Source organism: Pseudophryne corroboree, chromosome 1, assembly GCF_028390025.1.
Source record: "Pseudophryne corroboree isolate aPseCor3 chromosome 1, aPseCor3.hap2, whole genome shotgun sequence".
NCBI classification, from domain to species: domain Eukaryota; kingdom Metazoa; phylum Chordata; class Amphibia; order Anura; family Myobatrachidae; genus Pseudophryne; species Pseudophryne corroboree.
Genome location: NC_086444.1, coordinates 25,352,535 through 25,496,713, shown reverse-complemented (window position 1 = coordinate 25,496,713; position 144,179 = coordinate 25,352,535). Strand labels below are relative to the sequence as shown.

General features: G+C 48.0%; 1 protein-coding gene across 2 annotated transcripts; it reads right to left on the bottom strand.

Annotated features, from left to right (window-relative positions):
• Window positions 1-49,502: 49,502 nt before the first annotated feature.
• Window positions 49,503-125,275, bottom strand: AQP3 (aquaporin 3 (Gill blood group)). Of its 2 annotated transcripts, none has more exons than XM_063957986.1 (6): window positions 125,198-125,275; window positions 79,872-79,998; window positions 79,101-79,238; window positions 62,299-62,417; window positions 58,607-58,824; window positions 49,503-50,750 (listed from the first exon to the last, which is right to left on the bottom strand). In XM_063957986.1, the coding sequence occupies exons 2-6, from the start codon at window positions 79,996-79,998 to the stop codon at window positions 50,582-50,584; spliced, it is 771 nt and encodes a 256-aa protein (XP_063814056.1). In that variant the 5' UTR covers window positions 125,198-125,275; the 3' UTR covers window positions 49,503-50,581. The 2 variants fall into 2 exon arrangements, with proteins under 2 accessions (XP_063814056.1, XP_063814047.1); XM_063957977.1 differs by lacking the exon at window positions 125,198-125,275 and adding an exon at window positions 93,116-93,380.
• Window positions 125,276-144,179: the final 18,904 nt, after the last annotated feature.

Here is a 144,179-nt window from a genome sequence, read left to right as displayed (position 1 = left end):
CATCTCAGCTCCCTGTGTACTTTGTGGAGGCAATTGCTGCTGGTCAATGTCTCCACGGAGGAATTGATTCTAATTCATTTTAATGAACATCATCTTCTCCACATTTTCTGGAAGTAACCTCGTACGCCGATTGCTGACAAGGTGAGCGGCGGCACTAAACACTCTTTCGGAGTACACACTTGTGGGAGGGCAACTTAGGTAGAATAAAGCCAGCTTGTGCAAGGGCCTCCAAATTGCCTCTTTTTCCTGCCAGTATAAGTACGGACTGTGTGACGTGCCTACTTGGATGCGGTCACTCATATAATCCTCCACCATTCTTTCAATGGGGAGAGAATCATATGCAGTGACAGTAGACGACATGTCCGTAATCGTTGACAGGTCCTTCAGTCCGGACCAGATGTCAGCATCAGCAGTCGCTCCAGACTGCCCTGCATCACCGCCAGCGGGTGGGCTCGGAATTCTGAGCCTTTTCCTCGCACCCCCAGTTGCGGGAGAATGTGAAGGAGGAGATGTTGACAGGTCGCGTTCCGCTTGACTTGACAATTTTCTCACCAGCAGGTCTTTGAACCCCAGCAGACTTGTGTCTGCCGGAAAGAGAGATCCAAGGTAGGTTTTAAATCTAGGATCGAGCACGGTGGCCAAAATGTAGTGCTCTGATTTCAACAGATTGACCACCCGTGAATCCTTGTTAAGCGAATTAAGGGCTCCATCCACAAGTCCCACATGCCTAGCGGAATCGCTCCGTGTTAGCTCCTCCTTCAATGTCTCCAGCTTCTTCTGCAAAAGCCTGATGAGGGGAATGACCTGACTCAGGCTGGCAGTGTCTGAACTGACTTCACGTGTGGCAAGTTCAAAGGGCAGCAGAACCTTGCACAACGTTGAAATCATTCTCCACTGCGCTTGAGACAGGTGCATTCCACCTCCTATATCGTGCTGAATTGTATAGGCTTGAATGGCCTTTTGCTGCTCCTCCAACCTCTGAAGCATATATAGGGTTGAATTCCACCTCGTTACCAATTCTTGCTTCAGTTGATGGCAGGGCAGGTTCAGGCGTTTTTGGTGTTGCTCCAGTCTTCTGTACGTGGTGCCTGTACGCCGAAAGTGTCCCGCAATTCTTCTGGCCACCGACAGCATCTCTTGCACGCCCCTGTCGTTTTTAAAAAAATTCTGCACCACCAAATTCAAGGTATGTGCAAAACATGGGACGTGCTGGAATTTGCCCAGATTTAATGCACACACAATATTGCTGGCATTGTCCGATGCCACAAATCCACAGGAGAGTCCAATTGGGGTAAGCCATTCCGCGATGATCTTCCTCAGTTGCCGTAAGAGGTTTTCAGCTGTGTGCGTATTCTGGAAACCGGTGATACAAAGCGTAGCCTGCCTAGGAAAGAGTTGGCGTTTGCGAGATGCTGCTACTGGTGCCGCCGCTGCTGTTCTTGCGGCGGGAGTCCATACATCTACCCAGTGGGCTGTCACAGTCATATAGTCCTGACCCTGCCCTGCTCCACTTGTCCACATGTCCGTGGTTAAGTGGACATTGGGTACAGCTGCATTTTTTAGGACACTGGTGACTCTTTTTCTGAGGTCTGTGTACATTTTCGGTATCGCCTGCCTAGAGAAATGGAACCTAGATGGTATTTGGTACCGGGGACACAGTACCTCCAACAAGTCTCTAGTTGGCTCTGCAGTAATGATGGATACCGGAACCACGTTTCTCACCACCCAGGATGCCAAGGCCTCAGTTATCCGCTTTGCAGCAGGATGACTGCTGTGATATTTCATCTTCCTCGCAAAGGACTGTTGGACAGTCAATTGCTTGGTGGAAGTAGTAAAAGTGGTCTTACGATTTCCCCTCTGGGATGACCATCGACTCCCAGCAGCAACAACAGCAGCGCCAGCAGCAGTAGGCGTTACACGCAAGGATGCATCGGAGGAATCCCAGGCAGGAGAGGAATCGTCAGAATTGCCAGTGACATGGCCTGCAGGACTATTGGCATTCCTGGGGAAGGAGGAAATTGACACTGAGGGAGTTGGTGGGGTGGTTTGCGTGAGCTTGGTTACAAGAGGAAGGGATTTACTGGTCAGTGGACTGCTTCCGCTGTCGCCCAAAGTTTTTGAACTTGTCACTGACTTATTATGAATGCGCTGCAGGTGACGTATAAGGGAGGATGTTCCGAGGTGGTTAACGTCCTTACCCCTACTTATTACAGCTTGACAAAGGCAACACGCGGCTTGACAAATGTTGTCCGCATTTCTGTTGAAATACTTCCACACCGAAGAGCTGATTTTTTGGGTATTTTCACCAGGCATGTCAACGGCCATATTCCTCCCACGGACAACAGGTGTCTCCCCGGGTGCCTGACTTAAACAAACCACCTCACCATCAGAATCCTCCTTGTCAATTTCCTCCCCAGCGCCAGCAACATCCATATCCTCCTCATCCTGGTGTACTTCAACACTGACATCTTCAATCTGACTATCAGGAACTGGACTGCGGGTGCTCCTTCCAGCACTTGCAGGGGGCGTGCAAATGGTGGAAGGCGCATGCTCTTCACGTCCAGTGTTGGGAAGGTCAGGCATCGCAACCGACACAATTGGACTCTCCTTGTGGATTTGGGATTTCGAAGAACGCACAGTTCTTTGCGGTGCTTTTGCCAGCTTGAGTCTTTTCATTTTTCTAGCGAGAGGCTGAGTGCTTCCATCCTCATGTGAAGCTGAACCACTAGCCATGAACATAGGCCAGGGCCTCAGCCGTTCCTTGCCACTCCGTGTGGTAAATGGCATATTGGCAAGTTTACGCTTCTCCTCCGACAATTTTATTTTAGATTTTGGAGTCCTTTTTTTACTGATATTTGGTGTTTTGGATTTTACATGCTCTGTACTATGACATTGGGCATCGGCCTTGGCAGACGACGTTGCTGGCATTTCATCGTCTCGGCCATGACTAGTGGCAGCAGCTTCAGCACGAGGTGGAAGTGGATCTTGATCTTTCCCTAATTTTGGAACCTCAACATTTTTGTTCTCCATATTTTAATAGGCACAACTAAAAGGCACCTCAGGTAAACAATGGAGATGGATGGATACTAATATACTTATGGATGGACGAGCGACTGCCGACACAGAGGTAGCTACAGCCGTGGACTACCGTACTGTGTCTGCTGATAATATAGACTGGATGATAATGAGATGAAATCAATATATATTATATCACACTAGTACTGCAGCCGGACAGGTAGATATATTTATTATGTAATGACTGATGACGGACCTGCTGGACACTGTCAGCTCAGCAGCACCGCAGACTGCTACAGTAAGCTACTATAGTAGTATGTATAAAGAAGAAAGAAAAAAAAAAAACCACGGGTAGGTGGTATACAATTATGGATGGACGAGCGACTGCCGACACAGAGGTAGCTACAGCCGTGGACTACCGTACTGTGTCTGCTGATAATATAGACTGGATGATAATGAGATGAAATCAATATATATTATATCACACTAGTACTGCAGCCGGACAGGTAGATATATTTATTATGTAATGACTGATGACGGACCTGCTGGACACAGTCAGCTCAGCAGCACCGCAGACTGCTACAGTAAGCTACTATAGTAGTATGTATAAAGAAGAAAGAAAAAAAAAAAACCACGGGTAGGTGGTATACAATTATGGATGGACGAGCGACTGCCGACACAGAGGTAGCTACAGCCGTGGACTACCGTACTGTGTCTGCTGCTAATATAGACTGGATGATAATGAGATGAAATCAATATATATATATATAATATCACTAGTACTGCAGCCGGACAGGTATATATATTTATTATGTAATGACTGATGACGGACCTGCTGGACACTGTCAGCTCAGCAGCACCGCAGACTGCTACAGTAAGCTACTATAGTAGTATGTATAAAGAAGAAAGAAAAAAAAACCACGGGTAGGTGGTATACAATTATGGATGGACGAGCGACTGCCGACACAGAGGTAGCTACAGCCGTGGACTACCGTACTGTGTCTGCTGCTAATATAGACTGGATGATAATGAGATGAAATCAATATATATATATATATATATAATATCACTAGTACTGCAGCCGGACAGGTATATATATTTATTATGTAATGACTGATGACGGACCTGCTGGACACTGTCAGCTCAGCAGCACCGCAGACTGCTACAGTAAGCTACTATAGTAGTATGTATAAAGAAGAAAGAAAAAAAAAAAACCACGGGTAGGTGGTATACAATTATGGATGGACGAGCGACTGCCGACACAGAGGTAGCTACAGCCGTGGACTACCGTACTGTGTCTGCTGCTAATATAGACTGGATGATAATGAGATGAAATCAATATATATATATATATAATATCACTAGTACTGCAGCCGGACAGGTATATATATTTATTATGTAATGACTGATGACGGACCTGCTGGACACTGTCAGCTCAGCAGCACCGCAGACTGCTACAGTAAGCTACTATAGTAGTATGTATAAAGAAGAAAGAAAAGAAAAAAAACCACGGGTAGGTGGTATACAATTATGGATGGACGAGCGACTGCCGACACAGAGGTAGCTACAGCCGTGGACTACCGTACTGTGTCTGCTGCTAATATAGACTGGATGATAATGAGATGAAATCTATATATATATATAATATCACTAGTACTGCAGCCTGACAGGTATATATATTTATTATGTAATGACTGATGACGGACCTGCTGGACACAGTCAGCTCAGCAGCACCGCAGACTGCTACAGTAAGCTACTATAGTAGTATGTATAAAGAAGAAAGAAAAAAAAAAAACCACGGGTAGGTGGTATACAATATTATATATATATTATATACAATTATATATATATATATATATATATATATATATATTAAACTGGTGGTGACTGGTGGTCAGGTCACTGGTCACACTATCAGCAACTTGCAAGTAGTACTCCTAAGCAGACAATCACAATATATATTATACTGGTGGTCAGTGTGGTCACAATGGCAGTGTGGCACTCTGGCAGCAAAAGTGTGCACTGTACGTTATATGTACTCCTGAGTCCTGCTCTCAGACTCTAACTGCTCCCCACTGTCAGTGTCTCCCCCACAAGTCAGATAATATACAGTCACACTATCTATCACTTCAGCAAGTAACTAGTACTCCTCCTAATGCTCCCCAAAATTACTACTGTGTCTCTCTCTACTGTCTCACTCTCTTCTCTATAAACGGAGAGGACGCCAGCCACGTCCTCTCCCTATGAATCTCAATGCACGTGTGAAAATGGCGGCGACGCGCGGCTCCTTATATAGAATCCGAGTCTCGCGATAGAATCCGAGCCTCGCGAGAATCCGACAGCGGGATGATGACGTTCGGGCGCGCTCGGGTTAACCGAGCAAGGCGGGAAGATCCGAGTCGCTCGGACCCGTGTAAAAAAACATGAAGTTCGGGCGGGTTCGGATTCCGAGGAACCGAACCCGCTCATCCCTAGTAAGAAGGCCCTGGTCTAACAGTGGCTTACCAGGTCCGGCGGCTCAAGCGCTATCTTCCAGGTCCGGCTGTAAGGTGATTACTTTCAGCACATCCAGCAGTGCTTCCAGGGGTGAGTCTATTGCTAAGCCCAACTCTAAATCCTAATCCTAACAAATAAGACACCATCACCATTCCCACTGTACCTGTTGGAGGGCCAATGACGTCATCAGAACGTGCTGGGAGCTCCAGGGGGTGCGGTCATCCAGTAATGCATACATTTGTTTAGCACTCTGGTGATGACCACGCCCCCCTGGAGCTCCCAGCACGTTCTGATGACGTCATTGGGCCTCCGACAGGTACCGTGGGAATGGTGATGGTGTCTTATATGTATTTGCCTGTCTTGATAAAGGGGCCCTTGCCCCCAAAACGTTCACATAAGTAAGCAGTTGCCTCCTGTACATTATTAGCCTTTGAGTGCCAGGCACACAGTGTGGACCCCATAGCAACATATTGAAGGGGCCCCTGTCCCCGTGCTTCTTGAGACACACCTCTCCACAGTAGTTATTAAGTTTATGCCCCATAACAGTGCCCTAGTTCATTTTATGACCTATAGTAGTGCCCAAGTTAGTATTATGCCCCATAGTAGTGCCCTAATTTACATTATGCCCAATTGTAAGTCTGCCAGTACACATTATGCAACACAGTACCCCTAGTTCACTTTACAACATACAGTGCCCCCATTTCATACTGTGCCACATTAAAGTGCCTCAGCTCTTATTATGTAACATTATAGTGCCCTTCACATTAGAATGAGCAGATCAGATTATGCCACGTTCAAGTGTCCTCCGGTTCATATTGTGCCATATTACAGTGCCCCATGATCATACTGTGTCACATTACAGTGCCTCCGCTTCATATTGTACCACATTAAAGTGCCCCAGGTCTTATTATATACCATTATAGTGCCCTTCACATTACAATGAGTAGATCAGATCAGATTATGACACAATGCAGTGGCCTCCAGTTCACACTGTGCCACATGACAATACCCCCTTGCCATTATAACATCCACTACACACTCCTATCACTGAAAATGTAATGTAAGGTCACACATTCAGGCTGAGCAATGGATCAGACCCAATCGTTTAACAGGCAAATCTTGGAAATTGCTACGTAACTTTCTAACCTGGCTCCAGGCCCCCCTCAGCCTCTGGGCCCCGTAGCAATGGCAGCGCTTGCACCTACTATAGTTACGCCCATGAACCTTATCACAAAGCGTGCTCCATAGAGATTATGCTGCAGCTTTGTTTGGAGATTGTGGTGGTTCTTTATCTATCTCATCTATTGCCACATCCTTGTAACATTGGTGGTCATTCCGAGTTGTTCGCTCGCTAGCAGTTTTTAGCAGCCGCGCAAAAGCTATGCCGCCACCCACTGGGAGTGTATTTTAGCTTAGCAAAAGTGCGAAAGGTTGTATCGCAGAGCGGCTACAAAAACTTTTTGTGTAGTTTCAGAGTAGCTCAAAACCTACTCAGCGCTTGCGATCACTTCAGGCTATTCAGTTCCGGATTTGATGTCACGCACCCGCCCAGCCACGCCTGCGTTTTTCCTGGCACGCCTGCGTTTTTCCGCACACTCCCTGAAAACGTTCAGTTGCCACCCAGAAACACCCACTTCATGTCAATCACTCTGCGGCAAGCAGTGCGACTGAAATGCATCGCTAGACCCTGTGCAAAACTACATCGTTTGTTGTGCCCGTACGACGCGCGTGCGCATTGCGCCACATGCGCAGAACTGAAATTTTTTAGCCTGATCGCTGCGCTGCGAACAAATGCAGCTAGCAATCAACTCGGAATGACCACCATTGTTTCTATGGAAAAATAGTTGCAACATTATCTCTATATAGCGAAGAAAATCTTGTTTTCTGAATTTTGCCCGCATTTACATATGTACCAATCTCCGGAATGTGACACATTACAGGGCTTGAGCCAGTGGATAACACCATTTTTATGTGGTGTTACCCAATAGAAGCCTTCCAGCACCCCCGGTGGCCACCGCGTCACAGTGCGCATGCACAGAAGCCTAAACCCAAAAGTCTTTCTATTGCAAAGGACAACTCTTATCTGGAAAGCTGTGCTATGCAATATTGGGCAATCATGGCCCTCGGGTCACCGTCTTCTGCAAGATAATGACGCAGATCACAGCACCCCTACATTGTTCTTGCTGGAGAATGGCGTCAGCTGGCTCCGCACAACTTCTGATCAGATTACCGCAGTACTACCCTGTTGTGTAACGGAACAATGACATGGCACAATGCCACAATATTCACTGTTATGATGTCGGCACTTGCAGAAAGCCAACATGTTCACAATATGGACATGTGAAATGCCGACATTTTGCACGCACTAGTAGCAGCGGGTTGGGCCTAGGCTATGGAAGGGATAGGGTCAGGGGTTAGGATTAGCAATATACTCCCCCCTGGAAACACTGCTGGATCTGCTGCAAGTAATCACCTTACCAGTGCCGTAACTAGGTGTGTGCAGATGGTGCCTTGCACACAGTGCATTTGTGCTGTGGGCGCACCATCTGCATCCACCCCAACTGGCCGACTTTGTATATTATGATAGCTGCTGGCAGTTATATTACAGCCGCTGCAGCGCTGATCAGGCAAAATGTGTATCCGCCGTGTGCTAGTCCCTCCCACCCCTCTCCGCCTGCTGTGAGACTTCTGGGTATTTTGCATCTGCAGAGCTCAGCTGACGCTGAGGACACAAGATGGCAGGGAGGGGCGGATTCATGAGCCACCAGGGAACCCACTGGGCAGGAGCACTCATGCTGCCGAATTGCTCAGCTCGCTGTTGCCAACAGCGTGTACCAGACGTCCCGTCTGTGTGAACGCCTGAGCACCAGGTTCACTGGCCCGTTCTGCATGCCCAGGACCACGCCCCTGATCCTCCCCCACATGTGAGTGTGTGTAGAGGAGTCAGGAGGATGCCAGGCATGATGTGGCAGTGTGCAGGGGGCCACCAAGAAAGCTGCAGCATTGTGCAGTCTCCAGTCCAGAATCTCACCCCAGTGATTGAACAGAGTGAGTAACCCCGCCCCCACTGCCCATTACTACAGCCCCATTACTCTGCCAGACATGACCCCATCCCTAGTCAATATAGTTCACTATGGAAAGTAGAGACTTTGGGGAGATTCAAATGTTTGAGAAGTCGGTTGGGTGTCTGTCTATTAGATAGGAAAAACCAGACTCCCAACTGACTTTTCAAACAATTCAATATCCCCCATTGAATGCTGACATCTCCCTAGCGATGATGAGCAATGTGTCAGCCAGTGTATAACTAGCGTTGTGCCCGGCTCCCTCTCTGCATGACGCATCGCTGCTGATATACAATAGCCGGCGGTGCTGGGCAGCAGTCTCAGTCTCCCCGTGTGCTCCACCCCACTCCTCCTCCACTCGTGTAGCAGCCCAGTGTCCTTGCAGCATACAGGCTGGTACAGGGATGCACCTCCTTCCGGCAGGGTGCTGCACAGAGGATGCCGGGCGGACGTGTTTGAACAGGGCCCTCGCCACCGCCTTCACTGTCATGGCCGCCCGCATTCCCAGGAAGAGGAAGCTTCGCCGCCAGGCGAGTGCACTGCTGTCACCATTACATAGGTACCTGTGTGCGTGTCTCTCCCCTATGTGCTCAGGCTAGGCTCTGGCTACTGAAGCCTAGCTGTTGCTGCATGCTGCCATTCATGTAAATTAAGCCACAGCATCTCTATCCATCTCCCTCCTCTCTCTCTCTCTCTCTCTCTCTCTCTCTTCTTTCCACCACACTCTCTCTATTTCTCTACTTGCCACCTTTCTTTCTCTCTCCCTCCCAACCCTCTCTCCCTCTCTTTCTCTCTCATGACTCTACCTGCTGTAATGTGTAAAAGGAGACTCTACCTGCCGTAATGTATAAAACGTGGCTCTACCTGCTGTAATGTGTAAAAGGAGACTACATGCCGTAATGTATAAAATGTGGCTCTACCTGCTGTAATGTGTAAAAGGAGACTCTACATGCCGTAATGTATAAAACGTGGCTCTACCTGCTGTAATGTGTAAAAGGAGACTCTACATGCCGTAATGTATAAAACGTGGCTCTACCTGCTGTAATGTGTAAGAGGAGACTCTACATGCCGTAATGTATAAAACGTGGCTCTACCTGCTGTAATGTGTAAAAGGAGACTCTACATGCCGTAATGTATAAAACGTGGCTCTACCTGCTGTAATGTGTAAAAGGAGACTCTACATGCCGTAATGTATAAAACGTGGCTCTACCTGCTGTAATGTGTAAAAGGAGACTCTACATGCAGTAATGTATAAAACGTGGCTCTACCTGCTGTAATGTGTAAAAGGGGGCTCTACCAGGCGTAATATGTGACAGGGGCTCTACCTGGCATAATAGGTAAAAGGGGCTCTACCTGGTGTAATGTAGTGTAAGTGGCGCTACTGTGCGGCGTAATTTGAATAATGAAGACTACTGTGCAGTGTCATAGGAAGTGGTATTATTTTGTGGCCACGCCCCTTCCCCATGAAGCCTCGCCCCTATTTTTTTGTCACGCTCCATAGGCGAGCACTGGCCCTATTTTAAAAATTGAGGTGGGGGGGGTTCTGATGCTGTTTCTTGCACACAGCGCTGAAATGTCTAGTTACGGCACTGCACCTTACTGCCGAACCTGGTAAGCAGTAGTGGATCTTGCCATGGGCAAGCAGGACTTTTGCCCGGGGCGCCGCCTTCCGGAGGGCGCAGGGCGCCATCCGGAGGGCGCCGCACCAGGGCAAGATCCGCTGTTGCTGTGCCCCCCGCTGCCCGTTGCCCCCCGCCGCCGCTGTGAAGGGAAACTAGACGCGTACGCGTCTAGTTTTCCTTCGTGGAGAGGTCCTTTACTGTGCGGTGCGCAAAGACGTCATCATTTCAGTCTGTACAGGGGGCATAAATGACCACGCCCCCTGTACGAAGCCACGCCCCCTATTGGCGCCCGGGGCACACAGAGCCCCAGAACCGGCCCTGCTGGTAAGCCACTGTTAGACCAGGGCCTTCTTACCAGCATAATAGGCCTTAGGCAGAGCAATTCACACCCATGCCTGGGAATACATGAGACAAATCACACTGCCATCTCTCCACATGCTTCCAAACAGTGTAAGGGCTCTGATTGGTGGATAGCTCCAGCCATCCACCAGTCAGCATGCTGACAGCCATTCACAGGCAAGCTGGGAGGCAGAAAGAGAATGCTGCACTCTGATTGGCAGATAGCTCCAGCCATTCACCAATCAGCATGCTGATAGCCAACCACACTCTGGCTGCAGGCTAGGAGGCAGGAAGAGAATGCTGCACTCTGATTGGTGGATAACCCCAGCCATTCGAAGAGAATGCTGCACTCTGATTGGCGGATAACCCCAGCCATTCGCCAATCAGGATGCTGATAGCCAACCACTGTCTGGCTGCAGGCTAGGAGGCAGGAAGAGAATGCTGACATGTCAGCATGAGGAATGTCAACCAGATGAATGTCCACAGAATACCTTTCCCCTATAAACAGTATGGTATCGGGATTCAAGACGCTTGGGATGCCGGCAGTCATAATACCGACATCGGCTCAGGATCCTGACGGGTGTGGTTCATTAGGTCGACATGAGTTAGGTCGACATACATTGGTTCGACCACGTTAGGTCGACATGCATTAAGTCGACATGATCACTAGGTCGACATGGAAAAAGGTCGATATGAGTTATTTTACTTTTTTTTGGTGTGGTTTACTTCGTAAAGTGACCGGGAACCCCAGTTAGGCTCGGCACAGGTCTCCGTTCCCAATTGTAGTCCACGTGGATCGTTAAGTATGAAAAAGGTAAAAAAATGAACAAAAAATAATGTGAAAAACTCATGTCGACCTTTTTCCATGTCGACCTAGTACATGTCGACCCTTACCCTCCTTTTCTGCAGCCTGACCCTAACCCTCCCCGGTGGTGCCTAACCCTATGTCCCCCTCCCCGTAGCCTAACCCTCTGCCCTGCCCCCGCAGCCTTACCCCTTACCCTCTGCCCCGCCCCCTGCAGCCTTACCCCCTGCCCCGCCCCCGCAGCCTTACCCCTTACCCTCTGCCCCGCCCCCGCAGCCTTACCCCTTACCGTCCCCCTGCAGCCTAAATGTAACCTCCCACCACGGCTTACCTCTCCACCTGTATGATAAATCCTTGTCGGAATTCCAGTACCAGAATAGTGATCAATGTCTGGATCCCGGCAGCGGCATTACGAGTAGTGTCAAGATTCCAGCAGCGGTATTTCATCTGATCGGATCCCTTATAAACATTTCATATGCACTTTTATAGATAGATAGATAGATAGATAGATAGATAGATAGATAGATAGATAGATAGATAGATAGATAGATATTGTGTATCTATATATTGTTTTGTTTTTTATTACAGGCCACCCGATTTGAGCCCATACTGAGGTGTGTTTATCATGAGCTATTTAGTTTTGCATATTGCCACTGTATTATTACGTGGTGCAGTGACAGGTCTGTCTCAGAAGTGTATTACTGTGCTTTCAATAAATGTCACTTCTCTTATGACTGTGTAAGACCCGTGCGCAAGCTGGTTATATTGAGAAGGTTCATTACTGTCACCAGCGCACGAGAGAGAGGGAGAGGTCTACAATTACTGCACCGGGAGAGAACTGGAGGCGCTGCAGCACCGGGATAGAAGAGGCCTGCACAGAGGGAACGCAGCTGTGATTGAGCAGGTATCACAAATAACGTTGAAATGTTCTGGGTGTTCCTGGGCGGCGACTGGAACACAGTGCCCTATTGGTTTTACCCTGTCTTTTATTTATTAGGAAGTCCATTCATCCGCTTGCTGCGATCAGGTCAGAACTGCGCATGCGTATACACCGCAATGCGCAGGCGCGTCGTACGGGTACAAAGCAGATCGTTGCTGAGCGATGGATTTAACGAAGAATCCATTCGCACAGCCGATCGCAAGGAGACTGACAGGATGAGGGCGTTTGGGGGTGTCAACTGACCGTTTTCTGGGAGTGGTTGGAAAAACGCAGGCGTGTCCAGGCGTTTGCAGGGCGGGTGTCTGACGTCAGTTGCGGGACCGGACAGGCTGAAGTGATCGCAGCGGCTCAGTAAGTTCTGGGCAACTCAGAAACTGAAAAGGAAGTTGGCCCGCAAGAGAGCGGGACAAGAGAAGCCTAAAAGTCTGACCCGGGGCACGCTTTTTATATCTATAGATTTAAAATGTAACTTTTATTATCTTTTAATAAAACTATAACTTACACAAAATCACTAGGTAATTAAAGCAAATTTGATACATACATGAATATCAGGTCATAAGACCATTCATAAAATATAATCAAAAGTGAATACTAATTAGGGTGGCAGGCCTGTATCTGCCAAGAGCGAAAATATTGATCAGTAATAATCCTCTAAGTTTTCATGTGGTGAAAATATTCATAACTCATATCAGTGATATCATATGTAAGTATGCTGGTATGCCACAAAACTTAACGAGCATCAATATTTAGATTATGCCCTCTCCCATGGTCTATAACCAATTACCACAAATAGTAAGGAGAGTGGACTTCCCTGTGCGCGACTTTGAACCACCAGATATGATTTCAACAGAACATCCATACACAATTCATATATATACACCATATCATAAATGCCGGTAAATTGAAAACTCTATACTTCCAACCCCAATTATGCATAGATAAGGCTGTAGGCCTCTGTTTTAGAAAGCACAACTCTACAAAGAATGATGATGCAATTTATCGTTTGTGTAGAGTTTGTATGTGCACCAAAACATCATTCAGAATTCATATGCATGGTATACTGTGAAAAATATAGACCGCTATATATTGATATTAAACAAATTCTGTTCAACATTCCTGTCAGTCTATACACCACATAATGGATAATAGATAGCATTATAAGTCATTCATAATTAATCAGAATGTGGAGTTGGAAGATATTACATATCGTTGATTTCGGTTCAAAATTCATATCAATCAATACACCACCATGTGAAAGCAGAGGAGTGACATTGCACGTTGTTCGTGCTTGGTTTCACCACTGTGTGGAGTTTGTATGTGCTTCAAACCACAAATAATTTCGTCACTGTGTGGAGTTTGTATATGCTTCAAACCACAACTGAAGGTAAATACACAGTGACTTTCTTCATGAAGAATATCCCTCAACAGGAAATAGTACACAGTTTTGAATATCCTATATCAGTATTTTAGATTCAGTATTGAAATTAATTCTCATGAAATTTTTTCCCAATGAGATAGAAAAGAATACCGGAGTATTTGGAAGGTGCAGACCTACTGCTGTCTCAAACATCTGCTTAAAGCATCGAATGTCAGGATGAGAGGGGCCTGCCTCCTTCACCACGGTATTGAATGGAAGAAATAGAGGTACCCACTTCTGCTTTTCCAATTTTGCTGCTCAGAGCTCTCTGTTGCTAAAGCATTGCAGAGTAGCCCGGCTGCTGGAATGAGAGAGTGCATACATGGAAAAGAAATCACACAGTTATCCAAATAAGATAAAGAGAAGAATTAGTACCGAGGTACTTGAAGGGTTGGACCTTCTGCTTTCCCAATATCTGCTATGAGCATCGAATATCGGGATGAGAGGGGCCCATTCCCCTCACTTCGGTATGAAAAAGAACAAGTAGAGGTCTCAATCCTGCTTTTCCAATATTGCTGCTCAGAGCCCTCTGTTGCTGTATGACATTGCAGAGTAGCCCGGCTGCTGGAATGAGAGAGTAGGTACCTATATTTCTCTGACGTCCTAGTGGATGCTGGGTACTCCGTAAGGACCATGGGGAATAGACGGGCTCCGCAGGAGACTGGGCACTCTTTAAAGAAAGATTAGGTACTATATCTGGTGTGCACTGGCTCCTCCCTCTATGCCCCTCCTCCAGACCTCAGTTAGAATCTGTGCCCGGCCTGAGCTGGATGCACTTAGTGGGCTCTCCTGAGTTCACTATAAAGAAAGTATTTGTTAGGTTTTTTATTTTCAGTGAGATCTGCTGGCAACAGACTCACTGCTACGAGGGACTTAGGGGAGAGAAGCGAACCTACCTGCTTGCAGCTAGCTTGGGTTTCTAGGCTACTGGACACCATTAGCTCCAGAGGGATCGAACACAGGCCCAGCCTCGGTCGTCCGGTCCCGGAGTCGCGCCGCCGTCCCCCTTGCAGAGCCAGAAGCAAGAAGAACGTCCTGGAAATCGGCGGCTGAAGACTCCGGTCTTCATTAAGGTAGCGCACAGCACTGCAGCTGTGCGCCGTTGCTCCCTATGCACACCACATACTCCGGTCACTGATGGGTGCAGGGCGCTGGGGGGGGGGGGGGGGGGGGGTGCCCTGGGCTGCAATTAGAGTACCTTACATTGGCAAACAGCACATAATATAGTCTAAAAAACTATATATGTGCAAAAATCCCCCGCCATAATATAAATATAAGAGCGGGAGAAGTCCGCCGAGAAAGGGGCGGGGCTATCTCCCTCAGCACACTGGCGCCATTTCCTCTTCACAGCTCCGCTGGAAGACAGCTCCCCAGGCTCTCCCCTGCAGTTTCCAGGCTCAAAGGGTAACAAAGAGAGGGGGCACTAAATTTAGGCGCAAACTGTATATGTAAAGCAGCTATAGGGAAAAATCACTTTGTGTTAGTGAAAATCCCTGATTAAATAGCACTGTGGTGTGTGCTGGCATACTCTCTCTCTGTCTCCCCAAGGGACTTTGTGGGGTCCTGTCCTCAGTCAGAGCATTCCCTGTGTGTGTGCGGTGTGTCGGTACGGCTGTGTCGACATGTGTGATGAGGAGGCTTATGTGGAGGCGGAGCAGGTGCCGATAAGTGTGATGTCACCCCCTGCGGGGCCGACACCAGAGTGGGTGGATATGTGGAAGGTATTAACCGACAGTGTCAACTCCTTACATAAAAGGCTGGATGACGTAACAGCCGTGGGACAGCCGGCTTCTGAGCCCGTGCCTGCCCAGGCGTCTCAAAGACCATCAGGGGCTCACAAACGCCCGCTACCTCAGATGGCAGACACAGATGTCGACACGGAGTCTGACTCCAGTGTCGACGAGGATGAGACATATACACAATCCACAAGGGGCATCCGTTGCATGATTACGGCAATGAAAAATGTGTTACACATTTCTGACATTAACCCAGGTACCACTAAAAAGGGTATTATGTTTGGGGAGAAAAAGCAGCCAGTGTTTTTCCCCCATCAGATGAGTTGAATGAAGTGTGTGAAGAAGCGTGGGGTTCCCCCGATAAGAAACTGGTAATTTCTAAAAAGTTACTGATGGCGTACCCTTTCCCACCAGAGGATAGGTCACGTTGGGAGATATCTCCTAGGGTGGATAAGGCGCTCACACGCTTGTCAAAAAAGGTGGCACTGCCGGCTCAGGATACGGCCGCCTTGAAGGAGCCTGCTGATAGAAAGCAGGAGGCTATCCTGAAGTCTGTATATACACACTCAGGTACTATACTGAGACCTGCAATTGCTTCAGCATGGATGTGTAGTGCTGCTGCAGCGTGGTCTGATACCCTGTCAGATAATATTGATACCCTCGACAGGGATACTATTTTGCTAACCATAGAGCATATTAAAGACGTTGTCTGAAGTTGTCCTAACTAGGAAAGACGCTGCCTGAAGTTCAGACGTTGTTAAGGGAGTGCTGCATATTCAGCCCCCTTTTGTGCCTCCAGTGGCACCTTGGGATCTCAACGTAGTGTTGGATTTCCTAAAATCACATTGTTTTGAGCCACTTCAGAACGTGGAGTTGAAGTATCTCACGTGGAAAGTAGTCATATATATATTTGGCCTTGGCTTCGGCTAGGCGGGTGTCAGAATTGGCGGCTTTGTCATGTGAAAGCCCTTATCTGATCTTCCATAGGGACAGGGCAGAATTGAGGATTCGTCCCCAATTTCTCCCTAAGGTGGTATCAGCGTTTCATTTGAACCACCCTATTGTGCCTGCGGCTACTCGGGACTTGGAGGCCTCCAAGTTGCTGGATGTAGTCCGGGCCCTGAAAATCTATGTTCCAGGACGGCTAGAGTCAGAAATACTGACTCGCTGTTATCCTGCATGCACCCAACAAGCTGGGTGCTCCTGCTTCTAAGCAGACTATTGCTCGCTGGATCTATAGCACGATTCAACTTGCACATTCTGCGGCTGGACTGCCGCATCCTAAATCAGTAAAAGCCCATTCCACGAGGAAGGGGGCTCTTCTTGGGCGGCTGCCCAAGGGGTCTCGGCATTACAACTTTGCCGAGCTGCTACCTGGTCGGGGTCAAACACGTTTGCAAAATTCTACAAGTTTGATACCCTGGCCGAGGAGGACCTTGAGTTTGCTCATGCGGTGCTGCAGAGTCATCCGCACTCTCCCGCCCGTTTGGGAGCTTTGGTATAATCCCCATGGTCCTTACGGAGTAACCAGCATCCACTAGGACGTCAGAGAAAATAAGAATTTACTCACCGGTAATTCTATTTCTCGTAGTCCGTAGTGGATGCTGGGAGCCCGTCCCAGTGCGGAAACTCTGCAAGACTTGTATATAGTTGTTGCTTACATAAGGGTTATGTTACAGTTGACATTGGTCTTGGACCGTTACTGTTGTTTGTTCATACTGTTAACTGGTTATGTATGTTCCAGGTTACATGGTATGATTGGTGTGGGCTGGTATGAATCTTGCCCTTGGATTGCTAAATCCTGCCTTGTATTGTCCATCTCCTCTGGGCACAGTTCTCTAACTGAGGTCTGGAGGAGGGGCATAGAGGGAGGAGCCAGTGCACACCCATAGTAAAAGTTCTTTTTAGGTGCCCTATCTCCTGCGGAGCCCGTCTATACCCCATGGTCCTTACGGAGTCCCCAGCATCCTCTACGGACTAGGAGAAATAGATTTACCGGTAGGTTTAAAATCTTATTTTTTGTACCGCTCGGCTGCACATGCGATCGCACACTTGCAAAGCAAAAATACACTCCCCCATAGGCGGTGACTATCTGATCGCATTGCTGCAAAAAGTAGCTAGCGAGCGATCAGGTCTGAATTAGGCCCAGAGATAGACGTAGCTGCACCAAAAATAATTAGAACTTTTGCCGCCTGTGTGCGGCATTTTTACATTTCCTGGCACTTCTCTTAGGGGGTCATTCCTACCTGATCGTAGATGTGCTACATTTAGCACAGCTCCGATCATTGACACTGACATGCGGGGGGACGCCCAGCACAGGGATAGTCCGTTCCGCATGTTAGGCCGGCCTCCCCCGCACAAGTGTAAAAGCATGGCACAGCGGCGATGCTTTTGCACTTGAAGAGTAGCTCCCGGCCAGCGCAGCTTCTGCGGCTGGCTTGGAGTTACTCCATCGCTGACAGGGTCGCAGTGGCTGCGTGTGACATCACGCAGCCGCTACAGCGGGATACGGTCGTTAGGTCGACCCAACTTAGGTCGACACTCATTAGTTGCATTAGGTCGACAGGCAATATGTCGACATGGTCGTTAGGTCGACATGTGCTATGTCGGCAGGTCAAAAGGTCGACATGAGTTTTTCTATTAAAAAAATTGGATTTTTTTCATGTTTAACGATCCACGTGGACTACAATTGGGAACGGTAACCTGCCCGAAGCATGGCGAGCGAAGCGAGCCATACGAGGAGACGCGGTGCACTAATTGGGGTTCCCCGTCACTTTACGCAGAAAACAACACCAATTTTTTTTTTAAAACTCATGTCGACCTATTTACCTGTCGACCTAGCACATGTCGACCTAACGTCCATGTCGACCTAGTGCCTGTCAGCCTAATGCAACTGTCGACCTTCAGCGGTCGACCTAATGAGTGTCGTGTCGACCTAAGTGGGGTCGACTCAACGACCCGCACCCGCTACTCCCCCCCCTTCCCCCGCGCATGGTCTGGCCACGCCTGGCAGGACCGTGCCCCTAAAAAGGCAGCCAAGCGCCGCCGTGCCGCCCCCTCCCACACAGTGAACGCCTCTGCCTGTCAATCAGGCAGAGGCGTTCGCTAGGCAACGACGGCTACCCTATTTTTAGTGATCACACTGAAATTGCGGTGCAACCAATTTCGGCGTGGTCTCAGCGGGGGCTGGCGGATAGCGTGCTGGGCGGCCTTGCCTTGCAATGGGAGGCTCCCAGCATGCGATCAGAAGGATTGCAAATTCTGCTATTTAGCAATCCTTACCATAGGCAAACGCGGGGGGGGGGGGGGGGGGGGGGGTTCCGGTTGCCCGGAAATCCCCCTCCTCTAGGAAAGTGACTCAGATTATGAAAACAATAGCAATGGTTTATAATGCGATTGCTAGACCTATCACCACATAATGCAGTTTAAGGGACAGAACAGAGCTGCTGCACATGCCCAGTGGTGGCATCTTCTACCAAGTTTGCTGTGTGAATCCTCAATCAGTACACTGGACAAGAGAGTAGCTACCAGGAAGAAAAGACAGGAGCCTTACCATGAGGTGGGAGACTGTGTGCTTAAAAAGTGCAGGACTGGTTCTATTATGTTTGTGTATTTATTTATTATGGTATGTTTAATCTTTTTTCTGACCACTTATTTATATTATTTAAATGTGTGATACAGCTTATACTATAGACCATCTATAGTGTTAAATATTAATACTGTATTCCATACAGTATACATTAATGTCCAGGGACTTTACTAGGTTCTTCTACCGCTCCCCCAGACTCCCACAAATGCTCCAACTGTCCGCAGAGTGGGAGATTGTGTATGGCATTTGGAAACCCCCCTCTAGAAATCCTGCGTTTGCCACTGGTTAGAGAATCGGGTCTAATAATCACTAGGATGAGGCCCGAGGCGTACAGTGATGCCACTAGCCTCTAGCCGCCGCCCCGGTAAGGGTGGGGAACCTTCGGCCATCCAGCTGTTGTTGAACTACACACCCCAGCATGTCCTTACTACAGTTTTGCTGTTTGGCCATGCTAAAACCTGCAGGGCATGCTGGGATGTGTAGTTCAACAACAGCTGGAGGGCCAAAAGTTCCCCATCCCTGAGTGGAATAGGGCCTCAGTCTGTAAAATTCCTGCTCTGAGTGTGGACAACAAATAGGTACAACTTACGCATGTCAGAGAGATGTGGGTCTAGAATTTGTCATTTTATTTCTTTATATATTATCCATTAATATTGATTTATCTAGCGCCAGCGTATCACGCAGCGCTGTGCAGGAATGAAGTCATTTATGTCAGTACCTGCCCTAGAGGGAGATGGGTGCATCACACTCAGGCACAAGGGTCCCCGATACCCACAGCCGGGGAGCCTATGCTATGGTCTTGGACTGTAAGGGGCAACTGGTGCACCCAGGAGACACCCACACAGAGGTGGGAGCGGAGGTAGTGCCCTGGTTAGAATGTGATACATGATGCCAGCACTGTGACGTAGCAATGCAAATTACTGTGCCAACATTTACATAGATCATGCCCATATATTACAGCAATTCTATACTTCTGTAAGTAGTGATGATGATAATATTATTATTATTATTATTATTATTATTACAAATGTCCTATTGGACTATCATGTATATGAACTAGAGATAAGCGGGTTCGGATCCCTGAGATCCGAACCCTACAGAACCTCCCTACCCGAGTCTGGATCCGTGTCAGGCTCGAGTTTTCCCGCCTGACTCAGAAACCAGAACGCGGCAAAAGTCATCATCCCGCTGTCGGATTCTCGTGGGATTTGGATTCCATATAAGGAGCCGCGCGTCACGGACATTTTCACTCCAGTCTCGGAGAGTGTAGTGAGAGGACGTGTCTCCGTCCTCAGTGTCTGTGTGGGGACGGGAAAGTGGGGTGGCGAGTCTAGTGCTGTCTTGTGCTGCTCAGTCCAGTGTCTTATGCTGCATCAGTCCAATCACAGTGCTGGGTCCTCTGCTGCTATATATCCAGTGTTACTGCCGTATAATTCCCGTGTTACTGGCGTATAGTTCCCGTGTTACTGGCGTATAGTTCCCGTGATACTGCCGTATAATTCCTGTGATATTGCCGTATAATTCCTGTGATACTGGCGTATAATTCCTGTGATACTGGCGTATAATTCCTGTGATACTGGCGTATAATTCCTGTGTTATTTCAGTATAATTCCCGTGATACTGGCGTATAATTCCTGTGTTATTTCAGTATAATTCCCGTGATACTGGCGTATAGTTCCTGTGTTATTTCAGTATAATTCCCGTGATACTGGCGTATAATTCCAGTGATATTGCCGTATAATTCCAGTGTTACTGGCGTATAATTCCTGTGTTACTGGCGTATAGTTCCCGTGATACTGGCGTATAATTCCTGTGATATTGCCGTATAATTCCTGTGATATTGCCGTATAATTCCTGTGATACTGGCGTATAATTCCTGTGTTATTTCAGTATAATTCCCGTGATACTGGCGTATAGTTCCTGTGTTATTTCAGTATAATTCCCGTGATACTGGCGTATAATTCCAGTGATATTGCCGTATAATTCCAGTGTTACTGGCGTATAATTCCTGTGTTACTGGCGTATAATTCCTGTGATACTGGCGTATAGTTCCCGTGATACTGCCGTATAATTCCTGTGATACTGGCGTATAGTTCCTGTGTTATTTCAGTATAATTCCCGTGATACTGGCGTATAATTCCTGTGATACTGGCGTATAATTCCTGTGATACTGACGTATAATTCCCGTGATACTGGCGTATAATTCCTGTGACACTGGCGTATAATTCCTGTGATACTGGAGTATAATTCCTGTGATACTGGCGTATAATTCCTGTGATACTGCCGTATAATTCCAGTGATATTGCCGTATAATTCCTGTGTTACTGGCGTATAATTCCTGTGATACTGGCGTATAGTTCCCGTGATACTGCCGTATAATTCCGGTGATACTGGCGTATAATTCCTGTGATACTGCCGTATAATTCCAGTGATATTGCCGTATAATTCCTGTGTTACTGGCGTATAATTCCTGTGATACTGGCGTATAGTTCCCGTGATACTGCCGTATAATTCCTGTGATACTGGCGTATAGTTCCTGTGTTATTTCAGTATAATTCCCGTGATACTGGCGTATAATTCCAGTGATATTGGTGTATAATTCCCATGATAATGGCATATAATTCCAGTGATACTGGCGTATAATTCCTGTGATACTGGCGTATAATTCCTGTGATACTGGCGTATAATTCCTGTGATATTGCTGTATAATTCCAGTGATATTGCTTCCTGTGATACTGGCGTATAATTCCCGTGATACTGTCGTATAATTCCCGTGATACTGGCATATAATTCCTGTGATACTGGCGTATAATTCCAGTGACATTGCTGTATAATTCCAGTGATACTGGTGTATAATTCCAGTGATACTGGTGTATAATTCCTGTGATACTGACGTATAATTCTAGTAATATTGCCGTATAATTCCTGTGATACTGGCATATAATTCTAGTAATATTGCCGTATAATTCCTGTGATACTGGCGTATAATTCTAGTAATATTGCCGTATAATTCCTGTGATACTGGCGTATAATTCCTGTGATACTGGCGTATAATTCCTGTGATACTGGCGTATAATTCCAGTGATACTGGTGTATAATTCCTGTGATATTGGTGTATAATTACTTTGATACTGGAGTATAATTCCAGTGACATTGCTGTATAATTCCTGTGATACTGGCGTATAATTCCAGTGACATTGCTGTATAATTCCTGTGATATTGGCGTATAATTCTACTAATATTGCCGTATAATTCCTGTGATACTGGTGTATAATTCTAGTAATATTGCCGTATAATTCCTGTGATACTGGCGTATAATTCCAGTGATACTGGTGTATAATTCCTGTGATATTGGTATATAATTACTTTGATACTGGAGTATAATTCCTGTGATACTGGCGTATAATTCCTGTGATACTGGCGTATAATTCCCGTGATACTGGCGTATAATTCCTGTGATACTGGCATATAATTCCTGTGATACTGGCGTATAATTCCAGTGACATTGCTGTATAATTCCAGTGATACTGGTGTATAATTCCAGTGATACTGGTGTATAATTCCTGTGATACTGGCGTATAATTCTAATAATATTGCCGTATAATTCCTGTGATACTGGCGTATAATTCTAGTAATATTGCCGTATAATTCCTGTGATACTGGCGTATAATTCTAGTAATATTGCCGTATAATTCCTGTGATACTGGCGTATAATTCCTGTGATACTGGCGTATAATTCCTGTGAGACTGGCGTATAATTCCAGTGATACTGGTGTATAATTCCTGTGATATTGGTGTATAATTACTTTGATACTGGAGTATAATTCCAGTGACATTGCTGTATAATTCCAGTGACATTGCTGTATAATTCCTGTGATACTGGCGTATAATTCCAGTGACATTGCTGTATAATTCCAGTGATACTGGTGTATAATTCCTGTGATATTGGCGTATAATTCTAGTAATATTGCCGTATAATTCCTGTGATACTGGTGTATAATTCTAGTAATATTGCCGTATAATTCCTGTGATACTGGCGTATAATTCCAGTGATACTGGTGTATAATTCCTGTGATATTGGTATATAATTACTTTGATACTGTAATATAATTCCTGTGATACTGGTGTATAATTCCTGTGATATTGGTGTATAATTACTTTGATACTGGAGTATAATTCCTGTGATACTGGCGTATAATTCCTGTGATACTGGCGTATAATTTCTGTGATACTGGCTAATAAATCCAGTGATCCTGCCGTATAATTCCAGTGGTACTGGCATATAATTCCTGTGATACTGGCGTATAATTCCAGTGATATTGGTGTATAATTCCCATGATAATGGCATATAATTCCAGTGATACTGGCGTATAATTCCTGTGATACTGGCGTATAATTCCTGTGATACTGGCGTATAATTCCAGTGATATTGGTGTATAATTCCCATGATACTGGCATATAATTCCAGTGATACTGGCGTATAATTCCTGTGATACTGGCGTATAATTCCTGTGATACTGGTGTATAATTCCAGTGATATTGCTGTAAAATTCCTGTGATACTGGCGTATAATTCCTGTGATACTGGCGTATTATTCCGTTGATACTGGCGTATAATTCCTGTGATACTGGTGTATAATTCCTGTGATATTGCTGTAAAATTCCTGTGATACAGGCGTATAATTCCGGTGATACTGGCGTATAATTCCTGTGATACTGGTGTATAATTCCTGTGATATTGGTGTATAATTACTTTGATACTGGAGTATAATTCCTGTGATACTGGCGTATAATTCCTGTGATACTGGCGTATAATTCCTGTGATCCTGCCGTATATGTCCAGTGAATATATATATATATATATATATAAAAGCAAAGAGTGGACGCGCATAAAGCACAAACAAAGTCTCTGTAATGAATGAAAGTCCAAATGTATTTTGCCGCAGTCCTCGTTCAGGAGTTTACCATACTCCTCAAATCATGTAGAAAAAAGAAAGAGATGGAAGGCGCAAAGGTGAGTATTAAGTCAGTATTGTTTTACTGCCAAATATACACTCACATACATTTCAATAAAAGGTCACCGGTGCAATGAAGAAAATCAGTGCAGCCTCCGGACAGCTAGCACTGATCACCGCCGTTGCTCCCCAGATACCACGGATGCTGTTATTTCCAGCTTCATGGACTCCAAAACGCGAACCACACACTCCGGTACTCCGGTCAGAGGGTCTCACGTCACACGTCCTGCTGGCCACACCCAACGCGTTTCGTCACGGGACTTCTTCAGGGTGTGTGGCTGGCATCATTGTATCCGATCAGGCCACACCCCCTGAAGAAGTCCCGTGACGAAACACGTTGGGTGTGGCCAGCAGGACGTGTGATGTGAGACCCTCTGACCGGAGTACCGGAGTGTGTGGTTCGTGTTTTGGAGTCCATGAAGCTGGAAATTACAGCGTCCGTGGTATCTGGGGAGCAACGGCGGTGATCAGTGCTAGTTGTCCGGAGGCTGCACTGATTTTCTTCATTGCACCGGTGACCTTTTATTGAAATGTATGTGAGTGTATATTTGGCAGTAAAACAATACTGACTTAATACTCACATTTGCGCCCTCCATCTCTTTCTTTTATTTATATATATATATATATATATATGTGTATATATATATATCTCCTGTTGCAAAGCGGATTACTGAGGCCATAACAACTATGCTGGTGCTAGACATGGTATCCACCATTAGTGCAGTGGGACTGCAGTGCCACTCCTAGATGGGCCAAGTGTTTGTGCTGCACACTTGTGTCGCTTAGCTTAGTCACACAGCTACCTCATTGCACCTCTTTTACTTCTTGGCATGTTGTGCTGTTTGGGTACTATTTTTTTTTAAGTGCCATACTGTCTGACACTGCAGTGCCACTCCTAGATGGGCCAATTGTTTGTGTCGCTTAGCTTAGTCATACAGCTACCTCACTGCACCTCTTTTTTTTTCTTTGCATGATGTGCTGTTTGGGGCCTTTTTTTAATATCTGCCCTCCTATCTGACACTGCAGTGCCACTCCTAGATGGGCCAGGTGTTTGTGCCGCACACTTGTGTTGCTTAGCTTAGTCATACAGCAACCTTGGTGCACCTCTTTTTCATCTTTGCATCATGTTCTGTTTGGGGCATGGTTTGTTAATGTGCCATCCTGTCTGACACTGCCATATAAGTCCAGGGGTACTGCTGTATTAGTCCAGGGGTACTGCCGTATAAGTCCACCAATTGCATAATTTTTAAAAATGACAGGGGCGTGCTGGAGATGCTGTCAGTGGACTGAAAAATTGCGGCCCACTTTTGACATTCAGCCACTGCATGCCACTACTAGATGGGCCAGGTGGTTGTGTCGCTTAGCTTAGTCACACAGCTACCTCATTGCAATTCTTTTTTTTCTTTGCATCGTGTGCTGTTTGGGGCCTATTTTTTAAATCTGCCATCCTGTCTGACACTGCAGTGCCACTCCTAGATGGGCCAGGTGTTTGTGCCGCACACTTGTGTTGCTTAGCTTAGTCATACAGCAACCTTGGTGCACCTCTTTTTCATCTTTGCATCATGTTCTGTTTGGGGCATGGTTTGTTAAAGTGCCATCCTGTCTGACACTGCCATATAAGTCCAGGGTACTGCTGTATTAGTCCAGGGGTACTGCCGTATAAGTCCACCAATTGCATAATTTTTGAAAAATGACAGGGGTGTGCTGGAGATGCTGTCAGTGGACTGAAAAATTGCGGCCCACTTTTGACATTCAGCCACTGCATGACACTACTAGATGGGCCAGGTGGTTGTGTCGCTTAGCTTAGTCACACAGCTACCTCATTGCAATTCTTTTTTTTCTTTGCATCGTATGCTGTTTGGGGCCTATTTTTTAAATCTGCCATCCTGTCTGACACTGCAGTGCCACTCCTAGATGGGCCAGGTGTTTGTGCCGCACACTTGTGTTGCTTAGCCTTGTCATACAGCCACCTTGGTGCAGCCTTTTGGCCTAAAAACAATATTGTAGGTGTCAGGTGTTCAGAATAGACTGGAAATGACTGGAAGTGAACGTTATTGAGCAAAATGACCCCCAAATTCTATGATTTTAGCTGTTTTTATGTTTTTTCCCATTAATCATCCAGCTCCAAAACCAAAACACAAAAGGGTGGTTTTGGTAAAATCAATCCAAAACCAAAACACAAGCATGGAATCAGAACCAAAACACAAAACACGAAAAGTGCCCGCTGCACATCTCTACTATGAACCCTTGCAGAGTCACCATGCCCCTTATTTAGGCCTGTGGACTGTAGCGCTGTATTAGCTGAAAACTTGTATCTGTGAATTTAGAAGATAATCTTCGAGACGTGGAACCCCGGAGATAGAATGTCTCAGTGACACGAGGTAACGAGTCAGCCTGTGCAACCTCTAATTAGATAGCTGAGTATTTTTCCTCTGCGTGCTAATGATGTAATATGGTAACGATAACATCCCCTTCTCAGAACAGGAAACCTGGCAGGAAATTACTGCGCCAAAATGATCTTTTTTTTTATTTTATTTTTATTTTAAGCAATTGAAAGGAAACTTGTTAATGCATTAATTGGGCTAAACCCCAGCGTTACACAGATTAAGTAATTCGGTAATTGCTGATTACACAGTTCTAGGTCAATGATGGTCATTTAGATAATTAGCAAAACTGCGCGGCGCAGGGGGCATCTTGTGGCGTATTCCAGCAATTGTCAGTGCACCTGTTATTATGGGAAGCGATTGGGGTTTTATATGAGAGGTTTCAGCTTCTGCATGTCTTGCTGGGAAGAGGCACTGATAACCTCACACAGATATAGGCTTGCCATTATATCCCTTAAATCTGGTAAACCTGTGATTTACGCAGGTCCGGTGGCTGATTAACACCAGGCGAAATGCGGGCTTGAAGGTAGCCCGCCACAGAACCTGTGTACTTCATACATGCCCTTGGTTTAAAGCATACTTGCCTACTTTTGAAAATGCATATCAGGGAGACTGTGGGGGTCATTCCGAGTTGATCGCTTGCTGCCATTTTTCGCTACGCTGCGATCAGGTCAGAACTGAAATGCGCAGGCACGTCGTACGGGTACAAAGCGGATCGTTGCTGGGCGATGGATTTAAGGAAGAATCCATTCGTACAGCCAATCGCAAGGAGATTGACAGGAAGAGGGCGTTTGTGGGTGGCAACTGACCGTTTTCTGGGAGTGTTTGGAAAAACGCAGGCGTGTCCAAGCGTTTGCAGGGCGGGTGTCTGACGTCAATTCCAGCATCAAAAAGACTGAAGTGATCGCAGCGGCTGAGTAAGTCCAGAGCTACTCAGAATCTGCACAAAATGTTTTTTTCAGAGCTCGGCTGCAAAGCCGTTTGCACACTTGCAAAGCGAAAATACACTCCCCTGTGGGCGGCGACTATGCATTTGCACGGCTGCTAAAATTAGCTAGCGAGCGATCAACTCGGAACGACCCCCTGTGACAGTAACACATATCAGCGCCAACGTTTACTGCTACATCTGAGAGGTGCGTCATAAACGTGACTTATATCCAAATGTAAATGAGCCCCAAAGTTAGTAAGATCTACTTAGAAAATATACTGATATTTTTCAGGATTTGTTTGTGTATTGTGCTTTACAAGAGGTTCCATATACTGTAAGTGGCCACGAGAAACATTATTTAAAGTGTATGTAGCCATAGGGATCATTGTGCCTTATAACTAGAGATGAGCGGGTTCGGTTTTACTCGGTTCTCAAAACGGCATCTTATTGGCTCACGGACGTCACGTGTTTTGGATAGCCAATAAGAAACATCTGGATAAAACCGAACTGGCGTTAATTCTGGCGTTACATCCGAACCCGCTCATCTCTACTTATAACTAATGGGGGTTACACACGGAGAGATCCGTGTATAAATTCTAAAGGCCCCTATCCACTAGGGAGTTTTATCTCAGCAATGAGTTGGATCCAATTTTCCTGCAATCTGGTTGGGAGCTTCCCGGGATCCCGGCGATTGCGATTTGCTACTTGAGTGTATTTTTTACATGTGATTTATCTCATGCAATCTAATGTTATTAAACCTATTTCCATGCAATTGAGATAAATATTACGCACAGCACGTGTGATCTGCGATTGCGATGGGAGACACACGGGAGCGCGCATTGCATCGCAATCACACGAAAAGGACATGCAATGTGACACTTTTCATGCTAATCAACTCAGGAATTCATCTCAGTTGTATGAAAACAGGCAATATCGCACTAGTGGATGGGGGTTCACTACGGCTGGCCGGCGGTCCGGCTCCCGGCGACCAGCATACCGGCGCCGGGAGGCCGACCGCCGGCTTACCGACAGTGTGGCGAGCGCAAATGAGCCCCTTGCGGGCTCGCTGCGCTCGCCACGCTACGGGCACGGTGGCGCGCTACGCGCGCCACACTATTTTATTCTCCCTCTATGGGGGTCGTGGACCCCCACGAGGGAAAATAAGTGTCGGCATGCCGGCTGTCGGGCTCCCGGCGCCGGTATACTGAGCGCCGGGAGCCCGAGTGCCAGCATACAGAAGACCACCCGTGGATGGGGCCCTTTAGCAATCTGACTAGATTGCTTAGAAATTAAGAACACATCGCTCCGTGTGTAGGGTGCCGGCGACAGCGAAGCGCGGTCCCGCGCGTCGTTATCGCCGGCTCTAGATTTGGCATGCATGCATGCCAAATCTCGTGAGATTGCTCATTTCGCTCATGAGCAGTCCCCCCGTCGCTCCCCCCCTCCACCTCGCTCAGTACACATCGCGCTGTGTGCTGAGTGGGGGGGGGATGTGCGCTGAGCGGTCTGTGCTAGATCGCTCAACACTTATCTCCCCTGTGTGTACGGGGCTTAACAGCTGCATAATGGGGGTAAGGTGCAATCAGGGAGATTGTTGAACTATTCAGGGAGTTAGGGAGATTGCTGCTATTTCAGGGAGTCTCCTGCAGAATGAGGGAGGGTAGGCAAAGAGATATTATGGCAAACCTACACACAGCACACTGGCATGCAAAACAAAGATTTTTATTGTCTGTGTCAGTATATTTATATGAGATTCAGAGAGGAGGGTGGGGAAGGGCTCCACTCAGAGGTGGTAAAACTACTGTAGATGTGAACAGCACCTTCAATGAGAATCCAGTATATCAAAAAGAATATTCAAATATATGTACATGTAATAATTCAGAATTATACAAACATCCTGATTTGAGGGCTGTGCCTCCACCTATACAGACTGTACAAAGGCCGGGGACACGTGGGAGGTAGTGTGAGTGCGGTGCATGAGGATAAGGAGGGGGGTTGGGGATGGCATACTGTATGTCTCCTGTTTGTGTTGCAGTGGGACAATGTTGGGAGATAAGGCTTTTTTTTTTTTTTGTAAATGTTTTTATTGTGAATTTTTCAATAATGAATACAAACAGACAATCGGTATCAAAAAGCCATGTAGCACATACTTGCCGACTTTCTGGCTGCTCTCTCCGGGAGAGAGCAGCCAGGTCGGCTCAGCAGCGGGGCGGGCAGTGATGGGGAGTGCAGAGGGGGGCGGGCCAGAGGCGTGATGGGGCGTGACAGAGGTGGAACGGGGCGTGGCTGCGGAAATCGCGTCACGTAAGCCACGCCCCCGCTGTGTAATGCCGCTATTACTGGCATTATACAGCAGGGGCCGTGGCTATGATGATGCGATTCAACAAGAATCGCGTCAACGCCTGCCCGGACCGCCCACTTTACTCGCTAAGTGGGCGGCCGGGCAGTGGGGAACCCCTGCAATCGGGAGACTTGCCTGTTCTTCCGGGGGGCCGGGAGGGTCACCCGATTTTCGGGAGCCTCCCGGCCATTCCGGGAGAGTAGGCAAGTCTGATGTAGCATTAGAATTGTACAAATCAGAATGTGATAAGATGGAGGGGATCATAAACCGTCATCTCAAAAATGTATTCTTCAAACAACTCCCCAGAGATATGAAGAATGGCAATACACATAACCAATAAAATAAAGAGATTCAAAAGAACATTCAACCACACAAAATGGAAGGGGGGGGGGGGGGGGGAGATCAGGACTCCCCTACCAGTAGTCAAAAAGAGAATAATTTTTTTTTAAACATATATTGAGGCAATAACAGAACAAATAGACAAAGTGATCAGTCATCAGACACAGTTTTGTAAGATGTCAACGGAAGGCCATCAAACAGTTGTAATATATGAGTGCGCTGCAAAGGAGCTAAGGATTCCACCAGGGGGCCCCATTTCTTATAAAAGTGGGTTACTTTGATACCTAAATCTGGCAAGGTGGATTGCTTCTCAAAGTATAATAGTGTTATCAAAAAGGATTTCAAAACTTCCAACCTTGGGGGGGACGCACAGATCCATTGAGTTCAAATCAGTTTCTTCCCAACTGTAAGAATCACCCATAATAGGGGAATAAAATTTGAGTGAGAGCGAGGTAAGTTCCAGGTCGAAACAAACATGCCCAGAAAGGAATCCGGAGTCAGGGGGATGTTAATACCAAAAGTGTGGCTTATGTACCATTGTACTTTGTGCCAAAACTTCATTATCTTGGGGCAATGCCAGAAATGATGCATAAAGGAGGCATCTGGTGCCTTACACTTGGGGCACCTGCCTGATTCCGCAGGAACCATATGTTTCCGCCTTCCCGGCGATGTATAGGCTTTGTGTAAAAACTTGTAATGAGTTTCCTGCAGTTGGGCAGAGTGTAACACTTTAAATACATTTGGTACAAATTTAAAGATATCTGCCCAAGCTACATTGCGGGAAAAATCAACACTCCACCTCTGTGACCAAAGTAACCACATCTTATTTCACTTATTACCCGTTGGTAGTAGGTCCCAGTAAATCCATTGGGTCTTAAAACCTTGTTTGTTCGTCCTAGTGAGCAAAGCTACCAGGGGATCAGGTCCATCCTCGGACCTCCACACTGGCGGTAAGGACTGGACATAGTGGAGATACATAAAAAAAGTCTGAGCAATGAAGTCCAAACTTCTCCACTAGATCCTGAAAGGAGTACAGAACACCTCCTGGATCAAAAACATCTCTCACCACCGCTATACCTTTCTGTTTCCAATTTTGAGACCTGATGTTTTCCAAAGCCGGTGTAAAACAAGGGTTGCCCAAAAATAGAATAAATCTAGATTGCCCAGGATGTCTATCTAAGGCAAAATGTATGGTCCCCCAAGCTTGGTAAGTATCCCAATATAGTATATTGTTCTTGACACTTAAGGGTAACAGATTTTTGGGGGTATGTATCAGTGCACGCAGATCATATGGTGCCACAAGGGCTTGTTCAATATCATAGTTAGCATAGGTGGAAGACTCTAATAGCCAATCTGAAAGGTATCTAAAAGAAACTGCCCTGGAGAACGCTGCTAAATCCGGTACCACTAGACCCCATTGGGTTTCCTCAGCTTGAGTTTGGATAGGGCTATGCAGGATCGTTTTCCACTCCATAAAAATTTTGTAAATAGTCTGTCATAAGCAAGAAGATCAGCCTTGTTAAGTTGAAGAGGTAATAATTGAAGAGCATAAGAAATCTTAGGGAATATGATGCTTTTTAGTACGGCTACTCTACCTAGTAAGGAGATAGGGAGTGTAGACCAAGAAAATAAAGATTGCGACACCTTAGTCAGGATAGGAGAAGAATTAACTGAATAAAGATTTGAAAGCTCTATAGGGATAAGGATGCCCAAGTATTTAAGTGTGGAAGTGTTAAATGTAAACTATGACAGGACAGGAGAGGAGGCCATGTGTAATGCGGGGGGGTTAAGTGGTAAAAGTTCGGATTTAGACATGTTAATTCTATATCCAGCAAAGGAGCCGAACTTGAATAGCCAGGACATTATGGCTGGTATCGATTTGTGGGGGTCTGTAATAAACAATAACATGTCATCAGCAAAAAGGCTTAATTTCAATTCTTGATGACCAATAGAAATTCCAGAAAACTGCGGGAATTCTCTCAAAGCTACAGCCAAAGGCTCTATAGCTAGGGCGAACAGTAAGGGGGATAGGGGGCAGCCCTGTCGGGTACCTCTATGCAATTGCACTGGTTCAGAGAGATAGCCATTGCAGAGTATACGTGAGCTCGAGGAGGCATACAGGGTTTGCAGCACACTGGAGAGGTCCAGCGGAAACCCAAAGTGTGATAACGTAGTAAACAGATGATACCAACTGACTAAATCAAAAGCTTTCTCAGCATCTATAGACAATATAAAGTGTGGGTTCTGGTCCCCACTGAGCCCCACCCAGTGCGCCGCAGCCAGGACTTTTCGAATATTGTTAGAGGAGTGCCGACCAGTGATACATCCAGTCTGGTCTATATGAATTAAAGAGGGTAAAAGGGGTTTTAATCTGTCTGCTAAAATTTTTGTAAATAATTTGTAATCTACATTAAGTAGTGAGATGGGCCTATAGCTACCCAGGAGATTAAGGTCTTTCCCCGGTTTAGGGAGAAGATGAATCATGGCGTCATTAAAGTATCGTGGGATTTTATGGGAACACAAAATAACGTTGAACACGTCCGTCAGGGTTGTCACTATGCGAGAATGTAGGATTTTATAAAATTCCCCTGAAAAACCATCGGGACCTGGAGTCTTAACTGGCTTCAGTGACCTTATTGCTTTCTCAACTTCTGGAAGAGTAATTGGAGCACAGATGCCATTAGCCAGAGAAGAATCAAGAAACGGTAACTGCAGAGACTACCAAAAAGAAGATTTAGAATCCAAATCAATCTGGGGGGTTGCATATATATCCGTGTAAAAACCGGAAAGCACAACCGCTATATCTCTAGATTCTGTAGCAAAGGAAGCGCATCAGGGCATTGTATAAGCGAGTCTGGGGAAACTACCTTTAATAAATTTGATAACAGTCGTCCTGTTTTATTTCCAAAACGGTGAAACCTATGATTTTTATGGAAGGCATGTCTATCTCCTAAGGTTTTTAAAGTGGCCTCAAAGTGGGTTTTAGCTGCAAGGTAGAGACGTTTGGAGGATAATGTGTGTTTCGTCTTAAAATTAGTATAAGTCTCAGTCAATGTTTGTTGGGCTAATTTAAAAGTGTCAGCAAACTGCTTTTTGCGGCGGGATACAAATTCTATTATACGACCTCGAAGAACCGCTTTTGCGGCCTGCCAAAAAAGTTGAGGGTCTGTTTGAGCCATGTCAGCATTTTCCTTTTGAAAGTCCTCCCAAAACACTATCAATTGTTTCCTAAAGGAAACAGAGGAGGCAAAATCAGTAGGAAATCGCCACCTCCTAAAAGCACCCACATCCAGAGAAGTAGAAAATTCCACCCAAACCAAAGAATGATCAGAGATGGCCATAGGTTCTATACTAGTCTGCACCGAACTGGGGATCAAAGAATCAGACAATAGGAGGAAGTCTATACGTGACAATGTATGATGAGCGGCAGAGAGATATGTAAATTCCTTCTCCGTAGGGTAAAAGAATCTCCACACATCAGTGGTCTTCAATTGTTGCATTATATATGGAATACCAAGCTTGGGGGGGTGATCTCGAGGGTGTGGAAGAATTAGTATCCAGTATTTGAGGATATCATATTGAAATCCCCACCTATAATTAACGGCATAGATGAATATGGGAGAAGTTTTGAAATGAGTAGGCGGATAAATTGTTTAGAGTACTTATTGGGGGCATAAACGGCACAGAAAACATATCTCATATTATAAACATCAATTTCCAGTACTATAAACTGGCCTTCTGAGTCTGGGACAGATGTTATTATCTGGATCGGGAGTCGGGATCTGGCTAGAATCATTACACCTCTAGCTTTTGTGGAATAAGGGGCATCAGCAAGAACACGCCAGCCTAAAGTACCCAATTTTTGGGCTTCGGGGAAGAGTAGATGTGTTTCCTGCAAGAGTACAAAATCTAGCTTCAATTTATTCAGGTACATAACACATTGTTTTCTTTTGATCGGTGAGTGTATACCACCGACGTTCCACGTCGCTACTTTAAGAGTCGCCATAAATCCATCTCATATTGAGAAAGACAGACAGACAATATAGAAAACAGTGTGATAATAATATCAATTCGTGAACAGAAAAGTAAGGAAATACTGGGGGGAACCTGAGGGAGGGGTGGGGGGGGGGGGGGGGGGACAAGCAAGACAACCAGACATACCCAGCCCCACCAAAACAACACATAAACATATTAACAGTAAAACAAAAAAACACAGTTTCAGAGAATTCCTTGCTTGGAAAACTCTGAATTCTCTCTTCAAGGGACTTCACGGCTGGCAAGGATAGCCTTGCACTATGCAGCATGGAGGTACTCACTCCTAGCCACCACCACCTATCATAATCAAAAAAGGGAGTACTGGTTACCCAAACATAAATATATGACCACAGGAAAGGAGAGAACAGTACGGAGACTGCCCCGGTCTGAAGACATGTCCAGAGTCAGGCAAGGTGTACATCACTGCAAGACCACGTCCAAAACATTAGGGAAAAATAAAATGACAAGGGCCCTTCAGAAATGATCAGCTATCACTTGTAGATTGGAAAATGACACATTATCATGAAATTCCTGGGTCAACATAGTCAGCCTCATTCTCGGAACGATTTGCTTCGGAGATGTATGCCTCTGCATCCTCAGGAACTGTGAAATCTTTAAATGAGGCACCTTCAAATGGGTTCACTACGGCTGGCCGGCGGTCGGGCTCCCGGCGACCAGCATCCCGGCGCCGGGAGCCCGACCGCCGGCTTACCGACAGCTTGGCGAGCGCAAATGAGCCCCACGCTACGGGCACGGTGGCGCGCTACGCGCGCCACACTATTTTATTCTCCCTCTATGGGGGTCGTGGACCCCCACGAGGGAAAATAATTGTCGGTATGCCGGCTGTCGGGCTCCCGGCGCCGGTATACTGAGCGCCGGGAGCCCGACCGCCGGCAAACAGAAGACCACCCCCTTCAAATACCCGCAATCTCGCCGGGAATAGCAAGACGAACTTACGCCCTGCTTGGGCCCAGGGCCGGTGCAAGGTTTCTTGGCACCCTAGGCAAAACATCTCCCTACTGCCCCCCAACACTATCAATTACCCACTTTCCCAGTCAGTAAGGTGAAAGTGATTAGGCAGAGTATTATACGTTTCTCAGTCGTCTGACTGCGTTGACTACAACAAGGATGTATCTCTCAAAGACATCCTTAATTATTTGATGGGTACCCCCTTCCCAGATCCTGGCACCCTACCCAGTTGCCTATCTTTTTCTATTTGATTTTGTCTCTCATACACTGCCTCTCACATACATCCACACACTGCCTCTCACATACATACATACATACATACATACATACATACATACATACATACATACATACACTGCCTCTCATCCATACATCCATACACTGCCTCTCTCATACATACATACATACATACATACATACATACATACATACATACATACATACACTGCCTCTCATCCATACATCCATACACTGCCTCTCTCATACATACATACATACATACATACATACATACATACACAGCCTCTCTCATACATACATACATACATACATACATACACAGCCTCTCTCATTCATACATACATACATACATACATACATACACTGCCTCTCACATACATCCATCCATACATACACTGCCTCTCATCCATACATCCATACACTGCCTCTCTCATACATACATACATACATACATACATACATACATACATACACAGCCTCTCTCATACATACATCCATACACTGCCTCTCATCCATACATCCATACACTGCCTCTCTCATACATACATCCATACACTGCCTCTCTCATACATACATCCATACACTGCCTCTCTCATACATACATACATACATACATACATACACAGCCTCTCTCATACATACATACATACACTGCCTCTCACATACATACATACATACATACATACATACATAGCCTCTCTCATACATACTTCCATACACTGCCTCTCATCCATACATCCATACACTGCCTCTCTCATACATACATACATACATACATACATACATACATACATACACTGCCTCTCTCATACATACATACATACATACATACACAGCCTCTCTCATACATACATACACTGCCTCTTACATACATACATACATACATACATACATACATACATAGCCTCTCTCATACATACATCCATACACTGCCTCTCATTCATACATCCATACACTGCCTCTCTCATACATACATCCATACACTGCCTCACTCATACATACATCCATACACTGCCTCACTCATACATACATACATACATACATACATACATACATACATACACAGCCTCTCTCATACATACATACATACATACATACATACATACATACATACACTGCCTCTCACATACATACATACATACATACATACATAGCCTCTCTCATACATACATACATCCATACACTGCCTCTCACATACATACATTCACTGCCTCTCACATCCATACACTGTCTCTCTCATACATACATACATACATATATACATCCATACACTGCCTCTCTCATTCATACATACATAGCCTCTCTCATACATCCATACACTGCCTCTCACATACATACATACATACATACATACATACATAGCCTCTCTCATACATACATCCATACATACACTGCCTCTCACATACATACATACATCCATACATACACTGCCTCTCACATACATACATCCACTGCCTCTCACATACATACATACATACATACATACATACATACATACATACACTGTCTCTCTCATGCATACATCCATACACTGCCTCTCTCATATATACATCCATACACTGCCTCTCTCATACATACATACATACATACATACATACATACACAGCCTCTCTCATAGATCCATACACTGCCTCTCACATACATACATACATACATACATACATAGCCTCTCTCATACATACATCCATACACTGCCTCTCACATACATACATACATACATACATACATACATACATACATACATACATACATACACTGTCTCTCTCATACATACATCCATACACTGCCTCTCTCATACATACATACATACATACATACATACATACACAGGCTCTCTCATGCATCCATACACTGCCTCTCACATACATACATACATACATACATACATACATACATAGCCTCTCTCATACATACAAACATACATACATACATAGCCGCTCTCATACATACATCTATACACTGCCTCTCACATACATACATCCACTGTCTCTCACATACATACATCCATACACTGTCTCTCTCATACATACACAGCCTCTCTCATACATACATACATACATACACACACACACACACACACACACACACACACACACACACACACACACACACACACACACACACACAGGCTCTCTCATACATCCATACACTGCCTCACATACATACATACATACATACATACATACATAGCCTCTCTCATACATACAAACATAGCCTCTCTCATACATACATACATACATACATACATACATAGCCTCTCTCATACATACATCTATACACTGCCTCTCACATCCATACATCCACTGCCTCTCACATCCATACACTGTCTCTCTCATACATACATCCATACACTGCCTCTCTCATACACACACACACACACACACACACACGCTCTCTCATACATCCATACACTGCCTCTCACATACATACATACATACATACATACATAGCCTCTCTCATACATACAAACATACATACATAGCCTCTCTCATACATACATACATAGCCTCTCTCATACATACATCTATACACTGCCTCTCACATACATACATACATACATACATACATACATCCACTGCCTCTCACATACATACATCCATACACTGTCTCTCTCATACATACATACATACATACATACATACATACATAGCCTCTCACACACATACACTGTCTCTCTCATACATCCATACACAGCCTCTCGCATACATACATACATACATACATACATACACTGCCTCTCGCATGCATACATACACTGCCTCTTTCATGCATATATGCATCCATACAATGCCTCTCACATACATACATCCACTGCCTCTCACATACATACATACATACATACATCCACTGCATCTCACATACATACATACATACATACATCCACTGCCTCTCACATACATACATATATACACTGTCTCTCTCATACATGCATACATACACAGCCTCTCATACATCCATACACTGCCTCTCGCATGCATACATACATACACTGCCTCTTTCATGCATATATACATCCATACACTGCCTCTCATACATACATACACTGCCTCTCTCAAACATTCATCCATACACTGCCTCCATACAGACATACATATACATCCATACGCTGCCTCCTTGCGTACATTATACATCCATACACTGCATCTCTCATACAAACATACACTGCCTCCACACATACATATATACATCTATACACTGCCTCTATACATATATATATATATATATATATACATAGACACACACATATATACATAGACACACATACACACACATCTATACACTGCCCCCATACATACATCCATACACTGCCTCCGTACGTACGTACGTACGTACGTACGTACGTACGTACGTACATTCATACATATATACATCCATCCATACACTGCCTCTCATACATACATATATCCATCCATACACTACCTCTCTCATACATACATACATACATATATCCATCCATACACTACCTCTTTCATACATACATACATAAATATATCCATACATACATACATATATCCATCCATACACCACCTTTCTCATACATACATACATACATACATACATACATACACTGCCTTCATACATATATCCATCCATCCATCCATATACAGTCTCCATATATACATACTCATACATACATAAATCCAACCCCCCCTCCCCCAGCCAGGGTGAACTTTGGTCACTTCCCCGGGGTGTGACTCCAGGCAGCGGCATCTTACCGATGGCCAGGGAGCCATGGAGGGAACACTGCTCCATGTTGTTGCCACCATCTCGCGGATCACGATGCTGCCCAGGATAGCACTGCTGCTGCTGGCGGGGAGGCACTGCTCCCGTTTCTGACTTTGGCTACATAGTCCATGATGGACGCTGACACTGGTAAGAGGCGGGCGGCTGCGGATGGCGAGGGGCAGGCGGCTGCGGCTGGAGAGGGGCGGGCGGCTGAGGCTGGCGAGGGGCGGGCGGCTGAGGCTGCGGCTGGCGAGGGGCGGGCGGCTGAGGCTGCGGCTGGCGAGGGGCGGGCGGCTGCAGCCTCTGATCAATTGCCGGCTTTCATCATCCGAAACCCGCAGAGATATATTTAAAAAAAAAAAAAAAAAGGTACTGTGGGTTGCAGGGGACATTGTTGGACGCTCATCCCTCATGTTAATGTGCTGACAAAGCGGCGCCCTCCGGTGGCCGGCGCTCTAGGCAGCTGCCTAAAGCTGCCTAATGGTAGCGCCGGCCCTGCTTGGGCCAATTTAGAACAGGTAGGGGAAAAAGCTTTACGCAGCCTGGTAAGCTCAGGGGAATAGTCTTGGAACACTAAGAGCCGAGATTCTTCCCAAATAAGATCCTTCTTCTTGCGTGATGCAGATCACAGGGCTTCTTTGTGTAAGAAGTTGAGGCATCGAAACAGCACCAGTCTGGGTCTAGCAGAGGCAGAGAAAGACATACGCGCAGAACCCGTCTTGTGGGCCATTTCCATAACTAAATCAGAACAAATGTCAGGTATCCCCAATAAATCAGGCAGGGTATTACGCAGAAAGTAATACAACACGGGTCCTTTGATGGCTTCCGGAAGGCCAATCAGGCGGAGGTTGTTTCGCATCGATCTGTTCTCGAGATCGTCCAACTTCGCCCTCCCCATTGCATCAGAATCCTGTAACTTGATCATTCCCTCCTTCATGTCAGCTATAGCTTGGAAATTTTCCCCAGCAGTGTGTTCAACATGAGAGATACGTTTAGCAAGTTGTTTACACTCTTTATATCAGTAACTCATACTTGCCTACTCTCCCGGAATGGCCGGGAGGCTCCCGAAAATCGGGTGACCCTCCCAGCCCCACGGAAGAGCAGACAAGTCTCCCGGTTTTCAGTTTACCCCCTGCCCGGCCGCCCACTTTGAGAGTAAAGTGGGCGGTCCGGACAGTAGATGACGCGATTCTTGTCGAATCGCGTCATCATAGTCACGCCCCCTGCTGTAAAATGTCGGTTATAGCGGCATTACAGAGCGGGGGCGTGGTTTAAACAATGTACTGTTGTAACCCCGCCCTCGTTTCGCCTATGTCCCTCCTACACCACGCCCCATTCCGCCCCCTCCCCGCCCCCTCCTCTCGTCATTTTATCAGCCCAGCCTCTCCACTGAGCCGTCCTGGCAGCTCTCTCCCGGAGAGAGCTGCCATAAAGTAGGTAAGTATGCAGTAACTGCTTGCTGCAAAGCTGCAGCATGTGTCTGTGCTTTTTCCTGGAGCAGGTGCTGCACGGTCTCTCTCACTGCTTTAACTATATGTTGGTAGGACTGAGGGAGGTCAGGGGGCTGCTCAGCGTTGGGAGGCTGTTTACCTGACCTTTTTGAAGCAGGTCCGTCAGCCTGTGGTCCAGAGGCAGGGTCCCCGGCATCAGGCTGAGTGGCAGCCGCCATTTTGGATGCAGATCCGCGATCAGGATCGGGCCGCGAACGGGCTGATTTCCCCGGCATCCCGGCCAGGAAGCGATCCATACACAGTGGGGGCAACCTGAGGCAGGTATGGAATGCTGTAAGGGGGTGTTTAGACGCCTGGAAACGGCGTGTAGCAGGGTAGATAGGCGGCTGGCACCGGAGCTGGCTCAGGGAGCTGCTACTCCATGCAGCACCAAACAGGAAGTGTCTGGGAGATACGGCTTTAGGAGACCTGACTTTCAAGTCACCTCCACTTTTTCCAGCTCCAAGATGTCTGCTTCTGTTTAAAAAAAAAAAAAAAGGGTCTGTGATTGGGCGGATAAAGGCAGACTACGGACAAGGGGGTCTATTCATGAAGCAGTGAAAAGTATGGAGACGTGAGCCAGTGGAGAAGTTGCCCATGGCAACCAATCAGCATTAAAGTAGCATTTATAATTTGCATACTATACAATTGTACGGAGCAGCTGATTGGTTGCCATGGGCAACTTCTCCACGGGCTCACTTCTCCACTCTTTTCACTGCTTCATGAATAGACCCCTATATATCATACTGGGGAGATGTGTCATACCTTCTAAAGAGGACAAGAGGAGAAGTAGTCTTCAACATCTGACCAGCTTCCGGATATTATTTATCTACTACATGCCATAAAATGACGGCATCTGATTGGGTGCTACAGGCAACACCGCAGATTGTACTCTGTAGAGGTAAGGTATGTTTCATTCCGCGGATAAATACTATCCGATGGTCCGGCAGAGCAGACATCTTATCTTTGCTGATGTTTTTATTCCGTGAATTATTTATAAAATCTGAACAAAAACATAAGATAATCCTGTACATATCTCTCTCCTTCCCTGCATCTGCCCTCACACAAACCCCTGCGGAGGGAATGACCCCTCCAGTCCATTATTTATGACGTGGGCTTTGGGCTGTCACTGAATTACCCAGGATAGAATCTAGGACCATCCAGTGACCGATATGATGTAGGTGACATAGGGGGACAGAGGTTCAATAAAAGATAAGGTTTCCTGAAAAAAAGGAGGCGCAGGCCGGATCTCAGTCCATCTGGAAACTGTCCCAGGCACCATGCAAGCCAAATACAGCTACCATGGGGCTACAGCGATGTCGCCCCTCAGCCCCATGCCTTGGGTGGCTGCACCAGTTGCGCTCCTTCAGTTGTGGCCCTGCCAGCTGCCATAGGTAGTGAGGTAGGGGGATAGTATCCCACATTTGCCTGCCTTATAAAACATTACGCTGTGCTGCCCTCTGCCACTATGCACCATACTGCCCTCTGCCACCGTATACTGCAGAGGGAAGTCACTTTATTGTGCAGAAAGTAAAGCATAAGGAAATGATATCAGCAGATTAGGATATCCCGCACTTGTATCGTTATTGGATTTCAGGAGATGTGGAGATGAGATATAATATTGGGCAGCTCTGTAAGCGTTCCCATGGGGTATGCCGGATTCAGGATAGGACGCAACTCTGGCTACAGGCCCATGATAACCCATGAGGCGGTTCTTGTCCATGCGTCCGCCTCACCCATTTCACATACTGCATGGCGAGAAACAGCTAAGATCCGCCTGGCCCACAATCGCCCCAGAACATGCAGAGGGGCCTATTTACTAAGCTTTGGATGGAGATAAAGTGAACGGGGATAAAGTACCAGCCAATCAGCTCCTAACTACCATGTCACAGGCTGGGTTTTAAAAATGACAGTTAGGAGCTGATTGGCTGGTACTTTATCTCCATCCAAGGCTTAGTAAATAGACCCCATAGTTTGCTCAAATTTGCTAGATGTGGGCTAAGGTATTTAATGATGGTGATTGCACCCTCACTCGGCTGTCTCTGAGGTAGGTGGAATTGCCTGCACGCTTGGAAGACCATGGGTTGTCCTACTAATCCCACACTCCGGCAGACACTCCTGGGCAGTGTGCAGGGGGGAAGGGGGCTTAGTCGTGTACAGCAGGGAACGCCCTGAAAATGCCCCCCCACCCCTGTGTGCCATGTAATATACCTCCATGACATGGAATCTGGTTTCTGCACAGCTCCTGGGCCTCAGCTATTCTTAGCAGCACTTCCGCCCGCGAGGTGGGGTCACGTTGGGTGGATCTGTGAAGGGCAGAATGTGGAGAAAATGAGGTAAATATTATGACTGCATAGTTGTCTGCCTTAGAACCTGCTAATTGGGATTCAGGATTCAATTCCATGAGCTCAGATCACGTCTACAGGCGCAGGGCGGGTGCTGACGTATGAGACATTATTGGTCCCAGTAAATGTGTTTTACAGAGTGAACTCTTGTATTTTTTGCTCCCTGGTGTATAATTATGCCCTTAATTCCACTATCAAAGCCTCTGGGATGTCAGCGGTAATGTGCACTAATTGTCTGGGATGTTTAGGGTTAGGTAATAGTTCTGTGAGTATATTTCCTGTAATGGGAGGAAGATAGAAATCACTTACACTGAGACTGTAGCAGCCACTATGGGTAAGAGCTGAAATAATCGGAAATTCAGACAAATCGCCCGTCCACCAACAGCAAACTACTGTACTGGGAGAGTTTTATCCATCGCACACGTTACCCCTTCTACCCTGTTACAGGTAGGGGTAATGGGGTATCCAGGATTCAGCTGGGTCACTCTGTGCAAAACACGTCTATGGGGGTAATTCAGGCCTGATCGCAGGGCTGCTAACTTTGCAGTCCTGCATTCAGATAGTCGCCCCCCCAAGGGGAGTGTAAATTCGCCCAGTCAAGTGTGCGATCGCATGTGTACGCCGTGCTACAAATACCCCTCAGTCAGCGGACAGCTGCAAATCCTTTTTGCACCTCACTCACCATCGAATGTTTTTTCCACTGTGTGCACCGCTCAGTGCGATGAGAACGGGCTGATCGGGGCCGGAGCTGACGTCACACACCCACCCTGAAAATGCTTGGAAACGGCTGCGCTTTCCCTGACACTCCCAGAAAACGCTCAGTTACCACCCACAGACGGCCTCTTCCTGTCAATCGCCCTGTGAATGGCTGTTCGGCGATGCCCTAAGACTTGATTCTTCTAAGACCGAAATTTAGGCCACGGGCAAAGAGATTCTTCTACAGAATCCAGAGCAGCACAGGACAGTTTATACAGATCGGTGATGTCATATGCATGTAGGATACGCGCTCCTGGAGAGTGTAGCTAACAAATCATATCAGTGTCTGTGCTTAGAAAATAGGCCAGGTAGCTGTTTTATGTTATATCCTATTTATGTATTTACAGTAATAACGAGTGAGTGAGGATCTGCGTGTATTTCCATGCAGGCTTGAGAGACGCTTGTTATGTATTTAATTACATTTTTGTAGAATGATACATACAGCTGTAACCTAGAATATTGGCATTCGTGGATTTTAGAGAACTCAGTGGGTGATAGTAACAATATCTTGAGTGGGGCAAATTGGAGATTCAATCTGCCCCGACTTCACTTGTTCTTGCCGAATGTGCCCCGCAATGTGCTTCTTGCGGGGGCAGCTGGGCTACAATTATGCAAACTGCACCCCCGTGCCCCCTGTACTTGCCATGGTATCCGGACTCCAGGTCGACAACAAAAAGGTCGACACACCTTAGGTCGACGTGGACAAAAGGTCGACAGGAACAAGGTCGACATGGAAACAGGTCGACATGAGTTTTTTTATGTTTTTTTTCTTTTTTCGAACCTTTTCATACTTAATGATCCACGTGGACTACGATTGGAACGGTAATTTGTGCCGAGCCAAGCGGAGCGGAGCGAAGGCACCATGCCCGAAGCATGTCGAGCGAAGCGAGCCATGTGAGGGGACGCGGTGCATTAATTGGGGTTCCCGGTCACTCTACGAAGAAAACGTCACCAAAAAAACATAAAAACCGCATGTCGACCTTTTTCCATGTCGACCTTGTTCCTGTCGACCTTTTGTCCATGTTGAAATTTTGCCCATGTCGACCTAAGGTGTGTCGACCAATTGGTGTCGACCTAAGGTGTGTCAACCTTTTTGTTGTCGACCCTGAGTCCCAGACCCCTTGCCACGTGAGGGCTTATTTACTAATAGTCAGGTTCTAAAAGCTGGTGCTTCCAATCGTGTTTTTGGCTGAAATGTAAAAGGGCAATGATTTTTCTAGCAAATCATGGATAGTAAATCCGGACACTTACGGGTATATTTACTAAGGTCCCGATTTCATTCAAATCTATTCTTTTTTTTTTTTTCTAAGTGGCATCTCAGTAATTTACTGAACATTATAAACTCGGCAGTGTTTGGGGCATTCGTATTTTTTTTCACGGCCGTCTACACAAATACGAATGAGTAGACCAAATACTCCTGTTATTTAATAGAACTCGGTAATTTACTAAGAATTCGTATTCTCAGTCACTGCCGACAATAGCCAGACACTGCCGGGAAAGCATAGAATTCGCAAAAAAATGGAGCTTTCAAATAGACCTGCTTTTTGCTGGCGTGTTTAGATAGTCATGCACGGATCAGTGAGATTCGTGCATGCTTATCTGTATGTATGGGTCTGAATGGGTTAAAAATATAAAATAAAAAATGCGTGAGGTCCCCCCTCCTAAACATAACCAGCCTCGGGCTCTTTGAGCCGGTCCTGGTTGTTTAAATACTGGGGAAAAATTGGACAGGGGTTCCCCAGTATTTAGACAACCAGCACCGGGCTCTTGGGCCGGCCCTGGTTCCAAAAATACGGGGACAAAAGACATAGGAGTCCCCCGTATTTTTAAAACCAGCACCGGGCTCCACTAGCCAGAAAGATAATGCCACAGCCGGGGGACACATTTATATAGGTCCCTGCGGCCGTGGCATTACCCCCAACTAGTCATCCCTGGCCGGGGTTCCCTGGAGGAGTGGGGACCCTTTAAATCAAGGTGTCCCCCCCTCCAGACACCCACAGGCCAGGGGTGAAGCCCGAGGCTGTCCCCAGCACCCCTGGGCGGTGGGTGCCGGGCTGATAGCCACTAGTGTGGTAAAACATAGAATATTGTTTTTTTTGTATTTAAACAACCAGGGCCGGCTCAAAGAGCCCGAGGCTGGTTATACTTAGGAGGGGGACCCCACGCAATTTTTTTTTATTTTTTTTGTTACTCTTTCGATACTATGCACAAGGAAGCCCTGCACGGAACTCACTGATCCGGCCGGGCTTCATTGTGTTATGTCCGGCAGTGTTTTACTCATCACTCCCGTAAAACACTGGCCGACAATACGAATCACATCGACATCACAATGCGAATTTGAGAAACACGGTAGCTGTGTAAATTATTGAACACATATTCAAAAAGTTGCAATTTTGCATGTCCGATGTCATTCGAGTTCAATTTTCACTGAAATCAGAAGAAACCTGTATCTTGATAAATATACCCCTTAGTAAATAAACCTCTTGGGCTCTACTCTGGGATCTTAAGGTTGCACATGGAGGTAAGTTTGACATTATTTCATCCTTGTTATCCTCATACTGAATATGGTGCATCATATATACAGTCATTGAGCAAAACCATGCCCCCCCCCCCCCCCACACACACACACACATACACCCACATGTACCCCCAACATGAGCACAGACCTAGAACTCTGCCCCTGGCCACCTTCATCTAACCAATAGGCACAGCGAGGCTGGTGCAGAGCCCTCCTCGTTGCAGAGCATACCGTCTCTTGCATGTATTGGCACTGCACCTGCTCTGCAAATGAGCACACACAGGTATGGGCCATGCTGAGATGTACGCATCCCCATCACATCTACACTTACCGCTGAAGACGCGGAGCTGGGCTGTACTAGGGCGCTCCCACATGTGCGCCTGGCATAGGGAGGGTAGAAGTCTGCTGGTGACTGCACTTAGGGGGTGAGGGCACAGCTTAGGATGTGTGCAACTGTGCATGCAGGCAAATATATGAATGTGTCTCGTGCACACAGTTTGGGAGCACATACAGTATACTCAGTTTTCACCCACCTTTTTACAACAAAAGGCACTTAAGCCGGCGCTGGCTGTCTTTCCAATAACTAAGAAAACTATGGATGATTGAAAACACTTGAATTTATTAGCTAGACAATAATTAATAAATTAAAACATGAATAAAATATAAAATTCACATATACATATGAAGTTAGAGGGCATAGATGGAGCTGAGAAAAATTCAAATATGCTGCTGATATGTGTCCACTGAGGATCCCGGACTAGAACACTGGACAAAAGTTCCCTGGGGAAGAGAAATGAAATACAGCTGGTGTTACCCGTGAGGACGGAGGCTTCCAGAGGCTTTTGAAAACAGCAAGCATGCTGTATCACTTGTATTCAAGCTGGGTCTCTCCAATCGGTGCTGTAATCGAAATGTCCCACAGAGAACAATTCCAAAGCAGGTGTTCCAAAATTATTGTCATAAGTCCATATCTGGATCCGTTGTGATGTGGAGCACTGGTGATGGTGGTGATGGCAGCTTTTACACTTAACGCGTTTCCCTAGGCACGGTCACCTGGCTTCATCAGAAGTAAGCCAGGTGACCGTGCCTAGGGAAACGCGTTAAGTGTAAAAGCTGCCATCACCACCATCACTAGTGCTCCACATCACAACGGATCCAGATATGGACTTATGACAATAATTTTGGAACACCTGCTTTGGAATTGTTCTCTGTGGGACATTTCGATTACAGCACCGATTGGAGAGACCCAGCTTGAATACAAGTGATACAGCATGCTTGCTGTTTTCAAAAGCCTCTGGAAGCCTCCGTCCTCACGGGTAACACCAGCTGTATTTCATTTCTCTTCCCCAGGGAACTTTTGTCCAGTGTTCTAGTCCGGGATCCTCAGTGGACACATATCAGCAGCATATTTGAATTTTTCTCAGCTCCATCTATGCCCTCTAACTTCATATGTATATGTGAATTTTATATTTTATTCATGTTTTAATTTATTAATTATTGTCTAGCTAATAAATTCAAGTGTTTTCAATCATCCATAGTTTTCTTAATTATTGGAAAGACAGCCAGCGCCGGCTTAAGTGCCTTTTGTTGTAAAAACTCTTTATTGGGACTGACAATCCCTTGCTGGCAGCTGTGACAGCGCATCTGGACTTGCTCTTTTTTCACCCACCTTTGCACCAGGCCCATCGCTGGTCACAGACAAAGCAGCTGCCCTCTTGTCCTCACTCAGAGTTCCCCTGAATCCTGGGCCAGCTGTAGGCAGCTGCCTAGGGTGCCTGGATCTGGGGGAAGGGGGCACCACTGAGTCTGCCTATCACAAAATTAAGGATGCCTGTGAAAGAAACATTCCTGATGTACCTAATGCACGTGGTGTCTGTGGAACTTATAAGTCACTTTCATCTGAAGTGCTGGGAGGTAGGTATTGGTGGTAGGTGGTGGCAGTAGGCTGTAGTTTAGCCTAGAGGGACAGAGTACAGTCAGATACCGATGTAGGGATGACCATCAACCAACAGCGGCTAACAACCACCAATGGTTTGCTCCCCTGGGTTGATTTTTTTGCATCGATGGCGGAGAACCATTAGATAATGAGGGCACAGAGACAGCAGTGGGTTTCTTAGCCCTATATCTGACACATGGGTTAGCCCCGACCCCTTTCGCTGATTGGCCTGCCGCCCGTAGCCAGCACAAGCATTTATGTCCATCGATGGTTAATGCCCCGATCGCCATCTCCATAGCGATGTTGATGTCTGCTCGGTGCGCTCACTGCACTCAGTCATGTGACTGTCAGAGAAGTGTCCTGATTGGAGGAGCACACAGACGCACATTGGTGATGCAGTGCATGACATTGTAATGTCTATGCAGGATGTGCTGCACTGTAGAGTATAGCCGCAGGCAGGGGGCAGTATTGGGTGGTGGTGGCGCGCCCTTCATGAGCAGAGCAGCGTGAAATGCTCCAATCTGGTGGATATATACTGTGTGTATATTGTAAGAAAGACAGCACAAGTCTAACAGGTTTAAAACTGCAGGACTGTGGCTGGTGTTGATGTTAGCCAGGGTAGAGAAGCAGCTGATAGCAGGCAGCACCTGTCAGTTTGTGCTAAAAGGGTTTCAGACACAAGAAACAGTGCTCCTGATGGTGGGCAAGCTGCCCAGGTGACAGGCCTGGCGGTGGCTACTGTTAGAAGTCCTGGACCTTAGGATCCACTGGAGAACTGGTTATATATATATATATATATATATATATATATATATATATATATACACTGTACATGCATAAATAAATAAGATCTGTACTGCCTAGTATTCTGATCAGGGAGGGTGGCAATATGTATATGCATAAATCGGCACAGCAAACCCATCATCACACCCTCACTGATATAGTATAATTGCAAATTACCCATTTCCACGCAATTATGCCCATTCAGTCACAAGATGCAACTTATTTGTGCACAACTTTGGATCGCCAGCATCTGTGTACGTTAGGCTGCGGAGCATGCGCGCACAGTGTATAAACACACAAAGTCCATCCACAAAACTGTCTTGTACTCAACACTGCATCAGTGAAAAGAAGAGGAGGGTGAACAAGAAGAGGTGGAAGAAGAGGAGGAGGAGAAAGAAGAAGAGAAGTAGAAGAAGAGTAAGAGGAAGAAGAATAGGAGGAAGAAGAAGAGGAGGAGGAGGAAGAAGAGGAAAAGGATGAGGATAAAGCAGAAAAGGAGGAAAAAGAGGAAACGGATGAGTCAGAAGAAGAGGATGAGGCTGTAGATGAAGAAGAAGAGGAGGCTGAAGATAAAGAAGAAGAAATAATATTTATTTAGCGTTTTTCTCTAAAAGGGCTCAAATATGTTACGATGCTAATTATGATGTTGGAATAAGGCATAAAACGCATTTTCTCTCTATTTTCTATAACAATGTTTTATTTATCAGCACATAAAATACATCCAATGCACAAGCAGGTGCAATAAGCCATATGTACAAAGCTCACACCCTTTATCCGTAACATGAAACTGCGGCCAGCATTTTTCCTCCCTTATAGAAAAAAAAAATCATCATATAAAACCCCCCAAAGAATTGTCTGATGCCCAGATATTGAAATAATACACTGTAATGCCGGGTTGTCCCAATATTGTACTGAATGTTACTGAGCGCAGCTAGAGCCGCGTTTCATCACTAGATGCCAATCAGGGCAAGTTGTTGGAAAATACTTTGCATGTGGATATATAACGATGGCTGTGTACGTGCCATGTACATTACCCTGCAACACGATGACTGAAGACTTTACCACGCATGCACTAGAAACTATCAGTAGGGATATACTAAATACCTAATTTAAGTGCACGTTAGAGACAGACGTATTCTGGACCATTACCCATGAAAATGTCTCTATATACTGTAGATCTGATTCCTAATGTGCAGAGTAGCAGGAATGCCTTACCGGTAGCTCTGACACTGAATGTACAGAGAGACAGCAATCTGCTGCGGAATGGGGTGAACCCAATCTATCCTTTATAAACCTTAGCCTTTGGCCGAATCCAGGATTGCAACCCTACTGTACTTTCTGGTCCCATCATCCTTAGACAGCCCCAGGAACCTGGTCTTGATGGATAATTGCTCTCTCTTAGGAAACAGTGAACTGTGCTCCTTATAAAGACATAGACCATACTGAATTCTAATTTCTCTGCTACCAACCAGGATTGGAAAGTTACAAAGTGGACTAGGCAAACACAACTGTAAATCGGGATTAATACCGGAGTCCTGGCATTGTTCTTGGCCACCGTCCGTAGCCGCTGTCTGTGGAGAGCATGGCAAGGGAAGACGTGTCTGCTCAGTAAGGGAAGACGGTTCCGCACATCCGACAAGCGAGTAAGAGTATACAACAAACAACTAACATCTAACAGGCGAGGAAGTCATTGGCTATTTTCTTCTTGGCTAGAGGCAGCCTTATGAATATGGTCAGTCCTTTTGCGGCTGCTCGGTTAGATTCTCTCTTTGTGTTTGACGTTGGCCAGCTTGACGTTTTCTTGTTCGGTAGACTGAGGTGCAGGCTCGAGGTGACATCCGATCATTAGCTGGTAGACCATGACTCCGGCCACTGCTCCTAATAAGGGTGCGACGATGGGGACCCACCACCACTGGTTACCAGCCCTGGGGAGAGCACAGAGAGAACCACGTAAATATTTAGGCTCCTATACAGACTTATTGCCAATGACTTATGTCGTTTCATAGAAGGGTGTTACTCCTTCCTGTGCTTCCGTATGGCAGTAACAAAGAACACCATGACATAACGCAAGAAAGCGACAGTAATAATAATAATAGGAGTAATAAACTGAGATAAGTAGATGCTGTATGGCATTGTTGGTGGAGTGCATGTGGCCATCTTTCCATTGAGGATGACCTGAGCAGGAATGGGGACAAAGGCCCTCATTCCGAGTCGTTCGCTCGTTCTTTTTTTTCGCATCGCAGTGAAAATCAGCTTAGAGCGCATGCGCAATGTTCGCACTGCGACTGCGCTAAGTAATTCTGCTATGAAGAAAGGATTTTTACTCACGGCTTTTTGTTCGCACCGGCGAACGTAGTGTGATTGACAGGAAATGGGTGTTACTGGGCGGAAACACAGCGTTTTATGGGCGTGTGGCTGAAAACGCTACCGTTTCCTGAAAAAACGCAGGAGTGGCCGGAGAAACGGGGGAGTGTCTGGGCGAACGCTGGGAGTGTTTGTGACGTCAAACCAGGAACGACAAGCACTGAACTGATCGCACAGGCAGAGTAAGTCTGGAGCTACTCTAAAACTGCTAAGTTTTTTTTGTTCGCAATATTGCGTAAACTTCGTTCGCACTTTTAAGATGCTAAGATACACTCCCAGTAGGCGTAGACTAAGCGTGTGTAACTCTGCTAAATTCGCCTTGCGACCGATCAACTCGGAATGAGGGCCAAAGGACAAGCTCCCATCCTCGCTCCTTCAGCCAGCACACAGACCTCAACTGGGATCCACCATCTTTATGTGGGCATCTGTTTCTTGTTCTTACCCATATCATCCAGAATGGAGGAGCAACAGATTTATATAACTTTTATGGTTGTATCTAAGTTTTATTTTGCAGTAAATCCTCAGAACAATTGCAGGTTTTGTAGGTTTTATGTTATCTATATAGGCCTACTTCTCCATACGTAAGAAGATGGTCCTCAGCTGTAGTCCCATGGCACAGCCGTCCCCAGTGGATTCTATGAGGCTGCAATCTACCAGCACAAGTCAAGCTAATGAAAGTGTAACTGTGCAGGTTCTGGGCTTCTTCTTACAACAAACCATGGAGAGGGATCCTAAAGATCCCTCTCTGTTATTGTCCCCTGCACTAGGAAACCAGAAGTCAATGCATCACTGGGGACAGCCATGTGTGGGGCAGCTGTTCCGGCATGAAGAAGCATACTGGCAGATAATGCCTTAGGTAAGTGTACGAAGACAGTCATTAATGATGGCACTGGTATATGTGATCATTAATACATCTCACAGAGAGGAATGGGGGGTCATTCCGAGTTGTTCGCTCGGTAAAAATCTTCGCATCGCAGCGATTTTCCGCTTAATGCGCATGCGCAATGTCCGCACTGCGACTGCGCCAAGTAAATTTGCTATGCACTTAGGAATTTTACTCACGGCATTTTCTTCGTTCTGGCGATCGTAATGTGATTGACAGGAAATGGGTGTTACTGGGCGGAAACAGGCCGTTTTATGGGCGTGTGGGAAAAAATAAGAATTTACTTACCGATAATTCTATTTCTCGGAGTCCGTAGTGGATGCTGGGGTTCCTGAAAGGACCATGGGGAATAGCGGCTCCGCAGGAGACAGGGCACAAAAGTAAAGCTTTTACAGGTCAGGTGGTGTGTACTGGCTCCTCCCCCTATGACCCTCCTCCAGACTCCAGTTAGGTACTGTGCCCGGACGAGCGTACACAATAAGGGAGGATTTTGAATCCCGGGTAAGACTCATACCAGCCACACCAATCACACCGTACAACTTGTGATCTAAACCCAGTTAACAGTATGATAACAGAGGAGCCTCTGAAAGATGGCTTCCTAAACAATAACCCGAATTAGTTAACAATAACTATGTACAAGTATTGCAGATAATCCGCACTTGGGATGGGCGCCCAGCATCCACTACGGACTCCGAGAAATAGAATTATCGGTAAGTAAATTCTTATTTTCTCTATCGTCCTAGTGGATGCTGGGGTTCCTGAAAGGACCATGGGGATTATACCAAAGCTCCCAAACGGGCGGGAGAGTGCGGATGACTCTGCAGCACCGAATGAGAGAACTCCAGGTCCTCCTTTGCCAGGGTATCAAATTTGTAAAAATTTACAAACGTGTTCTCCCCTGACCACGTAGCTGCTCGGCAGAGTTGTAATGCCGAGACCCCTCGGGCAGCCGCCCAAGATGAGCCCACCTTCCTTGCGGAATGGGCCTTAACAGATTTAGGCTGTGGCAGGCCTGCCACAGAATGTACAAGTTGAATTTTGTTACAAAACCAACGAGCAATCGACTGCTTAGAAGCAGGTGCACCCAACTTGTTGGGTGCATACAGTATAAACAGCGAGTCAGATTTTCTGACTCCAGCCGTCCTTTAAATGTATATTTTTAAGGCTCTGACAACGTCCAACAACTTGGAGTCCTTCAAGTCGTCTGTAGCCGCAGGCACTACAATAGGCTGGTTCAGGTGAAACGCTGATACCACCTTAGGGAGAAAATGCGGACGCGTCCGCAGCTCTGCCCTATGTCGAATGGAAAATTAAATAAGGGCTTTTATAAGACAAAGCCGCCAGTTCAGATACTCTCCCGGCCGAAGCCAGGGCCAGTAACATAGTCACTTTCCATGTGAGATATTTCAAATCCACATTCTTTAGTGGTTCAAACCAATTGGATTTGAGGAAATCTAAAACTACATTTAGATCCCACGGTGCCACCTTAGGCACCACAGGAGGCTGTATATGCAGTACTCCTTTGATAAAAATCTGGACCTCAGGGACTGAGGCCAATTCTTTGTGGAAGAATATTGATAGGGCCGAAATTTGAACCTTAATAGATCCCAATTTGAGACCCATAGACAATCCTGATTGCAGGAAATGTAGGAAACCGACCCAGTTGAAATTCCTCCATCGGAGCACTCCGCTGCTCGCACCACGCAACATATTTTCGCCAAATACGGCGATAATGCTTCGCGGTGACTTCCTTCCTTGCCTTTATCAAGGTAGGAATGACTTCTTCTGGAATGCCTTTTCCTTTTAGGATCTGGCATTCAACGCCATGCCGTCAAACGCAGCCGCGGTAAGTCTTGAAAAAGACAAGGACCCTGCTGAAGCAGGTCCCTTCTCAGAAGTAGAGGCCACGGATCGTCCGTGACCATCTCTTGAAGTTCCGGGTACCAAGTCCTTCTTGGCCAATCCGGAGCCACTAGTCTTACTCCTCTTTGCCGTATAATCCTCAATACCTTTGGTATGAGAGGCAGAGGAGGAAACACATATACCGACTGGTACACCCAAGGTGTTACCAGCGCGTCCACAGCTATTGCCTGCGGATCTCTTGACCTGGCGCAATACCTGTCCAGTGTTTTGTTGAGGCGAGACGCCATCATGTCCACCATTGGTTTTACCCAACGGTTTAATAGCATGTGGAAAACTTCTGGATGAAGTCCCCACTCTCCCGGGTGAAGGTCGTGTCTGCTGAGGAAGTCTGCTTCCCAGTTGTCCACGCCCGGGATGAATACTGCTGACAGTGCTATCACGTGATTCTCCGCCCAGCGAAGGATCCTGGCAGCTTCTGCCATTGCCCTCCTGCTTCTTGTGCCGCCCTGTCTGTTTACATGGGCGACTGCCGTGATGTTGTCCGACTGGATCAACACCGGTCTTCCTTGAAGCAGAGGTTCCGCCTGGCTTAGAGCATTGTAGATTGCTCTTAGTTCCAGAATGCTTATGTGAAGAGACTTTTTCAGGCTCGACCACACTCCCTGGAAATTTCTTCTCTGTGTGACTGCTCCCCAGCCTCTCAGGCTGGCATCCGTGGTCACCAGGATCCAATCCTGCATGCCGAATCTGCGGCCCTCCAATAGATGAGCCTCCTGCAACCACCACAGAAGGGATACCCTTGTCCTCGGCGACAGGGTTATCCGCAGGTGCATCTGAAGATGCGACCCTGACCATTTGTCCAACAGATCCCTTTGCATGGAATCTGCCGAAAGGGATTGCTTCGTAAGAAGCTACCATTTTTTCCCAGGACTCTTGTGCATTGATGTACAGACACCTTTCCTGGTTTTAGGAGGTTCCTGACCAGGTCAGATAACTCCTTGGCTTTTTCTTCGGGAAGAAAAACCTTTTTCTGAACTGTGTCCAGAATCATCCCCAGGAACAGCAGACGAGTTGTCGGCATTAATTGGGATTTTGGAATATTCAGAATCCATCCGTGCTGCTTTAGCACCTCTTGAGATAGTGCTAAACCCATCTCTAGCTGTTCTCTGGACCTTGCCCTTATTAGGAGATCGTCCAAGTATGGGATAATTAATACGCCTTTTCTTCGAAGAAGAAATATTATCTCGGCCATTACCTTTGTAAAGACCCGAGGTGCCGTGGACAAACCAAACGGCAGCGTCTGAAACTGATAGTGACAGTTTTGTACAACGAACCTGAGGTACCCCTGGTGTGAGGGGTAATTGGAACGTGGAGATACGCATCCTTGATGTCCAAGGATACCATAAAGTCCCCTTCTTCCAGGTTCGCTATCACTGCTCTGAGTGACTCCATCTTGAACTTGAACTTCTTTATGTATAGGTTCAAGGACTTCAGATTTAGAATAGGCCTTACCGAGCCATCCGGCTTCGGTACCACAAATAGAGTGGAATAATACCCCTTCCCTTGTTGTAGAAGAGGTACCTTGACTATCACCTGCTGAGAATACAGCTTGTGAATGGCTTCCAAAACCGTCTCCCTTTCTGAGGGGGACGTTGGTAAAGCAGACTTCAGGAAACGGCGAGGTGGCTCTGTCTCTAATTTCAACCTGTACCCCTGAGATATTATCTGCAGGATCCAGGGATTTACCTGCGAGTGAGCCCACTGCGCGCTGTAATTTTTGAGACGACCGCCTACCGCCCCCGAGTCCGCTTGCGAAGCCCCAGCGTCATGCTGAGGCTTCTGTAGAAGCCGGGGAGGGCTTCTGTTCCTGGGAAGGAGCTGCCTGTTGCTGTCTCTTCCCTCGTCCTCTGCCTCGTGGCAGATATGAATAGCCCTTTGCTCTCTTATTTTTAAAGGAACGAAAGGGCTGCGGTTGAAAGGTCGGTGCCTTTTTCTGTTGGGGAGTGACTTGAGGTAGAAAGGTGGATTTCCCGGCCGTAGCCGTGGCCACCAAATCCGATAGACCGACCTCAAATAACTCCTCTACGCATCGCCTGTCCACTGTCGTGTCCATAAAGCTCTTCTGGCCGAAATGGACATAGCACTTACCCGTGATGCCAGTGTGCAGATATCTCTCTGTGCATCACGCATATAAAGAAATGCATCCTTTATTTGTTCTAACGACAGTAAAATATTGTCCCTGTCCAGGGTATCAATATTTTCGATCAGGGACTCTGACCAAACTACCCCAGCACTGCACATCCAGGCAGTCGCAATAGCTGGTCGTAGTATAACACCTGCATGTGTGTATATACCTTTTTGGATATTTTCCATCCTCCTATCTGATGGATCTTTAAGTGCGTCCGTCTCAGGAGAGGGTAACGCCACTTGTTTTGATAAGCGTGTTAGCGCTTTGTCCACCCTAGGAGGTGTTTCCCAGCGCTCCCTAACCTCTGGCGGGAAAGGGTATAAAGCCAATAACTTCTTTGAAATTAGCAGTTTTTTATCGGGGCACCCCACGCTTCATCACACACGTCATTTAATTCTTCTGATTCGGTAAAAACTACTGGTAGTTTTTTCACACCCCACATAATACCCTGTTTAGTGGTACCTGTAGTATCAGCTAAATGTAACATCTCCTTTATTGCCAAAATCATATAACGTGTGGCCCTACTGGAAAATACGGTTGATTCGTCACCTTCACCACCGGAATCAGTGCCTGTGTCTGGGTCTGTGTCGACCGACTGAGGCAAGGGACGTTTTACAGCCCCTGACGGTGTTTGAGGCGCCTGGACAGACACTAATTGAGTGTCCGGCCGCCTCATGTCGGCAAACGACTGCTTAAGCGAGTTGACGCTATCCCGTAATTCCACAAATAAAGGCATCCATTCTGGTGTCGACCCCCTAGGAGGTGACATCCTCATATTTGGCAATTGCTCCGCCTCCACACCAATAACGTCCTCATACATGTCGACACACACGTACCGACACACAGCAGACACACAGGGAATGCTCTATACGAAGACAGGACCCACTAGCCCTTTGGGGAGACAGAGGGAGAGTCTGCCAGCACACACCAAAAAGCGCTATATATGACAGGGATAGCCTTATGATTAAGTGCTCCCTTATAGCTGCTTTTATATTAATATATTGCCATTTATTCTGCCCCCCCTCTCTGTTATACCCTGTTTCTGTAGTGCAGTGCAGGGGAGAGACCTGGGAGCCTTCCTGACCAGCGGAGCTGTGACAGAAAATGGCGCCGTGTGCTGAGGAGATAGGCCCCGCCCCTTTTTCGGCGGGCTCGTCTCCCGCTATTTAGTACATTTAGGCAGGGGTAAATATCTCCATATAGCCTCTGGGGCTATATGTGAGGTATTTTTAGCCTTTTTAAAGGTTTTCATTTGCCTCCCAGGGCGCCCCCCCCCAGCGCCCTGCACCCTCAGTGACTGCCGTGTGAAGTGTGCTGAGAGGAAAATGGCGCACAGCTGCAGTGCTGTGCGCTACCTTAAGAAGACTGCAGGAGTCTTCAGCCGCCGATTCTGGACCTCTTCTTGCTTCAGCATCTGTGAGGGGGCCGGCGGCGTGGCTCCGGTGACCATCCAGGCTGTACCTGTGATCGTCCCTCTGGAGCTTCATGTCCAGTAGCCAAGAAGCCAATCCATCCTGCACGCAGGTGAGTTCACTTCTTCTCCCCTCTGTCCCTCGTTGCAGTGATCCTGTTGCCAGCAGGAATCACTGTAAAATAAAAAACCTAAGCTAAACTCTCTAAGCAGCTCTTTATGAGAGCCACCTAGAATTGCACCCTTCTCGGCCGGGCACAAAAATCTAACTGGAGTCTGGAGGAGGGTCATAGGGGGAGGAGCCAGTACACACCACCTGACCTGTAAAAGCTTTACTTTTGTGCCCTGTCTCCTGCGGAGCCGCTATTCCCCATGGTCCTTTCAGGAACCCCAGCATCCACTAGGACGATAGAGAAAACGCTACCGTTTCCGGAAAAAACGCAGGAGTGGCCGGAGAAACGGAGGAGTGTCTGGGCGAACGCTGGGTGTGTTTGTGACGTCAAACCAGGAACGACAAGCACTGAAATGATCGCAGATGCCGAGTAAGTCTGGAGCTACTCAGAAACTGCTACGAGGTGTGTAATCGCAATATTGCAAATACTTCGTTCGCAATTTTAAGATGCTAAGATTCACTCCCAGTAGGTGGCGGCTTAGCATGAGCAAATCTGCTAAAATCCGCTTGCGAGCGAACAACTCGGAATGACCCCCGATGTCATTACATCTTCTCTATCCTGGCACAGGATTCCCGGGGGTAGTTTCTGTCTCAATCACAGATGTGTCTTCCTCTGCTAACTTAGTTTTTATTCTGTAAACCAAATGTTCCCAAACTCGTTCCTCTATGCACCCCAACAGTCCAGGTTTTAAGTATATCCATGATAGAGCACAGATTACTTATTTAGTATCTCAGTCTATTTAACTTAACCAACTGCGCTCAAACATGGATGTCCTTAAAACATGGACTGCTATGACCAAGTCTGGGAACCACTGCAATAAAGGAATCTTGGTGTTGTAAGGATTTCTCACCAGTCCATAACCTGCATCGCTCATGTTGCGATTTCCATATGACACTTACCAGAAGACCTCCGAGCCCCATCCAGCCAGTGCGGTGAACAAACGTGGTCCGAAGTCCCTGGCAGGGTTAACGGCATATCCAGAGTTGAAGCCCATAGACAGACCGATGACTAGGACGACAAAGCCGACTGTGAAGGCCTCCAGTCCGCGGGGGATGGGGTTGTTGTAGGGGTCTACGATGGCCAAGACGCAGACGACCAAAGCAGCCGTGCCGATAAACTGGAATAGAGGATAATGAGATGTTACCGTCCGTGTATCACCTATCACCACACTGACACCAAGGATACGCCAGGGTCTGCAGTAAGGAGGCGACAAAATGCAGAAATGTGTTTATTTAAAAATAATCTAACTATATCTGCCCGCCATGACTCCTCTCCTGACCTATGTGACTTGTTGCTCATAAGCTGACACCCTCCACGTGCTTTCTGGCTCACATTACCCTGATCATCCACCGGGCTACCAGGTAAGTTAGGGCAACAGTCTATCATGTCGACATGTCATTCGTGTAGACATAATGAATGATGACGTGGTCACTGACGACATACTAAGCATGTCTACATCCTGCATTTCAATTTTTCGGTCGATATTCTCATGTCAACTTACTGCATGTCGACATGCCAACCTACTGTACATCCACAGCTACTGTATATCTAAAGCATTTACTACTTGTATTTTATGTGTACAGCTTTGCAAGTCATTTATTATTTCTCTGAATGATCTGTAGCTACTACAGAGTACGATACACTGTATTCATATCATTGACACTTTATTTGTACAGATGTATCTGTCGTTGAGATATAGTTGCTCGCTCACTCCTGCCAGAATTGCTTATTTCACCCGGAGATGTGACCGCATTTCCTGCTGATACATTTCTCAGGCTGGCCATTCATTTTGCTTGAATTAGGATGACTGGTGCATTAATTCTGTAGGAGTCACTGTGACATCACTGGGCCCGCCCCTGTCGCATAAGTCAGCCAATCCATAGAGTGCATTTCTGCATGGCAAGTCTGCAAAGCTGCCAGTCCCTCTGCCTGCTGAGCTGGAGAAGCCCCTCCTCCTAACGTTGCACCCTGCTGCAGTGGAGTCATAGCAAAGTGGATATAAAACTCTGCAGTAATATTATTAGTCTCAGCAACACACAATTTTTTCCTATGTATTAATGCCACTTGCTGGAGTCATGTGCTTTGCCAGTTGCTCAAACAATAAGGCACGATATAAGGACGATGAGCTGTAGCCCTGGAATAAGCCTCCAGGGATGGGTCGTTCCATAGTGAAGAGTTTAATAGAAGTTTGTTTTCCTGAACAAAGGGCGCATTGAAGCAGGAAAATCAGCAGCACTTTCAAGGTCAGATATCGAAGACAAGCGACGGGGATATTCAGTTACTCAGATATGTCTCAAAGTCACCGGAGGTCACCAGACTCGCAATAGAAGATGAGACGATCGCTGCGGAGTGGCTTCCTACCTGGCTTTACCTGTGACTATGAGGAACGTGTCCTGCTACAAGCGGCACGTGGTGAGGAATGGACGGGCTGATCTGGGATTTTGTAACATTTTTGCATTTATTTTTAAATTAAATTGTAAAAATTGAGGAAACAATGAAGAGCGCTTCTCTCTACTGAATCCACTCTCACAGACGTGCAAAATAAAACATTCCGAAATGTTGTTTTTGTGGTTTTCATTTTCAAAATACCCTACAGCGTCCAAAATACATTTATAGTGATAAATCCGCCATCTCGTTGATGGAATCGATGTACAGTAAATCCAAACTCCAAGATTGGGGTAAATCTTATTATATATATGTCTTCTAGACTCAAATGAAAAAGGAGACAGTTGGACGTATTACCCTTAATAAAAATGATTAAATTGAACAAAAAGTGCGCACTGTACACTGTGATTGCCAGAGTTGGCCCTAGGCATAGGCAAACTAGGCAAATGCCTAGGGCATTTGGTATGCCCAGGGGCACAAGCAGCTTCTGCTGATTAAAATGATATGCGGCATGCCTATATTCTGTGTGTAACTGCAGCTGTATCTGCATACAAAATGCTACATTACAGTGTATTCCTGGAAAGCACTGTAACGTAGCATTTTGTATGCAGATACAGCCACAGTAGCACACGGAATATAGGCATGCTGCGTATCATTTTAATCATCAGAAGCTGCATGTGCATCCTAGCCACATAGCAATGCAAATAAGATGCATTTTCATCAAAAAGGTGCCCAACATTAGCAGAGCTGCCAGCTGACTCATGCCAGGCATCTCCTGCTGCATGGCGTATTGAGGCAAGACGTATGTGGACACATCTGTATGCAAGCAGAGGCTGAGGTCACAGTGTTAGCGGCGGTGTGAGTGCTGTGTGCGGGCGGGATGGTTGTGCAGTAGTATTCGGCATAATGTAAGGGGCATTATGTGTGTCGTGTATAAATGCATTAATAATGTGCGGCAAATGTGTAAAGGGCATTATGTGTATAAGGGCATTAATAATGTGTGTCATATGTGTAATGGGCATTATGTGTATAAGGACATTAATAATGTGTGTCATATGTGTAAGGGGCATTACTGTGTTTATAAAGGCATTACTAATGTGTGGCATTATGTGTATAAGGTGCTCTACTGTGTGGGGTAATGTATAGAAAGGGCACTACTGTGTGGTATTATGTGAATAAAGAGCAATATGGTGTGGTGTAATGTGAAAAAGGAGCAATTCAGTGTGATGTTACATGAAAAAGGGGAATTACTGTGAGGAGTAACCTATATAAGGTAAAGTGGTTCCACTGTGTGATGTAACGTGAATTAGGGACACAATCACATGATAAAATGTTAATAAAGTTGCACTGGGGGTACTATTGTGTGGCCATGCCCCTTCTCATCAAGAACACACCCCTTTTTGGGCTGTGCTTTGAATGTGCGCACTGTTCCTATTTAAAATATAGGTGGTAGGAACACCAAAATGAGGACTACTATGGTTGAGGGGTGATGGTGCTGGGAAAGGGGCGCAGGGTCAGAGACGGAACTAGCGGTGGTGCTAGGGGGCACCAGCCAAAATCTTGCCTAGGGCATCATATTGGTTAGGACCGGCTCTGGTGATAGCAGCAATATATACAACGCATCACACAATGAAACACACAATAGATTCACTGGCTGTCTATCAGTGTCAACACCACAATGTGTAGATGTCAACATTATTGTGTTGACAGTATCAGAAAGTCAACAGGTGAAATGTGGACATTACAGCTAGACTGCAGGCGGAAGGTAAGTCACCACTTGGCCAACAAGATGTTGTTGACATTCTGTTCCCCACTATAAGATACCAAAGGCGTCCTGATGCCATAACGCTGATAGTATGGGCAGCATAACACGGTGCCTATGAACAATCTCATCTCTATTATATTTGGATTATTCTTAGAGGGTGTTTGGTATTTGGTGGCACTCGGATATATATTTTTTTTTTATTGGTTGCAGTGTATTTTATAGGAACCCCAATGTTGCAGAAGGCAGGGGGAAACCTGGGAGGAAGGAAACTTGAGTGACGCCAACAGGTGCCTCACCCCCCCCAGTGCCAATGGTGAAGGGCTCACTGGGAGGAATGGAAGGCCAAGGTACAGCAGCGGATACTCAGCAGAAACGCTAAATATGGTTGCTGCCCCTGGTAATGCGCTCCAGGTCTGGGGGCTGAGGAGGACACTGACGTACCTGGTCAAAAAATCCGTTCATGAGAGTCAGATGATCCGATGGGAAAGTGGTGAAGATCCCAGCGGTGCCGTTAGGGCCCATCACATAGAGACTGTCATTTGCAAAAAACCAAATGGCATCTGAAATCAGAGATAAGAGAAGACTGTTAGCCAGGGTCCCCCTTCTCTGGTCTACAGGGTGATTCTAGGTTATTGTAGCCCAACCTGAGCTTCCTTAAATAATGCATCCACTGTACAGAGAGGAAGATTACATATATGTTATATATTGGAGTCAAACACAGTGTCAGACATTCCCGATCATTTAAAATAATTTTTTGCAGAAATTTTTTTTTTAAGGACCTGCAGTTGGTGTAAGAGTCTCTTTGTCTTCTGCTGTAGTCTAAGCCCTGGTGAGGATCTTGTGACGATGTAAAAATGCTTTATGGCTGGAAAAGTCAGTGTTTGTGAGAAACCAGGGAGGAACATTTCCTCTTTCAGTCTCCTGACCCCTCACAATAAACAGAGGTCAGTCATGGACTCTAAGAGGAGAATGAGGCTTGTCTGTGAATTCAGAGCGATGTGGCCAAAATGGTTTTCTGTTTTCTCCTTATTTACAAACCTAAGCACAAAATGTATCCAGATTTATCAATGTCACGTAACACAGAGACAACTCTAGATTTTACAGATTTAACTCTGTATACATTCTTATAATGTCACCTGGACCATACCATTTATCATCATAGGTAATTATCCTGCACAATCCAAATTTATTTTTTATGTTTCCCATCTCATGCATAGTTCATGGAACATATAATATAATCTAACTGTATTATGGTCATGACCAGTGGTCAGGTCATGTTGGGGTGTAGTGTCCTGTGTCTGTATAGGGTGTAATAGATGTATTATGGTCATGTCCAGTGGTCAGGTCATGTTAAGGGTGTAGTTTCCTATGTCTGTATAGGGTGTAATAGATGTATTATGGTCATGGCCAGTGGTCAGGTCATGTTGGGGGTGTAGTGTCCTATGTCTGTATAGGGTGTAATAGATGTATTATGCTCATGGCCAGTGGTCAGGTCATGTTGGGGGTGTAGTTTCCTATGCCTGTATAGGGTGTAATAAATGTATTATGGTCATGGCCAGGGGTCAGGTCATGTTGGGGGTGTAGTGTCCTGTGTCTGTATAGGGTGTAATAGATGTATTATGGTCATGGCCAGTGGTCAGGTCATGTTGGGGGTGTAGTGTCCTATGTCTGTATAGGATGTAATAGATGTATTATGGTCATGGCCAGTGGTCGGGTCATGTTGGGGGTGTAGTGTCCTATGTCTGTATAGGATGTAATAGATGTATTATGGTCATGGCCAGTGGTCAGGTCATGTTGGGGGTGTAGTGCCCTATGTCTATATAGGCTGTAATAGATGTATTATGGTCATGGCCAGTGGTCAGGTCATGTTGGGGATGTAGTGTCCTATGTCTGTATAGGGTGTAATAGATGTATTATGGTCATGGCCAGTGGTCAGGTCATGTTGGGGATGTAGCATCCTATGTCTGTATAGGGTGTAATAGATGTATTATGGTCATGTTGGGGGTGCAGTGTCATATGTCTGTATAGGGTGTAATAGATGTATTATGGTCATGGCCAGCGGTCAGGTCATGTTGGGGTTGTAGTGTCCTATGTCTGTATAGGGTGTAATAGATGTATTATGGTCACAGCAGTGGTCAGGTCATGTTGGGGGTGTAGTGCCCTATGTCTGTATAGGGTGTAATAGATGTATTATGGTCATGTCCAGTGGTCAGGTCATGTTAAGGGTGTAGTTTCCTATGTCTGTATAGGGTGCAATAAATGTATTATGGTCATGGCCAGGGGTCAGGTCATGCTGGGGGTGTAGTGTCCTATGTCTGTATAGGGTGTAATAGATGTATTATGGTCATGGCCAGTGGCAGGTCATGTTGGGGGTGTAGTGTCCTATGTCTGTATAGGGTGTAATAGATGTATTATGGTCATGGCCAGTGGTCAGGTCATGTTGGGGGTGTAGTTTCCTACACCTGTATAGGGTGTAATAAATGTATTATGGTCATGGCCAGGGGTCAGGTCATGTTGGGGGTGTAGTGTCCTGTGTCTGTATAGGGTGTAATAGATGTATTATGGTCATGGCCAGTGGTCAGGTCATGTTGGGGTGTAGTGTCCTATGTCTGTATAGGATGTAATAGATGTATTATGGTCATGGCCAGTGGTCAGGTCATGTTGGGGGTGTAGTGTCCTAGGTCTGTATAGGATGTAATAGATGTATTATGGTCATGGCCAGTGGTCAGGTCATGTTGGGGGTGTAGTGCCCTATGTCTATATAGGCTGTAATAGATGTATTATGTTCATGGCCAGTGGTCAGGTCATGTTGGGGGTGTAGTGTCCTATGTCTGTATAGGGTGTAATAGATGTATTATGGTCATGGCCAGTGGTCAGGTCATGTTGGGGATGTAGCATCCTATGTCTGTATAGGGTGTAATAGATGTATTATGGTCATGTTGGGGGTGTAGTGTCCTATGTCTGTACAGGGTGTAATAGATGTATTATGGTCATGGCCAGCGGTCAGGTCATGTTGGGGGTGTAGTGTCCTGTGTCTGTATAGGGTGTAATAGATATATTATGATCATCGCCAGCGATCAGGTCATGTTGGGGTTGTAGTGTCCTATGTCTGTATAGGGTGTAATAGATGTATTATGGTCACAGCAGTGGTCAGGTCATGTTGGGGGTGTAGTGCCCTATGTCTGTATAGGGTGTAATAGATGTATTATGGTCATGTACAGTGGTCAGGTCATGTTGGGGGTGTAGTGTCCTATGTCTGTATAGGGTGTAATAGATGTATTATAGCCAGTGGTCAGGTCATGTTGGGGGTGTAGTGTACTATGTCTGTATAGGGTGTAATAGATGTATTATGGTCATGGCCAGCGGTCAGGTCATGTTCGGGGTATAGTGTCCTATGTCTAATAGGGTGTAATAGATGTATTATGGTCATGGCGAGCTGTCAGGTCATGTTGGGGGTGTAGTGTCCTATGTCTGTATAGGGTGTAATAGATATATTATGGTCATGTACAGTGGTCAGGTAATGTTGGGGGTGTAGTGTCCTATGTCTGTATAGGGTGTAATAGATGTATTATGGTCATGACCAGCGGTCAGGTCATGTTGGGGGTGTAGTGTCCTATGTCTGTATAGGGTGTAATAGATATATTATGGTCATCGCCAGCGGTCAGGTCATGTTGGGGTTGTAGTGTCCTGTGTCTGTATAGGGTGTAATAGATGCATTATGGTCATGGCCAGTGGTCAGGTCATGTTGGGGTGTAGTGTCCTATGTCTGTATAGGGTGTAATAGATGTATTATGGTCATGGCCAGTGGTCAGGTCATGTTGGGGTGTAGTGTCCTATGTCTGTATAGGGTGTAATAGATGTATTATGGTCATGTCCAGTGGTCAGGTCATGTTGGGGGTGCAGTGTCCTATGTCTGTATAGGGTGTAATAGATGTATTATGGTCATGGCGAGCAGTCAGGTCATGTTGGGGATGTAGCATCCTATGTCTGTATAGGGTGTAATAGATGTATTATGGTCATGGCCAGCGGTCAGGTCATGTTGGGGGTGTAGTGTCCTGTGTCTGTATAGGGTGTAATAGATATGTTATGGTCATCGCCAGCGGTCAGGTCATGTTGGGGTTGTAGTGTCCTATGTCTGTATAGGGTGTAATAGATATATTATGGTCATCGCCAGCGGTCAGGTCATGTTGGGGTTGTAGTGTCCTGTGTCTGTATAGGGTGTAATAGATGCATTATGGTCATGGCCAGTGGTCAGGTCATGTTGGGGTGTAGTGTCCTATGTCTGTATAGGGTGTAATAGATGTATTATGGTCATGGCCAGTGGTCAGGTCATGTTGGGGTGTAGTGTCCTATGTCTGTATAGGGTGTAATAGATGTATTATGGTCATGTCCAGTGGTCAGGTCATGTTGGGGTGTAGTGTCCTATGTCTGTATAGGGTGTAATAGATGTATTATGATCATGGTCAGTGGTCAGGTCATGTTGGGGGTGCAGTGTCCTATGTCTGTATAGGGTGTAATAGATGTATTATGGTCATGGCGAGCAGTCAGGTCATGTTGGGGATGTAGCATCCTATGTCTGTATAGGGTGTAATAGATGTATTATGGTCATGGCCAGCGGTCAGGTCATGTTGGGGGTGTAGTGTCCTGTGTCTGTATAGGGTGTAATAGATATGTTATGGTCATCGCCAGCGGTCAGGTCATGTTGGGGTTGTAGTGTCCTATGTCTGTATAGGGTGTAATAGATGTATTATGGTTACAGCAGTGGTCAGGTCATGTTGGGGTGTAGTGTCCTATGTCTGTATAGGGTGTAATAGATGTATTATGGTCATGACCAGCGGTCAGGTCATGTTGGGGGTGTAGTGTCCTATGTCTGTATAGGGTGTAATAGATATATTATGGTCATCGCCAGCGGTCAGGTCATGTTGGGGTTGTAGTGTCCTGTGTCTATATAGGGTGTAATAGATGCATTATGGTCATGGCCAGTGGTCAGGTCATGTTGGGGTGTAGTGTCCTATGTCTGTATAGGGTGTAATAGATGTATTATGGTCATGACCAGCGGTCAGGTCATGTTGGGGGTGTAGTGTCCTATGTCTGTATAGGGTGTAATAGATATATTATGGTCATCGCCAGCGGTCAGGTCATGTTGGGGTTGTAGTGTCCTGTGTCTGTATAGGGTGTAATAGATGCATTATGGTCATGGCCAGTGGTCAGGTCATGTTGGGGTGTAGTGTCCTATGTCTGTATAGGGTGTAATAGATGTATTATGGTCATGGCCAGTGGTCAGGTCATGTTGGGGTGTAGTGTCCTATGTCTGTATAGGGTGTAATAGATGTATTATGGTCATGTCCAGTGGTCAGGTCATGTTGGGGTGTAGTGTCCTATGTCTGTATAGGGTGTAATAGATGTATTATGATCATGGTCAGTGGTCAGGTCATGTTGGGGGTGCAGTGTCCTATGTCTGTATAGGGTGTAATAGATGTATTGTGGTCATGGCGAGCAGTCAGGTCATGTTGGGGATGTAGCATCCTATGTCTGTATAGGGTGTAATAGATGTATTATGGTCATGGCCAGCGGTCAGGTCATGTTGGGGGTGTAGTGTCCTGTGTCTGTATAGGGTGTAATAGATATGTTATGGTCATCGCCAGCGGTCAGGTCATGTTGGGGTTGTAGTGTCCTATGTCTGTATAGGGTGTAATAGATGTATTATGGTTACAGCAGTGGTCAGGTCATGTTGGGGTGTAGTGTCCTATGTCTGTATAGGGTATAATAGATGTATTATGGTCATGACCAGTGGTCAGGTAATGTTGGGGGTGTAATGTCCTATGTCTGTATAGGGTGTAATAGATGTATTATGGTCATGGCCAGGGGTCAGGTCATGTTGGGGGTGTAGTGTCCTAGGTCTGTATAGGGTGTAATAGATGTATTATGGTCATGACCAGTGGTCTGGTAATGTTGGGGGTGTAATGTCCTATGTCTGTATAGGGTGTAATAGATGCATTATGGTCATGGCCAGGGGTCAGGTCATGTTGGGGGTGTAGTGTCCTAGGTCTGTATAGGGTGTAATAGATGTATTATGGTCATGGCCAGTGGTCAGGTCATGTTGGGGGTGTAGTGTCCTGTGTCTGTATAGGGTGTAATAATAAGATTTTACTCACCGGTAAATCTATTTCTCGTAGTCCGTAGTGGATGCTGGGACTCCGTAAGGACCATGGGGAATAGCGGCTCCGCAGGAGACTGGGCACAGCTAAGAAAGCTTTAGGACTACATGGTGTGCACTGGCTCCTCCCACTATGACCCTCCTCCAGACCTCAGTTAGGATACTGTGCCCGGAAGAGCTGACACAATAAGGAAGGATTTTGAATCCCGGGTAAGACTCATACCAGCCACACCAATCACACCGTGTAACTCGTGATATTATACCCAGTTAACAGTATGAACATAACAGAGCCTCTCAACAGATGGCTCAACAATAACCCTTTAGTTAACAATAACTATATACAAGTATTGCAGACAGTCCGCACTTGGGACGGGCGCCCAGCATCCACTACGGACTACGAGAAATAGATTTACCGGTGAGTAAAATCTTGGCCCTCATTCCGAGTTGTTCGCTCGGTATTTTTCATCGCATCGCAATGAAAATCCGCTTAGTACGCATGCGCAATGTTCGCACTGCGACTGCGCCAAGTAACTTTGCTATGTAGAAAGTAATTTTACTCACGGCTTTTTCATCGCTCCGGCGAACGTAATGTGATTGACAGGAAATGGGTGTTACTGGGCGGAAACACGGCGTTTCAGGGGCGTGTGGCTGAAAACGCTACCGTTTCCGGAAAAAACGCAGGAGTGGCCGGAGAAACGGTGGGAGTGCCTGGGCGAACGCTGGGTGTGTTTGTGACGTCAAACAGGAACGACAAGCACTGAACTGATCGCACAGGCAGAGTAAGTCTGAAGCTACTCTGAAACTGCTAAGTAGTTAGTAATCGCAATATTGCGAATACATCGGTCGCAATTTTAAGAAGCTAAGATTCACTCCCAGTAGGCGGCGGCTTAGCGTGTGTAACTCTGCTAAATTCGCCTTGCGACCGATCAACTCGGAATGAGGGCCTTTATTTTCTCTGACGTCCTAAGTGGATGCTGGGACTCCGTAAGGACCATGGGGATTATACTAAAGCTCCCAAATGGGCGGGAGAGTGCGGATGACTCTGCAGCACCGAATGAGAGAACTCAAGGTCCTCCTCAGCCAGGGTATCAAATTTGTAGAATTTAGCAAACGTGTTTGCCCCTGACCAAGTAGCAGCTCGGCAAAGTTGTAAAGCCGAGACCCCTCGGGCAGCCGCCCAAGAAGAGCCCACTTTCCTCGTGGAATGGGCTTTTACAGATTTAGGCTGCGGCAGGCCAGCCGCAGAATGCGCAAGCTGAATTGTGCTACAAATCCAGCGAGCAATAGTCTGCTTCGAAGCAGGAGCACCCAGCTTGTTGGGTGCATACAGGATAAATAGCGAGTCAGTCTTCCTGACTCCAGCCGTCCTGGAAACATAAATTTTCAAGGCCCTGACTACGTCCAGTAACTTGGAGTCCTCCAAGTCCCTAGTAGCCGCAGGCACAACAATAGGTTGGTTCAAGTGAAAAGCTGATACAACCTTAGGGAGAAACTGGGGACGAGTCCTCAATTCTGCCCTATCCATATGGAAAATCAAATAGAGGCTTTTACATGACAAAGCCGCCAATTCTGACACTCGCCTAGCCGAAGACAAGGCCAAAAGCATGACCACTTTCCACGTGAGATATTTTAAATCCACGGTCTTAAGTGGCTCAAACCAATGTGACTTTAGGAAACCCAACACCACGTTGAGGTCCCATGGTGCCACTGGAGGCACAAAAGGAGGCTGAATATGCAGCACTCCCTTAACAAATGTCTGAACTTCAGGCAGTGAAGCCAGTTCTTTTTGGAAGAAAATCGACAGAGCCGAAATCTGGACCTTAATGGAACCCAGTTTTAGGCCCATAGTCACCCCTGACTGTAGGAAGTGCAGAAATTGACCCAGCTGAAATTCCTCCGTTGGGGCCTTCCTGGCCTCACACCACGCAACATATTTTCGCCATATGCGGTGATAATGTTGTACGGTTACATCTTTTCTAGCTTTAATGAGCGTAGGAATGACTTCCTCCGGAATACCCTTTTCTTTTAGGATCCGGTGTTCAACCGCCATGCCGTCAAACGCAGCCGCGGTAAGTCTTGGAACAGACAGGGCCCCTGCAGCAGCAGGTCCTGTCTGAGCGGTAGAGGCCATGGGTCCTCTGAGATCAATTCTTGAAGTTCCGGGTACCAAGCTCTTCTTGGCCAATCCGGAACAATGAGTATCGTTCTTACTCCTCTTTTCCTTATTATCCTCAGTACCTTGGGTATGAGAGGAAGAGGGGGGAACACATAAACCGACCGGTACACCCACGGTGTCACTAGAGCGTCCACAGCTATCGCCTGAGGGTCTCTTGACCTGGCGCAATATTTTTCTAGCTTTTTATTTAGGCGGGACGCCATCATGTCCACCTGTGGCCTTTCCCAACGGTTTACAATCAGTTGGAAGACTTCTGGATGAAGTCCCCACTCTCCCGGGTGGAGGTCGTGCCTGCTGAGGAAGTCTGCTTCCCAGTTGTCCACTCCCGGAATGAACACTGCTGACAGTGCTAACACGTGACTTTCCGCCCATCGGAGAATCCTTGTGGCTTCTGCCATCGCCGTCCTGCTTCTTGTGCCGCCCTGTCGGTTTACATGGGCGACTGCCGTGATGTTGTCTGTCTGGATCAGAACTGGCTGGTTTTGAAGCAGGGGTTTTGCCTGACTTAGGGCATTGTAAATGGCCCTCAGTTCCAGAACATTTATGTGTAGGGAAGTCTCCTGACTTGACCAAAGTCCTTGGAAGTTTCTTCCCTGTGTGACTGCCCCCCAGCCTCGAAGGCTGGCATCCGTGGTCACCAGGACCCAGTCCTGTATGCCGAATCTGCGGCCCTCTTTGAGATGAGCACTCTGCAGCCACCACAGCAGAGACACCCTGGTCCTTGGAGACAAGGTTATCAACCGATGCATTTGAAGATGCGTTCCGGACCATTGGTCCAACAGGTCCCACTGAAAGGTTCTGGCATGGAACCTGCCGAATGGAATTGCTTCGTAGGAAGCTACCATCTTTCCCAGGACTCGCGTGCAGTGATGCACCGACACCTGTTTTGGTTTCAGGAGGCCTCTGACTAGAGATGACAGCTCCTTGGCTTTCTCCTCTGGGAGAAACACTTTTTTCTGGACTGTGTCCAGAATTATCCCTAGGAACAGTAGACGTGTCGCAGGAACCAGCTGTGACTTTGGAATATTTAGAATCCAACCGTGCTGGTGTAGCACCTCCTGAGATAGTGCTACGCCGACCAACAACTGCTCCCTGGACCTCGCCTTTATCAGGAGATCGTCCAAGTATGGGATAATTAAAACTCCCTTTTTTCGAAGGAGTATCATAATTTCGGCCATTACCTTGGTAAATACCCTCGGTGCCGTGGACAGGCCGAACGGCAACGTCTGGAATTGGTAATGACAATCCTGTACCACAAATCTGAGGTACTCCTGGTGAGGATGGTAAATGGAGACATGCAGGTATGCATCCTTGATGTCCAGTGATACCATGTAATCCCCCTCTTCCAGGCTTGCAATAACCGCCCTGAGCGATTCCATCTTGAACTTGAATTTTTTTATATATGTGTTCAAGGATTTCAAATTTAAAATGGGTCTCACCGAACCGTCCGGTTTCGGTACCACAAACATTGTGGAATAGTAACCCCGTCCTTGTTGAAGTAGGGGCACCTTGACTATCACCTGCTGGGAATACAGCTTGTGAATTGCCTCTATCACAGCCTCCCTGCCTGAGGGAGTTGTTGGCAAGGCAGATTTGAGGAAACGGCGGGGGGGAAATGTCTCGAATTCCAGCCTGTACCCCTGAGATACTACTTGAAGGATCCAGGGATCTACTTGTGAGCGAGCCCACTGATTGCTGAAGTTTTTGAGACGGGCCCCCACCGTACCTGGCTCCGCCTGTTGAGCCCCAGCGTCATGCGGCGGACTTAGAAGAAGAAGCGGGGGAGGACTTTTGTTCCTGGGAACTGGCTGTATGCTGCAGCTTTTTTCCCCTACCTCTGCCTCTGGGCAGAAAGGACGCGCCTCTACCCCGCCTGCTCTTTTGGGGATGAAAGGACTGTACCTGATAATACGGTGCTTTCTTTGGTTGTGAGGGGACATGTGGTAAAAATGCTGACTTCCCAGCCGTTGCTGTGGACACTAGGTCTGAAAGACCATCCCCGAACAACTCCTCACCCTTATAAGGCAAAACTTCCATGTGCCTTTTAGAATCTGCATCACCTGTCCACTGCCGAGTCCATAACCCTCTCCTGGCAGAAATGGACAGTGCACTTATTTTAGATGCCAGCCGGCAAATATCCCTCTGTGCATCTCTCATGTATAAGACAGCGTCTTTAATATGCTCTATGTTTAGCAATATAGTGTCCCTGTCTAGGGTGTCAATGTTTTCTGACAGGAAATCTGACCACGCAGCTGCAGCACTGCACATCCATGCTGAAGCAATAGCTGGTCTCAGTATAATACCAGTGTGTGTATATATAGCCTTCAGGAGAGCCTCCTGCTTTCTATCAGCAGGTTCCTTTAGGGCGGCCGTATCCGGAGACGGTAGTGCCACCTTTTTTGATAAGCGTGTAAGCGCTTTATCCACCCTAGGGGGTGTTTCCCAACGTGACCTATCCTCTGGCGGGAAAGGGTACGCCATTAGTAACTTCTTTAGAAATTACCAATTTTTTATCGGGGCAGGCCCACGCTACTTCACACACTTCATTTAATTCTTCAGAAGGGGGAAAAACTACTGGTAGTTTTTTCTCTCCAAACATAATACCCTTTTTTGTGGTACCTGGGGTCACATCAGAAATGTGTAAAACATTTTTCATTGCCTCAATCATGTAACGAGTGGCCCTATTGGACATTACATTAGTCTCTTCGTCGTCGACACTGGTATCAGTATCCGTGTCGACATCTGTGTCTGCCATCTGAGGTAGCGGGCGTTTTAGAGCCCCTGATGGCCTTTGAGACGTCTGGGCAGGCACGAGCTGAGAAGCCGGCTGTCCCGCATTTGGCATGTCGTCAAATTTTTTATGTAAGGAGTCGACACTTTCACGTAATTCCTTCCACAAGTCCATCCACTCAGGTGTCTGCCCCGCAGGGGGTGACAACACATTTATAGGCATCTGCTCCGCATCCACATAAGCCTCCTCATCAAACATGTCGACACAGCCGTACCGACACACCGCACACACACAGGGAATGCTCTGACAGAAGACAGGACCCCACAAAGCCCTTTGGGGAGACAGAGAGAGAGTATGCCAGCACACACCAGAGCGCTATATAATACAGGGATTAACTAAATTATATCCCCTTATAGCTGCTATATATGTATATTGCGCCTAAATTTAGTGCCCCCCCTCTCTTTTTTACCCTTATGTAGTGTAGACTGCCTGGGAGAGCCAGGGAGCTTCCTTCCAGCGGAGCTGTGAGGGAGAAATGGCGCCAGTGTGCTGAGGGAGATAGCTCCGCCCCTTTTTCGCGGACTTCTCCCGCATTTTTCAGGAACTCTGGCAGGGGTAATTTATCACATATATAGCCTCTGGGGCTATATATTGTGATGATTTTGCCAGGCAAGGTGTTTATATTGCTGCTCAGGGCGCCCCCCCCCCAGCGCCCTGCACCCATCAGTGACCGCAGTGTGAGGTGTGCATGAGGAGCAATGGCGCACAGCTGCAGTGCTGTGCGCTACCTTGTTGAAGACAGGAGTCTTCTGCCACCGATTTTCCGGATCACTTCTTGCTTCTGGCTCTGTAAGGCGGCCGGCGGCGCGGCTCCGGGACCGAACATCAAGGCCGGTTCCTGCGGTCGATCCCTCTGGAGCTAATGGTGTCCAGTAGCCTAAGAAGCCCAAGCTACCACCAGTTAGGTAGGTTCGCTTCTTCTCCCCTTAGTCCCTCGCTGCAGTGAGTCTGTTGCCAGCAGATCTCACTGTAAAATAAAAAAACTAAAATATACTTTCTTTCTAGGAGCTCAGGAGAGCCCCTAGTGTGCATCCAGCTCAGCCGGGCACAAGATTCTAACTGAGGTCTGGAGGAGGGTCATAGTGGGAGGAGCCAGTGCACACCAGGTAGTCCTAAAGCTTTCTTAGTTGTGCCCAGTCTCCTGCGGAGCCGCTATTCCCCATGGTCCTTACGGAGTCCCAGCATCCACTTCGGACGTCAGAGAAAGATGTATTTTGGTCATGACCAGTGGTCAGGTAATGTTGGGGGTGTAGTGTCCTATGTCTGTGTAGGGTGTAATAGATGTATTATGGTCATGTCCAGTGGTCAGGTCATGTTGGGGGTGTAGTGTCCTAGGTCTGTATAGCGTGTAATAAATGTATTATGGTTATGTCCAGTGGTCAGGTCATGTTGGGGGTGTAGTGTCCTGTGTCTGTATAGGGTGTAATAGATGTATTATGGTCAGGGCCAGTGGTCAGGTCATGTTGGGGGTGTAATGTCCTATGTCTGTGTAGGGTGTAATAGATGTATTATGGTCATGGCCAGGGGTCAGGTCATGTTGGGGGTGTAGTGTCCTAGGTCTGTATAGCGTGTAATAGATGTATTATGGTTATGGCCAGTGGTCAGGTCATGTTGGGGGTGTAATGTCCTATGTCTGTGTAGGGTGTAATAGATGTCTTATGGTCATGGCCAGGGGTCAGGTCATGTTGGGGGTGTAGTGTCCTAGGTCTGTATAGGATGTAATAGATGTATTATGGTTATGGCCAGTGGTCAGGTCATGTTGGGGGTGTAATGTCCTATGTCTGTGTAGGGTGTAATAGATGTCTTATGGTCATGGCCAGGGGTCAGGTCATGTTGGGGGTGTAGTGTCCTAGGTCTGTATAGGATGTAATAGATGTATTATGGTTATGGCCAGTGGTCAGGTCATGTTGGGGGTGTAATGTCCTATGTCTGTGTAGGGTGTAATAGATGTCTTATGGTCATGGCCAGGGGTCAGGTCATGTTGGGGGTGTAGTGTCCTATGTCTGTGTAGGGTGTAATAGATGTATTATGGTCATGGCCAGGGGTCAGGTCATGTTGGGGGTGTAGTGTCCTGTGTCTGTATAGGGTGTAATAGATGTCTTATGGTCATGGCCAGGGGTCAGGTCATGTTGGGGGTGTAGTGTCCTATGTCTGTGTAGGGTGTAATAGATGTATTATGGTCATGGCCAGGGGTCAGGTCATGTTGGGGGTGTAGTGTCCTATGTCTGTATAGGGTGTAATAGATGTCTTATGGTCATGGCCAGGGGTCAGGTCATGTTGGGGGTGTAGTGTCCTGTGTCTGTATAGGGTGTAATAGATGTATTATGGTCATGGCCAGTGGTCAGGTCATGTTGGGGTGTAGTGTCCTAGGTCTGTATAGCGTGTAATAGATGTATTATGGTCATGTCCAGTGGTCAGGTCATGTTGGGGGTGTAGTGTCCTAGGTCTGTATAGGGTGTAATAGATGTATTATGGTCATGTTGGGGTGTAGTGTTCTATGTCTGTACAGGGTGTAATAGATGTATTATGGTTATGGCCAGTGGTCAGGTCATGTTGGGGTGTAGTGTCCTATGTCTATATAGGGTGTAATAGATGTATTATGGTCAGGGCCAATGATTATACATGATGACAATTGAGAATTGCGAGGAATTAAGTTTCAATTGATTACAAAACACAATGAAATGAAACAAAGATACTTTATGTTGTTGCTATTTGCACATTCTAACCATTCATTTATAATAGTTCTTTGGTTGGGATCCAACCAGCTGGAGTGTGAACACTGCAGGTCTGTTCCTGTAACCTGTTCTGCTGGGTGCAACATCCAATTGGGTCCCTGACAAACTCTAAAAAATTCTAAACAGCATCTTAGCATTGTGCCGAAACAGTGTAACAGCTTCCTGCAGTTTCTCAATGAGCGTGTTATGTTCCAATAAGATATTTCAGTGCAGTCTTGGGTGACATCCAGTGTAAGTGGCAGGTGAAATTACAGGGTTATTCGGAGAAAACCAGAATAAGCCGCTGATGTATAACACTGTACAGGTATCGTAAGAAGGGGTGTCTGGAAATTTGCCTTCTAAGATTTCCAAAAGAAGAATTCACAGACCTGTCACTTTGACACTTACTACCAGTTACTGGATAGTGATGTGACCTGAAATTCTTCTACGGATGAAAGAAGTGTAATCTTGCTGCAAATCCCACAACACCAAAGTTACGGTACATGGGACGGGCAAGTGGCAATGCCACACCGGCTCTGGTGTCACCACATGCCATCCTGTGCCATGTACCTTGTGGTGAGTGGACTTAGAGCTATATTTAGGCAGCTGAAAGTTTCTTTTTTTGTGCATAACCAAATGTTTTATCATATTATAGTGTTCTGTCTATTGCATGGGTTAGCATACGGATTAATACCTGATAATAAACATGGACCCGAGGTGACTCTGTATACAGATGTATGTATACCAAATACAGGCAGATACATAAATATTATATACGGCATAACTAAACTGATGCTAGTGTAGATACTGCTGTATGGAATGTCCTCACAGAGACCTTCATCCCTTACTCTAGATCTGATGCTGTGCTGTATGCAATGTCCTCACAGAGACCTTCATCCCCTACTCTAGATCTGATGCTCTGCTGTATGGAATGTCCTCACAGAGACCTTCATCGCCTACTCTAGATCTGATGCTGTACTGTATGTAATGTCCTCACAGAGACCTTCATCCCCTACTCTAGATCTGATGCTCTGCTGTATGGAATGTAGTATGTCCTCACAGAGACCTTCATCCCTTACTCTAGATCTGATGCTGTGCTGTATGGAATGTCCTCACAGAGACCTTCATCTCCTACTCTAGATCTGATGCTCTGCTGTATGCAATGTCCTCACAGAGACCTTCATCCATTACTCTAGATCTGATGCTGTGCTGTATGGAATGTCCTCACAGAGACCTTCATCACCTACTCTAGATCTGATGCTCTGCTGTATGGAATGTTCTCACAGAGACCTTCATCCCCTACTCTAGATCTGATGCTCTGCTGTATGGACTGTCCTCACAGAGACCTTCATCCCCTACTCTAGATCTGATGCTCTGCTGTATGGAATGTTCTCACAGAGACCTTCATCCCCTACTCTAGATCTGATGCTCTGCTGTATGGACTGTCCTCACAGACACCTTCATCACCTACTCTAGATCTGATGCTGTGCTGTGTAGTATGTCCTCACAGAGACCTTCATCCACTGCTCTAGCTCTGATGCTGTGCTGTATGGAATGTCCTCACAGAGACCTTCATCCACTACTCTAGATCTGATGCTGTGCTGTATGGACTGTCCTCACAGAGACCTTCATCCCCCATTCTAGATCTGATGCTCTGCTGTATGGACTGTCCTCACAGAGACCTTCACCCCCCATTCTAGATCTGATGCTCTGCTGCATGGACTGTCCTCACAGAGACCTTCATCCCCTACTCTAGATCTGATGCTCTGCTGTATGGAATGTCCTCACAGAGGCCTTCATCCCTTACTTTAGATCTCATGCTCTGTCTTCTGTATGGTCTGTCTGCAAAGAGGCCTTCATCCCCTACTCTAGATCTGATGCTATGCTCTATGGACTGTCCTCACAGAGACCTTCAACCCTTTACTCCAGATCTGATGCTATGCTATATGGAATGACCTCACAGACACCTTAACTTCCTATTCTAGATCTGATACTATGCTGTATGGACTGTCCTCACAGACACCTTCACCTTCTACTTTAGATCTGATGCTGTGCTTTATTGAATGTTCTCATGGACACCTTCATCCACTACTCTAGATCTGATGCTCTGCTGTATGGACTGTCCTCACAGAGACCTTCACCAACTACTCTAGATCTGATGCTCTGCTGTATGCAATGTCTTAACAGAGACCTTCATCCCCTACTCTAGCTCTGATGCTGTGCTGCATAGACTGTCCTCACAGAGACCTTCATCCACTGCTCTAGCTCTGATGCTGTGCTGTATGGAATGTCCTCACAGAGACCTTCATCCACTACTCTAGATCTGATGCTGTGCTGTATGGACTGTCCTCATAGAGACCTTCATCCCCTACTCTAGGTCTGATGTTGTGCTGTATGGACTGTCCTCACAGAGGCCTTCATTTTCCTATTCTAGTTCTGATGCTGTGCTGTATGGAATGTCCTCACAGAGACTTTCATTCTCTAATCTAGATCTGATGCTCTGCTATATGGACTGTCCTCACAGAGACCTTCATCCCCCATTCTAGATCTGATGCTCTGCTGTATGGACTGTCCTCACAGAGACCTTCACCAACTACTCTAGATCTGATGCTCTGCTGTATGCAATGTCTTAACAGAGACCTTCATCCCCTACTCTAGCTCTGATGCTGTGCTGCATAGACTGTCCTCACAGAGACCTTCATCCCTTACTCTAGCTCTGATGCTATGCTGTATGGAATGTCCTCACAGAGACCTTCATCCCTTACTCTAGCTCTGATGCTATGCTGTATGGAATGTCCTCACAGAGACCTTCATCCCTTACTCTAGCTCTGATGCTCTGCTGTATGCATTGTCCTAACAGAGACCTTCATCCCCTACTCCAGATCTGATGCTCTGCTGTATGGACTGTCCTCACAGAGTCCTTCATCCCTTACCCTAGATCTGATGCTGTGCTGTATGGAATGTCCTCAGACAGACCTTCATCTCCTACTCTAGATCTGATGCTATGTTGTATATTATGTCCTCACAGAGGCCTTCATCCCTTACTCTAGATCTGCTGTATGCAATGTCCTAACAGAGGTCTTCATCCACTACTCTAGATCTGATGCTATGCTGTATGGAATGTCCTCACAGAGACCTTCATCCCTTACTCTTGCTGATGCTGTGCTGTATGAAATGTCCTCACAGAGACCTTCATACAGTACCTTACTCTAGCTCTGATCTAGCTCTGATGCTGTGCTGTATGGAATGTCCTCAGAGAGGCCTTCATCCCCTACTCTAGCTCTGATGCATGATATGTACATATGGAGACCATTGCTTTGAGACTCTAGAATACTCTGTTGGGTGGAATTTCAATCAATTGGAACAATGCTACTATTTGTTCATCCAGGTCTATGCCATACGTACCAAAATACAGGCCATAAACGATGCCCGCTCCGAGGAATGCCCCCAAAGTCTGTGCCAGTGTGTATACTGGAAACTTTATCCAGGGTTCTCTTGCCATAATGCACAAGGCAAACGTTACAGCCGGATTCAAATGCCCACCTGAGGAAGACATGTACTATATAAGTAACATTATATCACAGGAACATTAAAGACGCAGAGAGAGGTTTGCGGGCAGACCTTATATGTCTGTGGAGAGTTTCCAGACGTTAATGACCTGGCTCCATCTGCTACAGATGAATAGATGTTGCCTCAGATCCCGCCACCGTTCAATTGTTTTTCCCTTTTAACTGTCAGGCCATAAATATATCTACAAATATACCCAAGGCTATCAAAGGAGGGTTATCTGTTCATTGGTGACTGATCTATATTGAGTTTCAGGAGGAGATGTACCAAGCCTTGGGAAGAAATAAAGTGCGGAAGTTTCCCAATCTTCTTCAGTCATTTATCTAGCACAGTCTATGAAATGAGAGTTAGAAGCTGGTTGATTTGGGCAACTTCCCCACTTAATCGCTGTCTCCAAGACTTGATACATTTCCCCAAAATTTTTATATTCTTGGGATAAATTCTTCCAGTTACTGAGTATTACCAACATCATGGTGGGTACTGAGATTAGGTCGGCTCCATCAGAGGGGCTCCCCTGTCCTGATGTACTATCACCGGTGACCATTATATACTCATTAACCAGCACATCACCACTCTTATATGTGGAATTGACATTTAAGCTGTACTTACCTGAAACCTGTCCTGAAATGAGAATGCCAAGCATGACTGCAAATCCAAAGGCCAAGTTAACGGTCAAGAATTGACCATGGGACCCCTTACTGAGAACCACCTGCGCCACTGAGCCACAGCCAAACATCTGCAGAATAGGAACAGAATACAACATGAACACACACTAAAGGCCAGTTCCAATGTTATATGTTCATTTTAGGTTTAATGACATGAAATAAAGTCATTTATGCAACTTTAATAAATAGTGAAACAGCATAATAATGAAAGTTTTTGTTGAGTGTGCAATGAAATGGCATATACACTGGAACCATACTTGCCACCCCTCCCTGAATGTGAGGGAGACTCCCTGAAATAGAAGCAATCTCCCTGACTCCCTGAACTAACAGAAATCTCCCTGATTGCTCCTTACCCCCATTATGCAGCTGTTACATTCTTGGGGGAAAATAGAGAAATCAGAGCTATATACATTCAGATGGGCTCATCAGCGCCATTTCCCTGTATTGGATATAAGGCACAGTGATCCCTATGGCTACATGTATTTTCAAATAAGGTTTCTGGTGGCTACTTATATGGAACCACCTCTGAGTAGAACACAACACATGAACAAGCTTCTGTAAAGTACCAGCGTATAGTCATCAACAATTAGATCTTACTGAGCAACAATTGCAACATATTACAGATACGGGGTTATACAATGACATGCACTAATATTTCGATCAATAAAAACGGGTGATTTTTGACCGATGGTCATCCAATCATAGCCAATTTTTATTGGCCAAAAAGTATCCCATTTTCGGGTGATAACACATGGAATCCGGGATAAATATATGGACCCATATGTTTTTGTGGAAAAATGGGGCTGTTATCCCGGATTATGCTTTGCGTGCCTCAATAATGGCCGATATGTGCTGGCATCGGGGACTAATTGGATAGGCCCTGGCAAATCCATTATCCGTGGTAAATTACCACTGATAATTGGATACCACTGATAGACAGATAGATGATAGATAGATAGATAGATAGAGAGAGAGAGAGAGAGAGATATATAGATAGATATGAGATAGATTGATAGATAGATAGATAGATAGATATGAGATAGATAGATAGATAGATAGATAGATAGATAGATAGATAGATAGATAGATAGATATTAGATAGATAGATAGATAGATAGATAGATAGATAGATAGATAGATAGATAGATAGATATGAGATACTGTATAGGATAGATAGATAGATAGATAGATAGATATGAGATAAATAGATATTAGATAGATCGATATATATGAGATAGATAGATAGATAGATAGATAGATAGATAGATAGATAGATAGATAGATATGAGATAAATAGATATTAGATAGATAGATAGATAGATAGATAGATAGATATGAGATAAATAGATGATAGATAGATAGATAGATAGATAGATAGATAGATAGATAGATATGAGATACTGTATAGGATAGATAGATAGATAGATAGATAGATAGATAGATAGATAGATAGATATGAGATACTGTATAGGATAGATAGATAGATAGATAGATAGATAGATAGATAGATAGATATGAGATAAATAGATATTAGATAGATAGATAGATATGAGATACTGTATAGGATAGATAGATAGATAGATAGATAGATAGATAGATAGATAGATAGATAGATAGATAGATAGATAGATAGATAGACAGGTCCAGGATATTGCCATTAGAAAATGTTAAGCTTGGAATAGCTAGTTCCCTACAATCATTGCACACACTGTACTATGTTTAAAATAACAGATAATGGGCGGGATGTATTAACATACATCGCCGCCCCTCGCCGGTTACCGCAGCGATGTTGATCGCATATGTACTAACATATGCGATCAACATCGCGATGCGGTGACGGAGGCCCCCCGCGATACCTGTTAGGTGGTCTGCGGGGGGTCTCCGTCACCTCCCCGGGGTCCCCACACTGGCTAGATGCCGGGAAGCAGCAGCAGGCTGCCCCCGGCACCTCCTCCTCCCCCCTGCAGCCGGAAGGACGTCTGGCTGCGTTGCTAGGGGGAGGAGGACACTACCTTCCGGGTCCAGGGCAGCCTGGAGGAAGGTAAGCCAGGGGGAAGGGGGGTCGGCGTCTGCGGCGGGGGTCGACGGTGTCGGCGGGTTGCGGCGGTCGGCGAAAAGAAGCCCATAGGCTTCTATAGGGTTTCGCCATCCAGAGATGGCGAAACCCTGGACGCCGAAAACGCTGCGGTAGGGTCTTAGTAAATATGAAAAAGCGGTAAAACCCCCGTTTTCGGGGGTTTTACCGCATTTTTGCTTTAGTACATCCCGCCCAATGGAACAAGTTATACCGTGGCCCGGGCAGAAGTGAGCAGGGCCATCTTAATGTATAGACACACTAGGCAGCTGCCCAGGGCCCCGTAATTGCAGGGGCCTTCATGCAGTAAGACTTGTAAAGTCTCTCTCTGTATACATATGGGAGCCTGGTTAGAGAGTAAAATACAGCTCTGCACACATTACTGTCACCAAGCTCCATAGGCGCTGTAGGAACTATTGATCCTCACATTGTAAAAGCCAAACACTGTGAATAATGACGACGAAGCGGAGGCTGGAACAGGGCGGGCGGGATAAGTGGAAAGCCGCACGTAACATAAGGAACTGCGGATAGGTGTGTAGTAAGACTTAAAAGTTTTATGTACTAAGCGTTGGAGAGAGATAAAGTACCAGCCAATCAGCTCCTAGCTGCCATGTTACAGGCTGTGTTTGAAAAATGACAGGAGCTGATTGGTTGGTACTTTATCTCCGTCCACTTTATCTCTCTCCAAGGCTCCACTTAGTATAAATACTGTACTGACGTCTACAGCCCACGCCGGTGTTTGCACACATACTACACACACACACACACACACACACACACACACACACACACACACACACACACACACACACACACACACACACACACACACACACACACACTCTCCTATATCCAGTCTCTCTGGTATCTGCCTGCAGCATACGGCACATCACACACTGATAACGGCAAGGTCTGCAAACCGCCGGCCACTCTAACATGCGGGGGGGGTCTGCATGAATGGAGTGCAACATAATTACACCTCCGCTCAGTTACATAGCCAGCCTGTAAAGTGGCGGGGCAGATGTACTATAAAGTGCCAGCCAATCAGCACCAAACTGTCATTCAAATACAGCCTGTAACATCGCAGTTAGGAGCTGATTGGCTAGTACTTTATCTCTCTCCACTTTATCACTCTCCAAGACTTAGTACATCTCCCACCCACAGCCTGTTGCTCCGTGTCATGCCCCCTCCCCCTATGCCAAGCCACGCCCCCACCCACCGCCTCTTGTGAAGCCAGAAAGTCAGCTACAAAGTTTTATATAAATTACATTCAGAAGAAAGGCTCAATGTACAAATAGAAATCGTAGTCTACTCATTCGTCTACTTCCCAGCCTACGCTACTGCGAGAATACACCCGTATATACCAAACATCCCTGCGTCCGCATGTGGAAGCGTTTCCTGGTATTCCGTCTGCAGCCGCAGCCGTCATCATTAGTAACTGAATTTGCACCAGCCCCCCTTCCCCACGCCTCCCCAAATCTGCGGTCACCACCCATAAACCAGTGTTTTCGGAGGATATGCCGCAAATCTTATTTGCCAAATAGGCCCCTTAATACCAAAAATACTGAAAATATATTTGATGTCGCCGCCTGTATTACAAAGTGCCCATTAGACAGATCTTACACAGTTAGTACATAGCAGAACTGTCAGACCAAGTGAGGCCCTGGATGGAGGACAACACAAGACTACTGTAGATGGAAATGAGCACTGCTTAGCAAACATGGGCCGCAGCCCTAGACTTTAGTATATTAAGAGCCTGTGGTAAGACAGTCGGCTGAGCTTTTACAAACACTTTAATTGCTCTAAGCTCATATTCACTTTTATGCGTGCAGTATACAACGTCTGACAATTATGTTCATCAAATAAATTAATCGGAGCAGGTCGCTGTCCCTGCTCGTGATTGATTTATATTTCGCTAAAGCGATGCCTGATAATAACTCGCGCAGCATCTTGCGAATAGGCCCCATGACAGCCCAAACTGCGTCGGCTGCAGCCGCATTCTCCCTCTCTCCAAATATCTTTAAAAGAAAAATAAATGAAATAGTCACACCAAAAGCTGTCAGTACACGCTGGGACTAGTAGTTCCACAGCAGCTGAAGAGCCACAGGCTGTCTGCCTTCCTTGCAATGTTTTAGTGGCCACTTCTAGCGACGATAATGTTTAACAGACAATAAAACCTGGTGGAGTTGTTTTTTAAAGTAAGAAAAGTTATAGGAAAGGGAACGTTTTCTGTATAGTATGGGGTGGGGTGGGGGGGGGGGGTGGGGGCTCCGCTCCTTAGGACGCTGCTCACTTACGGGCCCTGAGGTACAGCGCTATAATGTAGTAGTGTTTATTTTCCTATATAGAAATTAAATGGTTTATAAAGGAACAATTTTGGGGGATCCGGTCTGAAGATCGACAGTGTCTAGGTCGACAATGTTTAGGTTGACCACTATAGGTCGACAGTCACTAGGTCGACATGGATGGAAGGTTGACAGGGTTTCTAGGTCGACATGTGCTAGGTCGACAGGTCTAAAGGTCGACATGAGTTTTTTAAAAAAAAAACTTTTTTTGAATTTTTTCATACTTAACGATCCAGGTGGACTACGATTGGAACGGTAAAGTGTGCCGAGCGAAGCGGTAGCGGAGCGAAGGCACCATGCCCGAAGCATGGCGAGCGAAGCGAGCCATGCGAGGGGACGCGGTGCACTAATTTGGGATCCCGGCCACTTTACGAAGAAAACGACACCAAAAAAAATAAAATAATCCTCATGTCGACCTTTAGACCTGTCGACCTAGCACATGTCGACCTAGAAACCCTGTCGACCTTCCATCCATGTCGACCTAGTGACTGTCGACCTATAGTGGTCGACCTAAACATTGTCGACCTAGACATTGTCGATTTGATGAACCACACCCCAATTTTTGAGGCACCGGCCAAGTTACGGATCCTGTTTCTGTTTGCACAGTCGGTTCCTGTTGGGCAGGAATCCACAAGCTGGCGATATACTATATAGTGTGGGTGCTTGCATCACCCGTGTCTGTGTGGTGACTTGGTAAATGCCCAGTTATTACTATACCCCTTTCACACTGCCAATGCCGGATCCCACCCAGGAATTGGAGGTGACGTAGAGTGTGGTCCATGTAGCAAAAGAATGTTTTCCTATGACATCATAGTGTCTGCTTCTCCTGCACTTCTCTCCAGGTAGTGTTACCATATAATAGCTAGCAATTATTAGATATATTGTATACAACATATAACAAATGTACCCCTAATTGTGGCAGGGGAAAGTGACTGCACAGACTAACAGCTCTCCAGCTGCACCTTCTGCATTTAATATGGAGGGGAATTTTCCTTTGTACTGTTATGTCTAAGGCAAAAGTGATCATTTTCCTGTGTACTGTTATGTCTAAGGCAAAAGTGATAATTTTCCTTTGTACTGTTATGTCTAAGGCAAAAGTGACAATTTTCCTTTGTACTGGTATGTCTAAGGCAAAACTGATCATTTTTCTTTGTACTGTTATGTCTAAGGCAAAAGTGATCATTTTTCTTTGTACTGTTATGTCTAAGGCAAAAGTAATAATTTTCCTTTGTACTGTTATGTCTAAGGCAAAAGTGATCATTTTTCTTTGTACTGTTATGTCTAAGGCAAAAGTGATAATTTTCCTCTGTACTGTTATGTCTAAGGCAAAAGTGATCATTTTTCTTTGTAATGTTATGTCTAAGGCAAAGTAATAATTTTCCTTTGTACTGTTATGTCTAAGGCAAAAGTGATAATTTTCCTCTGTACTGTTATGTCTAAGGCAAAAGTAATAATTTTCCTGTGTACTGTTATGTCTAAGGCGAAAGTGATAATTTTCCTTTGTACTGTTATGTCTAAGGCAAAATTGTCATTGTTTACATAATGTGGCCTCATAATTGCATTTGTGAGTGTATATTAATGTGCAATTTCCAGGGCTTTATCGCTGCAATTTGTATACTTGGCAAACAGCAGACGCCCCCGCACAGTGCGGGCATTGTCATAGGGAGGCATGGCTTCAGTTTTTTATAGGGAGTCTGTTACACAGTCCACGATAACACAAACTAAAACGCTATCATACATGATAGTGTCACTAAGCAATATCCTTGTGTTCGGCGGAATGTTCTTTGCTATGTGTCCCTATTATAAGGTTCATCAATGACATATCAGCTGAGCAAGTGGTGGCTGTAACTGCACCTTCCCTCCTTGAAGTCGGGGGACTTGTACCCTCCATCCAGCAACCTGAGCTTAAGTGAATGCAGCAGACATCCCAGTTATGGGAGACACAGAGCTATATTTGTCCTCAGGTTAGCAGGAGAAAGGGCAATAACTCCAGGGGTATGTAACTGCTAGTGTCCTTCACTAAGTACGGGTCGGTGTCACTAGTAGAGGAGCCTCAGGGGTCTGAGCGGCAGATTTATAAAGCCTGGTGAAGTGATAAAGTGGACTGTGATAAAGTACCAGCCAATCAGCTCCTAACTGTCATTTTTCAAACCCAGCCTGTAACATGTTAGTTAGGATATGATTGGCTGGTGCTTTCTCTCCTTCCACTTTATCACTTCACCAGGCTTAATAAATCTGAGTATCATGTCAGACACACAGTGAGCGCAAAACTGATATCATAAACGCTGTAACAGAAGTCACATTTTGTAATGGAACATAGGGATCTATTTACTGAGCATTGGACAGAGATAAAGTGGATGCAGATAACGTACCAGCCAATCAGCCCCTAACTGCCATGTTACAGGCTGTGTTTGGAAAATGACAGTTAGGAGCTGATTGGCTGCTACTTTATCTCCGGCCACTCTATCTCTCTCCAAGGCTTAGTAAATAGACCTCTATATAGACTTGTATTAAATCATATTATCACTTGCTCCTAATGCAGACTGGATGCCTGAGCAGCGCCAGTCACACAACGTATAATGGCTAACCCAACATTTACTGTATGTAATGCAAATCCAATGCAGTGAGGCGTTTTTTGTGTGCAAATTATGTATTTCCATACTGTGCTCGCACACTAAAAAAAAAGGCTGACGCTTGCGTCCATATACAGATCCGGTTGCATCTTACACTTACGGCTCCTTAAAGAAGCGGAACGGGGTGGGAAGCGGGCGTTTTTGAGATGTACATTGAAAATATTGAAGGAAAAAGAAACATACTTTTTTAGCTAGAGTGCAAGCTCTGTGGCTAGGCATAGAGATGGCCATCAGTGGGTTAACCATCAATTTTGCCATCGGTGCTTAATATTGATGGCAAGAAACCATAGATGGGAAACCATTGATGGTTTGCACCTATAACTGTGGGAAACAGCAGCAGACGTGCCAATTAGGGTGGGGCTTAGTAGGGCACCAGAGGCGGGGCTAAGCTCTATGCCCTCCTGCGCTGAAGATAAAACACTGTCCGCCTCTCAGCCACCAAAGTTGGAGAACCATCGAATCTCCTCCATCAATTAAAAATTAAAATTGACCATCGGTGGCCATCCCTAGCTAGGCATGCCATGCTTAAAAACATTCTATGAACTAAACAAACTGGTATGCAGAGACAGACTGAGGTATAATAGATTTGTCTCCTGGAAATTCATGTCTAGGTGATACAGGCATAGTGGGGCGTATTCTGCATTGCAGATGTGTCAGAGCCTGGATTCCAGACTGCGCGCCCTTTCGCCAGGGATCCTGTGGAGTTGGCACCCTCCGCCTGTGCAGGAAGGACTTTAGACTTTTATCAGACCCTCCACAGTGTAAACAGAAACTTCCTGGGCATCTTGGAGTCACAGGCCCACAACTGGCTTTGGCAGAAAGTTACCTGAGGCCTGCCAGATCGCACAAAGCATTGACTGTCCTTATCTCCCTCTCAATGGGAAACGTTTCACTCCCGATCTGATTTTATTAGGCCGCCGGGCGCAGCGCAAGAACACCAGTGAATTAATTCAGGCTTCCCCCAGCGAGGAATTACTAATGATCGTCTCATTTCTCTTGTGAGAACGCGGCGTGAGCGTTGCAGCATAAACAGCTAACACCCTGCTTCCACAGTGATGGATTTACTGCATACTGGAAGCAATATGTTTCCAAACGTCCCTCGTGGGATTAATGTGGAAAATGTAACGGCGGATTGCTTGTCCAGGAAATTCTGCTACATAGGATCTATAAGACTGTAACAGGAGTTCCCTGATGAGCAATGATAACCAATTAGGCAGCACGGACGGCGTAGTGGTTAGCATTACTGCCTCACAGCACTGAGGTCATGGGTTCCATTCCTACCATGGCCCTATCTGTGTGGAGTTTGTATATTCTCCCCGTACTTGTGTGGGTTTCCTCCGGGTACTCCGGTTTCCTCCCACAATGCAAAAATACACCGGCAGGTTAATTGGCTCCCAACAAAAATTTACCCTAGTGTGAATGTGTGTGTGTGTACATGTGATAGGGAATATAGAGTGTAAGCTCCACTGGGGCAGGGACTGATGTGAATGGCCAAATATTCCCTGTAAAGCGCTGCGGAATATGTATGCGCTATATAAATAACTGGTAATAATAATTATAATGCAGATTATTTGCATTTTAATTGAAAGAAAGGACAGTGAAATGTGAGTCAGGGCAAACAGAGGATAGTAATTACCGCCATTAAAACCCTACTTTTTGGCAAATTCCATATAACATTTGTGACATTGCCAAGTAGGGGATATATATACCTATATATCCTGCCCTGGTGTAGACTACAAACAACATTGTAATCTATACAACCCATTAAGAACCTAGCAATCTGGTGGACCATTATGCAATAGGTAGCATCTATCCTTGTGTATCAATGCCTATTTCCCTATAGAGTGTAAGCTTGCGAGCAGGGCCCTCCTACCTCTATGTCTGTCTGTTTTTACCCAGTTTCGTTCTTTTACTGTTCTAATTGTAAAGCGCAACGGAATATGCTGCGCTATATAAGAAACTGTTATTTAATAAATAAATAATCTGAAAATGCAGTTTGCAGATTTCATGGAAGCTCGACCCCTAGTGGACATAAATGGTAATGCATCTTAAAAATAAAAAAGCATATTTAGAACAATGGCCCTCATTCCGAGTTGTTCGCTCGCAAGCTGCTTTTAGCAGCATTGCACACGCTAAGCCGCCGCCTACTGGGAGTGAATCTTAGCTTAGCAAAATTGCGAACGAAAGATTCTCAAAATTGCGAATAGAAATTTCTTAGCAGTTTCTGAGTAGCTCGAGACTTACTCTGCCACTGCGATCAGTTCAGTCAGTTTCGTTCCTGGTTTGACGTCACAAACACACCCAGCGTTCGCCCAGACACTCCCCCGTTTCTCCAGCCACTCCCGCGTTTTTACCAGAAACGGCAGCGTTTTTTCACACTCCCATAAAACGTCCAGTTTCCGCCCAGAAACACCCACTTTCTGTCAATCACACAACGATCACCAGAACGAAGAAAAACCTCGTAATGCCGTGAGTAAAATACCAAACTTCTTAGCAAATTTACTTGGCGCAATCGCAGTGCGAACATTGCGCATGCGCAGTTTGCGGAAAATCGCTGCGATGCGATGAAAAAGAACGAGCGAACAACTCGGAATGAGGGCCTATATTTTTAGGTTGTAGGACTCTACACACCTCAGATAAATCTTGTGATAGCTAGATAGATAGATAGATAGATAGATAGAGATAGATAGATAGATAGATAGATAGATAGATAGATAGATAGAGATAGATATTACTACCATTTTTTATTATATATACCCCACCCCATATTCCTTATGCAACACTTTGTGCACACCACTCCCTAATCTCCTATGAGTTATATACTCCACCCTTGCTCTCAGTACATACTGTCACATAGTATATATCTACACAATTATTTGCTAAAACACTGACTGACTCACTGCACCCATCACCAGTAACCAGAAAATGTAATTAGTCGCCCAGTCGCTTCTTAAGTACAGATCATTACAAAACTTCCCCATAAATCTGTCTTTATTATTATGCTCATTAATTCATAGCAAATATGCAAGAGCGACAAACACTGGAAGACAGTGCTCTGATATTAATATAACATGGGCATGATAATCAGCATCATCCAAAGCTGTTAATATTGTATTCCGAAAAATAAAAACACTAAACCTGATGGAAGGAATCAGTAATAAAGTGCAATACATTAGCACTGCTCTTCATTAATTATGCTAATCCACCAGGCTTTACCTAGACATTTTAGCAAAAACTAATCCGTTCCAGAAATTTATTAAATGGACACCTCAAATACTGTATATTGCAAATTAGAGGCTTTTACCATAATTGCATTTTAAAATATGTAGTTTGAATTGTGACTAAAGCAAACCTTGACTTTACTATCCCAGAAACGTGGCATATTAATGTTTAGATTTAATATTGTGCCATGATGCTCCGCCCCTTTCCAGGTGCTTATACCCTTTTTACATCCTGCAGATGTTGCTGTTTCTAGAGAGATCTATGAAGTTACCCTCAAAATACCATTACCCCCTCTCCCTCAAGGACACCATCTCAGTTTATATGTAAGTTGCCCTATAGCCCTCTGCCAATTCTGGCACTAGCCTAACTGTAGAACTGGGCTAGCTCCATCCCCTTCTGTATTGCGATTGGCTGACCCATGTGACAGTCAGCTGAGACAGCCAATGAGAAAATAAAAAATAGAAAAGGGGCGGCAGCGCTGACAACTGCATTAGTCAGATGGTTGTCAAGTGACCGCCTAGCTGAGGGCTGGAGGTGAGACACATCTGCATCTGGGTGGAGAAGTTGTGTGTGTTATTTATTTGTGATATTAGGCAATTGGAGCGCTGGATTGATGGAGAAAGCCAGCCACGCATGGAATTGCAACAAGAGCTGGAAAGCAGAAGTGGTTTCACAGTTTCTCAGTGCAAAGTGCTTCATCAGGTCTTCCCAAACAGTGTCAACACTAAACTACAACAATACCACACGTGCCCAACTGACAGATGTACAAAGCATGCAACCCAGGAACTATTTATTGTATTGTATTCAGCCCCAAACTCACAAATTGTGCCATCCCATCCAAGATCAATTCTGACCCAGCTGGTTACTTTGAGGCTAACTTGCACCCAACATCTGCTTCCATCTCAATGTATTATTCCATAGAACCCTATATTAAATATAACATTGTGCCACAGATGTTTTTTTGCGGCACATTTTCTCCCACTCTGCAAAAGGTGTGAGGGAGCATCAGTAAAGCAGGAGGGAGCTTCAGTAATCTGCGCTCCTGCCAGAGACGGCCTTAGGCATAGGCAAACTAGGCAAATGCCTAGGGCATTTGGTATGCCTAGGGGCACCAGCAGCTTCTGCTCATTAAAATGATATGCGGCATGCCTATATTCTGTGTGTGACTGCGGCTGTATCTGCATACAAAATGCTACGTTGCCGTGTATTCCTGGAAATCACTGTAATGTAGCATTTCGTATACAGATACAGCCGCAGTCACACACAGAATATAGACATGCTGCATATCATTTTAATCAGCAGGAGCTGCTTGTGCATCCTAGCCACATAGTAATGCAAATAATATGATGCATTTTCATAAACAAAAGGCGCCCGACATTAGCAGAGCTGCCAGCTGACTCATGCCAGGCATCTCCTGCAGAACTAGCGGTGGTGCTAGGGGGCACCAGCCAAAATTTTGCCTAGGGCATCATATTGGTTAGGGCCGGCTCTGGGTCCTGCCCTGTGTGCCAGATGAGGAGGAACGCAGTGCAGTGCTGTTTGGTTTGGCACAGGACGGAGTGACTTTCACTGTGCACACCAGTCTGACATAAACCTGTTCCTAATGTGCACTGTCCAAAAAAACCTCTCCGCAGATCCAGCTGTGTTCACAAGTTCTCCTTTACCTGTGCACCACTAGAAATGTGGCACAAGGGTCCCTGTGCACTATTCATGGTCACCAGTAACGGCTGACTGCCCCAGCCCTGACCTGCAGACTGGTAAGTGAGTGCAGTTATCTCAGGGGTGACATCTGAGAGGCCACACTGAGTGCGCACCCAGCCAGCAGCTGATAAGAGCGCCAGACTCTAGCAAAAATATGTTATGGTTCAAACTGAATGGCTTTATATGAAAGACGCCGCCTGATCCCTGCGCTCTGCTATGACACATACACAGTATGTATGTGTCCGGCCAGTAATTCTGCAGCACGTGTGTAACAGCCCCCCTGTGCTTATATATGGTGTGGATTAGGTTAGGCAGGGCTGGGTTATGACCTAACTCACAGCAGAAAGTTGTGCAGAGGAAATAGGTCACCGTATTCCCTTCCTCTGTAAATAACAGGTGGCTGTAACTGTTCTGCTGGTGTTATATACTGTTGGGGTGACCTATCTTATATATAGTTATATAGAAGTGAAAGCGGCGGGGTTCCACAGCTTATAAATGCAACAGCAATGCAGGATTGTAACTAATGTAATTCTGCGCAGCTCCGGACCACCAGCTCTGCCCCATAAGGTGCCACTCAGTGCCCGTGTGGTGCATTAAATGCTATCATTCGTGGGTAAGCGGCTGCACCATGCAGGGCTTCATACATTACAGTCAAATAATACAAGAGTGCATGGGACATACATATTGCTATTTATAAGTGTTTAATTAAAACAAATGTCATTTTTTTAAGAAGCATTAAAATAATTTCTTAAAAGCAATCGGCTCCCTGATTTCCGCAGAGACGCAAGACTTACTGCCCAGACCCTGTATTTGTGGAGCCCAATTGTGCCCATGTCACCTTAACGTGACCGTTCCCTGTGCAAGATTCCCCTTCTGTGTTACAGCCAATAAGAACCTCTGTCAGGCAACCTGCGGCTCGCCAAATGCTGAGAGAACTTCTGCCACTTGTAGTCCCACAACAGCTGACGAGCCTGGGGTTTCTGCGTAAGATGCTCTAGGACCATTTCATTAAGATCGAATGACAGAAATGATGCATTAATGACTGTCCTGTATCCACAGGTGTCACTCAGAAGGCAGCAAACAACCTACACAGGCACCTACCTACAAGGAGCTCTCCGGTCTGGGGCACCAGGGGTTAAGCTTACACACGGCACATGCTCACCAATACACCCGCTTGTGACTTTCTAAGGACTCTATGACGAATAAGACTTACCACCAGGATCAGGGTCCCCAGGCACTCGGACAGCGCCTGCCTCAGCAGCTTGTTTCGGATCCGCAGCATCCCGGAGACGCTCTTGAGAAGTTCCTTCTGTCTCCCCATGGTGAGTGTCGCCTGTGTCAGGATAGAGGTGTGATGTGTGCAATGCTCCCAGCTGCTGAGACTGAGCAGGGCATATGTATGTGTGCAGGGCTATAAGTTTGGAGGCAGACACCTCCCATCCTCTGTCCTGGGACACTCCTCTCCCCACCCAGCCCCACACTCACAACACGTCAAGTGTCTTTCCACTTTCTGGGTGTATGCAGCAATACTAAGATGAAACCACTGGAGTGAAGAACGGGGACGATAGGGATCTATACTATAGAGTTAATGTTAGGATTATCGTTGGCTGGTAATAATTCCGCAATCTCTCTCATCTGGAACATAGAAACGTAGAATGTGACGGCAGATAAGAACCTCTTGGCCCATGCAGTCTGCTCCTTTAACATTGTGACATCTTCTATGACTGCTATATCGTGTATGGAAATAAAAGTTACTCTTGGCCCTTATCAAAGGCTCTATCCTGGCACAGAATATATTTATAGTCATTTATATTTTCTTGCTGAAACCCGTCTGTTTCTAACAGGACCGTAAGTAGGGCGGTGCGGCCGTGGCCGTCACATAGTGAGGAGTTCCCACGAGGACCCTGCATTTGGCCAATGGTGTCCTGGGCCAGCGTGTTCTTTGGAGATTACGGCCATGCACTCTGCAGGGGTGTAGCAGTGGCCCGCTGATGGCCCACCCACCCCAGTGGGCACAGTCTTATGATAGTATGTGCTCAGGGGGGTGAGCGAGGGCTGCACGGGGCGAGCTGTCACCCAGATTTGTAGCCTAATCACTGACCTCCACACGGAAGGATTAAGACCATCTTGGCTCCTCTGCCCCCTAGCGATGGGCAAATCTCTCCGCTTACCTCGAAAGAGGATGACGGTTGTGCAGCGAAACTGAAAAGTGACGTTGCACATATATTGTGTGGTTCAGTATATACACAGATGCCCCCCCACCTTCAGTGTGCCCCCGCCGTCCAGCCAGTGCGCACGGTCATTGCAGTCCTGAAGGTGGGTCTAAAAAGCGGCATCCAGGTGGTAGACAGTCAAAAGGTGGACACCACATGGTCAACGGGGTCCAAAGGGTGACAGTTAAATGGTCAACTTGGATTTAGGTCGACAGGGTCAGAAGGTCGACAGGGTCATAAGGCTGACACAAAAAATGTTGACGCATTTTCATTATTTGTAGGAGTAGGGGTTAGATTTAGGGTTAGGAGTAGGAATAGGCACTTCCGGGAGGTTTAGGGTTAAAAAAAAAAAGTGTTGACATTTTCTGTGTCGATTATTTGCACTTTTTACTTTTGTCCCTGTCAACCTAAGTCCATGTCGACCGTTTAACTGTCAACTTTTTGACCCTATCGACCTATAGCCTGTCTGGGGTTGACCTTTTGACTGTCTATCTATGTACTGCCTATCCTACAATCCACACCCCCTAAAAGGCCCATGTCTTCCACACGTGGTTATCATTATCATAGCCACAAAGCATGGCCTAATACCACACGTCATAATGTAATGTTACCCACACCTGACATATTGTCGATCACCGGAAACGCTGTTATGTTTTCTATATCTCCAGAAAGCAGGAGAACCGTAGGTGTTTTAATAATGGGTGCACCCAGAGCAGGGTCACCAGTGGTGGTGCAAGCAGGTCCCTCCCCCTATTTAGTGTTCAACAGCACCAACGTTCCGCTGATATGTTCAGGTAGGTGGCGCTGCACAGTGAAAGCTCTGGGCAAATGGCATTGGCTCAGTGGCGTCATGACATGGCATTACATGCAGGACTCGGCTCCTGTCACAGAGTATGAGGCAACAGTGCAGACGGACGAGTCTCTGGGGGCAGCCCAGCATCTGGGAATGCTGGGAGCACCCCCAGAGTGATTAAAACTGGGGTCGGCCTGTGAGGCCACTCCTCTTCCTGTGAGGCCATGCCCCCTTTTTGAACGTGCACGCCTACGGAGCGTGTGGGGGGGCGGTCAGTCAGGTGATCACACACGCGCAGGTCACTGCTATGGTTTGTGTACTGCAGCAGTGGGCATGGATGAGACAGCGTCAGTCCCCGCTCTGTACCTGGACTACTACTACCAGGGCCGGCTCCAGGCCTACTAGCACCCTGTGCGAGAAAATGTAAAAGCGCCCCCTCCCATACTCAGCTCCTGGAAAAGTAGGCGTGGGCTCCTGAAAAGTGGGCGGGGCCTCACAACTTCATATTATCACACTACAAATAAATAAATATATTTTCACACACCCTCTACGCACACAATTAGCAGCATTACACATAACAGCTACAGTAGTGTTCCTTACACACAATGTCTCCAGTATAGTGCCAGCTACACACAATGTCTACAGTAGTGCAGTGCCAGATAGACATGACATGCCCCGCAGCAGTGCCAGCTACACATGACATGCCCCCAGCAGTGCCAGCTACACATGACATGCCCCCCAGCAGTGCCAGCTACACATGGCATGCCCCCCAGCAGTGCCAGATAGACATGATATACCCCCCAGCAGTGCCAGATAGACAGGACATGCCCTGCTGCAGTGCCAGCTACACATGATATGCCCCCCAGCAGTGCCAGCTACACATGATAGTGTTCACTGGGATTTTTTTAGGGCAGGGGTGCTGATCACGGGGAGGGCACATTTTGCATTTGGGAGGGCACATATTTAAGTTAGAAGGGCAAAATTATGTACATACTGTAATGCTTGTTGCTCCGTTCAAAATCATGGACCTTGCGCAGCGAAGGCGCGCATCAAAAATTTAGGTGCGTTGCTTCGTGGGGAAGGGGCGCGGCCACATAGTGGCAATTCGCATTACACCACACAGTAGTGCAGCTAATACACATTGCACCAGGTAGAACCTCCTATACACACTGCGACAGGTAGAGCACGTTAGACACTTTGCGCCAGGCATTGCACTGAGACATGGGAACACTACATGATATGCCCCCCAGCCGTGCCAGCTAGACACGACATGCCCCCCAGCCGTGCCAGATGCACATGACATGCCCCCCAGCAGTGCCAAATGCACATAACATGCAGTGCGAGAAACATAATTGCCCCCACAGTGCCAGATACATAAATGCCCCCCACAGTGCCAGATACATAAATGCCCCCCACAGTGCCAGATACATAAATGCCCCCCACAGTGCCAGATACATAAATACCCCCCACAGTGCCAGATATATAAATGCCCCCCACAGTGCCAGATATGCCCCCACAGTCCCAGATAGATAAATGACCCCACAGTGCCAGATACATTAATGCCCCCTCACAGTGCCAGATAAATGCCCCCACAGTGCCAGATGCATTAATGCCCGATCACAGTGCCAGATAAATGCCGCCACAGTGCCAGATACATCAATGCCCCCCCCAGTGCCAGATATGCCCCCAGACCCAGATAGATACATGACCCCACAGTGCCAGAAATGCCCCCACAGTGCCAGATACATTAATGCCCCCTCACAGTGCACAGATAAATGCCCCCACAGTGCCAGATAAATGCCCCCCCACAGTGCCAGATACATTAATGCCCCCCCACAGTGCCAGATAAATGAATGCCCCCCACAGTGCCAGATAAATGCCCCCCACAGTGCCAGATAAATGCCCCCCACAGTGCCACATATGCCCCCAGTACCTGCCGTGCCGAGGGAGGGGGAGTGCTGCTGTGCGCGCCGCTGTCTGACACAGAACTGTGCGCGCTGTGTGGCGCCGGTGTCTGACATCAGACGCCGGCGCCGCATAGCGCACACAGCTCACTAACAAGCGGGAGGACAGCAGGGGAGATCAGGGCCGGCTTCAGGCTCCGACATGGCGGCGCCAGCACGCGGCGCCCTTTAAGGGTGGCGTCCTGCGCGGCCGCTCGAGTCGAACATGCCTCGAGCCGGCCCTGACTACTACTGCCCCATTACAGTCCCTAAGCCGCAATGTCTCGGAATAAATTCCATTATATAAAGTCGCCATATTCCTTTCAGTGATTCAGGAAGGGTCATTTACAAAGCTAAAGATGCAGCACAAATATAGGGGCTCATTTATCAACAAGTGATAAAACTCACAGGGGGGAAATTTACTAAGGTGGGAGTTTTCAAGAACTGGCGATGTTGCCCATAGCAACCAGTCAGATTCTGTCTATTATCTTCTAGAAGCAGCTAAATAAATGTTAAGTAGAATCTGATTGGTTGCTATGGGCGACATCACCAGTTCTAAGAAAAACACTCACCTTCAGAGGTGGATTGGCCATAGGGTTCACAGGGAAGATTCCCGGTGGGCCGACGCACCCGCGGGGCCTGTTTTGGCTGAGGAAATGTGGTCCTTTTTATAGACATAATGAATAAGATGCAAAATAATTTGCATATATGAAAATGACTTTGCCACTGTGGGGTGCACAGTCCGGACAACACAGGTGGGCCATGGCGGCTGCGTGACATCCTGCACAGCCGCTGCGACCCAGAACGTGGTGGGTAGCTACCTGCCAGAGCAGCTAGGCTGCGCAGGCAGGGATCTACTTGGCGGGTGCCAAAGCATTGCCGCAGTGTGATGCTTTCACACCTGTGCGGGGGGGGAGGAGGGGGGTCAGACATATGGGGCAGACTACCCCTGTGCTGGGCGTACCCCACATGTCAGAGTAAATGATCATAGATGTGCTAAATTGAACACATCTACGATCAGCTCTGAATCACCCCCACAGCCTGTAACGGGTGTGGTTCATCAAATCGACAGTGTCTAGGTCGACAATGTTTAGGTCGACCACTATAGGTCGACAGTCACTAGGTCGACATGGATGGAAGGTTGACAGGGTTTCTAGGTCGACATGTGCTAGGTCGACAGGTCTAAAGGTCGACATGAGGATTTATTTTTTTTTGGTGTCGTTTTCTTCGTAGAGTGACCGGGATCCCAAATTAGTGCAGCGCGTCCCCTCGCATGGCTCGCTTCGCTTGCCATGCTTCGGGCATGGTGCCTTCGCTCCGCTACCGCTTCGCTCGGCACACTTTACCGTTCCAATCGTAGTCCACGTGGATCGTTAAGTATGAAAAAATTCAAAAAAAGAAAAAAAATGTGAAAAACTCATGTCGACCTTTAGACCTGTCGACCTAGCACAAGTCGACCTAGAAACCCTGTCGACCTTCCATCCATGTCGACCTAGTGACTGTCGACCTATAGTGGTCGACCTAAACATTGTCGACCTAGACACTGTCGATCTTCAGACCGGATCCCGCCTGTAACATGGCTGTTAAAAACCGCTTGGCTGGTACTTTATCTCTCTCCTTAGTAAATAGACCCCCTAGGGCTCTTTCACTGCTCCCATCACCTCCTTGCTAAACAGAATGTAACGGTGACGTAATGACCTCTGGCCGATGCTGGATGTTTTGGGAAGGGGTTCTCCTTTAAGTGTCCCGGCCACACACGATGCCATGGTGTGGAATCCCTAAATCACCACCGTGCCTTATTTCCATAGAAGCTGGTCAGATCATTACTGGGCACACTGGTGAGGCGGTGTAACGCTGACCCGGGTGGTGCTGGTGACTGGTGTGTGGGCATCTTCTGACCCCATATTGTACTCTGGGTGTGTAACCTGGTGCTCAGGCTGGGTGGGAGGACTGGGCCTCTCCGTGCCTATAATGGACCTCTCCTAACTAAAAGACAAAAGAAAAATATAAAATCAGAATCCGTTTGGAAATCCATAATATAATATAATAATCTCTCTCATTCTTCCGTATTCACCTCATCCGATCTCAGGGATGTCACACACAGTGATGTACAGTATTATAATTATATCCAAACTGCACATAGTAATATGCTGTCACTATTTAAGTGGCTGTTAATAAATAATATTTAGATGAAAGTAACATTTGTACATACACATAATCGTCCACATTAAATCATGCGTCGGTCACAGCTGTTATTAATTGTAAATGATAGTGAAAGGTGTTTATCCCCGTCCGCGACTCTCCACCTACCCGTCCAGCGCACATCAGACACGTCACATTCCGCACGCTGACTCGGGCACAGATAAACTATGCTGCTTGTTATAACATGAAGACTATTCTGTCCCCTCCAGCGTCTGATGGGAACAGGCTGACATTTCCACGTGCGTGACATGTCCCTGCATTTAGGACCCCACAGAGCTTTCATTTAGAGGCAGCGCTGTATATTCCAAATATGGGGCATTGTATACACAGAGCTGGTGCTATGGGCAGTAGTGCAAAGGTATATCCCACACATGGGGCAGTGTGTCACAGAGCTGGTGCTATGGGCAGTAGTACACAGGTATATCCCACATATAGGGCATTGTATGCACAGAGCTGGTGCTATGGGCAGTAGTGCACAGGTATATCCCACATATGGGTCATTGTATACACACAGCTGGTGCTATGGGCAGTAGTGCACAGGCATATCCCACACATGGGTCATTGTATACACAGAGCTGATGCTATGGGCAGTAGTGCACAGGTATATCACACACATGGAGCATTGTATGCACAGAGCTGATGCTATGGGCAGTAGTGCACAGGTATATCACACACATGGGGCATTGTATGCACAGAGCTGATGCTATGGGCAGTAGTGCACAGGTATATCACACACATGGGGCATTGTATACACAGAGCTGGTGCTATGGGCAGTAGTGCACAGGTATATCCCACACATGGGTAATTGTATACACATAGCTGGTGCTATGGGCAGTAGTGCACAGGTATATCCCACACATGGGTAATTGTATACACATAGCTGGTGTTATGGGCAGTAGTGCACAGGTATATCCCACATATGGGTCATTGGATACACAGCTGGTGCTATGGGCAGTAGTGCACAGGTATATCCCACATTTGGAGCATTGCATGCACAGAGCTGGTGCTATGGGCAGTAGTGCACAGGTATATCCCACACATGGGTCATTGTATACACAGAGCTGATGCTATGGGCAGTAGTGCATAAGAATATCCCACACATGGGTCATTGTATACACAGAGCTGGTGCTATGGGCAGTAGTGCAAAGGTATATCCCACACATGGGGCAGTGTGTCACAGAGCTGGTGCTATGGGCAGTAGTACACAGGTATATCCCACATATAGGGCATTGTATGCACAGAGCTGGTGCTATGGGCAGTAGTGCACAGGTATATCCCACATATGGGTCATTGTATACACAGAGCTGATGTTATGGGCAGTAGTGCACAGGTATATCCCACACATGGGTAATTGTATACACAGAGCTGGTGCTATGGGCAGTAGTGCAAAGGTATATCCCACATATGGGGCAGTGTGTCACAGAGCTGGTGCTATGGGCAGTAGTACACAGGTATATCCCACATATAGGGCATGGTATGCACAGAGCTGTTGCTATGGGCAGTAGTGCACAGGTATATCCCACATATGGGTCATTGTATGCACAGAGCTGATGTTATGGGCAGTAGTGCACAGGTATATCCCACACATGGGTCATTGTATACACAGAGCTGATGCTATGGGCAGTAGTGCATAGGTATATCCCACACATGGGTCATTGTATACACAGAGCTGGTGCTATGGGCAGTAGTGCAAAAGTATATCCCACACATGGGGCAGTGTGTCACAGAGCTGGTGCTATGGGCAGTAGTACACAGGTATATCCCACATATAGGGCATTGTATGCACAGAGCTGGTGCTATGGGCAGTAGTGCACAGGTATATCCCACATATGGGTCATTGGATACACAGCTGGTGCTATGGGCAGTAGTGCACAGGTATATCCCACATATGGGTCATTGTATACACACACAGCTGTTGCTATGGGCAGTAGTGCACAGGTATATCCCACACATGGGTCATTGTATACACAGAGCTGATGCTATGGGCAGTAGTGCACAGGTATATCCCACACATGGGGCAGTGTGTCACAGAGCTGGTGCTATGGGCAGTAGTACACAGGTATATCCCACATATAGGGCATTGTATGCACAGAGCTGGTGCTATGGGCAGTAGTGCACAGGTATATCCCATATATGGGTCATTGGATACACAGCTGGTGCTATGGGCAGTAGTGCACAGGTATATCCCACATATGGGTCATTGTATACACACAGCTGGTGCTATGGGCAGTAGTGCACAGGTATATCCCACACATGGGTCATTGTATACACAGAGCTGGTGCTATGGGCAGTAGTGCAAAGGTATATCCCACACATGGGGCATTGTATGCACAGAGCTGGTGTTATGGGCAATAGTGCACAGGTATATCCCACATGGGTGGTAGTCATGTGACCGCCGGTCGGCTGACCGACAGTCACATGACCTCCTCCGTGAGCCCGACGGCTCACTATTCCGATGGTCGGCATGCCGACCAACAGGGACTATTTCCACTCGTGGGTGTCCACGACACCCATAGAGTGGGAATAGAACCCGTGGCGACCGCAGGTCGCCACCGAGCCCGCAGCGTGGCGAGCGCAGCGAGCCCGCAAGGGGCTTGCTGCACTCGCCCCTCCCCGCCGGGATCCCGGCGTCGGTATGCTGCCGGGATCCCGGCGTCGGTAAGGTGACCGGCGGTCAGGAGACCGCCGGTCACCCGTACTACACCCATCCCACATATGGGTCATTGTATACACAGAGCTGATGCTATGGGCAGTAGTGCACAGGTATATCCCACATATGGGTCATTGTATACACAGAGCTGGTGCTATGGGCAGTAGTGCACAGGTATATCCCACACATGGGTCATTGTATATACAGAGCTGGTGCTATGGGCAGTAGTGCCCAGGTATATCCCACACATGGGTCATTGTATACACAGAGCTGGTGCTATGGGCAGTAGTGCACAGGTATATCACACACATGGGTCATTGGATACACATAGCTGGTGCTATGGGCAGTAGTGCACAGGTATATCCCACACATGGGGCATTGGATACACATAGCTGGTGCTATGGGCAGTAGTGCACAGGTATATCCCACATATGGGTCATTGTATACACATAGCTGGTGCTATGGGCAGTTGTGCACAGGTATATTCCACACATGGGTCATTGTATACACAGAGCTGGTGCTATGGGCAGTTGTGCACAGGTATATTCCACACATGGGTCATTGTATGCACAGAGCTGGTGTTATGGGCAGTAGTGCACAGGTATATCCCACACATGGGGCATTGGATACACATAGCTGGTGCTATGGGCAGTTGTGCACAGGTATATCCCACATATGGGTCATTGTATACACAGAGCTGATGCTATGGGCAGTAGTGCACAGGTATATCCCACATATGGGTCATTGTATACACAGAGCTGGTGCTATGGGCAGTAGTGCACAAGTATATCCCACATATGGGTCATTGTATACACAGAGCTGGTGCTATGGGCAGTAGTGCACAGGTATATTCCACATATGGGTCATTGTATACACAGAGCTGGTGCTATGGGCAGTAGTGCACAGGTATATCCCACATATGGGTCATTGTATACACAGAGCTGGTGCTATGGGCAGTAGTGCACAGGTATATCCCACACATGGGTCATTGTATACACAGAGCTGGTGTTATGGGCAGTAGTGCACAGGTATATCCCACATATGGGACATTGTATACACAGAGCTGGTGTTATGGGCAGTAGTGCACAGGTATATCCCACATATGGGACATTGTATACACAGAGCTGGTGCTATGGGCAGTAGTGCACAGGTATATTCCACATATGGGTCATTGTATACACAGAGCTGGTGCTATGGGCAGTAGTGCACAGGTATATCCCACATATGGGTCATTGTATACACAGAGCTGGTGCTATGGGCAGTAGTGCACAGGTATATCCCACACATGGGGCATTGTATGCACAGAGCTGGTGCTATGGGCAGTAGTGCACAAGTATATCCCACACATGGGTCATTGTATACACAGAGCTGATGCTATGGGCAGTAGTGCACAGGTATATCCCACACATGGGTCATTGTATACACAGAGCTGGTGCTATGGGCAGTAGTGCACAAGTATATCCCACACATGGGTCATTGTATACACAGAGCTGGTGCTATGGGCAGTAGTGCACAGGTATATCCCAAACATGGGTCATTGTATACACAGAGCTGGTGCTATGGGCAGTAGTGCACAGGTATATCCCACATATGGGTCATTGTATACACAGAGCTGGTGCTATGGGCAGTAGTGCACAGGTATATCCCACACATGGGTCATTGTATACACAGAGCTGGTGCTATGGGCAGTAGTGCATAGGTATATCCCACATATGGGTCATTGTATGCACAGAGCTGGTGTTATGGGCAGTAGTGCATAGGTATATCCCACATATGGGTCATTGTATACACAGAGCTGATGCTATGGGCAGTTGTGCACAGGTATATCCCACACATGGGTCATTGTATACACAGCTGGTGCTATGGGCAGTAGTGCACAGGTATATCCCACATATGGGGCATTGCATGCACAGAGCTGGTGCTATGGGCAGTAGTGCACAGGTATATCCCACATATGGGTCATTGTATACACAGAGCTGGTGCTATGGGCAGTAGTGCACAGGTATATCACACACATGAGGCAGTGTATCACAGAGCTGGTGTTAGGGACAGTAGTACACATGTATATCCAGAGCCGGCCCTAGGCATAGGCAAACTAGGGGCACAAGCAGCTTCTGCTGATTAAAATGATATGCGGCATGCCTATATTCTGTGTGTAGCATTTCATATGCAGATACAGCCACAGTCTCACACAGAATATAGGCATGCTGCATATCAGTTTAATCAGCAGAAGCAGCTTATGCATCCTAGCCACATAGCAATGCAAATAAGATGCATTTTCTTAAAAAAAGGTGCCCAAAATTAGCAGAGCTGCCAGCTGACTCACGCCAGGCATCACCTGCTCATAGCGTATTGAGGCAAGATGTATGAGGACACATATATATCCAGCAGAGGAAGAGGTCACAGTGTTAGTGGCTGGGTGTGTGTGAGTGGGTTGGTTGTGCAGTAGTGTGCGGCATATGTATAAGGGACATTATGTGTGTCATATGTATAAGGGCATTAATAATGTGCGGCATATGTGTAAGGAACATTATGTGTATAAGGACATTAATAAAGGTTGGCATAATGTGTAAGGTGCATTATGTTTATAAGGACATTAATAATGTGTGTCATATGTGTAAGGGACATTATGTGTATAAGGACATTAATAAAGGTTGGCATAATGTGTAAGGCGCATTATGTTTATAAGGACATTAATAATGTGTGTCATATGTGTAAGGGGCATTACTGTGTGGTATTAGATGTATAATTGCATTACCAATGTGTGGCATTATGTGTATAATAAGGTGCTCTACTGTGTGGGGTAATGTATAGAAAGGGCACTACTGTGTGGTGTAATGTGAATAAAGAGCAATATGGTTTGGTGTAATGTGAATAAGGAGCCATTCAGTATGATGTAATGTGGATAAGGGGCTCTACTGTGAGGAGTAATGTATATAAGGTAAAGTGGTACTACTGTGTGATGTAACGTGAATAAGGGACACTATCACATGATAAAATGTGAATAAAGTTGCAGTACTGTGTGCTGTATTTGGAATTGGGGGTACTATTGTGTGGACATGCCCCTTCCCAGCAAGAACACGCCCCTTTTGAACTGTGAACTGAATGTGCGCACTGTTCCTATTTAAAATAATAAGAATTTACTTACCGATAATTCTATTTCTCATAGTCCGTAGTGGATGCTGGGAACTCCGTAAGGACCATGGGGAATAGCGGCTCCGCAGGAGACTGGGCACAAAAAGTAAAAGCTTTAGACTAGCTGGTGTGCACTGGCTCCTCCCCCTATGACCCTCCTCCAAGCCTCAGTTAAGATACTGTGTCCGGACGAGCGTACATAATAAGGAAGGATCTTGAATCCCGGGTAAGACTCATACCAGCCACACCAATCACACCGTACAACTCGTGATCTGAACCCAGTTAACAGTATGATAACCGTAGGAGCCTCTGAAAAGATGGCTTCCAACAATAAACAACCCGATTTGTTTGTAACAATAACTATATACAAGTATTGCATACAATCCGCACTTGGGATGGGCGCCCAGCATCCACTACGGACTATGAGAAATAGAATTATCGGTAAGTAAATTCTTATTTTCTCTGACGTCCTAGTGGATGCTGGGAACTCCGTAAGGACCATGGGGATTATACCAAAGCTCCCAAACGGGCGGGAGAGTGCGGATGACTCTGCAGCACTGAATGAGAGAACTCCAGGTCCTCCTCAGCCAGGGTATCAAATTTGTAGAATTTAGCAAACGTGTTTGCCCCTGACCAAGTAGCTGCTCGGCAAAGTTGTAAAGCCGAGACCCCTCGGGCAGCCGCCCAAGATGAGCCCACCTTCCTTGTGGAATGGGCTTTTACAGATTTTGGCTGTGGCAGGCCTGCCACAGAATGTGCAAGTTGAATTGTACTACAAATCCAACGAGCAATCGTTTGCTTAGAAGCAGGAGCACCCAGCTTGTTGGGTGCATACAGTATAAACAGCGAGTCAGATTTTCTGACTCCAGCCGTCCTGGAAACATATATTTTCAGGGCCCTGACTACGTCCAGCAACTTGGAGTCCTCCAAGTCCCTAGTAGCCACAGGTACCACAATAGGTTGATTCATGTGAAACGCTGAAACCACCTTAGGGAGAAATTGAGGACGAGTCCTCAATTCCGCCCTATCCGAATGAAATATCAGGTAAGGGCTTTTATAGGATAAAGCCGCCAATTCTGATACGCGCCTGGCTGAAGCCAGGGCCAACAGCATTACCACTTTCCATGTGAGATATTTCAAATCCACTGTGGCAAGTGGTTCAAACCAATGTGATTTTAGGAACCCTAAAACTACATAGAGATCCCAAGGTGCCACTGGAGGCACAAAAGGAGGCTGTATATGCAGTACCCCTTTGACAAACGTCTGAACTTCAGGCACTGAAGCCAGTTCTTTCTGGAAGAAGATCGACAGGGCCGAAATTTGAACCTTAATGGATCCTAATTTTAGGCCCATAGACAATCCTGCTTGCAGGAAATGTAGGAAACGACCCAGTTGAAATTCCTCCGTAGGGGCCTTCTTGGCCTCACACCACGCAACATATTTTCGCCAAATGCGATGATAATGTTTTGCAGTTACATCCTTCCTGGCCTTGATCAGGGTAGGGATGACTTCATCTGGAATGCCTTTTTCCTTCAGGATCCGGCGTTCAACCGCCATGCCGTCAAACGCAGCCGCGGTAAGTCTTGGAACAGACAAGGTCCCTGCTGGAGCAGGTCCTTCCTTAGAGGTAGAGGCCACGGGTCCTCCGTGAGCATCTCTTGCAGCTCCGGGTACCAAGTTCTTCTTGGCCAATCCGGAGCCACGAGTATCGTTCTTACTCCTCTCCTTCTTATGATTCTCAGTACTTTTGGTATGAGAGGAAGAGGAGGGAACACATATACCGACTGGAACACCCACGGAGTTACCAGAGCGTCCACCGCTATTGCCTGAGGGTCCCTTGACCTGGCGCAATATCTGTCCAGTTTCTTGTTGAGACGGGACGCCATCATGTCCACCTTTGGTTTTTCCCAACGGTTTACAATCACTTGGAAGACTTCTGGATGAAGTCCCCACTCCCCCGGGTGGAGGTCGTGTCTGCTGAGGAAGTCTGCTTCCCAGATGTCCACTCCCGGAATGAACACTGCTGACAGTGCTATCACATGATTTTCCGCCCAGCGGAGAATCCTTGCAGCTTCTGCCATTGCCCTCCTGCTTCTTGTGCCGCCCTGTCTGTTTACGTGGGCGACAGCCGTGATGTTGTCCGACTGGATCAATACCGGTTGACCCTGAAGCAGAGGCCTTGCTTGACTTAGGGCATTGTAAATGGCCCTTAGCTCTAGGATATTTATGTGAAGAGACGTTTCCATGCTTGACCACAAGCCCTGGAAATTTCTTCCCTGTGTGTCTTGCATGAAATCTTCCGAATGGAATCGCTTCGTAAGAAGCCACCATTTTTCCCAGGACTCTCGTGCACTGATGCACTGACACTTGTCCTGGTTTTAGGAGGTTCCTGACTAGCTCGGATAACTCCCTGGCCTTCTCCTCCGGGAGAAACACCTTTTTCTGGACTGTGTCCAGAATCATCCCTAGGAACAGTAGACGTGTTGTTGGAATCAGCTGTGATTTTGGGATATTTAGAATCCACCCGTGCTGACGTAGCACTACCTGAGATAGTGCTACTACGACCTCTAACTGTTCCCTGGACCTTGCCCTTATCAGGAGATCGTCCAAGTAAGGGATAATTAATACGCCTTTTCTTCGAAGAAGAATCATAATTTCGGCCATTACCTTGGTAAAGACCCGTGGTGCCGTGGACAATCCAAACGGCAGCGTCTGAAACTGATAATTTCAGTTTTGTATCACAAACCTGAGGTACCCTTGGTGAGAAGGGTAGATTGGGACATGGAGATAAGCATCCTTGATGTCTAGAGATACCATATAGTCCCCTTCTTCCAGGTTCGCTATCACTGCTCTGAGTGACTCCATCTTGAATTTGAACCTTTTTATGTAAGTGTTCAAAGATTTTAGATTTAAAATTGGTCTCACCGAGCCGTCCGGCTTCGGTACCACAAACAGCGTGGAATAATACCCCTTTCCCTGTTGTAGGAGGGGTACCTTGATTATCACCTGCTGGGAATACAGCTTGTGAATAGCTTCCAATACTGCCTCCCTGTCGGAGGGAGACGTTGGTAGAGCAGACTTCAGGAACCGGCGAGGGGGAGACGTCTCGAATTCCAATTTGTACCCCTGTGATACTACCTGCAGGATCCAGGGGTCCACTTGCGAGTGAGCCCACTGCGCGCTGAAATTCTTGAGACGGCCCCCCACCGTGCCCGAGTCTGCTTGCAGAGCCCCAGCGTCATGCTGAGGACTTGGCAGAAGCGGGGGAGGGCTTCTGCTCCTGGGAAGAGGCTGCATGGTGCAGTCTTTCTTTTTCCCCTTCCTCTGCCCCGGGGCAGGAACGAGCGGCCTTTTTCCCTCTTGCCCTTATAGGGACGAAAGGACTGGGTTTGAAAAGACGGTGTCTTTTTCTGCTGAGAGGTGACCTGGGGTAAAAAGGTGGATTTTCCAGCCGTTGCTGTGGCCACCAGGTCCGATAGACCGACCCCAAATAACTCCTCCCCTTTATACGGCAATACTTCCATATGTCGTTTGGAATCCGCATCACCTGACCACTGTCGCGTCCATAACGTTCTTCTGGCAGAAATGGACATCGCACTTACTCTAGATGCCAGGGTGCAAATATCCCTCTGTGCATCTCGCATATATAGTAATGCATCCTTTAAATGCTCTATAGTTAATAATATACTGTCCCTATCCAGGGTATCAATATTTTCAGTCAGGGAATCCGACCAAGCCACTCCAGCGCTGCACATCCAGGCTGAGGCGATCGCTGGTCGCAGTATAACACCGGTATGTGTGTATATACCTTTTAAGATATTTTCCAGCCTTCTATCAGCTGGTTCCTTGAGAGCGGCCGTATCAGGAGACGGTAACGCCACTTGTTTTGATAAGCGTGTGAGCGCCTTATCTACCCTAGGGGGTGTTTCCCAACGTGCCCTAACCTCTGGCGGGAAAGGGTATAGTGCCAATAATTTATTAGAAATCAGCAGTTTTTTATCGGGGGAAACCCACGCTTTATCACACACCTCATTTAATTCATCTGACTCAGGAAAAACCACTGGTAGTTTTTTCACACCCCACATAATACCCTTTTTTGTGGTACTTGTAGTGTCAGAAATGTTCAATGCCTCCTTCATTGCCGTGATCATGTAACGTGTGGCCCTTCTGGACATTACGTTTGTCTCGTCACCGTCGACACTGGATTCAGTATCCGTGTCAGGGTCTGTGTCGACCATCTGAGGTAACGGGCGTTTTAGCGCCCCTGACGGTGTCTGAGACGCCTGAACAGGCACTAATTGATTTGTCGGCTGTCTCATGTCGTCAACAGTTTTTTGCAAAGTGCTGACATTGTCACGTAATTCTTTAATTACTACCATCCAGTCAGGTGTCGACTCCCTAGGGGGTGACATCACTAACACAGGCAATTGCTCTGCTTCCACATCATTTTCCTCCTCATACATGTCGACACAATCGTACCGACACCCAGCACACACACAGGGAATGCTCTGATAGAGGACAGGACCCCACTAGCCCTTTGGGGAGACAGAGGGAGAGTTTGCCAGCACACACCAGAGCGCTATATATATACAGGGATAACCTTATATAAGTGTTACTCCCTGTTATAGCTGCTGTATTTATATATTAGCTGCCAATAGTGCCCCCCTCTCTGTTTTACCCTGTTTCTGTAGTGCAGGACTGCAGGGGAGAGTCAGGGAGCCGTCCTTCCAGCGGAGCTGTGAAAGAAAATGGCGCTTGTGTGCTGAGGAGAAAGGCTCCGCCCCCTTCACGGCGGCCTTTTCTCCCGCTTTTTTCAGGAAACTGGCAGGGGATAAATGCATCCATATAGCCCAGGAGCTATATGTGATGCATTTTTTTTAGCCATATAAGGTTTTTATATCGTTTTTATTGCGTCTCAGGGCGCTCCCCCCCAGCGCCCTGCACCCTCAGTGACCGGAGTGTGAAGTGTGCTGAGAGCAATGGCGCACAGCTGCAGTGCTGTGCGCTACCTTATTTGAAGACAGGAACGTCTTCTGCCGCCGCTTTCTCCGGACCTCTTCGCTCTTCTGGCTCTGTAAGGGGGCCGGCGGCGCGGCTCCGGGACCCATCCAGGCTGAACCTGTGATCGTCCCTCTGGAGCTAATGTCCAGTAGCCAAGAAGCCCAATCCACTCTGCAGTCAGGTGAGTTCGCTTCTTCTCCCCTTAGTCCCACGATGCAGTGAGCCTGTTGCCAGCAGGACTCACTGAAAATAAAAAACCTATTTAAACTTTTACTTCTAAGCAGCTCAGGAGAGCCACCTAGCTTGCACCCTTCTCGTTCGGGCACAAAAATCTAACTGAGGCTTGGAGGAGGGTCATAGGGGGAGGAGCCAGTGCACACCAGCTAGTCTAAAGCTTTTACTTTTTGTGCCCAGTCTCCTGCGGAGCCGCTATTCCCCATGGTCCTTACGGAGTTCCCAGCATCCACTAGGACGTCAGAGAAATAAGGGGAACACCAAAATGAGGACTGATATGACTGAGGGGTGATGGTGATGTGAAAGGGGCGCAGGGTCAGAGGTGGAACTAGCGGTGGTGCTAGGGGGCACCAGCCAAAATCTTGCCTAGGGCATCATATTGGTTAGAGCCGGCTCTGGGTATATCACACACATGGAGCAGTGTGTCACAGAGCTGGTGTTAGGGACAGTAGTATACAGGTATATTCCATACATGGGGCCCTCATTCCGTGTTGATCGCTCGCTAGCTGTTTTTAGCAGCCGTGCAAATGCATAGTCACCGTCCACGGGGGAGTGTATTTTCGCTTTGCAAGTGTGCGAACGCCTGTGCAGCCGAGCTCTGCAAAAACATTTTGTGCAGTTTCTGAGTAGCTCAGAACTTACTCAGCCGCTGCGATCACTTCAGTCTTTTTGGTGCCGGAATTGACGTCAAACACCCGCCCTCCAAACGCCCGGACACGCCTGCATTTTCCCTACCAGTTGACACCCACAAACGCCTTCTTCCTGTCAATCTCCTTGCGATCGGCTGTGCGTATGGATTCTTCGTTAAATGCATCGCTCAGCAACGATCCGCATTGTACTGTACGACGCACGTGCGCATTGTGCTGCATACGCATGCGCAGTAGAGACCTGATCGCAGCGCAGCGAAAATCGGCAGTGTGCGATCAACTCGGAATGACCCCCATGGAGCAGTGTATCACGGAGCTGATGTTAGGGACAGGAGTACACGAGTGATTTTGGGGTCTACTTACTAAACTTGGATGGAGATAAAGTGGACGGTGATAAAGTACCAGCCAATCAGCTCGTACCTGACATGTCGCAGGCTGGGTTTGAAAAATGACAGAAGCTGATTGGCTGGTACTTTATATCCGTCCAAGGTTTAGTAAATAGACCTGTGTGTCAGTGATGACGCAGCCACTGACTTCAGCATTCCTAACAAAATCGACATGCCCCCATTCCTTAAACGCTTCCCCTCCAGGCCCCCAAACGGCTGCAGACTGTCAGTCATTCGTGGCCTGTAGCCGCACTGCGTCCGATGGCGCAGGACCAGATCCATACACGCGCAGTGCGGTTCCTGCACATGTGTAGATCTAAACACTGCTCAATTGCAACCAAATTGAATTAGCGTCTATCACTGAATCTGCCCCTCTGCCTTGTATCTGACAGCGGAGTCTATCACAACGGGGGGAATACAATGAGGTTTTATCTCCTATATAATAGCCCAGATCTGTGACTTTGTGCCTGTGTGTATAACACATCTCTCATTGGGTTAGCAGCAGGTCTATCACACCCAGCCCACAGCTGATTGGGCGAGAAATGCCCTCCCACACAGGTTACATCCAATGGGAGGCTCTGCCCTTTTCCTGCTGTGTTTTCACAGAGCAGGATTAACAATGGGGCTGATGGAGCTGCAGCTCCAGGCCCACAGCCCAAAATAGGCCCAGTGCATCTACAGCAACACACCCTCCAACACTTTACACATAAACATTGATACAAAATCGCAAAGGGGGCGTGGCCACGGGTACAGCCACGTGGCCACGCCCCTTTCCCTATACTTTCAATGGAAGTTTGGAAAGTAAAAAATTGGTACTGGCCATAAAAAAAAGGTCCTATACCTGCCAAAAAGGTGCAGCTGGAGGGTGAGCCACTGCATCTGCAGCAAGTCTCTGCGCTGTAGATAGGGGGGGGGGGGGGGGGGGAAACATCCTTTGACTGCAGCGTCCTATGTCCTACTGCCAGTCCGCCTGCCCCCTCCAGCATCAACAATCCCCACTCCCTAGCCGCGGCGCAGGTGGAACAAAAGCTGCTGCGGCCACCGGCATAGATGTGTGTGAAACATACTTGCCTACCCTCCCGGAATGGCCGGGAGGCTCCCGAAAAACGGGTGACCCTCCCGGCCCCCCGGAAGAGCGGGCAAGTCTCCCGATTTACGGGGGTCACCCCCTGCCCGCCGCCCACTTAACGAGTAAAGTGGGCGGTCTGGGCAGGCGATGACGCGATTCTTGTTGAATCGCGTCATCGTAACCACGCCCCCTGCTGTATAATGCCGGTAATCGCGGCATTACACAGCGGGGGCGTGGCTTAAATGACGCGCTCCAGAAGCCACGCCCCGCTCCGCCTCCGGCCCGCCCCCCTGACTGCCAGCCCCCCCTGCTGAGCCGACGGGCTGCTCTCTCCCGGAGAGAGCAGCCCAGAAGTCGGTAAGTATGGTATGAAAGCGGCGCAGCGGAAGGCTTTCATAGCACTCCCTGCACCACATACTCTCTGAGCCCCGAAGCCTCCTCTGCGCACGATGTCACAGAAGTGCCTCCCCACCACAGCCGCGCCCAGATCCCCAGAGGCCCTGACTCCGCAACACAGCACCTGGGCTGCCGGCCTGGAAGCCCCGAGATGGCTAATGTAACGGATAGAGAGGGTGATATCGTGGAGGGTAATGTCTGGAGTGGACGCTGAATCAATGTAAAAGGTGACAGTGCTGCTGTGCAGTGCAGTAGGTGTGCAGTCTGGGCCGGTGCTAGGGTGTTCGGCGCCCCCCTGCAAACTATAAATTTGCACCCTTGCATACTTTACAAAGGGACAGCGCACATAATACCCCCTGTAGTAGAGACACTTACACATGTAACGCCCCCTGTACCAGAGACGCTTACACATGTAATGCCCCCCCGTACCAGTGACCATACACAAGTAACACCCCCTGTAGCAGGGACGCTTACACATGTAACGCCCCCTGTACCAGTGACGCTTACACATGTAATGCCCCCTGTACCAGTGACGCTTACACATGTAACACCCCCCTGTACCAGTAACCATACACAAGTAACACCCCCTGTAGCAGGGACGCTTACACATGTAACACCCCCTGTACCAGTGACGCTTACACACGTAACGCCCCCTGTACCAGTGACGCTTACACATGTAACACCCCCTGTACCAGTGACGCTTACACACGTAACGCACCCGTACCAGTGACGCTTACACACGTAACGCCCCCTGTAGCAGTGACGCTTACACATGTAACACCCCCTGTACCAGTGACGCTTACACATGTAACACCCCCTGTACCAGTGACGCTTACACACGTAACGCACCCGTACCAGTGACGCTTACACACGTAACGCCCCCTGTAGCAGTGAAGCTTACACATGTAACGCCCTCTGTACCAGTGCCGCTTAGACACGTAATGCCCCCTGTACCAGTGCCGCTTACACACGTAACGCCCCCTGTACCAGCGCTGCTTACACACGTAATGCCCCCTGTAACAGTGCCGCTTACACACGTAATTCCCCCTGTACCAGTGACGCTTACACATGTAACACCCCCCTGTACCAGTAACCATACACAAGTAACACCCCCTGTAGCAGGGACGCTTACACATGTAACACCCCCTGTACCAGTGACGCTTACACACGTAACGCCCCCTGTACCAGTGACGCTTACACATGTAACACCCCCTGTACCAGTGACGCTTACACACGTAACGCACCCGTACCAGTGACGCTTACACACGTAACGCCCCCTGTAGCAGTGAAGCTTACACATGTAACGCCCTCTGTACCAGTGCCGCTTAGACACGTAATGCCCCTGCTTCTGTGACGCTTACACACGTAACGCCCCCTGTACCAGCGCTGCTTACACACGTAATGCCCCCTGTAACAGTGCCGCTTACACACGTAATTCCCCCTGTACCAGTTCCGCTTACACACGTAATGCCCACTGTACAAGTGCCGCTTACACACGTAATGCTCCCTGTAACAGTGCCGCTTAAACACGTAAAGCCCCCTGTAGCAGTGCCGCTTACACACGTAACGCCTCCCTGTACCAGTGCCGCTTACACACGTAACGCCTCCCTGTACCAGTGCCGCTTACACACGTAACGCCCCCTGTACGTGCCGCTTACACACGTAACGCCCCCTGTACCAGTGCCGCTTACACACGCAACGCCCCCTGTAGCAATGCTGCTTACACACGTAATTCCCCCTGTACCAGTGCCGCTTACACACGTAATGCCCCCTGTACCAGTGACGCTTACACACGTAACGCCCCCTGTAACAGTGCCGCTTACACACGTAATGCCCCCTGTAACAGTGCCGCTTACACACGTAATGCCCCCTGTACCAGTGCCGCTTACACACGTAATGCCCCCTGTACCAGTGACGCTTACACACGTAACGCCCCCTGTAACAGTGCCGCTTACACACGTAATGCCCCCTGTAACAGTGCCGCTTACACACGTAATGCCCCCTGTACCAGTGCCGCTTACACACGTAACGCCCCCTGTACCAGTGACGCTTACACACGTAACGCCCCCTGTAACAGTGCCGCTTACACACGTAATGCCCCCTGTAACAGTGCCGCTTACACACGTAACGCCCCTTGTACCAGTGCCGCTTACACACGTAACGCCCCGTGTACCAGTGACGCTTACACACGTAATGCCCCCTGTACCAGTGCCACTTACACACGTAATGCCCCCTGTACCAGTGATGCTTACACACGTAACGCCCCCTGTACCACTGACGTTTACACACGTAACGCCTCCTGTACCAGTGCCGCTTACACACGTAACGCCCCCTGTACCAGCGCTGCTTACACACATAATGCCCCCTGTACCAGTGACGCTTACACACGTAATGCTCCCTGTAGCAGTGCCGCTTACACACGTAACGCCCCCTGTACAAGTGCCGCTTACACACGTAATGCCCCCTGTACGTGCCGCTTACACACGTAATGCCCCCTGTACGTGCCGCTTACACACGTAACGCCCCCTGTACCAGTGCCGCTTACACACGTAACGCCCCCTGTACCAGTGCCGCTTACACACGTAACGCCCCCTGTACGTGCCGCTTACACATGTAACGCCCCCTGTACCAGTGCCGCTTACACACGTAATGCCCCCTGTACCAGTGCCGCTTACACACGTAACGCCCACTGAACAAGTGCCGCTTACACATGTAATGCTCCCTGTAGCAGTGCCGCTTAGACACGTAACGCCCCCTGTACCAGTGCCGCTTACACACGTAACGCCCCCTGTACGTGCCGCTTACACACGTAACGCCTCCCTGTACCAGTGCCGCTTACACACGTAACGCCCCCTGTACGTGCCGCTTACACACGTAACGCCCCCTGTACCAGTGCCGCTTACACACGCAACGCCCTCTGTAGCAATGCTGCTTACACACGTAATTCCCCCTAAACCAGTGCCGCTTACACACGTAACACCCCCCCTGTACCAGTGACGCTTACACACGTAACGCCCCCTGTACCAGTGACACTTACACACGTAACGCCCTCTGTACCAGTGACGCTTACACACGTAACGCCCCCTGTAACAGTGCCGCTTACACACGTAATGCCCCCTGTAACAGTGCCGCTTACACACGTAATGCCCCCTGTACCAGTGCCGCTTACACACGTAATGCCCCCTGTACCAGTGACGCTTACACACGTAACGCCCCCTGTAACAGTGCCGCTTACACACGTAATGCTCCCTGTAACAGTGCCGCTTACACACGTAATGCCCCCTGTAACAGTGCCGCTTTCACACGTAACGCCCCCTGTACCAGTGCCGCTTACACACGTAACGCCCCGTGTACCAGTGACGCTTACACACGTAATGCCCCCTGTACCAGTGCCGCTTACACACGTAATGCCCCCTGTACCAGTGCCACTTACACACGTAACGCCCCCTGTACCAGTGCCGCTTACACACGTAACGCCCCCTGTACCAGTGCCGCTTACACACGTAATGACCCCTGTACCAGTGCCGCTTACACAGTGCCGCTTACACACATAACGCCCCCTGTACCAGTGCCGCTTACACACGTAACGCCCCCTGTACCAGTGCCGCTTACACACGTAACGCCCCCTGTACCAGTGCCGCTTACACACGTAACGCCCCCTGTACCAGTGCCGCTTACACACGTAACGCCCCCTGTACCAGTGCCGCTTACACACGTAATGCCCCCTGTACCAGTGACGCTTACACACGTAACGCCCCCTGTAACAGTGCCGCTTACACACGTAATGCCCCCTGTAACAGTGCCGCTTACACACGTAATGCCCCCTGTAACGGTGCCGCTTTCACACGTAACGCCCCCTGTACCTGTGCCGCTTACACACGTAACGCCCCGTGTACCAGTGACGCTTACACACGTAATGCCCCCTGTACCAGTGCCACTTACACACGTAATGCCCCCTGTACCAGTGCCACTTACACACGTAACGCCCCCTGTACCACTGACGTTTACACACGTAACGCCTCCTGTACCAGTGATGCTTACACACGTAACGCCCCCTGTACCAGTGCCGCTTACACACGTAACGCCGCCTGTACCAGTGCCGCTTACACACGTAACGCCCCCTGTACCAGTGCCGCTTACACACGTAATGCCCCCTGTACCAGTGCCGCTTACACACGTAACGCCCACTGAACAAGTGCCGCTTACACATGTAATGCCCCCTGTAACAGTGCCGCTTACACACGTAATGCCCCCTGTACCAGTGCCGCTTACACACGTAACGCCCTCTGTAGCAATGCTGCTTACACACGTAATTCCCCCTAAACCAGTGCCGCTTACACACGTAACACCCCCCCTGTACCAGTGCCGCTTACACACGTAACGCCCCCTGTACCAGCGCTGCTTACACACGTAATGCCCCCTGTACGTGCCGCTTACACACGTAACGCCCCCTGTACCAGCGCCGCTTACACACGTAATGCCCCCTGTACGTGCCGCTTACACACGTAACGCCCCCTGTACCAGTGCCGCTTACACACGTAACGCCCCCTGTACCAGTGCCGCTTACACACGTAACGCCCCCTGTACGTGCCGCTTACACATGTAACGCCCCCTGTACCAGTGCCGCTTACACACGTAATGCCCCCTGTACCAGTGCCGCTTACACACGTAACGCCCACTGAACAAGTGCCGCTTACACATGTAATGCTCCCTGTAGCAGTGCCGCTTAGACACGTAACGCCCCCTGTACGTGCCGCTTACACACGTAACGCCTCCCTGTACCAGTGCCGCTTACACACGTAACGCCCCCTGTACGTGCCGCTTACACACGTAACGCCCCCTGTACCAGTGCCGCTTACACACGCAACGCCCTCTGTAGCAATGCTGCTTACACACGTAATTCCCCCTGTACCAGTGACACTTACACACATAACGCCCTCTGTACCAGTGACGCTTACACACGTAACGCCCCCTGTAACAGTGCCGCTTACACACGTAATGCCCCCTGTAACAGTGCCGCTTACACACGTAATGCCCCCTGTACCAGTGCCGCTTACACACGTAATGCCCCCTGTACCAGTGACGCTTACACACGTAACGCCCCCTGTAACAGTGCCGCTTACACACGTAATGCCCCCTGTAACAGTGCCGCTTACACACGTAATGCCCCCTGTAACAGTGCCGCTTTCACACGTAACGCCCCCTGAACCAGTGCCGCTTACACACGTAACGCCCCGTGTACCAGTGACGCTTACACACGTAATGCCCCCTGTACCAGTGCCACTTACACACGTAATGCCCCCTGTACCAGTGCCACTTACACACGTAACGCCCCCTGTACCAGTGCCGCTTACACACGTAACGCCCCCTGTACCAGTGCCGCTTACACACGTAACGCCCCCTGTACCAGTGCCGCTTACACACGTAATGCCCCTGTACCAGTGACGCTTACACACGTAACGCCCCCTGTAACAGTGCCGCTTACACACGTAATGCCCCCTGTAACAGTGCCGCTTACACACGTAATGCCCCCTGTAACAGTGCCGCTTTCACACGTAACGCCCCCTGTACCAGTGCCGCTTACACACGTAACGCTCCGTGTACCAGTGACGCTTACACACGTAATGCCCCCTGTACCAGTGCCACTTACACACGTAACGCCCCCTGTACCAGTGCCGCTTACACACGTAACGCCCCCTGTACCAGTGCCGCTTACACACGTAATGCCCCCTGTACCAGTGCCACTTACACACGTAATGCCCCCTGTACCAGTGCCACTTACACACGTAACGCCCCCTGTACCAGTGCCGCTTACACACGTAACGCCCCCTGTACCAGTGCCGCTTACACACGTAACGCCCCCTGTACCAGTGCCGCTTACACACGTAATGCCCCCTGTACCAGTGACGCTTACACACGTAACGCCCCCTGTAACAGTGCCGCTTACACACGTAATGCCCCCTGTAACAGTGCCGCTTACACACGTAATGCCCCCTGTAACAGTGCCGCTTTCACACGTAACGCCCCCTGTACCAGTGCCGCTTACACACGTAACGCCCCGTGTACCAGTGACGCTTACACACGTAATGCCCCCTGTACCAGTGCCACTTACACACGTAATGCCCCCTGTACCAGTGCCGCTTACACACGTAACGCCCCCTGTACCAGTGCCACTTACACACGTAACGCCCCCTGTACCACTGACGTTTACACACGTAACGCCTCCTGTACCAGTGATGCTTACACACGTAACGCCCCCTGTACCAGTGCCGCTTACACACGTAACGCCGCCTGTACCAGTGCCGCTTACACACGTAACGCCCCCTGTACCAGTGCCGCTTACACACGTAATGCCCCCTGTACCAGTGCCGCTTACACACGTAACGCCCACTGAACAAGTGCCGCTTACACATGTAATGCCCCCTGTAACAGTGCCGCTTACACACGTAATGCCCCCTGTACCAGTGCCGCTTACACACGTAACGCCCTCTGTAGCAATGCTGCTTACACACGTAATTGCCCCTAAACCAGTGCCGCTTACACACGTAACACCCCCCCTGTACCAGTGCCGCTTACACACGTAACGCCCCCTGTACCAGCGCTGCTTACACACGTAATGCCCCCTGTACGTGCCGCTTACACACGTAACGCCCCCTGTACCAGCGCCGCTTACACACGTAATGCCCCCTGTACGTGCCGCTTACACACGTAACGCCCCCTGTACCAGTGCCGCTTACACACGTAACGCCCCCTGTACCAGTGCCGCTTACACACGTAACGCCCCCTGTACCAGTGCCGCTTACACACGTAACGCCCCCTGTACCAGTGCCGCTTACACACGTAATGCCCCCTGTACCAGTGCCACTTACACACGTAATGCCCCCTGTACCAGTGCCACTTACACACGTAACGCCCCCTGTACCAGTGCCGCTTACACACGTAACGCCCCCTGTACCAGTGCCGCTTACACACGTAACGCCCCCTGTACCAGTGCCGCTTACACACGTAATGCCCCCTGTACCAGTGACGCTTACACACGTAACGCCCCCTGTAACAGTGCCGCTTACACACGTAATGCCCCCTGTAACAGTGCCGCTTACACACGTAATGCCCCCTGTAACAGTGCCGCTTTCACACGTAACGCCCCCTGTACCAGTGCCGCTTACACACGTAACGCCCCGTGTACCAGTGACGCTTACACACGTAATGCCCCCTGTACCAGTGCCACTTACACACGTAATGCCCCCTGTACCAGTGCCGCTTACACACGTAACGCCCCCTGTACCAGTGCCACTTACACACGTAACGCCCCCTGTACCACTGACGTTTACACACGTAACGCCTCCTGTACCAGTGATGCTTACACACGTAACGCCCCCTGTACCAGTGCCGCTTACACACGTAACGCCGCCTGTACCAGTGCCGCTTACACACGTAACGCCCCCTGTACCAGTGCCGCTTACACACGTAATGCCCCCTGTACCAGTGCCGCTTACACACGTAACGCCCACTGAACAAGTGCCGCTTACACATGTAATGCCCCCTGTAACAGTGCCGCTTACACACGTAATGCCCCCTGTACCAGTGCCGCTTACACACGTAACGCCCTCTGTAGCAATGCTGCTTACACACGTAATTGCCCCTAAACCAGTGCCGCTTACACACGTAACACCCCCCCTGTACCAGTGCCGCTTACACACGTAACGCCCCCTGTACCAGCGCTGCTTACACACGTAATGCCCCCTGTACGTGCCGCTTACACACGTAACGCCCCCTGTACCAGCGCCGCTTACACACGTAATGCCCCCTGTACGTGCCGCTTACACACGTAACGCCCCCTGTACCAGTGCCGCTTACACACGTAACGCCCCCTGTACCAGTGCCGCTTACACACGTAACGCCCCCTGTACGTGCCGCTTACACATGTAACGCCCCCTATAGCAGTGCCGCTTACACACGTAACGCCCCCTGTACCAGTGCCGCTTACACACGTAATGCCCCCTGTACCAGTGCCGCTTACACACGTAACGCCCACTGAACAAGTGCCGCTTACACATGTAATGCTCCCTGTAGCAGTGCCGCTTAGACACGTAACGCCCCCTGTACGTGCCGCTTACACACGTAACGCCTCCCTGTACCAGTGCCGCTTAGACACGTAACGCCCCCTATACGTGCCGCTTACACATGTAACGCCCCCTGTACCAGTGCCGCTTACACACGCAACGCCCTCTGTAGCAATGCTGCTTACACACGTAATTCCCCCTAAACAAGTGCCGCTTACACACGTAACACCCCCCCTGTACCAGTGACGCTTACACACGTAACGCCCCCTGTACCAGTGACACTTACACACGTAACGCCCTCTGTACCAGTGACGCTTACACACGTAACGCCCCCTGTAACAGTGCCGCTTACACACGTAATGCCCCCTGTAACAGTGCCGCTTACACACGTAATGCCCCCTGTACCAGTGCCGCTTACACACGTAATGCCCCCTGTACCAGTGACGCTTACACACGTAACGCCCCCTGTAACAGTGACGCTTACACACGTAATGCCCCCTGTAACAGTGCCGCTTACACACGTAATGCCCCCTGTAACAGTGCCGCTTTTACACGTAACGCCCCCTGTACCAGTGCCGTTTACACACGTAACGCCCCGTGTACCAGTGACGCTTACACACGTAATGCCCCCTGTACCAGTGCCACTTACACACGTAACGCCCCCTGTACCAGTGCCACTTACACACGTAACGCCCCCTGTACCAGTGCCGCTTACACACGTAACGCCCCCTGTACCAGTGCCGCTTACACACGTAACGCCCCCTGTACCAGTGCCGCTTACACACGTAATGCCCCCTGTACCAGTGACGCTTACACACGTAACGCCCCCTGTAACAGTGCCGCTTACACACGTAATGCCCCCTGTAACAGTGCCGCTTACACACGTAATGCCCCCTGTAACAGTGCCGCTTTCACACGTAACGCCCCCTGTACCAGTGCCGCTTACACACGTAACGCCCCGTGTACCAGTGACGCTTACACACGTAATGCCCCCTGTACCAGTGCCACATACACACGTAATGCCCCCTGTACCAGTGCCGCTTACACACGTAACGCCCCCTGTACCAGTGCCACTTACACACGTAACGCCCCCTGTACCACTGACGTTTACACACGTAACGCCTCCTGTACCAGTGATGCTTACACACGTAACGCCCCCTGTACCAGTGCCGCTTACACACGTAATGCCCCCTGTACCAGTGCCGCTTACACACGTAACGCCCCCTGTACCAGCGCTGCTTACACACGTAATGCCCCCTGTACCAGTGCCGCTTACACATGTAACGCCTACTGTACAAGTGCCGCTTACACATGTAATGCCCCCTGTACCAGTGCCGCTTACACACGTAATGCCCCCTGTACCAGTGACGCTTACACACGTAACGCCCCCTGTAACAGTGACGCTTACACACGTAATGCCCCCTGTAACAGTGCCGCTTACACACGTAATGCCCCCTGTAACAGTGCCGCTTTTACACGTAACGCCCCCTGTACCAGTGCCGCTTACACACGTAACGCCCCGTGTACCAGTGACGCTTACACACGTAATGCCCCCTGTACCAGTGCCGCTTACACACGTAATGCCCCCTGTACCAGTGCCACTTACACACGTAACGCCCCCTGTACCAGTGCCGCTTACACACGTAACGCCCCCTGTACCAGTGCCGCTTACACACGTAACGCCCCCTGTACCAGTGCCGCTTACACACGTAATGCCCCCTGTACCAGTGACGCTTACACACGTAACGCCCCCTGTAACAGTGCCGCTTACACACGTAATGCCCCCTGTAACAGTGCCGCTTACACACGTAATGCCCCCTGTAACAGTGCCGCTTTCACACGTAACGCCCCCTGTACCAGTGCCGCTTACACACGTAACGCCCCGTGTACCAGTGACGCTTACACACGTAATGCCCCCTGTACCAGTGCCACATACACACGTAATGCCCCCTGTACCAGTGCCGCTTACACACGTAACGCCCCCTGTACCAGTGCCACTTACACACGTAACGCCCCCTGTACCACTGACGTTTACACACGTAACGCCTCCTGTACCAGTGATGCTTACACACGTAACGCCCCCTGTACCAGTGCCGCTTACACACGTAACGCCCCCTGTACCAGTGCCGCTTACACACGTAACGCCCCCTGTACCAGCGCTGCTTACACACGTAATGCCCCCTGTACCAGTGCCGCTTACACATGTAACGCCTACTGTACAAGTGCCGCTTACACATGTAATGCTCCCTGTAGCAGTGCCGCTTACACACGTAACGCCCCCTGTACAAGTGCCGCTTACACACGTAATGCCCCCTGTACGTGCCGCTTACACACGTAACGCCGCCTGTACCAGTGCCGCTTACACACGTAACACCCCCTGTACCAGTGCCGCTTACACACGTAACGCCCCCTGTACGTGCCGCTTACACATGTAACACCCCCTGTAGCAGTGCCGCTTACACACGTAACGCCCCCTGTACCAGTGCCGCTTACACACGTAATGCCCCCTGTACCAGTGCCGCTTACACACGTAACGCCCACTGAACAAGTGCCGCTTACACATGTAATGCCCCCTGTACCAGTGCCGCTTACACACGTAACGCCCCCTGTACCAGTGCCGCTTACACACGTAACGCCCCCTGTACGTGCCGCTTACACACGTAACGCCTCCCTGTACCAGTGCCGCTTACACACGTAACGCCCTCTGTAGCAATGCTGCTTACACACGTAATTCCCCCTAAACCAGTGCCGCTTACACACGTAACACCCCCCCTGTACCAGTGACGCTTATACACGTAACGCCCCCTGTACCAGTGACGCTTACACACGTAACGCCCTCTGTACCAGTGACGCTTACACACGCAACGCCCTCTGTAGCAATGCTGCTTACACACGTAATTCCCCCTAAACCAGTGCCGCTTACACACGTAACACCCCCCCTGTACCAGTGACGCTTACACACGTAACGCCCACTGTACCAGTGCCGCTTACACACGCAACGCCCTCTGTAGCAATGCCGCTTACACACGTAATTCCCCCTAAACCAGTGCCGCTTACACACGTAACACCCCCCCTGTACCAGTGACGCTTACACACGTAACGCCCCCTGTACCAGTGATGCTTACACACGTAACGCCCACTGTACCAGTGACGCTTACACACGTAACGCCCTCTGTACCAGTGACGCTTACACACATAACGCCCCCTGTACCAGTGACGCTTACACACGTAACGCCCTCTGTACCAGTGACGCTTACACACGTAACGCCCCCCTGTACCAGTGATGCTTACACACGTAACGCCCCCTGTACCAGTGACGCTTACACACGTAACGCCCCCTGTACCAGTGACGCTTACACACGTAACGCCCCCTGTACCAGTGATGCTTACACACGTAACGCCCCCTGTACCAGTGACGCTTACACACATTATGCCGCAGTCACACATACACACAACAGACACATATATATATATATATATATATATACACACACACACATACTGTACATACATTACACACATACACACAGTGCCAGATTACGGTCATGATGGGCCTGGAGCTGAAATTTATAAATGGCCTATTGTGTGCCACTGCAGGGGGTGTGACCAGCATGGTGGGGGTGTGACTACTGATATGGGGGTGTGATCTGTGCCATGGGGTGTGGAGAGCACCATGGAGGTCATAGCTACCCACCTTCATTCACCCACCTGGGTCTCCCTCCCCTCTTTGATTATATGATGCATGCACCACCTATTATATTATTAACAAATGAATTAAAAAAAAACCCCCACAAACTATGGGTTATTAATAAGAAAAATGTAATTGAGGTTCTATATACAGTATATAGACAAATGCAGGCTGGCACTCCTCAATATTTGACCAACAAGCTCCGGTGCCAGTCCAATGAAACAAATAGCAAACGAAATGGTGGCGTTACTCAGATTCTCTTAATCAGACAGAAGTAACTGCAGACACGGGATATCCTATTAGCAGCTGTATTTTACCGCTGCTAATAGGATCGCCTGGGACTATCTTATTAGCTCCGATGCCGGCATCTTTATCCCCTGATTCTGGCACTTATTGGACAAAATCCCCGATAAGCAGCCGCCGACGCAGCGGTAAACACATGGGATCGGGAATTTATCCCCGATCCCATGGCTAATCATTCGACTGCGGGTATAATTTCGGCCATTAAAAATGGCCTCTAATTAGATACCATGATCTTATTAATCGCGATATACGGCCGTTTTCAACGAGCGAAATCGCATCAGGGCTAATTGGATACCCCCCACAGTCTTTTCTAATGCCAACGTTTCAGGCACCTAGAGGTCTATTTATCACCATCCGCATCTGATGATGCAGATGCCAGGTGATAAACTAGACCAAACTCGCACTGCAATAATTGAGTACATCGCATGGATGCAGGGCCGGATTAACAATGGGGCGGATGGAGCTGCAGCTCCAGGCCCCCCATTGAAAATAGGCCCACAGGTACCCCTTCAGCGCAGCCAGTGTTGTCAGGAAAAAAAAAATTCCTGACACCACCAGCGCATCTCACTCACCTCCCGGTCACTGGAAAGAACATAACCGGCAAACAGAAGCTCCTACTGCGCCAAAGGGCATGCAGAAGCATCGCCCCTGGACCCCACCGAAGAACAACAACGTCACTGTGAGATGCTCCATCGAGTACTGCCAGATATTCAGAGGAGCTCCACATCCTGGACCCATCCATAGCTCCGCCTCCCGGACCTGTCAGAAGCCCCGCCTCCCAGACCAGTCGGAAGCCCCGCCTCCCGGACCTGTACAAAGCTCAGCCCGCATGCTGTGAGTACTTTTGCACTGCTTCTTTGTAAGCAGCTTTATCAGCAGCTTTATCAGCAGCAGGGGCTTAAAGCTGGTGGGCAGTGGGGACGGGGTGAATAATTTTGCAGCAGTTACCACAGGGGTCGCAGATTTTCCCATGAACCCCCTGACCCCATTTCTGCTCCTCCCCCTGTCTTCTACTGCTTTTCTCCCCACCAGATGCTATTATACAGAGAGACACTGTGACTGGACCGGGTGGTGGAGATTATGTACCACCAGGTTAAGTTTTCCCCTAAATGGCCAGTGACGTCAGATATGGCTGCAGCAACCTACAGTATGCCCCTTCCCCTCCTGTGTCTCTGCCCCCTCTAAACCTGTTTCTTTGCCCCCTCTCCACCTGTATCTTTGCCTCCATTGCTCCTGTGTCTCTGCCCCCACCACACCTGCGTCTCTGCCCCCTCTCCTCCTGCGTCTCTGCCCCCTCCTCACCTGTATCTATACCCCCTCCCCACCTGACTCTCTGCCTCCTCTCCACCCGTTTCTCTGCCTCCTCTCCACCGTATCTCTGCCCCTTCCCCTCCTGCATCTCTTTCCCCGCCCCACCGGTGTCTTTGCCCCCTCTCCACCTGCATCTCTGCCCCCTCTCCACCAGCTTCTCTTCTCCCTCCCCACCTGTGTCTCTGCCCCTTCCCCTTCCTGCATCTCTGCCCCCTCCCCACTCGCGTCTCTGCCCCCTCCCCACCCGCATCTCTTCCCCCGCCCCAACGGTGTCTCTGCCCCCTCTCCACCTGCATCTCTGCCCCCTCTCCACCAGCTTCTCTTCTCCCTCCCCACCTGTGTCTCTGCCCCTTCCCCTTCCTGCATCTCTGCCCCCTCCCCAGTCGCGTCTCTGCCCCCTCCCCACTCGCGTCTCTGCCCCCTCCCCACCCGCATCTCTTCCCCCGCCCCAACGGTGTCTCTGCCCCCTCTCCACCTGCATCTCTGCCCCCTCTCCACCAGCTTCTCTTCTCCCTCCCCACCTGTGTCTCTGCCCCTTCCCCTTCCTGCATCTCTGCCCCCTCCCCACTCGCGTCTCTGCCCCCTCCCCACTCGCGTCTCTGCCCCCTCCCCACCCGCATCTCTTCCCCCGCCCCAACGGTGTCTCTGCCCCCTCTCCACCTGCATCTCTGTCCCCTCGCCACCAGCTTCTCCCTCCCCTCCTGCATCTCTGCCTCCTCCCCACCCGCATCTCTTCTCCCTCCCCACCCGTATCTCTGCCCCTTCCCCTCCTGCATCTCTTTCCCCGCCCCACCGGTGTCTTTACCCCCTCTCCACCTGCATCTCTGCCCCCTCTCCACCAGCTTCTCTTCTCCCTCCCCACCTGTGTATCTGCCCCTTCCCCTTCCTGCATCTCTGCCCCCTCCCCACTCGCGTCTCTGCCCCCTCCCCACCTGCATCTCTTCTCCCTCCCCACCCGTATTTCTGCCCCTTCCCCTCCTGCATCTCTTTCCCCGCCCCACCGGTGTCTTTGCCCCCTCACCACCTGCATCTCTGCCCCCTCTCCACCAGCTTCTCTTCTCCCTCCCCACCTGTGTCTCTGCCCCTTCCCCTTCCTGCATCTCTGCCCCCTCCCCACTCGCGTCTCTGCCCCCTCCCCACCCGCATCTCTTCCCCCGCCCCACCGGTGTCTCTGCCCCCTCTACACCTGCTTCTCTTCTCCCTCCCCATCCGTGTCTCTGCCCCCTCCCCACCCGTGCCTCTGCCCCCTCCTCACCCACGTCTCTGCCCCCTCCTCACCCACGTCTCTGCCCCCTCCTCACCTACGTCTCTGCCCCTTGCCCTCCTGTGTCTCTGCCCCCTTCCCACCTGCGTCTCTGCCCCCTCCTCACCTGTGTCTCTGCCCCCTCCCCACCCGTGTCTCTGTTTCCTCCTGCGTCTCTGCCCCCTTCCTATCTGCGTCTCTGCCCCCTCCTCACCTGCATCCCTGCCCCCTCCTCACCTGCATCTGTGCCCCCTCCCCACCTGTGTCTCTGCCCCTTCCCCTCCTGCATGCCTGCCCCCTCCTCACCTGCATATTTGCCCCATCTGCACCTGCATCTCTGCCCCCTTCACAACGTGTGCTTCTCACAGCCCCTCCACCTGTATCTCTGCCCTCTCTCCACCTGTCTGCCCCTTCACCACCTGTGCTTCCGCCCCTCGCCAACCTGTGTCTCTGCCTTCTCTCTACTTGTACTTCCACCTTCCTTTTCACTTGTGTCTCTGCCACCTTCACTACCTGTGTGTCCACCCCTCTTATCATCTGTGTCTTGTTCCCCACTTGTGTCATTGCCTGTTTCGCACCTGTGCCTCTGCCTCTCTCTCCATGTGTATCTCTGCCTCCCTCCCCACTTGTGTCCCTTCTCCCTTCACCACCTGTGCTTCCGCCCCTCTCATCACTTGTATCTCAGGGTATTTTTACAAAAAATACCCTGAGAATTGTGGTAACAGGATTCGCAGGGACAGAGCTTTCTCGCAAGCTCTGTCCCTGTTGGTGGTAATTGATACATCCCTGCAGTGTATTAAATTTTCACAATGTGATTTTGGTCACATGTATCACATCTGCATCTCAGATGTGGATTGTGCAAAATATGACGCATAGTGTGGGGATGTAGTGTAGTAGTGATATAGTGAAGTGAAGTAGTGTGAGGAGGAAATACAGTGATATAGCATGCCACCACACCCCCATGCCCACACAGGGAGAAATTATCTGTGGCGCTAATCACACCCACTGCTCAGCAACAATAGGCCCTTCAGAAATTTCAGCTCCAGGCCAACGTGGACCTTAATCTGGCACTGCATGGATGTATCAATTATTGCATGCAGGGACAGACGCTCTCTCCCTGCTATGCCTCTCCGCAGCATCATCGGGGTATATCTTGTAAAAAATACCCCGGTGTCCCGCTGCGCATGCACCAACGCCCATCGCTACCGCCGGATTCCCCCCCACCCTCGTCGCTACTACCCCCGCACCGAAAAAGCACCCACCCCTGGATTTTATACTTACCAGTCGCAGGAGCCGATGTCTGTTGCTCCTTGAGGCTGCCGGGCGCTGGGTTCTTCTTCTGTACTGTGACCCGTGGTGCTGTAAAGTGAGCTGACATTTTGCAGTGTCACTTTTACTGCACCGGGGCACAGTGCAACATATGGAGGTCACAATTTCTACATTCCCTGGGGAATGTAGAATTTTTTACATTTAAAGGATGATTAATATACCGCTAGGTAACACTGTGTCTGTTTTAACTTCAACCTGATTGAGAGACTCTGAGTGACACCATTTTGTATGAGATATATATACTGTATATATATATATATATATATATATATATACATACACACACACACACACACACACACACAAAATATCTGCTCGTGACATGGAAAAGTTTAGAATCCTTATTGCCTGCTAGATCATGACTCGGGAAATAATATTAGATGCTTCATGAATCATTTTGTTGGATTTGAAAAAAATAAATTAGTGTAATGCCAGATGATAAAGCACACCATACCATATCAAATAAAATATCTGGCACACAGAATGCACATAAGCCAGAACATTGGGGTCTATTTACTAAGCCTTGGATGGGGATAAAGTGGACTGAGATAAAGTACCAGCCAACCAGCTCCTAACTGCCATTTTTCAAACACATCCTGTAACATGGCAGTTAGATGCTGATTGGCTGGTACTTTATCTCTGACCACTTTATCTCCATCCAAGGCTTTAGTAAATAGACCCCATAGTCCTATATGGCAGGATAAAGCCATTTCAACGCAGCCCAAACACACTGAAGATATGTATATGACCAGATCCTATGATCTGAATACATCTAGGAGAAGATACGAATTCACAAGACCCAGAAGGACCATGATTGGGACAGACATGGTTAATATCACACACCCCAGCATCTAGCAGTCATACCCTTACTTATTCTGCACATCCCCCGAATAGAGCTTGGTACATTGCCTCCCTGTAATATTACAAGATTCATAAGAAGCATTTATCCAATACTGCCACCTACTATTTGTGATATAAGCCAAACATGTATGGATGATTCAGCCAACATTGCATCTAAAAATTTAATATATGAGGCTTGCTCGAACATGGCACCCAACGTCTGGGACTATCAATCATTCACCAGAGCAACGCCTACTGCCACCTGATTGCACACCATTTCCTAAAAATACATTCCTATTGGCAGGGTCGTTTCTTGGGGCAGGCGAGCAGGGCAACCGCACTGGGCGCCCGCCGCGGCACTAACTGTGGCTCCCTGCTTCCCCCTCCTATTTCTCCCCGAGTAACCCGCTCGGGGCGGAGTTTCACGGAATGACGCGGCTGCGTCATTACGTCACGACCCAACCCTGTCACTACGCGAAACCCCCCCCCCCCCCCCCCCCCCCCGAGCGGAGTACAGAGGGGGATCCAAGTTAGGAAGAGGGAAAGTTTGGAAACCACTGACTTAGGGTTTGATTCTGACATGCGAACGATTCTGGATGTGGATGGACCTTTAGACTTTTAGCAAACGTCGCGTGCGTTGTGGCCTGCACAGGCACCTATAGCAGTTACGTGCATCTTGGCTGCATCTCACGTGGGATGGAATAAGGATTACCGAGGGCAATGGGGTCTTTCATGTAGTAGTGTCCCACGGCTGTGCTGGTCCAACAGGCGAATGTTCACATGGGATTTCCGGTTACTGAATTCAGTATCAACCTTTGCTAAACAGCAAAAGTTTTATTTCATGTAATGGTTTTCAGAATTATGGGGGTAATTCAGACCTGATCACTAGGGTGTGTTTTTTGCATCCCTGCGATCAGGAAGTCGCCACCTACAGGGGGAGGGGGAATTCGCTGTGCAGGGGTGCGACTGCATGTGCAGGAGAGCTGCACTGCCCAGGACTTACTCTTCCAGTGCGTTGATCGGAGCCGGAGCTGACGTCAGGAAATCCTCCCACAAGACACAGAGTCCCTCCTGCGTTTTCCCGGACACTCCTACAAAACGGTCAGTTGCCACCCACAAACACCCTCTTCCTGTCAATCTCCTTGCATTCGCCGGTGCATTCGGAATTTTCGCTCCATCCCGTCACTGACCGGCGATCCTCGTTGCTGCAGTCTGCCGCTCCTGCGCATTGCGGTGCATACGCACGCTCAATTTAGAGCTGATTGCAGGCTGTGAGAAATCGCAGCCTAGCGATCGGGTCTGAATTACCCCCTAAATCTGAACTTGTAAGAAAATAAGAATTTACTTACCGATAATTCTATTTCTCATAGTCCGTAGTGGATGCTGGGGACTCCGTAAGGACCATGGGGAATAGCGGCTCCGCAGGAGACTGGGCACATCTAAAGAAAGCTTTAGGACTATCTGGTGTGCACTGGCTCCTCCCCCTATGACCCTCCTCCAAGCCTCAGTTAGGATACTGTGCCCGGACGAGCGTACACAATAAGGAAGGATTTTGAATCCCGGGTAAGACTCATACCAGCCACACCAATCACACCGTACAACTTGTGATCTAAACCCAGTTAACAGCATGATAACAGAGGAGCCTCTGAAAGATGGCTCAGAACAATAATAACCCGATTTTTGTAACAATAACTATGTACAAGTATTGCAGACAATCCGCACTTGGGATGGGCGCCCAGCATCCACTACGGACTATGAGAAATAGAATTATCGGTAAGTAAATTCTTATTTTCTCTAACGTCCTAAGTGGATGCTGGGGACTCCGTAAGGACCATGGGGATTATACCAAAGCTCCCAAACGGGCGGGAGAGTGCGGATGACTCTGCAGCACCAAATGAGAGAACTCCAGGTCCTCCTCAGCCAGGATATCAATTTTGTAGAATTTTACAAACGTATTTGCTCCTGACCAAGTAGCTGCTCGGCAAAGTTGTAAAGCCGAGACCCCTCGGGCAGCCGCCCAAGATGAGCCCACCTTCCTTGTGGAGTGGGCATTTACAGATTTTTGGCTGTGGCAGGCCTGCCACAGAATGTGCAAGCTGAATTGTACTACAAATCCAACGAGCAATAGTCTGCTTAGAAGCAGGAGCACCCAGCTTGTTGGGTGCATACAGGATAAACAGCGAGTCAGATTTCCTGACTCCAGCCGTCCTGGAAACATATATTTTCAGGGCCCTGACAACGTCTAGCAACTTGGAGGCCTCCAAGTCCCTAGTAGCCGCAGGCACCACAAATAGGTTGGTTCAGGTGAAACGCTGAAACCACCTTGGGGAGAAACTGAGGACGAGTCCTCAATTCCGCCCTTTCCGAATGGAAAATCAGATAAGGGCTTTTTCAGGATAAAGCCGCCAATTCTGACACGCGCCTGGCCCAGGCCAGGGCCAACAGCATGACCACTTTTCATGTGAGATATTTTAACTCCACAGATTTAAGTGGTTCAAACCAATGTGGCTTTTGGAACCCAAAACTACATTGAGATCCCAAAGTGCCACTGGAGGCACAAAAGGAGGCTGTATATGCAGTACCCCTTTTACAAACGTCTGAACTTCAGGGACTGAAGCTAGTTCTTTTTGGAAGAAAATTGACAGGGCTGAAATTTGAACCTTAATGGACCCCAATTTCAGGCCCATAGACACTCCTGTTTGCAGGAAATGTAGGAATCGACCCAGTTGAATTTCCTCCGTCGGGCCTTACTGGCCTCGCACCACGCAACATATTTTCGCCAATTGCGGTGATAATGTTTTTGCGGTTACATCCTTCCTGGCTTTGATCAGGATAGGGATGACTTCATCCGGAATGCCTTTTTTCCTTCAGGATCCGGCGTTCAACCGCCATGCCGTCAAACGCAGCCGCGGTAAGTCTTGGAACAGACAGGGTCCTTGCTGGAGCAGGTCCCTTCTTAGAGGTAGAGGCCACGGATCCTCCGTGAGCATCTCTTGAAGTTCCGGTTACCAAGTCCTTCTTGGCCAATCCGGAACCACGAATATAGTGCTTACTCCTCTCCATCTTATCAATCTCAGTACCTTGGGTATGAGAGGCAGAGGAGGGAACACATACCCTGACTGGTACACCCACGGTGTTACCAGAGCGTCTACAGCTTATTGCCTGAGGGTCCCTGGACCTGGCGCAATACCTGTTGAGTTTTTAATCATGTGGAAGACTTCTGGGTGAAGTCCCCACTCTCCCGGGTGGAGGTCGTGCTGAGGAAGTCTGCTTCCCAGTTGTCCACTCCCGGAATGAATACTGCTGACAGTGCTATCACATGATTTTCCGCCCAGCGAAGAATCCTTGCAGCTTCTGCCATTGCCCTCCTGCTTCTTGTGCCACCCTGTCTGTTTACGTGGGTGACTGCCGTGATGTTGTCCGACTGGATCAACACCGGCTGACCTTGAAGCAGAGGTCTTGCTAAGCTTAGAGCATTGTAAATGTCCCTTAGCTTCAGGATATTTATGTGAAGTGATGTCTCCAGGCTTGACCATAAGCCCTGGATATTCCTTCCCTGTGTGACTGCTCCCCAGCCTCGCAGGCTGGCATCCGTGGTCACCAGGACCCAGTCCTGAATGCCTAATCTGCGGCCCTCTAGAAGATGAGCACTCTGCAACCACCACAGGAGGGACACCCTTGTCCTTGGTGACAGGGTTATCCGCTGATGCATCTGAAGATGCGACCCGGACCATTTGTCCAGCAGGTCCCACTGAAAAGTTCTTGCGTGGAATCTGCCGAATGGGATTGCTTCGTAGGAAGCCACCATTTTACCCAGAACCCTTGTGCATTGACGCACTGAGACTTGGCTCGGTTTTAGGAGGTTCCTGACTAGCTCGGATAACTCCCTGGCTTTCTCCTCCGGGAGAAACACCTTTTTCTGGACTGTGTCCAGGATCATCCCTAGGAACAGAAGACACGTCGTCGGAACCAGGTGCGATTTTGGAATATTGAGAATCCAATCGTGCTGCCGCAACACTACCTGAGATAGTGCTACACCGACCTCCAACTGTTCCCTGGATCTTACCCTTATCAGGGAATTGTCAAAGTAAGGGATAACTAAAATTCCCTTCCTTCGAAGGAATATCATCATTTCGGCCATTACCTTGGTAAAGACCCGTGGTGCCGTGGACCATCCATACGGCAGCGTCTGAACTGATAGTGACAGTTCTGTACCATAAACCTGAGGTACCCTTGGTAAGAAGGGTAAATTTTGACATGAAGGTAAGCATCCTTGATGTCCCGAGACATCATGTAGTCCCCTTCTTCCAGGTTCGCAATCACTGCTCTGAGTGACTCAATCTTGAATTTGAACCTCTGTATGTAAGTGTTCAAAGATTTTAAATTAAGAATCGGTCTCACCGAGCCGTCCGGCTTCGGTACCACAACAGTGTGGAATAATACCCCGTTCCCTGTTGCAGGAGGGGTATCTTGATTATCACCTGCTGGGAATACAGCTTGTGAATGGCTTCCAAAACTGTCTCCCTGTCAGAAGGAGACATCGGTAAAGCCGACTTTAGGAAACGGCGAGGGGGAGACGTCTCGAATTCTAATTTGTACCCCTGAGATATCACCTGAAGGATCCAGGGGTCTACTTGCGAGTGAGCCCACTGCGCGCTGAAATTCATTGAGACGGGCCCCCCACCGTGCCTGATTCTGCTTGTAAAGCCCCAGCGTATACTGAGGGCTTGGCAGAGGCGGGAGAGGGTTTCTGTTCCTTGGAACTGGCTGATTTCTGCAGCCTTTTTCCTCTCCCTCTGTCACGGGGCAGAAGTGAGGAACCTTTTGCCCGCTTGTCCATGAAAAGACTGCGCCTGATAATACGGCGTCTTCTCATGTTGAGAGGCGACCTGGGGTACAAACGTGGAATTCCCAGCTGTTGCCGTGGCCACCAGGTCTGAAAGACCGACCCCAAATAACTCCTCCCCTTAATAAAGCAATACTTCCAAATGCCGTTTGGAATACGCATCACCTGACCACTGACGTGTCCATAACCCTCTACTGGTAGAAATGGACAACGCACTTAGACTTGATGCCAGTCGGCAAATATTCCGCTGTGCATCACGCATATATAGAAATGCATCTTTTAAATGCTCTATAGGCAAAAATATACTGTCCCTATCTAGGGTATCAATATTTTCAGTCAGGGAATCCGACCACGCCAACCCAGCACTGCACATCCAGGCTGAGGCGATTGCTGGTCGCAGTATAACATCAGTATGTGTGTAAATACCTTTTAGGATACCCTCCTGCTTTCTATCAGCTGGATCCTTAAGGGCGGCCATCTCAGGCGAAGGTAGAGCCCTTACAAGCGTGTGAGCGCTTTATCCACCCTAGGGGGTGTTTCCCAACGCACCCTAACCTCTGGCGGGAAAGGATATAATGCCAATAACATTTTAGAAATTATCAGTTGTTATCGGGGGAAACCCACGCATCATCACACACCTCATTTAATTTCTCAGATTCAGGAAAACTACAGGTAGTTTTTCCTCACCGAACATAATACCCCTTTTTGGTGGTACTCGTATTATCAGAAATGTGTAAAACATTTTTCATTGCCTCAATCATGTAACGTGTGGCCCTACTGGAAGTCACATTTGTCTCTTCACCGTCGACACTGGAGTCAGTATCCGTGTCGGCGTCTATATCTGCCATCTGAGGTAACGGGCGCTTTAGAGCCCCTGACGGCCTATGAGACGTCTGGACAGGCACAAGCTTAGTAGCCGGCTGTCTCATGTCAACCACTGTCTTTTATACAGAGCTGACACTGTCACGTAATTCCTTCCAACAGTTCATCCACTCAGGTGTCGACCCCCTAGGGGGTGACATCACTATTACAGGCAATCTGCTCCGTCTCCACATCATTTTTCTCCTCATACATGTCGACACAAAAGTACCGACATACAGCACACACACAGGGAATGCTCTGATAGAGGACAGGACCCCACTAGCCCTTTGGGGAGACAGAGGGAGAGTTTGCCAGCACACACCAGAGCGCTATATATATACAGGGATAACCTTATATAAGTGTTTTTCCCCTTATAGCTGCTGTATAGTTAATACTGCGCCTAATTAGTGCCCCCCTCTCTTTTTTAACCCTTTCTGTAGTGTAGTGACTGCAGGGGAGAGCCAGGGAGCTTCCCTCCAACGGAGCTGTGAGGGAAAATGGCGCCAGTGTGCTGAGGAGATAGGCTCCGCCCCCTTATCGGCGGCCTTATCTCCCGTTTTTCTATGTATTCTGGCAGGGGTTAAATGCATCCATATAGCCCAGGAGCTATATGTGATGCATTTTTTTTGCCATCCAAGGTGTTTTTATTGCGTCTCAGGGCGCCCCCCCCAGCGCCCTGCACCCTCAGTGACCGAAGTGTGCTGAGAGCAATGGCGCACAGCTGCAGTGCTGTGCGCTACCTTGTTGAAGACAGGACGTCTTCTGCCGCCGATTTTCCGGACCTCTTCTGCCTTCTGGCTCTGTAAGGGGGGCGGCGGCGCGGCTCTGGGACCCATCCAAGCTGGGCCTGTGATCGTCCCTCTGGAGCTAATGTCCAGTAGCCTAAGAAGCCCAATCCACTCTGCACGCAGGTGAGTTCGCTTCTTCTCCCCTTAGTCCCTCGATGCAGTGAGCCTGTTGCCAGCAGGTCTCACTGAAAATAAAAAACCTAAACTAAAACTTTCACTAAGAAGCTCAGGAGAGCCCCTAGTGTGCACCCTTCTCGTTCGGGCACAGAGATCTAACTGAGGCTTGGAGGAGGGTCATAGGGGGAGGAGCCAGTGCACACCAGATAGTCCTAAAGCTTTCTTTAGATGTGCCCAGTCTCCTGCGGAGCCGCTATTCCCCATGGTCCTTACGGAGTCCCCAGCATCCACTTAGGACGTTAGAGAAAAACTGAAATTTGGATCTCTGGAAGTGGAGAAACATTAGGGCGGTGGATGGGAGACTTTCTAGTTTCTAAAAATGTACCTATAACTCCTGCACACGCCATGGAGGAGTATAGATCTGTGAGTGACTTGTAATACGTACAGGGGGTTTAATACTTCTGCAAGGCACTGGAAATATACATTGAACGTAGAGGACTGCACACGTAGATTTCTGTCCCTCAGCAGTGTGCGTGTAGGCGGGACGGCTGGGGCCATGTGATAAGGATTGCTCTGCGCACATATTGGGTCTCCCTGTACGTGGGGATTCCCTGTGACCTCGACGTCTACTCAGAAAGTTGTTCCATCGCTCTGTACATCCAGCTGGGGTCGGCAGATAATCTCCCTCCTCATTACTGGTGCACGGCAGACGTTGTTTTGGTTCAATTTTAAAGAAAAACATTTGCTGTTCCTACGACGTGATACGCCGACTATAGCTAGAGAGGAACAATCTGCTGACAATACGTTCCAAGATACGTTCAGCAACACAATTACACATTTCAGCTTTTCTGGAAATTTTCACATAACCTGGGAATCATAGGAGGTGATTCAGATCTGATTGCTGGGCTGCAAACTTTGCGCTCCTGCGTTCAGATAGTCGCCACCAAAGGGGGAGTGTAAATTCACAGCGCAAGTGTGCGATCACATGTGTACACCGTGTGCAGTGTGTGCGCGGCCCAGGACTTACTCCTACAGTGCAAGGAGAACGGGCTGACCGGGGCCGGAGCTGACGTCAGACACCCTCCCTGAAAACGCTTGTGAACTTCTGCGTTTTTCCGGACACTCCCAGTAAATGGTCAGTTACCACCCACAAACGGCTTTCTCCTGTCAAACACCTTGCGAACGCCCGTGCAAATGAAAGTTTTGCACCATCCTGTCACTGACCGGTGATGTCCGTTGTTGTTCTCCAACGCGCATGCACATTGCGGTGCATACACATGCGCAGTTATGACCTGATCGACCGCTGTGCAAAAACGCACATCAGCCATCAGGTCTGAATCATGGCCCATGTTACTGAGATTCACACTCTCTGCAATGACATATCATGTGAGCTGTTATTATACACAGACAGAGGTTATGAGCAAAGGTTGGCTGGCATGTAATAAATAAATATTCATCAATAAAATACAGAAATATGTGTTATCACAGTGAGACGGAATGATCTTAATACATATATAAAACTAGGTGATTCATCGCGCCCTACGGGCGCTCTTTACACCGTCGCAAGGGGCTACGCCCCTTAACGCTTGCACGCCCTTGGGGCATGCAATATTTTTATTATATGGAGTATTACCTCCAATCATAATTTAGTGAGTGGTTAAATATTGCACGGACAAAGGGCATGCGATGGTTAAAGGGACGTAACCCCTTGCAACGGTGTGAACAGTGCACGCAGGGCACGATGAGTCACCTAGTAAGTGCTGTGGATGTGGGAGTGGCGGGTGCTGGAGAGATGCGGATGGGTCCAAGGGTGCCGTGGGTGGGGGAGGGGTGGTTGCGGGGGTGCCACGGGTGGGGGAGGGACAGTTGCGGGAGTGTCACGGGTGGGGCGAGTGAAGGGGTGCCGCGGGTGCCGTTGGTGGGGGAGGGGGTCCGGAGCCACCGAGGGTGGGAGAGGGTTGCAGGGGCTGCCGCGGGTGGGTGGGTGGGGTCCGGAGCTACTGCGGGTGGGGGAGGGGTAGTTCCGGGAGTGTCACGGGTGGAGCGAGTGCGGGGGTGCCGCGGATGCGGGGGTGCCGTGGGTCGGGGAGGGGCAGTTGTGGGAGTGTCACGGGTGGGGCGAGTGCGGGAGTGTCGCGGGTGCCGTGGGTGGGGGAGGGGGTCCGGAGCCACCGTGGGTGGGAGAGGGTTGCAGGGGCTACTGCGGGTGGGGGGTCCGGAGCTACCGCGGGTGGGGGAGGGGCGGGGGTGCAGCGGATGGGGAGGGGGCTTGGAGGTGCTGCAAGTGGGGGAGGGGCGGGTAGTGCTTCTCCTGCTTCTCCTCCTGGAAGCAGCTAAGCTGCTAACCTCTGTTGGTGCTTCCTGCAGCTGGCGGTGAAGGGTCCTGTGCCCGGGCCAGGCACTGCAGCTTCCCCCGACGGTGAGTCCCTCTGCAGCCGAGTGGAGTCCAGGTAACACACAGCAGCCAAAGGGCAGAGCCTCCCATTGGATGTAACCTGTGTGGGAGGGCGTCTCTCGCCCAATCAGCTGTGGGCTGGGTGTGATAGACCTGCCGCTAACCCAATGAGAGCTCCTAGCCACGCCCAGCATTAGGAAATGAGTCACAGATCTGGGCTAATATATAGGAGATTCCAAGGACGGTTGGTCCGCACACCCTGATTCTGAATACATGCGCCACTGCTGTGACAGGAAATACAACACACAATCCGGGTGCACACTTCTGTCATCAACTCCTGACGGCAGCTGCGTCATTTACCCCAGTCGCGCCTGCGTCTTCTTGCAGATGTCTAATACACTGTAAAATACCACTTACAGAGGGTAATGATGAATATTGCAATATTCGGATTTTTCTTCTTAAATGCTGTTGATTGAAGTTTCCTCTTTCTTGATGCAGAGGGTTTTAAGGTACCAAATAAAGCTTTTTATTTGAGAATATACAGTTTAAAACAATTTAGAAAATAAATACCAATTGATTGTGCAACAACATAGGTTTATGGTTGTTTTGGATAAATAGAAAGTTACTATAATGAAAACAGTACACTTGCTCTACTAGACATAAAAGACAAAAATGACCGTATTCCACTGTTACAATCTAATTTTTTCTATAAGAGTAAAAGTTATATTCAACAGATTTCTTAACTTCTATTGTTCAAGTCGACACTACTGTAATTTACCATATACTACTGTGAATATCATTAAATAACTCTAAAAGTTCCCACTGCGCAGTTAGTCATTTATAAATGGCCATGTCGTTGGTGCACATGAAGTCTCTTAGAATGAATATATTACAGATGTAATCCCGACAATGAGTTCCCTTTCTATTCTGACTAGTTTGGTCCTAACGAGCCACTCTTTATACTCCCTTTGAGGTGTGCAATATAGTCAGAATCGATCTCTTCACCAACTAATTCTGTTTGAATAAATCCAAATGTACTGTAGACTTTGTTAATTGAAATATACTCTCCGTGACTATATATATCTGGGTCTCTCGGAATTAATCAGCCGTTTTGTTAATCTGTATTGTGCTAGTGCTTCGCATAAATGTCAGATAAAACTGATGGTAATTTATTCTTTTAATTTTTTAGCCTGAATGAGTTGAAGAAATTTTCTACTGCTAAGTCACCGGGTGCAGATGAGAGCACTGTCTATTGCCGTGTCTGTGGTGTAGCTGAGGTAAGTCAATCCTTGAATAAATAAACTGCACTATTCTGTGGATTGTTAATTCATTAACTTCTGAATAATAATAGATTATATCCTCCTTCCTTTATAGGTTGGTTATTACTGTCTTAAAGAACATATCTTATTAATTCAAGATATGCAGGGGTATATAATTTTGCATTTGCATCCCCTTCAGTGTAAGTCTCAGTTATATTAATTTTGCTAGGGGAGTATGACTGAGATCCCCTTCAGAGAGAAGCCCTTTTTCTCTTTTACTTTTTACTATGAACTTCCCTTAGCCTTATATGGGTCTGGGGGAGTTGCTCACCCCTCCTGTCACTCACTGACTCCGTCCTCGTTACTCTGGACGGGTTGGTTGGAGGGATCTGTACCGCCTCTCGGAAGGCGTCGTTTAAGGAAAATCTCTCTTCACTTAGCTCAGTGTCCTCCGTCTCCGCCGCCACGGGCCGCTCTCTCCGTCTGCAGAGCCTGCAAGCCCCGGCTTCTCGATGCCGGACGAAATTCCCCGAGACTCCGTCAGGTAAGTAAGCTCTCCTCGTCAGGCGGTTAGCCGGGCTCTGTCAACTTCTCTTCCCCCGGGTGACACTCAGCCGCGCAGACTCTGCTCCTGGCTCTCCCCGCTCTCTCAGACTCTGCACGCGGATCTCCCTCACCTCCTTATATCTCTTCTCACTCAGTTCCCCGGATCAGTCCCGCCAGTTCTACTGCACTTCACGCGCTGGCTCTCGAGAGCCCCTGGGGACCAAAGCTCCCCTATAGGAGTTAATAAGCTCATCTCCTCCTGTGCCATTAATTGCTGGACCGGTCCCATTTATTCCCCACGGAGGGGTATTAAAACTACTGCCCAAGTCCTGGTATTTTCCATGAGAACCACAACCCTCAAATACTGTGATTACAACCAAATTATTATTAACTTCTTACCATGGTCTATAGTAAAAACAGGGTATTACACGTTTCCCCTCTGGAACTATGCGTGTCCCCACGCATCTATTAAATTTAAATTTTGACAAAACAAAAAAAAAAACATTTCATTTACATACATATACATGCACAGTAGTCATTAGTAGGTTTCCAAACTATCTTAGTCACGATACCTTAGAGGTAGTATACCTTTCGTACTACGTGTTGACTTTCTACTATTTGGGATACATACCCCATCCTTAACTTGGCTATCCCCAACATAAGAGAAGTCATTACATTCAAGAGATTGCTCCACTATAGTGTCTGGGATCATCCTTTTTGTTGAGCTCTGTGGACCGGTGCCTCCCATGAACAACAGAAGCTCTATAGGATCGTGTATTGGAAATTCCCCTGTGATTGGCGATTCGGCGGTTAGGGCTAAGTCTTCTTTGGCCCTCCGGACTTCCATTGTGCAGGATTTTAGTTGATCTCTTGACACCACCCTAACTGGTCCTTCTTGACCACGACGGATTCGATAGGTGTAAATATCTCCTGCTGGAACACTGACCACGACGTAAGGGGTATTCTCCCATAAGGCATCGAGTTTACTAGATCCATGATTTTTTTTTAACCAGACTTTGTCGCCTGCATGTAAAGGAACGGGCCGAGCATTGGCGTTATAAGCTTTCCCTTGTCTGTGGTGAGCGATCTCCATCCTTTGTTCTACAATCCGTCTAGCTGTTTCAATTCGACGTTGATGTTCCTGTACCCAATCAACTCGGAGATCAACGGGGTCGATCACAGCGGGATTCAATTCCAAGTCCCTGGGTAGCTTGCCCTGCCTGCCGAACATTAAGTAGTATGGTGTGAACCCAGTGGAACAGTGTTCGGTATTATTATATAAATAGGTAAGTTCAGGAAGAAGAGCAGGCCATTGTGCACGATTCTCCACAGACAGACTACGAAGCATTCCAATAATAGTTCGATTTGCTCGTTCACATAACCCATTTCCCTGTGGGTGGTAGGCAGTGGTTCGTACTTTGAGACAGCCATATAGGGAACAAAGTTCATGGAACAACTGTGACTCAAAGGCTGGGCCTTGGTCGGTCAGAATGCGTTCAGGGTACCCATAGGGTCTTACAAAATGTTTCAAGAAGAGTTCAGCCGTGGTTCGTGCAGTTAAGTCTTTGGTAGGGATGACGACAAGGAATTTGCTGTAATGATCCGTCATAGTTAATGCATATTGATATCCCATGTTGCTGGCTTCCAATTTCACGTGATCTAGGGCGACGATCTCCAGAGGGCGTCTGCTCTTAATGGAATGCAGTAGATCTTTTTGACTATTGTTGGGATGCCTTTTGATGTTACAAGGTACACAGTCACGACACCACTTTTCAATATCCTCTCTCATTCCCACCCAGAAATATCTTTTACGTAACACGGTCTCAGTTTTCTGGGTACCGAAGTGCCCAGACTTATTGTGATAGGCCTCAAGCAAAAGGGTAGCCTGATGTCTTGGGACTACTATTTGCGCAATAGGTTGGTGTGTACTGGGATCAAGGCTGCCACGTGTCATAAGTCCGTGTTTTACCCGGATGCGCCTTCTGTGTCTCAGTAATTTAATTAATTCAGGATCAGCTTCTGCTCGCTGTGCTTTGTTCAAAGAGCGCTTTTGTCGGATAAGATCCATTAATTTGTTTAAAACAGGGCTCCTTAGCTGGATGTTTACCCAATTCACCTCAGGTAAGGTAGTATGAGAATTCTCAGGCCGGGCGGAAACAGTGACTGGATTAGATGCTGCGACCCTTTCCTTGGCCACAGGATGAAACACCGGAGTCTCGACATCTTCAGCATCGTCTGTCTCCACCTCAGGAAGATCAGCAACTGGTAAGCGAGATAAGGCATCAGCGTTACCATTTGCCTTTTTACTCCGGTATTCGACTGTATATTGGAAGTTGGCTAAGCGAGATACCCAGCGTTGCTCGAGTGCTCCCAATCGAGCATTTGACAAATGAGCCAAGGGATTATTGTCAGTCATAATAACAACCGGAGAAGCAGCCAGGTCATTTTTGAATTTCTCTGTGATGGCCCATATAAGAGCAAGTAACTCTAATTTAAAGGTACTATAGTTCTCGCTGTTTCGCTCAGTTTTACGAAGGCCTCTACTGGCATATGCTATCACTCTTTCTCGGCCATCTTGCATCTGTGACAATACAGCTCCCAATCCCCTATGACTGGCGTCGGTATGAACGATAAAAGGCTTCTCATAATCGGGGTAAGCGAGTAGGGGAGCAGTCACTAGAGAGGTTTTGAGTATTTCAAAGGCATGCTGCTGGTCTTTGCCCCATAGAACTGATGATGAGCTTCTTCTTTCTTGACCAGATGTGCCGCGCAGAAGTTCGTGTAAGGGAGCAGCTAATTTTGCAAAACCCTGCACGAATCTTCTGTAATACCCCACAAAACCCAGGAAACTCCGGACATCCTTTACAGTTTTTGGGGTGGGCCATTCCTGTACCACTTGTATCTTCTCTGGATCTGGCTGGACACCCTGAGCGCTGACAATATGCCCTAAGTAATGGACCTCTGGTTGGAGAAGATGACATTTGGCCGGCTTGAGCTTTAATCCTGATTTAATGAGCTGCTGGAATACCTCTCCAAGATGTGTGAGATGCTCTTCATAATTCTTGGAGAAAATTATAACGTCATCTAAATACAGCAGGACCATCTCAAAGTTATGATGCCCTAGACAATGCTCCATTACACGTTGAAAGGTAGCCGGTGCATTGCAAAGTCCAAAAGGCATTCGGTTAAATTCGAATAAACCCATCGGCGTGGTGAAGGCAGTTTTTTCTTGATCCTCCGGGGCCATTGGAATTTGCCAATATCCGCTAGTCAGGTCAAGAGTTCAAAAGTAAGCCGCAGTCTTTAAGGCCGTTAATGACTCTTCTATCCTTGGTAGCGGATAAGCATCCTTATGGGTCACAGCGTTCAATTTGCGATAATCCACGCAAAATCGCAGACTTCCGTCCTTCTTTTTAACTATAACCAGTGGAGCCGCCCATGGGCTGTAACTCTCTCGGATGATTCCTGCAGCCTTCATGTCGGCAATCATTTTCCGTACAGGTTGGTACATAGCTGGTGGTAGGGATCGGTGTCTCTCTTTTATGGGAGGATTATGTCCTGTGTGAATAGAATGGTACACACCTTCAGCTTTCCCAAAGTCAGAAGGATTCTGACTAAAAGCCAATGAATTCTGTCGTATCAGTCGTAATACTCCTTCCCGCTGCTCTGCGGGGGTATTCAAATCTCCAATCTGGATTTCATTCCACCAGGGGTCCTCATTCCCAGGGGCCGACACACCTGGGGTCATTGTCCCTTGATATACAGAGGGTATATCCTCCCCGATTACGTCCTGAAAATTTACTTGAAACACCCTGGCTACTATGCAGTGTCGAAAAAGACGGACCGGGTAGTTTTGGGGATTTAAGAGGCGAACAGGTACTCTACCCTGTTCTACTTTGACCAAGGTCCTGGCCACTGCAAATGGCAGCTGTCCATCCAGGTCACTAGATTCTACGAGGGCATCATAACCTCGTCCGCCAGGACCGATGCGTACCTTGCACCAAACTACGTTCTCTGAG

Bases quoted from the DNA above. Each gene is read 5' to 3' on its own strand.
- AQP3 (XM_063957977.1), bottom strand. From the start codon at position 93,223: ATGGGGAGACAGAAGGAACTTCTCAAGAGCGTCTCCGGGATGCTGCGG. The intron at 58,825-62,298 runs GTACGTCAGTGT...CCTCTATTCCAG, and splicing joins TGAACGGATTTTTTGACCAG to TTTATCGGCACGGCTGCTTT. The intron at 50,751-58,606 runs GTAAGTGTCATA...TGCTCTCCCCAG, and splicing joins TGGGGCTCGGAGGTCTTCTG to GGCTGGTAACCAGTGGTGGT.